Here is a 144,179-nt window from a genome sequence, read left to right on the forward strand (position 1 = left end):
TAAAACATAATATAGTGAACGGAATCTAGAGAATAGTTGCCTATAAACAGATTTTTGGTCAGGTAAGGCCAAAATGCAGCTATGAATAATGCAGGTAACCAGAAATTACTGTATTACTAGAGTAAAGTATTTCATGTTTATCTATTTTGAAAAATTAACGTTTAATTCAATATTTAAAATTAATTTTAACAGAATTGTTGATATCGTACTGTTATCAGTTTATTGCGAATTGCATTTTCTATTACACCTTATTCTGCTTACCCCTATCTTTCTCTGATGTTCTGTTTTTTAGATTCTTTTCAACTCGGATTCCTCTTTGGTTTGCCAATTATCACCACTTTCCTTTTACTCGGTTTTCTGTTGATTCAGATTGTTTTGGTTGTGAATTAACGACGACACGAAATTTATCGAAAGTGGTGTGCGGTGGTGTATTTTGTTTCATTGATTTTGTGGCAGAACTGCAGTTTGAAAATATTTCGTTGTATTGAGTTTTTCGATAAGAGATAAAAAATATATTTTATGTCATTAGTGGAGTTTGTGTGGGCGTTTAAAGTGGGGAAAGGAGAGTAAAAACTATTCTTCTTCTTGATTCAAAACCAAGTCCAGTAAATCATGATGGAATAATAATACGCGTTAGGGATCTATAAATCTAAATAATGTTATTAAAACCATAGGTGTGTTCGTTTACTCAATAATTTGTCCAAGTCCAGTAACTTCTTGTAAACGATAAAGGTCTTTTGCATTGTACTGTAGAGTAAACGAACACACTGCATGTTTACATTAGCAATTGAGAAATATAACCGCCATTTGATTTTAAGTTGTGAATGGTAAAAACCGGAACTACGATTTTTCGACATTTGGAACAAGTCAAGTTTAATGACTGGTTGCGAAATTTTCCTTTAATTTAATTTTTTTAAGTAGCCGTCCTTTGGTCGGCGATTTAAGACTTTCTCCTGTGGACAACTGCAAATAGGTACATATAGGGCGCGTGAACAACTTTTTTTAATTTAAATTTTTTCTCTTAATAGCTGGTCTTTAACAAGGGAATTTTTGGAACTTGAGAGGCCCATATCTCGGGACACAACGCAGCACAAAAATGTAAATCGTTGTAAGCAGGACCCCAATGGTGGTAGCCCTTGGGGTCCTGATTATATGACAAAGTGATCCACCATGAGTCAATAAACTTTTCTTAAGCCTACATACACTTACACCATTCCTTCACGTCCTCAGCATTTATGCTAACGAGGGTATATACGCTTTCATACGGGCAAAATGTGCCTCATGGAAATAATAGTTTTAGACCACAAGTATGTTTGGACGAAATCCGTTTCAGACAATTTGGAATTGATTTAGCCATGGTCGTCCGTCACGATAATTCTCAAACGGATGAACCGATTCGGTCCAAAATTCGGCGTTCGTAATATTTTGTCCAAACTTAGTTTAAGTTCGAAGATGGATTATCCGCTCCTTCCGGTAACTCCCCCACAAATGTTCGGAAAATTTGTGCCCACGATAACTCTCAAAAGCAGTAAACGATTTGATCCATTCGGAATCGGTCCAAAATGTGGCCTTCAAAGTCCCTAATCTCCGAGATAATGGCGCAAAAGCTTCAAAGAAGCCTGCCAGCATCAACTAAACTGAGTAGTACGTAAGATAACCCTCGAAGGAAGAAACTGATTTGGTTCAATCGTTGTACATCGTATTATATAGACGTCAGCAGTATTGTGTCTTACTTCTTTTCTTTTTAGGTCCGAGGCTTGGGGTATATCTCTGTCGACCAAGCCGACTTTAATTGTTTTTGAAAATTATAGCTGAGATATGGGCCTCTAAAATTCCGAAAAATCCCCTTTTATACATTCGCTTATTTAGAGAAAAATTTAAAATATATTTTGTTCCGTACCCGAGATTTACAACTGTTCAAATGAGAAGGTTTAAATTCCCGGCCGAAAGCCGGCTGCTTAGAGAAAAATGTACAATTTAAAAGAAAATGTTGTTTTCATACCCGAGACTTGCACCTGTATATATGAAAAAGTCTTAAATCCCCTGCTGCAGGCCAACTATTCAGATAAAATTTACAGTTTTAAAGAAAAAAATATTTTCATACCCGAGATTTGTCCCTGTCTATAAGAGAGTGTTTTAAATCCCCGGACGAAGGCCGACTATTAAGAGAAACATTTACTATTGTATTTTTTGTGATAGTGTGTATACTTTACAGTAGCATCCATATTATGATTATTCTTTCCAAATTTAATTTTTCACCCTTTATATACCCATTCAATCCTAGAGTGTCAGATCAACTTACCCCTTTCCTACATCTAAAGATATTTTTACAATCATCGATTTGGCATAAATCAAGATCAAACACATGTTTCATATGTTTGAAATTGATTGGGTCAGTAAGCCGAATTAAAAATATATTTACATTACTACCTTTCTCATATTTTGAACGCTAAGCGTATCTTTGATCACCTGATCATTGCATCGGAGTCTGCTAATTCGGCTCTGGTTCAAGCCCCATACCTTTATTTTAGTTGGTGTTGCAGTAGTATATGGCTTATTCAGTCTAAAACCTGATTGCTTATTTTAGAATGTGGGTCAATAGTTTTATTTACTATGCTATTTAAAGTAATGGTTGCTGCGCAAGTTTTTCCACAACCTATGAACCATTTTTCAGATCACTACAAGTACCGTTCGATTCCCAGAATTTTTTATAATGGAGAACAGTAGTTTGACGTTATATTCCGGGGACATTCTTATGTATTCAGGGAACAATTGTTATCGTAGTAAAAATTAGTAGATTCCTGCAGTTCTGTAATAGACCATTTAATTAAAATGAAATAAACAACAAGTGGTAGGGTAAACGCTCCTATTGTCGGCCGGTTCCAGTATTCGGCCACATTTGTATATAAATACGAATAAATAAGAATACCGTTATTTATATTGTCAAATAAGATTACATTTACATAAAATATATTCCCTTCTCCATCTATACAATTTTTCATGGTCCTGGGAACGGTATTTTAAGATTTATAGTCGTTTCTAACGGTACTGATTTGTCAACACGTGTTAAAGTGCATTTTTTAAGAAATTTGTTAGTTTATAAATAAAAGTAAAATAAGTAAAAAATCCTATTAATTCATATCTTGTTTTGAAATGAATGATTGCCATATTATATATTACTAAAACTAATAAGGCAGACGTGATAAATGTTTATAAAAAATGCGAATTCGTCGTATTTATGGTATGCCGACAATAGGAACAATAAAATCACAGTTGTTCCAATAGTCGGCATAGGTATGCCGACTATTAGAACATGCCAGTATTTACATGGTTCCTAACGTCGGCCACCAATAAAAGTTCAATAGATATGTATTTTTTGTCTCGTAGTTTCAAAATAAGAGTGCGAGTGAAAATACTCGAAATAGAGTACGAGTTTATTCGTATAGTAAAATCGAGTGAAACATATTTTTTTTGCCGTTTGTGTGTTTTTGCGTGTGTAGTAGCGCGCAGGTTTTAATATTCCTGTGGACTGAATGTGAAAAGAGCAAGTTGTGCGGAGGTTCAGAGGTGGCTATCCCGAAGTTCGAAGATGGGTGATAGGCGGTCCAGAGGAGGTACTTCTGAAGTTCGGAGGAGGATGGTCGGAGGTTCAGAGGAGGTAGTTACGAAGTTCGGAGGAGGACGGTAGGAGGTCCAGAGGAGGTAGTTCCAAAGTTCGAAGGAGGGTGGTCGGAGGTCCGAAGGAGGTAGTTCCGATGTTCGGAGGAGGATGGTCGCAGGTCCAGACGAGGTAGTTCCGAAGTTCGGAGGAGGGTGGTTCCGAAGTTTGGAGGAGGGTGGTTCTGAAGTTTGGAGGAGGGTGGTCAGAGGTCCAGACGAGGTAATTCTGAAGTTCGGAGCAGGGTGGTCGGTGGTCCAGTGGAGGTAGTTCCGAAGTTCGGAGGAGGGTGGTCAGAGGTCCAGAGGAGGTAGTTTCGAAGTTCGGAGGAGGTTGGTCGGAGGTCCAGCGGAGGTCGTTCCGAAAGTTCAGGCTTTTAAGTGTATGGTGCACTACAACACTTCAAATCATGATATATCTTGCACAGAAATTAAGCACTGATATCTGGCTAACTCTTTGCAAAATATGATCTAAGTAGTTATTTTATTTTTCCTGTAATAACCTTTTTAAGTTGGGTAGTCAAATTTCCATTTCCAACTTAAAACGTGTTTTTCTCGAATCTTTTTTTTGAGATTTGTCACTCTTCTAGTAAATGAGAGATATGGGAAAATAAATTTCAATTCAATAAATATAAATGTTAAAATGATTAATTTCTTGTTGTATTTGTAAGGTGTATTAATGTAAATGAATTTGTCAGATTTAAGTTTTATTAATTGATATAATTATATTTATGTAGGTTTTTAGTCGAAATAAATTCTTATTTTTTTTAAGTTTCTTCTTTTTTCTACAACGGTAAAAGGGGTGCCGACTATTGGAACATCAGTGGCCGAACTTAGGAACATGCATGCCGACTATTAGAACATAGGGTGTTTTTTGGGAAAAATGCAAATTGGCAATACTTATTAAATAATTAATAAAAACAAGTTTATAAATTCTGAAACACAACCCTTTAGTGATGTGTAAAATTAAATATTTACAGTAAAATTATATTCCCACAACCTGTGACACCAGTTTAAAAATGAAAAAAAAGTTAAAGGGCCGACTATTGATGCATTTACCCTATTTGCTTTTTGTAGCATTAGTTTTATTTTGTTTTCATATGGATCTGAGTATACTTTCCAAACTAATTTAACAAATGTTTATATTTTGCTCATTTCATATCAACTTTAATTTAAAAACAACTAAAATGTTCCCAAATCATTTCAGGTTTTTAATTCAAGCTCTCTGGAAAAAACACAGAACTATATTGCCGGTTGTTTAGAGCCACACAGACACTCGCATCAATGTTTCAATGAGCGAAGAAACAAAACACACCAGCCGCACCATATTATTTGTATAAGTGAGCACGATCGTATGTCGGTCTCCCATTCTGCAGTTAACGGTCATTGTAAACACATCTCGTCGAACACTTTGCCGGTTAATTTATTCGTGGCTAAGTTTGGAAGTTTTATGCCGCGTTTAAACGGAACGGGTTTGTCGCTTATTAGTGGTCATCGTAGTCGTCGCTGTCGTCGTCAAATAGTTTGTTCAAAATTACGCCATTAACGTCGCGAAGAAGTCTTTTCAAACGAAACATAATGGGCCTACGTTTCCAACAACTTAAGAAGCTATGGCTGTTGTATCTCTTCCTGTTGTTTTTTGCCTTCTTTATGTTTGCCTTCAGCATCAACTTGTATGTGAGCAGTATGCAGTCAGTTAACCAGGAACAGCTGTAAGTTTCATCATTGTTAAAGAAAGAAAAAAAAAACAGAAAGAATGCAAGCAATGCACCTCCAAAGAGGGCAAAGTGTTTTTGTTTTACTGACCAACAAATAAATCTACCAAAATATGTATGACCCTCACGCTTGAGTAAACAACAGTGGCCAGTAAGCCATCAGCTTGCTATAATAAAAACAACAATAAGCGTTGTTGCACCCTAACAATGGAAATACTAATGTAAATCATCGACATAATTCCATGTAATAACAATGGATTTTCATCATCGTCATAGGAACGTACGTCTTGATTTTCGGTATTTTGCTATTTGGTCTTCTTTGAGTCTAAAAACTTTCCCCCAGAAATTTGCAGGTATAGATCGACGTTTTGATATAACCCCCATAGAACGGTACCTCCCGAATTTCGGTATTTCGAAGTTTAGTCACATTGTTTTACCGAACTTGCTGAAATTCGCTATTTAGTCTTCTTCATAAACGAAAGGAAACTAATTGTTCCATTTTACTTCGATAAAACTCATGGTGGAGGGCATGGTAGAACAAATACAAGGTAAAGTTAATACTACAACAAATACAACTCGAACAACAACCACAAAGGAATTTGTTTTTGTTTGTAAACCTTAGTGTCAACGTAAATGTAAACAAAACAAGGAAATGTCTATAAATTATTGGAATTTAAAAAACTAATAATTTTTCACATTTGATTGAATATATTGGAAAACATGAATGAAAACTCGTTAGATTTTCAATTTGAATGTTTCCATATCATTCCACTAAATGCATAATTTCTCGCAGAAAGTAGAATACTTGCAAAAATGTTTCGGGTCGCTGGTAATTCATTGAAAAAAGAGAAGATGTTTCAATCATTTGCTTTTGAAAACAAAAAAGCACATGTTTATTAGGGCTTTATTCTTTTCAAGTTTAACAAAATACCACACATATTAACAAATATTGTACCGCCTCTATAAGCGGTGTTTTAGTGTGCGGCATGTCGTTCGGACCTGAAGGAGGTTACATGTCAATGATATGAAGCCGTCTTTATGGGAAATAGTTTTTTTTTTCTGTTGGCGTTTTTTATTGTTGGACTGCAGAATTTTACATCTTTGTGTTTATTTCAGCTCTAGTCCATATTTTGTTGTATTCAAGTATTTGAATAACAACAAAATGTTTTACAGTGGATATGAAATTGATTAGTTGCGGGCGGAGGGTGAGGAATACTATAGTTTCAGTTGTCACCAAACAACTTCATCAGTTCCCTTTTCCGCCGACTCTGTATCGATAAACAGGTCAATAAGCCCATCCAGCAAATTAAACAAAATGAGAAAATTGCTGTATGGCCCTAAAGCTGATTACCCTACAATTTGAGTCGAACTAAAGAATTTCATATCCACCACTGTTTTTATGTCGTCTTTGCTTTGCAAAGAATGCGAACATATGAGTGTTGCTTCAATAAGCGGGGTAAAACAACGAGAAAGTTGTTGTTTTTGCATTACGCATTGATCAACAAGGCCGTGCTGATGCCTATTATTGTTGTTGGCGTTTTTTATTGTTGGACTGCAGAATTTTACATCTTTGTGTTTATTTCAGCTCTAGTCCATATTTTGTTGTATTCAAGTATTTGAATAACAACAAAATGTTTTACAGTGGATATGAAATTGATTAGTTGCGGGCGGAGGGTGAGGAATACTATAGTTTCAGTTGTCACCAAACAACTTCATCAGTTCCCTTTTCCGCCGACTCTGTATCGATAAACAGGTCAATAAGCCCATCCAGCAAATTAAACAAAATGAGAAAATTGCTGTATGGCCCTAAAGCTGATTACCCTACAATTTGAGTCGAACTAAAGAATTTCATATCCACCACTGTTTTTATGTCGTCTTTGCTTTGCAAAGAATGCGAACATATGAGTGTTGCTTCAATAAGCGGGGTAAAACAACGAGAAAGTTGTTGTTTTTGCATTACGCATTGATCAACAAGGCCGTGCTGATGCCTATTATTGTTGTTGGCGTTTTTTATTGTTGGACTGCAGAATTTTACATCTTTGTGTTTATTTCAGCTCTAGTCCATATTTTGTTGTATTCAAGTATTTGAATAACAACAAAATGTTTTACAGTGGATATGAAATTGATTAGTTGCGGGCGGAGGGTGAGGAATACTATAGTTTCAGTTGTCACCAAACAACTTCATCAGTTCCCTTTTCCGCCGACTCTGTATCGATAAACAGGTCAATAAGCCCATCCAGCAAATTAAACAAAATGAGAAAATTGCTGTATGGCCCTAAAGCTGATTACCCTACAATTTGAGTCGAACTAAAGAATTTCATATCCACCACTGTTTTTATGTCGTCTTTGCTTTGCAAAGAATGCGAACATATGAGTGTTGCTTCAATAAGCGGGGTAAAACAACGAGAAAGTTGTTGTTTTTGCATTACGCATTGATCAACAAGGCCGTGCTGATGCCTATTATTGTTGTTGGCGTTTTTTATTGTTGGACTGCAGAATTTTACATCTTTGTGTTTATTTCAGCTCTAGTCCATATTTTGTTGTATTCAAGTATTTGAATAACAACAAAATGTTTTACAGTGGATATGAAATTGATTAGTTGCGGGCGGAGGGTGAGGAATACTATAGTTTCAGTTGTCACCAAACAACTTCATCAGTTCCCTTTTCCGCCGACTCTGTATCGATAAACAGGTCAATAAGCCCATCCAGCAAATTAAACAAAATGAGAAAATTGCTGTATGGCCCTAAAGTTCATTTTCTCATTTTGTTTAATTTGCTGGATGGGCTTATTGACCTGTTTATCGATACAGAGTCGGCGGAAAAGGGAACTGATGAAGTTGTTTGGTGACAACTGAAACTATAGTATTCCTCACCCTCCGCCCGCAACTAATCAATTTCATATCCACTGTAAAACATTTTGTTGTTATTCAAATACTTGAATACAACAAAATATGGACTAGAGCTGAAATAAACACAAAGATGTAAAATTCTGCAGTCCAACAATAAAAAACGCCAACAACAATAATAGGCATCAGCACGGCCTTGTTGATCAATGCGTAATGCAAAAACAACAACTTTCTCGTTGTTTTACCCCGCTTATTGAAGCAACACTCATATGTTCGCATTCTTTGCAAAGCAAAGACGACATAAAAACAGTGGTGGATATGAAATTCTTTAGTTCGACTCAAATTGTAGGGTAATCAGCTTTAGGGCCATACAGCAATTTTCTCATTTTGTTTAATTTGCTGGATGGGCTTATTGACCTGTTTATCGATACAGAGTCGGCGGAAAAGGGAACTGATGAAGTTGTTTGGTGACAACTGAAACTATAGTATTCCTCACCCTCCGCCCGCAACTAATCAATTTCATATCCACTGTAAAACATTTTGTTGTTATTCAAATACTTGAATACAACAAAATATGGACTAGAGCTGAAATAAACACAAAGATGTAAAATTCTGCAGTCCAACAATAAAAAACGCCAACAACAATAATAGGCATCAGCACGGCCTTGTTGATCAATGCGTAATGCAAAAACAACAACTTTCTCGTTGTTTTACCCCGCTTATTGAAGCAACACTCATATGTTCGCATTCTTTGCAAAGCAAAGACGACATAAAAACAGTGGTGGATATGAAATTCTTTAGTTCGACTCAAATTGTAGGGTAATCAGCTTTAGGGCCATACAGCAATTTTCTCATTTTGTTTAATTTGCTGGATGGGCTTATTGACCTGTTTATCGATACAGAGTCGGCGGAAAAGGGAACTGATGAAGTTGTTTGGTGACAACTGAAACTATAGTATTCCTCACCCTCCGCCCGCAACTAATCAATTTCATATCCACTGTAAAACATTTTGTTGTTATTCAAATACTTGAATACAACAAAATATGGACTAGAGCTGAAATAAACACAAAGATGTTTTTTTTTTCTGATGAATAAATTTGTTCTTCAAAAATATATATCCCTAATATACATCGAACATAGAAATAAATACATAAAATGTCGAATGGAATTTGACACTAACACTACAACCCAGTTCAGTCAGCTGGGTATTGCTGCTACCTTTTCTTGTTCTACCATGGGTGGAGGGTATAACAAGTTCGGCATGGCCGAAGTTAACACCGTTCTTACTTCTTCCTAGCAATAAAAAAAAAACTTGGTTAACAGTGGATAATGAACCTCATTTGGATTCGGCGACAAACAGTAGGTTTCATTTCATTGAGCCAATATGCTCTCACTGATATGAGGGAAGTCTACCTTGTCCCTTCTGGAATGTTTGTGGCACAATTAGTGCCGGTTCACACTACACTCACTGATATTAGGGAAGTCTACCGTGGCCCTTCTGGAATGTTTGTGGAACAATTAGTGCCGGTCCACACTAGACTGAATTAATTGACAAAATTTCATGAAATTATGCGTTATTAGATCCAGTTCCATACTGAAGCAATTTTATGAAATTGATTGATTTGAACGGTTTGGTATACATATCGTCTGTGTTATGCTTAAGGGTTCCATACGCCATTTTCCCGTTTTGAGATAATCGCATTTTAAAGTTTGCGTCTAAGTGGCAATGATTTTACGAAATCATGAATGAAAATCATAAATGTAACCACATGTTTTCAAAACTTACACGCCTCGGTAAATGGCACGTGGAAATTTCCAAAAGCGTAGGTAAAGATAACTAATAGGTAGTTACCTACGGGCATAAATTGAAGTCGGATAAATGGGTAAATGCATATATGAATTAGCCACACTTTATTTTATTGCATGGTGTGCAAAAATTTTACAAATGACAATATAATCGTGTATGCTTATGGATATGACAAGTCCATCTTGATCCTTGATACTGGAACTAGAGCGTTACTACTTAATACGGCGACTTTATGTTTATTTGGTCCTTGGAAGGTTTTTCTTGTGTGTCCTTCAGATCATTCTAAAGTTCCTGAAATAAAATGTCTACAAGTTTAATGAAATGACACGATAATGTATTCCGTCAAGATAGATATCAATACTTACCACAGATATAATATAAATATTCTTCTTAGGTTGTCCATCCTTTCTATGATTTAGCTCTAACACGTTCTTTTTTGACATCTTAAGTTTTTGCACAACAATCGCATCAAAATAGGTTTTTTTAATTATGAATAAACAATATGACAGAAAATTTTTTATATTTTGATTAAAAAAAATATGTTGAAAAGAGATTACAAGAGAAAAACATTGTCGATTACACTATCCATCGGTAGTCTATAAGGCCCAAACCCATGGTTTAATAAGAAAGGTTAGCCAAAGCTTTATGTCAATTTAAATTTTTTCATTGCAGTATTCCTAAAACTTCAAAACAATATACACAAAATGTGTATGTGTGTGTGGCATTTGAAAAATATGCCAAACAATTTTAAAAACAATCGAATTCAATGATTTTTAAAATTGTTTTTAGGCCATTTGTATGGAAAAATTTCGTCAGATTTGCATTGAAACAATCATTTTATCATATTCACAACTCGAATATATGGAGAAAACTTAACACTTCATTCATTTTTATCGTTTTTTATAAAATGCTCAAAAAATGTATTGTAAACAAACCCACTTGTTGCTTTTATTTTGAAGTTTTAGGAATTCAGGAAAAAAAAGGGTTCTATAGATTTTTTTCATTTAAATCTACCTCTTTACTTATACCATGCCCAAACCTATATACATACGTCAGTGTACCCAGGGCGTGTGTGGTGAAAAAAGTAGAACACATGAGCTTTGTTCCTTTACTTGTTTAATGGTAAGGGTGGTAAGAGAGAAAAGTGTCAAAATTGCTCAAAATTGCTCTCTCATGAACATTTTTACCAGAAGAGTAAAGGAACGGAAAAATGGTAGATCTGGCAGCAATGTCAAAAAGAAACATACAAAATCTATTTTCGTCTTTTATTTGACAGTTTTTAATTTAGTTTTGTCAGCGTTCGACTTTTTTTTTTGCTGGCAGCCTGTGGTAGAAGAGAAAGCCATTTTCGCTCTCTCTCCACGCTCACTCTCTTAAAAACTGCTTCCAGTTTTGCCACATTTCGGTGTTAAGGAACGCTTTGCAGGTTAAAAATGGTAACAAATGGTAACATCAGGTAAGTAAAGGAACACAGCTATGTATTCTTATGAGAACTACCGAAATACGTCGAGCGCATGGCACAATTACCCAGGTAGTGGCATCGTAAAATTTTGAATAAGTTATGTCAAAACATTCTTTATGTTGTTGGGGAAATTACAACAAAAATATTTTTTTATAAAGGGATTTGACTTTTCAAATTCGATCATGTGATTCGATTCATGTGATACCACTACCTGGTAGTTCTGCCATGGTCGAGCGTATAATTTTTGAAAGTTGAACAAATTCAACTATGGCAAAACGTTTTGTATGCATGTATGCGTGTGTTTTGTATTTTGAAAACAAAAGCCCAACAAAACCTGAAATCCAATTAATTGCAAAGGAAAATTATTTACTTTACGAATGAAAACATTTAAAGCTTTGTTCCTTTACTTTTTTAATGGTAAGATTGGTAAAAGAGAAAAGTGTCAAATTTGTTCAAAATTGCTCTCTCATGAACATTTTTACCAGAAAAGTAAAGGAACGGAAAAATGGTAGATCCGGCAGCAATGTCAGAAAAAAACATAAAAAAAATCAATTTTCGTCTTTTATTTCACAGTTTTTACTTTACTTTTGAAAGTGGTAAAACCGGCAAAAGTAGTATAAGTTGTAAACTGCATTCATATGAATTGTGTGGTGTCTGAAGTAAAGGAACGCTTTTCGAGTAAAAAGTGGTAAAATTTGAAGATTCTTGCACGTAAAGGAACAGAGCTTTAGTGTTGTCAGTGTTCGACTTTTTCTTCGGTTTTTCGTCCATTTTGTGAAATGATCGTCAAACAAAAGTCGAAAAATCAGTTCTGCCATTTTCTACCTGCAGAAATGTTGCTGGTAGCCTGTGGTAGAAGAGAAAGCCATTTTAGCTCTCTCTCCCCTCTCACTCTCTTAAAAATTGCTTCCAGTTTTGCCACTTTTCGGGGTTAAGGAACGCTTTGCAGGTTAAAAATGGTAACAAATGGTTAAAATGGTAACCTCAGGTAAGTAAAGGAACACAGCTTAAATAAGTTTTGGTCGCGGATTTGGTGTTTTAAATGTGATTTTGTACTCAACGTATTTGGGTAATACGGACGCTCAGAGAGCGTTGTTGTGGTAGAAAGGTGAAATATTTGTGTACGTCCCGTCGTTATTTAGGTTTAGCAGTCAAATAGTCAATATATAACATTTTGTGTGCCATTTTACATAACTATGCCAAAGTAGACAATTGCTATTTATTGAACAACTGGGTTGTGTATGGACCGCTTACCATATACAGTATTTTTTGCTTACCTGCACAATCAAAAATTGCACGACTTCTTGTGCAGCAATCCCCAAAATGCAGGAAGCTTAAATTCGCTTACCTGCCCAACAAGGCCAATATCTTCAATATTACTTACGTGCATATGATGTGCAGCTATAAGCAATGTTGAAATAATAAAGTGAGAGACATTTCAAGTTCTGGGGAGAAAATGTTACATTTTTTTACAATTCATTATCTTTTCTTGTGTTGTATTTATTTTGCACACTTCTTATCAGTACAAAATCAGAGTGGTTGAATTGAAATTTAATATATATATATATATAAATTTTACAACCAAATTGAAGTAAAATCACCAAAATTTTGATGCAGCTATGCCGAAAATACAGCTATTGAATGTCCACTAAAACATAATATAGTGAACGGAATCTAGAGAATAGTTGCCTATAAACAGATTTTTGGTCAGGTAAGGCCAAAATGCAGCTATGAATAATGCAGGTAACCAGAAATTACTGTATTACTAGAGTAAAGTATTTCATGTTTATCTATTTTGAAAAATTAACGTTTAATTCAATATTTAAAATTAATTTTAACAGAATTGTTGATATCGTACTGTTATCAGTTTATTGCGAATTGCATTTTCTATTACACCTTATTCTGCTTACCCCTATCTTTCTCTGATGTTCTGTTTTTTAGATTCTTTTCAACTCGGATTCCTCTTTGGTTTGCCAATTATCACCACTTTCCTTTTACTCGGTTTTCTGTTGATTCAGATTGTTTTGGTTGTGAATTAACGACGACACGAAATTTATCGAAAGTGGTGTGCGGTGGTGTATTTTGTTTCATTGATTTTGTGGCAGAACTGCAGTTTGAAAATATTTCGTTGTATTGAGTTTTTCGATAAGAGATAAAAAATATATTTTATGTCATTAGTGGAGTTTGTGTGGGCGTTTAAAGTGGGGAAAGGAGAGTAAAAACTATTCTTCTTCTTGATTCAAAACCAAGTCCAGTAAATCATGATGGAATAATAATACGCGTTAGGGATCTATAAATCTAAATAATGTTATTAAAACCATAGGTGTGTTCGTTTACTCAATAATTTGTCCAAGTCCAGTAACTTCTTGTAAACGATAAAGGTCTTTTGCATTGTACTGTAGAGTAAACGAACACACTGCATGTTTACATTAGCAATTGAGAAATATAACCGCCATTTGATTTTAAGTTGTGAATGGTAAAAACCGGAACTACGATTTTTCGACATTTGGAACAAGTCAAGTTTAATGACTGGTTGCGAAATTTTCCTTTAATTTAATTTTTTTAAGTAGCCGTCCTTTGGTCGGCGATTTAAGACTTTCTCCTGTGGACAACTGCAAATAGGTACATATAGGGCGCGTGAACAACTTTTTTTAATTTAAATTTTTTCTCTTAATAGCTGGTCTTTAACAAGGGAATTTTTGGAACTTGAGAGGCCCATATCTCGGGACACAACGCAGCACAAAAATGTAAATCGTTGTAAGCAGGACCCCAATGGTGGTAGCCCTTGGGGTCCTGATTATATGACAAAGTGATCCACCATGAGTCAATAAACTTTTCTTAAGCCTACATACACTTACACCATTCCTTCACGTCCTCAGCATTTATGCTAACGAGGGTATATACGCTTTCATACGGGCAAAATGTGCCTCATGGAAATAATAGTTTTAGACCACAAGTATGTTTGGACGAAATCCGTTTCAGACAATTTGGAATTGATTTAGCCATGGTCGTCCGTCACGATAATTCTCAAACGGATGAACCGATTCGGTCCAAAATTCGGCGTTCGTAATATTTTGTCCAAACTTAGTTTAAGTTCGAAGATGGATTATCCGCTCCTTCCGGTAACTCCCCCACAAATGTTCAAAAATGTTCGGAAAATTTGTGCCCACGATAACTCTCAAAGGCAGTAAACGATTTGATCCATTCGGAATCGGTCCAAAATGTGGCCTTCAAAGTCCCTAATCTCCGAGATAATGGCGCAAAAGCTTCAAAGAAGCCTGCCAGCATCAACTAAACTGAGTAGTACGTAAGATAACCCTCGAAGGAAGAAACTGATTTGGTTCAATCGTTGTACATCGTATTATATAGACGTCAGCAGTATTGTGTCTTACTTCTTTTCTTTTTAGGTCCGAGGCTTGGGGTATATCTCTGTCGACCAAGCCGACTTTAATTGTTTTTGAAAATTATAGCTGAGATATGGGCCTCTAAAATTCCGAAAAATTCCCTTTTATACATTCGCTTATTTAGAGAAAAATTTAAAATATATTTTGTTCCGTACCCGAGATTTACAACTGTTCAAATGAGAAGGTTTAAATTCCCGGCCGAAAGCCGGCTGCTTAGAGAAAAATGTACAATTTAAAAGAAAATGTTGTTTTCATACCCGAGACTTGCACCTGTATATATGAAAAAGTCTTAAATCCCCTGCCGCAGGCCAACTATTCAGATAAAATTTACAGTTTTAAAGAAAAAAATATTTTCATACCCGAGATTTGTCCCTGTCTATAAGAGAGTGTTTTAAATCCCCGGACGAAGGCCGACTATTAAGAGAAACATTTACTATTGTATTTTTTGTGATAGTGTGTATACTTTACAGTAGCATCCATATTATGATTATTCTTTCCAAATTTAATTTTTCACCCTTTATATACCCATTCAATCCTAGAGTGTCAGATCAACTTACCCCTTTCCTACATCTAAAGATATTTTTACAATCATCGATTTGGCATAAATCAAGATCAAACACATGTTTCATATGTTTGAAATTGATTGGGTCAGTAAGCCGAATTAAAAATATATTTACATTACTACCTTTCTCATATTTTGAACGCTAAGCGTATCTTTGATCACCTGATCATTGCATCGGAGTCTGCTAATTCGGCTCTGGTTCAAGCCCCATACCTTTATTTTAGTTGGTGTTGCAGTAGTATATGGCTTATTCAGTCTAAAACCTGATTGCTTATTTTAGAATGTGGGTCAATAGTTTTATTTACTATGCTATTTAAAGTAATGGTTGCTGCGCAAGTTTTTCCACAACCTATGAACCATTTTTCAGATCACTACAAGTACCGTTCGATTCCCAGAATTTTTTATAATGGAGAACAGTAGTTTGACGTTATATTCCGGGGACATTCTTATGTATTCAGGGAACAATTGTTATCGTAGTAAAAATTAGTAGATTCCTGCAGTTCTGTAATAGACCATTTAATTAAAATGAAATAAACAACAAGTGGTATTTGCTTTTTGTAGCATTAGTTTTATTTTGTTTTCATATGGATCTGAGTATACTTTCCAAACTAATTTAACAAATGTTTATATTTTGCTCATTTCATATCAACTTTAATTTAAAAACAACTAAAATGTTCCCAAATCATTTCAGGTTTTTAATTCAAGCTCTCTGGAAAAAACACAGAACTATATTGCCGGTTGTTTAGAGCCACACAGACACTCGCATCAATGTTTCAATGAGCGAAGAAACAAAACACACCAGCCGCACCATATTATTTGTATAAGTGAGCACGATCGTATGTCGGTCTCCCATTCTGCAGTTAACGGTCATTGTAAACACATCTCGTCGAACACTTTGCCGGTTAATTTATTCGTGGCTAAGTTTGGAAGTTTTATGCCGCGTTTAAACGGAACGGGTTTGTCGCTTATTAGTGGTCATCGTAGTCGTCGTCAAATAGTTTGTTCAAAATTACGCCATTAACGTCGCGAAGAAGTCTTTTCAAACGAAACATAATGGGCCTACGTTTCCAACAACTTAAGAAGCTATGGCTGTTGTATCTCTTCCTGTTGTTTTTTGCCTTCTTTATGTTTGCCTTCAGCATCAACTTGTATGTGAGCAGTATGCAGTCAGTTAACCAGGAACAGCTGTAAGTTTCATCATTGTTAAAGAAAGAAAAAAAAAACAGAAAGAATGCAAGCAATGCACCTCCAAAGAGGGCAAAGTGTTTTTGTTTTACTGACCAACAAATAAATCTACCAAAATATGTATGACCCTCACGCTTGAGTAAACAACAGTGGGCAGTAAGCCATCAGCTTGCTATAATAAAAACAACAATAAGCGTTGTTGCACCCTAACAATGGAAATACTAATGTAAATCATCGACATAATTCCATGTAATAACAATGGATTTTCATCATCATATAAAGCTTTATGAATTTTGAAAGTGATCAATCTCTCACCCAGTCATGGCCAAACGATTGGCACACGCACGTATTGTGGTTTTTTGTTAATATTTTTTGTGGTTTTAAAATAATTAATTAAATGCTGTTTAAATGTAAATTCAATTAATTAATGATCAATGATAAATTTTAGAATTTATGTTGTTTATTGTCTAAACAAATTTGAAATGTCGTTACATTGAACCATCATCTGTTAATGGATTTTAAATGGTAACACTTTTTCTCCTATTGGAAACCTTTGAAACAGTGAGGCAATGGATTAAAAGTTAGTGGAATGCCTCGTCAATGTATGTACGATAGTTTAGTGGTCGATGGACCCTTGTAAAGTCTGGTTTTTAAATTTTTTATAATAATTTGACACTGTGCAACAATTATGTGTATTATGATGACTATAATTTCGGATGCTTTATCAGGTATGTGATGGAAACCATTTCGACTTGATTTCAAATGTAGCTCATTTTTTACAGTGTTTTATTTAACTTGCTTTGTTTTTATTAAAATTATGATTGAAATTAAAAAAAGTCATTTTGGGAAAAATATACATTTATTATAAAATACAACTTACCTACATATCGTCACCATAAATGCCAAAAGTCGTAACTAACAAAATAATAATTTTACAGGAGAAGCAAAAAACGTTATAAAATGAAAAACTGTTTTATGGAATATTAATCTTATGAAGTCGAGTATATGGGATATTATGAATTACATACGAATGGGAGTAAGTAATGAAACCAAAACCGCGGAAACGCTTAGTTTGGGATCCGTCATTACAACAAAAATCTGCAATGTTATCCTATTTTCCGAAATTCCTTTTTTAAATAGAATCGTTATTTTTTAACGAAGAAGCTAGCATGTATTTTATTCTTATGTATTAGATTCAATCAAAAAACTAATTTTTTTTGGAGATAACGACTTCGGACATTTATGGCTACGACCAGGAATGCCAACTGTTCCGAGGTAAAAATCGCTACAGCCACATACGCACCATAGGCCTGTAGCGATTTTTACCTTAAAACAGTTGACATTCCTGCTTAAACAGTGGTTTTTGTACGTCAAAAATCACCACAAGTAGCGGGAAAACCACCAACTTGGCACCCCTGGCTACGACATGTATATACGGTTTCGATTCGAAAAATCGACTCAAATCGGTTTCCATCACATACCTTATAGTTCTGAGAAGGAGGGAAACAGTTTGAAAGAAATTAAATCCAAACACGAATTAAAGCAACACCATAATGCAATTGCGTAAAGTCGCAATTTTTAGTCAGTAAGCCTAATTAAGAATAGATTTCCATTACTACTCCTTCTCATATTGTGAACGCTAAGCTTTTCGATATCCTACATCTTAGTCAGATAATAGGTCGCTTTTTCAATCCCGATACGTTTTAAAAAACACGTTTAAATTGTTTGGTGTTGCAGTTCTTGGTTCATATGAAGTTAATATTCATTATCAATGCAGAACGCCCAACAGACCTTTAGAAGACTTTTCGCCCAATCCCACAAAGTACTGCCTCATCTATTAGTAACGTTCCATGTATCAGTACGGGTAATATCCCTGTATGATATGTCGTCAGCCTTTCGGCTAGAGATAATTGTTTTAGACTCCAGGTATGTTTGGACGTTTCAAACAATTTGGAGTTTATTTAGCCATGTCCTTCTGCCTGTCTGTCTGGCTCGTTATAATATTGCATATGTTAATACATAAAGTTTTAATATGGACTAAATCGGTATACTCCTCTATGTACCTCCCACAGAAAAAGTTGGAAAATGTACATACAGTTTAACAGCTCGTTTCGGGTCGTTTTGAAATGTTTTGTAACAAGTTATAATTTCCTCCCGGTACCTTTTACGACGACGCAATTCTTTTGGGGGCAACTCCATACTTCCTAAGGTAATTTCCCAAAAGCTAAAACCAGTAGGAAAAGACCAAAGTCGGGCGGGGCCGACTATGTAATACCCTACACCAGAAGTTTTTTAATAACCCAAAACAAACATTAAAGTAAATTTTTTGAACTCATTAAACTCCAAATGGCAAATTGGAGCCATATTTGGGGAAAATCGTTAAAATACCTAAAATCGGGAGGTACCGTTATATGGGGGCTACAAAAAAACATGGACCTATCTTAACAATTTTAAGTGGCGAAATTTCGTGGCCACTGGGAACCACATATGTAAAATTTCAGCTAGTTCAAGCAAAAAATGTGGCTAAGATCCCTAAAATACCTTAAATCGGGAGGTATCGTTATATGGGGACTATACCGAACCGTGGACCTATCTTGACAATTTTTAGTGGAGCAATTTCGCGGCCATTGGGAACCTCAAATGTAAAATTTCAGCTGGTATGGGCAACAAATGCGACTAAGATCCTTAAAATACCTTAAATCGGGAGGTACCGTTATATGGGGGCTATACCAAAACTTGGACCGATATAGCCCATCTTCGAACTTGTTCTTCCGACGGCTAAAAAAATGGTATTCCCCAATTTTCAGCGAAATCGGTCAACAAATGCGACCTGTATGTTGCGAACGGACGGACGGACGGACGGACATGCATAAATCGACTCAGAAAGTGATTCTATGTATATCCCTAGAAGGAACTATGGGTCTATCTCGCTTCCTTTTGTATGTTACATACAAATGCACTAACACATAATACCCCTTACCACATAGTGGTGTAGGGTATAAAAACCTGACGGCACCAAGGTAGTAGATAACCCTCGAAGGGAGTATCCGATTTGGTCAAACGTTGCACATCGTATTATTTTTTACAGACTCGAATTATGTTCACACATAGTTTGGGAAGAATGCAGATTAAGGGCTCGTTTGGAATCGTTTTTAATTATTTGGCAACATGTTGTCTATGCGGTCTATCTACGGCGATACAATTTTTTCGGAGGAAAGTCCATACTTCCCGAGAAAATGGACCAAAAATTAAAAAAACCCTATATATACAGAAATACAACGGACAATTTCTTACTTGTTTTAATTTAAAGTATGACGTTAAAGAGGATACGAGATGGATTTTTGCGTTACCTGGAATCAGGTTTGGTGTTGCAATGTTCGTAAAGGTTCGTCCAGTCACATGGCTACAGACAGCCCCTTGCTCATTGTCCTTCAGCTACCCTGGAATACATTTAATACCATAGTTTCGAATATATATATTTGATACTAATAGCTTGTATCATTCTCAGTTATCAAATTCTCTAAATCATATTTACAAGATAATGTGCCTGCACCAAGTCTGATAAATTACTGTCAAAATTTTCAGATTTCTTTCTGATTCATGATGATATATTTTCGCTTCTTTTCTTCTGGTAAATACCCTCAGCCTTTGGGCTGGCAAGGGTACATACACTTTGATACGAACACAAATGTGACTCATCGAAATAATGGTTTTAGAACCCAAGTATGTTTGGACGATTTCTTTTCAGACAATTTTGTGTCGATTTAGCCATGTCCGTCCGTCCGGATCAACCGATTCGAACCAAATTTTGGGTATCATAATATTTTGTCCAAACTTAGTTTAAGTTCGACGATGGGTCATATCAGTCCACTGCTTCGTGTTCCTCCCCCACCAAAGTACAAACATTTTCTGTAAAATGGTTTGAACGATAACTCTCGAAGGGAGCAATCGATTTGGTTCAAACTTTGCACATCGTATTATTTCTTTCAGGTATAGATCGGATTGGAATATGAACAATATCGGTCCACTCTTTCGGGTAACTCCCACACAAAATTCGGAAAAAGTGAAACTTAAAAGCTACTCTCTCATCGTTTTGATTATTTTTTTTCAGTAGGTTGTTCTAGCGGCCTCATTTACAAAGGTTTCCGGAGTAAGTCAATACTTGCTGAGATAATGGCCCAAAAGCTCCAAAACCCTGCCGGCACATATTAAGATGGCTATTCTGCAAGATAACTCTAAAACTTTTTCAAAAATTTCTTCCAAACTTAAGGTAAGGTCACATTAGGCAAATATTCACTCCAGCGACCGGCAGTGTGCGCTTACTCAGAGCAAGTGAGCGTAATTGAAATTTATCCTCAGTTTAACGTAATTTAATATTTCGAGTCCTTTATGAAGAAGTTTGGTTACTAAAAATGTTTGGTATATGTCAATGATTTGGTATAGCCCCACATTACGGTACATACATAATTTAAAGCAAACTCGTGATACAAAATCAAATTTTTTTTATATATGGCACAATTATTGGGTTTGGTTTGGTTTAGTTTAGTTCTGTTTTTGTCAGTATCTGAGGTTATATCTCCGCACAGCTGACTGATACTTTCTTACTTGTTTTCTCTTGCATTTCGGTTTTTTTAGCCGACCTCGTGTAGGCCTTGGTATTAAAGGTCACTATAAATAAATTGTCAATGCAGGCCGACGTATTGGTATAGCCCGCACATAACGGTGCCGTCCGATTTAAGTAATTTTGAAAGTTACAGTTACATTCCTAACCGAATTTTGTTTTCATGTCATTCGTGTAACACACAAGGCATCTCTATTGGCAACCAAAGGATTGGAATGTACAAAACCCTTTGGTGGCAACCAACAGAATTGAGTCACAGTAAGACCAATAAAATGATGATATAATTTTCAAGTTTTTTTATTAACGAATGAATGAATTTAAGTGAAAGTTGTCTCTTTTGGGCTTTTTATTGGGAATAATAAAAACAATACCATAAATTCATTCAGGATATCAATACTGTCCCTTCATATAATATCAATATGATCCCTTTAATGAACGTTCAACTTTGTAATTCAATACCGAATGTTGTTACATTTTCGTTAACGCATGCTGTTGTTGTTGTTGATCTGTTTTTTACCCTTAATTGCCTTTTGTATTATTTTACGTTCAAGGTCATTTGTCGCTTTAAAAAATATTGTTTACATTTTATTATATTAATTTGTTTCGACTAGCATCATCCATAAGCTATCTTCAGGGACGACGTCCAAAAACTTGTGCTTTTGTGATGTTAATTGGTGGTTAATGCATACCGAAAATATATCGATCGATTGGCATGACAAGACCATTAATATTGGTTCAATTTTATGTGACTAATCGGTAGTTTGTAACGAGAGATAGGCTTGTATATCATTACAATATGTGAACGATTTTTGGATTTTTAATGAATTTTAGAAGAATTAAGAAACAAACTTTAAGAACGCTTTCATGGGCATATATGAATGTACCTTTAAGCGGTTATTGCTATACCTCTTTTTAAAGTAAAAACTTTAATGTTGTATGTTTTGACTTTGATGATATTGTAACAAAAGTTTATGAAGTGAAGTTTCTACGAATACTAAGCCATACCAAAACGGAGCGAGGAGAAATGCTACAAGGCTCAAGATTTCTAAAACGTGCCGAAAATTCAAACTAAAGTTAAACTAACAATTTCTCAACATACATAACTAACTTTCTAAAATTTGAGTACATATTGTAATTTTGAAATCACTCAATATTAATAAAGGTTAATTATAATTAATATTAATAAAGGTTAAGATCAGTTAATATTAATAAAGGTTAAACTAAGAAAATGGAAAACATGCGGAAATAAAAAAAACATTTCTTTCCCAATGTGCATTGTTTTTCCATGATGAGCATTGTTTTCCAATGTTCTTCCACAAAGTTTGCGTGCAACGCTAAATTAATTTATTTTGTTATTCTAAACTGCAGAGTTTAACGTAAAACAAGTAATGCCAAGAAATGTGGTTCCGCTGAGAAAACATCAACATGGAAATTTAAACGAAATTGCTTGGTGTGACAGTAATTTAACTACGAATATGAAATTGTATACAGGTTTATAGGTACATTGCTCAAAATTCATTCATCCTTTGTTTCAAACATCGAATAAAATTAGAATCGATTTCTTGTTAAAAAAACTTAAGAAAGAGCCTACTGACTATTTTGAAAGTTCATTAATTAGCATTATGTTGCTTGGAACCAGTTTGGATCAGCTACAATTGTTGTTGTTTATTTTTGGCTATTTGTTGAAATATTTTAAATATGCAACACAGGTTAAAAACCTTTAAAACAAACTTCTTATGTTATAGTAACAATAAAGAGAAAACGAGAAGAATAATGCCAAAGTTTGGACATGACTGTTTTACCAAAAACGTAAGTAGAAGTCCATTTCAATTCAATATTGCAATTCAATTGCAATTTACTACTCGTTTGTGCACTTATTTCGCCACATCGTATACATATCCGTGTGTACATCGATGCATATGTAGGTAGGTATGTACCTCAACCGTTCAGCCATCCATAGAGCCGTCGTTCATTGGGAAACGTTTAAAGCTACATACGTCTGATTTCTTTACAGTTGTATTGTTGTTGTGCTTCACATTCAATCTGAGCTTCTTCACTATTGTTGGCATTATCATTATAATACAGTTAGCTTGAGGGGAGGTGTTCACTACGGTAAAGACTTGCTCAGGCACCTTGGTTTGAAGGAAAACAAAAACAAAATAAATCAAAAAAGTAATAATCGTTGATTTGGTAATAACCCACGCCGGCATCAATTTTTGCAAATATCAAAAATACCACTGTATATCCATGTAGAACGTAAAACTACTATGAAATACGGTGTTATTTTTTTTTTCTATCGCGAAAAAAGTTTCCGCCCCAAATGCATTGAAGTTCAATAATGCATTATTTAATTTTATTTCTTATAATGACATATACACTTTTCGTAATAACTTACTAATATTTTTAATCTAATTTAAAATCAATATCAAACCATTCTGGACCAATCAAACCATTCTGGACCAATTTGTTATCAAATCGCGATATTTCAGAGCATTTAATGCACCTTTAACAATATTGCAAATTTTTGTTTTTCCTTATAAACACGCGAATTTTATGTTTATATTTATTGTACCTATCGGACAAGAGAAAATGTGGTCATTTGCAACGAATTCGCGAAAGTTACAGCCTGTTTTTATGACTGCCTGTGGGGACCGTATTTGTTTTCTAAAAATATTTATTCAAACGAAGCAAACTTACATTTTTTAATAGAAAACTAGACCAAAAATCATGAAAAATTCAAATGTTGTGTAGCGTTACGTAAAGCTATTTTAAGGGGTTATGGCCACTTATAAGCATGAGAAAAGCCATTTTCATGCATTTTTTATTAAAAATCTTTTAAACCTTAAGTTACCTTATTTTTTTTTTGAAAAATCGTACATTCAAATGCCCGCTTATAAAGCACTGTTTTTACTAAAGCAGTTTGCGGTACCCACTGTAGTTTGAAAAAGAATAAACCGATCAGCATATATTTTTGTGGGATTTTGTGGCATTACGAACCTAATTATCTTGTCCATTATCGAAAAAGAATTAAAAAAATCAATTTTTAAAAATTTTGAACAGTTAAAATCAAAATTTCGATTTTAACAAAAACAAAACACTGTACAAAATTGATATTTTTTCTGACTCCGTCAGCAGTTTTTTTAAAGACTCTCTCGCTTAAGCACATGATTTATGTGTACAATAGTCCCACAAAAACATATAAAGTGCCACTTCGAGGAAAAGACGTTTTTAGTTTCTATGCTACATACAAAACACAATAAATGTTTCCCTTCGAAAGCTCATATCTCGGTAAATTTTTGTCCGATGGACTGGACATTTTGGCACATATTCTATTCTATATTTTATATGAAATAATGGTACAAAGTATATAAATTCAATAGAAAGAATTCATAATATTTAGTCCCAATTTACATTAGGCGAGTTTACTTGCGGCAAGTCTCAGTATTGCCTGTATAAACGCAAGAGTCAAGTTTAAAAGAGAACGAGAAAAATTGCCGCAAGAAAAATCGTTTAATGTAAATTGGGACTAATACCCTAGACAGACGGCAGAGTTAATTTGCATTCAAAATTTCCTAATTTGAATTAATTTTCCACCCTGACAGACGATAGTTTTTGCATTTATGAAACAGCTGTTTGTGTTGTTTCTTTGTACCCAGCAGACCATTTCATAAACCTTTACAAAAGGTTGCCAAAATATGCGAAACAAATACACTTTCTACCATTGACATTTTCACCACGATGAAGTAAAAATAAATTTAATTTATTCGCGATATTTTTGAGTCTTTTTAATATTATAAAAATATTGCAAAACTTTAAAAAACATTTGAAGAAGATATAATTTTCGATAGAATTGGTATGGTGGGTAATGACATTTTTTGTGAAAATAAGAATTTTAAAAAGAGATTTGTTAGAAGGCTTTAAAAACGATTAGCTTCTATTCTACTCGCGAAAGACCACTACGTTTTTTGAAGAAACGCGAATATTGCTGATTTGCTTTCCTTTTTTATTTTCTTAAACATGGAAATTTGACAAAAGACAATTGATTTTCAACAGCATTGCCATATTGAAATTGCTAAATTCAGTTTAAATTTCCTTTGATTTTGTGAATTAAGAATGTGGATAATGCACGAATTAATTTGAATTAAGGCAGTTAATGCAAATTAACGCTGCCGTCTGTCTAGGGTATAAGGATACAATTTTAAATATTTATAGAGTAGGATATTTAGAATTGAAAATAGACAATATCGGGCCACGTTCGGTAATGTCGCCATGTAAAATTTATTGAAGTATATTGAAGTTTTTAATCATACAGGTCCACGTTAAATAATAGACATGGGGTATATTCATTAAGGAATTAGCATTTGATAGTGGTATGATATGACATGAAGAAGTAAATCAGATTTTATTGGAAGTTTCTCTCAAAAACAGCTTACAAACAAAAATTTTTAAAATATTTTCTTACAATACTTGTTAATGATGTACATTTTCTGTTCAGAAACTTAAGAAAATATACGTTTTAATTTGAAATCTTCAAATATACAAACATTTTTATGAGAAAAAAATATAATGACTAGTTACAGTAGCTTAAAAAATTTTGTTCGACCAAACCATTTCGGGGGGGGGGGGGGGGGACCGGGCCCCCCGTGCCCCCACCCCCCTGCGTACGTCCCCGTTCCGTACATGGTACGGTGGCATTTTTTGGTTATAGCCCTACTACACATGTTTTCCACAAACATCTCTGAGGGCACAGTTTTTTTTTGACATAGTTTAGCATCTCTGCCTTACTAAATTGAAACTAATATTGAATTTGTTGTTTGAACATTAAATTGTAGTATACAGCCTTAAGGTCGAATGAAGTGTAAGAATATTACTAAATGATACTAAATTTGGTAATATGTGGTCTTATGTGAATGGAAAGGTCGGAAGGGAATTCTGAAATTCGGTTTGAGAGTCTCTGATTGAGTATATATGGGTTGTATGGAGGATTATTAATGGGCAATTATTGAGCACCAAAAAGACATTTTTCATACATTTATTAGAATAAATCTACCAAACGTTTTAGAAGATTATTTCTATCATCTGAAAGGTCTCACCTTAAGCTACCTTGATTTTTTTCTGTTGAAAAATCTTGCATATTATTTTGACAGATCTTACGAAACACTGTTTGTACTAAAGCAATTTGTGGTTCCCACTGTTCACGGTGCTCTTGAATCAAATTTAAATGGAAGGTGCTTATACCTGGAATGTTTTTGCGGATTCTGAAACTACAATGTTCACAGACAAGAAAAATCAAAAAAACAAAAAAAAAAAAAAAAATCGCCGGAGCGTTTTTTAAATAAATCGCGATTCAAGTTGACATTTTTTGCGGTTGTTTAGGTTTTTGCGATTTTGCTTGGAAACCGCAATCCTATCAAAATGGGAATATAGAAAATGTTGTACCTATCAAAATTCTCTACAAGATTGACCTTAATGATATTTTCGTTGGTTTTACAACTTTTGCGATATAGAAGTTGAAATTGGGACTATTCAAATTCAATTCAATTCTGTATTGTCTCCTTATAAAACAATGTCATGACTGCAATTTCCCAACTTAAACTTATATATCTAAAAAAATGGTACAACCTAGGAAAAATTACATTAGCCAGTCTTGTAGAGAATTTTCACAGCTATAAGATTTTCTCTGGTCCCATGCCGATAAGACTTGCCGTATTCAAGAAAAATCGCGAAACCCTAACAAAAAAACCTAAAAATGTAACAAAAAAACCTAAAAATGGTACAGCCTGAGAACAAATCATAAACGTCAATCCTGTAGAGAATTTCCACAGCTACAACATTTTCTTTAGCTCCATTTGGATTGGACTTGCGGTTTCCAAGTAAAATCGTGAAAACCTAAAAAACACCTAAAAATGTGAATTTTGATCGCGATTTATTTAAAAATCCCTACAGCGATTTTTTCTAGTTTTTGGATTTTTCTCATCCATGAACATTGCTGTTTCAGAATGTAAGCGGTTTTCATTAAAAGTTAGTTAAGGCGCACCCTTCATGACATTGTATTATAAGGGGGGCGATACAGTCAGTGTATTATCCCAATTTGAACTTCAATATCTTGTAGAGAATTTTCATAGCTACAACATATTCTTCAGTTCTATTTTGATAGGACTTCCGGTTTCTAAGCAAAATCGTGAAAACCTAAACAACCCCTAAAAATGTCAACTTAAATCGCGATTTATTTAAAAAGCGCTCCGGCGATTTTTTTTATTTTTTGATTTTTCACATCTATGAATATTGTAGTTTCAGAATTCGCAAAAACTTCCCAGGTGTAAGCACCTTCCATTTAAATTTGACTCAAGAGCACCGTGTTTAGCTCGAAAACGAATAAACCGATCTGCATATATTTTTGTGGGATCATTAAGAACCTAATAGTATTGTCCTTAAGCGAAACTAAATTAAACAGTTGGTGTGTCTTTTTACTTACTAAATGTTGCTGAAACAAATTTTTCAGCAACGTTTCCGTTATACAACTGTCAAAATTTGAAACATTTGTAATAATTTTTACAAATTATCGAGTACGCAGACAGGCATATTATCCAATTACAAAAATGGATAGTTTTACGACCATAAATCCGTCAACATTTTTTAAGTCTCCCGCTTTTGTGTATTATAATCCCACAAAAACGTATGAAGGTCGGATCATCGAACTACAGTGGGCACCGCTTTCAAAAATGACATTTCGAGAAAAAACACGTTTTTAGTTTCTATGCAACATACATATTTCCCTCCCAACGCTCATATCTCAGCAAATTTTTATCCGATCGACTCGAACATATTCCATTCCATTCCAACATATTCCATCCCACAAAAGACATCTCCTTATCCCAAACTGAATACCACTTTCAAATTTTAAAAGTGGCCATAACCCATTTAATAAACGTACAAACGGTAAAAATGGTACTAAAGTTGATACCATTTTGTGTTGTGTGAATTAATATATCTGATATTAAGGTGTACGAAAAGTACTAGAATGAAACTAAATTTGGTACCATTTGAAATTATGTGAAGGGGTAGGTAGGGAGAGCTGCGATTTAAAATTTGGTATTCAGTTTTAGATAAGAAGGTGTCTTAAACAGCGCTTAATTTGGTACCATTTCGTTATATACGAGCTCTGAATACTATGTATTTGGGTTGATATAATGGGGTGGATTTAGAAATCCGCAATATAAGTTCAAAAAAGGTACTAAATATACCGTATACATTGGCAACCTTTAGATTTTACTCCAATCCTACAGGTAATAGTAATCATCATCATGTGTCATTCCGTTTGTAACACATCGAAATATTCGTTGGAGCCCCTATAAAGTATGTAGGGATTTCTGAGTGAAATCGGACACTTTTTCAAGATGAGGTCTTTGATTTCCTTTATTTTTTTAGTAAATTTTCAGATTTTTTTGACTAACGGTTTCAGAGATATCACGCCTTGAACAAGTCGAATTTTGTAAAAACTATATGCAAAGAAATGCTCATAACTTCTTTAATATTGGTCCAATTTGAAAAAAAAAATCTTTTTTGGATGTTTTGTTGTTTTTCCACATATATAATAAAAAATAAAAAAAAAAATTGCACAGTGGTCTTGGATGCAATTTTCGCGATTTAAAATTTAAAATAAATTTTTATCAATGATTGTACTCTTTGATTTTCCTGAAATTTTTTTGTATTAAACTACTTTTAATTACAAAAATGTTAAGTAATATTTGGTAGTGGGATTCGAATGATTACTATTTTTTTTCTTAATTTTCTAAAATTTGTCAATACAATTTTTCCTTTACAATAGTTTCATTTATAAACATTTGTTTTGATGTTTTATTTAGGAATTTATCTTAAAAAATTTAAAAACTTCTTCATTTTTCGATTAAAAGAATGGTTTAACAATTAGTGTACCAGCATTAGTACGTATTACTGAATGAAGTTTTTTGTGCCCGCGATGACTTTGGCCATTTTATATCTCAAATTCATTTTATATCTCAAATTCTCAAATTTTGTATTTAAATAGTCAATTTCTGGTGAAAATAGCACTTTAATATTTGGTATGTTATTCGTCTCGGATGCCCATTCATATGATTCCCAAGCTGTAGTTTCTTGATCATCAGTTTAGTTAGTTTATTTTTCCGGCTGGTACAATAGCAGCTAAACCATTTTCAAAATCGAAAAATGACGAAGTTTTTAAGAAGTTTAAGATAAATTCCCAAATAAAAGTACAAACCAAATGTTAAAAAATGTCTTTTTGTATTTTTTTGGTAAAATAACAAATGTTTTATTGTCAAATTTTAAAAAATAGTAATTAGTAAAATAGTATTCATTCGAATCCCACTACCAAATAGGACTTAAAATTTTTGTAAAGAGTACAAGAGTACAATCATTGATAAAACTTGATTTTAAATCGCGAAAATTGCATCCAAGACAACTGTGCAAAATTATTTTTCTATTTTTGTTAGATAGCTGAAAAAACAAACAAAAAATACAAAAAAAAGATTTTTTCTGTTTGGACCAATATTAAAGAAGTTATGAGCATTTCTTTGCACATAGTTTTTACAGAATTTGACTTTTTTAAGGCGCGAAATATCTTGAACCATTAGTCAAAAAAATCTGAAAATTTACTAAAATGTTTTGCTGATGAGCAGCATCACCACAGCAAAAAATAAAGGAAATAAAAAACTCATATTGAAAAAGTGTCCGATTTCACTCAGAAATCCCCATATATATTCTGTATTTGGTCTTCGTTGGGGATATAAAACTTTCCACCAGAATTTATTCGGTATAAGTCCACGCCTTCATATAGCCCACATAGGGCGGTACCTCCTGATTTTCGGTATTTTGAAGTTTTTGACCTCTATATCCCACCGAAATGGGATAAATTGGACACTGTGCGATCTGACTATGATTGCGGTATTTTGTTTTTGGTCCATTTCACCCACTAAATATTTTACGGTCATCACCAATAACTATAGGGATTTATTCTGGTCCGAACCCGACTTCCATGCAACATTTCGTGACGATTGGTCCATAATTGCGATCTGCAGTTTGATTACAAATTTTAATGGACGGACGCGGACACACACCTCAAAATCGCTTTATCTCGATGAATATTTTGCGATGTCACATGCATTTTCGGAAAACAAACTTATAATACCCTTTCCACATATTGGAAAGTATTGGAAGGTATGGACGTGGCGTGCTCCTAAATATAATTTTTCTCAATTTTGGAAAATAAGTAATTTTTGTAAATTTCTGGATAAAGAAATAGCTATTTCTCGGAAACTTTAATAGATATTTATTTGAGAATTTTGCCTTTTTAGGCAAAGATCATTTTTAGTATTAATTATACCCTATACCACAATGTGGAAAAGGGTATAATAAGTTTGTTTTCCCAAAAATTCATGTAACGCCGCGAAATATTCGTCGTAGACCCCTCATGTGGTATACCAAACTTCATATCTCGACGAGATAAAGCGATTTAGCGATGTGTGTCCGTCCGTCCGTCTGTCCGTCCATTAAAAATTGTAATCAAGCTAGAGGCCGCAATTATGGACCGATTGTCACGAAATTTAGTATGGAGGTCGGGTTTGGACCAGAATAGAACTGATTAGTTTTTGGCGATGATCGTGAAATGTTAAAGGGATGAAATGGACCAAAAACAAAATTTTTGCTCGATTTTGTAGCCGCTCTGTAGGTCGCAATAATAGTCCGATCGGCGCGAAATTTTAAACGTAGTTTTGGTTTGAGATGAAGAAGTAGCGTGCAAGTCAACGGTATGATCGGATAATATTTAGCGGGTTAAATTGATCAAAACTTTTGTGTGAAAATTGGTAAAATTTCTAATGCACATCTTATAACAGCTAGCCCGGAAAGCTAGTGCACAGGGATAGTGGTATAGGGTATCACATGGTCGGCCCCGTCCGACTATAGTCTGTTCTTACTTGTTTTTTAATTAATTTCTCGTTGGAATCGAGCTTATGATCAATAATGCAAGTGAAAAAGGAAAGCCGCACACACCCACCACTATGTGACATGACATGTTTCGCCTTTGGTAAAGGCTCCTCAGACATATCGAATGTGGAGCGGCTTCGCTGTCCTCAAATTTTCTTCTTTCAAATGCATTTTTGTTTTGTTTTTTTTACCTCATTGTTGTTGTAAAAAAAAACAAAACAAAAATGCAAATGTGTTTTGTTTGGTAAGTGGAATTGTTAGGAAACGTTTTAATAAATTACCGTAGCGTTTACACAAAGTGAACTATTTTTTTCCTCAGGTACTACATTTTATTGAAATTCCAACTTTAGTGGACGAGAACTTTTAGGGAACAGCATGGAACAAAGTTTCGTTTTCGCAGAATGATGCCTGAGCGTGTAAACATCCCGTTCCGCCCGTTTAACGCTTTTTTAAATGTGTTGAAATTACATGGGTAAAAATGTGTGTTCTCTTACCGTGTTCCTATATGAATTATTACCTTTTACACAAATGAACATTTTTTAAATATATGAGTTTTTAAATGAGATTTATGAAAATCCAAAAGTACTTTTTTAATTCTTGAAAAAATATTAAAAAATTTGAAAAAAAAAAAATTTACATTTATTTTTATTTTTTGTATTTTTATTGTTTTTATTAGTGTTTTACCTTTTTCAATAGATTGAAACACATGAAAAACACTTGTATTTTGATGCAAAATGTGAAAAATCTCAAAATTTTAATTTTGACCTTGAACTCTTCTGTAACTACTAGACCTAGTTTGATCTTTCGAGCAAAATATGTTTTAAAATTACAGAGTTTTGACCGGAAAAAACGATTCTGAACTACTGTGCGGAGTACCCTTGTTAACAGTTTTCCTCAAGGAATTGATAATCCTGCTTTTAGGCATGTCATCAATCCATTACACTAGGACGGAGGAAATTCCCGTGTTGCTGAGAGTGTTATGCATGGATTCAAGCCTTACATTATTGTAATCCACTTCTTTATTTAGATAGGGCACCAAAGTAAAGTCTGAATTTTCTACATTCTTCCTTGATATAAGCGTCCTTCTTCAACCCATGCGATTGTGCGTTAGCATAAAGGTTTTTAGCTTCGAAAAAGTTGCGATACCGCTACATCTAATATGGGTACCAGGAATTTAGAAAGTTAGCGTTTCTTTCATAATATTTCAGATCTGTATTTCCCGGAATAACCCTTCCTTTGTCCTTTGTCATAGACGCAACCTGAAATATGAACTTATGCACCTTGTATCAGTAGTGGAATTCTATAACTTACTTTTTATTATCAAAAAAAACGGTAAATTCAAATGCTTATAATTTCAGTAATTAACGAAATCTGTCAGTAAGTTTGCGACAAAAATAAAGTTGTTGCTAAGTCCTACCAATAGCAACAGCCATCTTTTATTGTTACTTTTCATTCATAATTTTGCGTTTTATTTTATCGATGTTTGTCTGTAGCCAAAAAATGAGTTACTTATCTTAAAATTTTGGCAGGGATTTATTATTTTTGCTGGAGACGGTTAAGATTTTATAAAGCAAAACTCTTTTCTGATTACATTATCCACTGTATAAACATTTTTCGAAGTTCTAATCGCTGTGCGTCGTTGAGTTCTACGTTGAAATACAATTTTCCTATGGTTCCTTCTTCTTGGTTTGTTGCCCTTTGTGTTTCGTCAAAGAATTTGCAAAATCATTTATATGATCACCTCTGGTTATTTCAATCCATCTTCCGTCACGCATACATAAAGTATATAAAATATAATACTATTACTTTACATACATACATATGTTTTCCCCATTCATTTTATAAACATTTAGCTAGTTTGTTTTATATATTTTAACTGGTTTCTGTTTTTTTCTTGTTTTTGTTTTGCAGACAACCGAAGCCACCGCCAAAGAGACGTTCTGTTTGGCCCATAAAAAATGTTGTGGCCCATTATATAGGCAAAGGTGATATATTTGGCAATATGACCGCTGGTATGTAATCCGAATATGGTATTGTTTATTGTTTACTCAAAGCAAATCCAGTAGACAATACAAATAATGTCAATAACACCAAAAACTACAACTAACACAAAGAAAGACAAGTAGATTTCTATAATTTGCACTTTTAACTGTCAAAACACACAAGTAAAAGTAAATTACGGCGAAGAAATTGGTATTCTTCAAATAACCAATGAATGTGTCATGACGCATATATTAACAATGGCAAACAAATAATTAACGCCATTGCAGGGAGAGGGGGCTAATACAGAGTCAATCCATGCTAAATTGGCCAGAAAAGAATGAACATATTTGTTGGGAATTATTGCGAATTTATTTGTTTTTGTTTTTTTTTTTACTTTCAATGGGTTTTGGATTATTCATCAAAATAAGTGAAATTTTTTGTTGAAATGAATGAACAGGTGTAGAAGCTCACTACTGTGTCAAAACCAGGGTTTCGGAGTCGAGGTATTTTTGGCTCGACTCCGACTCCGACTCCAGACGAGTTTTTTTCACGACTCCGACTCCGACTCAGACTCCGGGTCGACTCCGAGTGTGAATTCCTGAATTCCTATACCAATAAAAATGAATAAAATGTTCACAAATTTTTATCATTTTCCGATATATTGGCCTATATAGGCTAATGCGTTGGTTTTTGTTACATATTCATTGGAAAGGGCATTCATTGGAATGCATTCGAATATTACATTGAAAAATAGCAAAGTTAGAAAGGTTTTGTCGGTTTTCCTATTTTTGCAAGAGTATATTCTGGACGGAATTCTTCCGCGTGAGAAAATCTTTAAACTTTTAAAATATCTGAAAATGGAGGGGCAATACAAATCATAAGGACTACATGCAATAAAAATTATAAACAATTCATGACCGAGTTTCAGAATGGATGTAAGCCAACATTTTAGTGTGCTTAGCCTTAAAAGGAGACCCCCATTATACAGCTCAATAAAAGCCATTTTTAATGATTTTTTTCGAGAAAACTACGTAACTTTTTGGCAGATTTTTTTCTTCATCTAAATCTATTGTTCCGATCGACTTAAAAATTTGAAATTTATAAGTAGGGATCACCCCTTAAACTAAAATTCAGCTCTTGCAGCGTTGGTGTGGAGTGGATATTTTATTGAAATATTTGTGTACACCATCCAGCGCGAAGGCAGATGGATGTTTTCTGGAACTGAAAAATTCGCACACGGTGAGATTTCGTGCATGAAAATATTCTACAAAAATGTTGCTAGGAAAATTTTATGTAGGACGAGAAATCGATATGTTTTCATTGTCCTTTATCACTTTTACCTTATGAAAATTTTATGATTATGTATTTAATTGAATTTCGTGCATGCTGGCGGGCGGATCCGGTTATTTGAATGTCTGCATATAAAGCCTTCATTGAGTATATAATGAATCCTAGAAGAAAGATTCGCCGTTTGTCAGACTTCTGAGTTATGGCAGGATGAATCTGTCGTTGACCAACAACGAATTTATGATGCTCTAATTCATAGGCGTAACCATCCGAATTTCATATATAGTTAATAGATTTTGCGAAATTTACCGAAATACATAAACATACGGTTTTTTTGAGGAAGTAACGAGTAAAACTGATAAAGGGCTTTGAAAACGTGACAATATCGATTTCTTGGATGAGGGAAACCTAAATATAATTTTCGGTGGAACGTTATTGTAGAAAATTTCATTTTGTTTTACTTTTTGAGTTCATGAACAAGAAGGACGTGGAAGGAAGGACAGCATATTCGAGAGAAAGGTTCCTCATTCTATTTACCTGAAAACATGTCATCTAAACATTATGAAACAATATCTCAATGATTGATGGGGGTCGATCAAAAAATTCATTATGTCATACTCAGAAATTCCAGCTATGAGATTATTTGGGGCTCTCAATTCGGGCTTTCGGGCTTTCTTTGTGTCACAGAGTATTCAGTAAGATTTCCCATAGAGACCATAATGTCTTTAATAGAAGACAAGGATGACTCATCAAAAAAAGAAGATGAGAATACCAATAGACCTTTGTGAGAAGACAACTAAGACTTCTGACGAAAGAGGTTAAAGGTCCAATTTAATTCTATTGTCATAGAACTTTACTCTTGTTTGCAAAACTGTAAGGAATCAATTGGATCAACTACACTTCAGAGAATAGTAAATACCCTGTGAATGGTCCTTTAACTTAGTATAATATACCGTTTGAATATATGTTTTCTTATACCTTTCTTTTAAAATATATGTTTGATGATTTAAAAAAAAATGTTCTTGTTCCAAATTGAATGTTATATTTCTATAACGTGGAAAAAATTTTGCTCGGAGTCGGAGTCGAGTTATTTTTTTCGACTCAGACTCCGACTCCGACTCCAGCAAAATTGCTCGACTCCGACTCGTAGACTCCGACTCCGACTCCGAAACCCTGGTCAAAACCCCTAGCTTTTTGTTTAACAAAGCATTGCCCAGTTTAACCTAGTCTTTATTTGTTTATATAGGTATGAAGTGATTCGACATAATTGTTGTGAATTTTTGGTAAAAAACCTATTTTGAAAATTGGATGGAAATTCAAAGTAATAGCTCTTGCGAATTTCTATTGAGTTTTTTTTACAATGACAATTCAATTTAGCATCATCTTTGACTAATTGTTATAGCTTAATTATTCTAAATTCGTGGAAGATTTTAATTCTGCATCATTTAACTAGACAAAAGATTTGTTAAATTAAAAAAAAAAAAAACAAAAAAAAGATTTATTTAATAATAACACAGCAAAATTACTTGAAAGTGGATCCATGTGACTCGTAAAAGTGTCAAATATGTTTAAAAGTGAAAAATGGGTAAAATGTGCCTAAAATTAAATAATGTTGTATTTAAAATTTAAAATTAATAAATGATCAGCCTTATTAGCTGTTCATACAGTCGGACTTCTCTACAACGAACGTCCGCATAAGAATTAATTCTCTGCAACAAGTTGTTTTATAGACCAAAAATATGCATTTTCAAAAAAAACCGTGTCTCCTACTTTTCGTAAAGCACAATTTTAGTCTTAATATTGTCGTCCCCTCTACGAAGTTAAATGTCAAATATCATGAATTTTATGAAATAATTATACAATAATAAAATCGTTATACTGTTTTACTTCTTGCCGATTTTCCCATTTTTAATAAAATATTTATCAATTAGAATCTTGTATACCCTTCACCATGAATTATATTGATACAGATTTCAGCCGAAAATCGGGTGTAAATGTTCTACTAATACGTGGACCTATACCGACAATTCTGGGCAAAAATGTTTTATCGCTCCAACGGAGACTAAATAATGTGTGTGAGAATAATGTGGTTAAACCCTGCAAATACCGAAAATTGGGGGTACCGTTCTATGGGGGGCTATCAAATGTTTTGTAGCCCAGCGACGACTAAATACCAAATTCCAGCCATTTTTATGGTAAAAATAGCGAAAATCGGTGCATACCATTCTATGGGGCTATATCTAAAAGTGAACCTATTTCTACAATTATTAGGGAAACATTTTCGGGGTACTGGGAACTCTAAATTACAAATAACAGCAAATTAAGACCGAAAATGTAGATAAAAGCTTCAAACTACCTGTAATCGGCTGGCTATACCTAAACTGGGCCCTATATACAAGTTTTTTTGTGAAAATATTTTCTTACAACTTGAATAGATGCTGTGGATCAAATACCAATATACGTTATATGTTAAGCCCTATGATTACCTTAACATAATCTCAGACATTATATATATTAGGGCGCACAGTGCGAAATATGGGCACTTTAGTGGAACTTTACTCATAACTTTTAACGTGAAGAACGTAGGTTACTAAAATTTTCCAAAAATGTTTCTTATAGTTGAGGGTCGTATGTGGATAAATATGGGCCACATAGACCTGCGGTTTCCTATAGCCCTCACATATCGATGGTGACCGTTTTTACGTATTAGGTAATTTTTCAACCGATTTTGCTGCAAATTGGTATATTTTAAAGATTCCAATCACATTTACCAATCTATTTGTTTGCATTTTGGTATTTTATGTTTTCCGTATGTAGAAAATCGTTTTGCGAAATATTAGCAACGTATTTTCTCGTTTTGCTGTAGCCCCAATATGAGGGGGGCACTCCATTTGGGATATTTAAATGGTGTTAGGTAATTATTGCCAACCGAGTTTGGTTTAAAAAAATAAAAAAATCTTCCTTGAAAAGAAAATATTCTAAAAAATAATTCAGAGCATAGATCCTTGCCTTGGCGCCCCAAGCATCCACATATGTTAGTAAATGAAACAAATTTGGGGCGGCCCAAAACACCCCCTAATTTTTTCCATTTTCGGGCTACTGGGAACTCTAAATTACAAATAACAGCAAATTAAGACCGAAAATGTAGATAAAAGCTTCAAACTACCTGTAATCGGGTGGCTATACCTAAACGGGAACCTATATAGAATTTTTTTTGTGAAAATATTTTCTTACATCTTGAAGCACAACATCCCAAATTACAACCATGTCCGTGGTCAATTGGGACTAATACTTTTTAAATTTCTGAAAGTGTTATATGGGCGTTTAATGAGGGTTATACCAAAACGTGGACGTATATAAACATTTTTTGGTAGAAGTGATTTTTAGCCTCTTGAAATACTGAATTACAACCAATTCGGTATGCAAATGGGTATATAGTATATTATTCTTAAAGCGGCCATACTAAATGTCCTATGTCCACAATTTTTGGTGAAGAAGGTTTTTTGGGCCGAAAGCTTCAATAAAAACGTCAAAATACGTGGACCGATGTCCATATTCTTTGATGAATATTTTTTTACCACTTCCCAGCTAAATGTTCGATGCCAAAGTTGCTATTCAAGAATGGTTGCAGTGAAATGGAATGTCATTTTTTTTTTAGCATCTTCACTAATTCTTTTTAGAAGATCGTGACCCCGAAAAGATTTAATTCATTTTCAGATCCTACGCGTTTCATCTTCACTAACTCGGTGGTATGGCATCTTCAACAATTCTTTGGCATGGCATCTATACAAAACAAATCCTTTGGCATGTCATCTTAACCAATTCCCTAGAATAGCATTTTCACTAATCTTTGGCATGAAATTTTCACGTCTTGATCGGAAAATTTATAATGCTGTATTGAAATATGATTTTCATGATTTTTATTATTTCAAAGGAATTTATGAAATAACTATAGGTTAATTATCATCAAAAAGTTTACATCCATAATTGCTCTTTGTTGTTGTTGTAACAGTAGTTTATATGTTCATTTTTCTGGATCTATCAGTTGTAAAACTGTGGCTATTTCCATGGTTTGTAACCGCAAAGCTGCAAACTTAAGTTTGTTTGTAGGATTGGTAGGGCAGTTGAAAATGTGCAGTGTATCGTGCGGGCCTGTGCTGAATGCTGGGCAGATGTTTTGCACGATTTCATGAATCCTGCCCCTATAGGAATTTAGAGGGCTGCACCATCCCGATCGTATTGAGCCAAAACTACTCTGCTTTGTCCTGACAGCTGTCGCTCCTCAACTGCGAGTTTTATTATGAGTTTGAAATATTATCTTGCTGCGCATCCGGATTATTAAACAAATTCAAACAAAAATCCCGAAATTCCGGCTTCAAAATGTCAGCATCAATTTTTGGTGGATGCAGTGGATATATCGAAAAATCATACACCAGTATCATGTTGTCCATGGATTATTCTGTGATTCTTTTTTTTTTTTTTTTTGGACATAGGTCTATAAAATGTATGGTTAAGCCAGAAATCGGAAGAGAACATAAAGAAATTTTTGTCTTCAACCCATTTTTACCCATTTTTCTATATTGATGCCAACTTCCACGAATATTAATATTAATGGTCCACATTATGGGGTCCCTCCCAAACACTTCATTTTAAAGAATTTCAGTCATACTATATAGAATATGTTAACAGTTCGCGAACTCTGAATGTGTGAAACTCAGATTCCTCGATTGTAAAACATTTTTGGTTTTTACCATATAGTACTTAATTACTTAGCTGGCCCATTACAGAACATTTGTTCCATAGACCGAACTAAGAAAAGATCTCCAATACCGCGCCTTTTCATTTCTTCATCCACTTGTATGCTCCATCGAAGCTTAGGCCTGCCGATTCTGCGTGCACCGCCATTCTTATGATATGGCCTAGCCAACGCAATCGTTGAATCTCGATACGTTTAACTATATTCATGTCTTTGTATAGCTGATATAGCTCGTGGTTCATACGACGTCGATATTCACCTTCAACGCAAATCTTTCGAAGAATTTTCCTCTCAAACACACCAAGCACTGCCTTATCTGCTTCCGCAAGTACCCATGCCATACATTAGCACGGGTAGTATCAGCGTTTTGTATAATGTTATATTTGTTTGACGAGATGTGGCTTTGTTTTTAAATTGCTCACTTAAACCATAGTAGCATCTGTTGGCCAATACAATTCTTCTTCTTATTTCACAACTGATGTTGTTTGTTGTGTTTATGGCAGTGCCGAGGTAGACGAAGTCTTTAACTACCTCAAAATTATAGGTACCAACTTCCACAGTTGGTCCGAGCTCTATGGACGCTTTGCGCGTCTACACCATCAATTTGGTCTTTTCGCCGTTTACCGCCAGGCCCACTTTCGCAGATTCTGCTTCGATCTTCCTAAAGGTATCAGTTACTTCTTTTACTGATCGTCCCATGAAGTCTATGTCATCAGCATAGGCAAGTAACATGTGGCTATTGGTGTAAATTGTGCCATTTCTTTTGACATTTGCATCTCGTATTACCTTTTCCAGCAAAATGTTAAATAGGTCACACGAAAGGCTGTCTCCTTGTCTGAAACCTCTTTTGGTACAAAATTCTTCGGAGAGGTTCTTTCCAATTTTAACTGAGGACCTAGTATCAGTTAAAGTCATCTTACAAAGCCGGATGAGCTTTGCGGGGATACCAAATTCAGACATTGCGTGGAATACCTTTGATCGGAGGGGACTGTCGAATGCTGCTTTATAATCGACAAAAAGGTGAAATGTGTCGATCTGCATCTCTTGGGTCTTTTCTAGGATTTGCCGCAGGGTAAATATCTGGTCAATGGTAGACTTGCCAGGTCTAAAGCCACATTGGTATGGTCCAATTATTTCGTTGACCATTGGCTTTAGTCGTTCGCACAATATCCCTGACACTATCTTATAGGCAATAGGGAGAAGACTTATGCCCCTATAGTTGGAGTATACAGTCTTATCTCCTTTCTTGTGGACGGGACACAGGATGCTCAGGTTCCAATCATCGGGTACGCGTTCTTCCTGCCAGATGGTGCTAACTAGCTGATGCATACACCTTATAAGCGCGTCGCCGCCGGTTTTAAACAGCTCGGCTGGTAAGCCATCGGCTCCTGCTGCTTTATTATTCTTCAGCCGGTTGATTGCTGTTTTCACCTCATCTTGGCCGGGCGGTATACAAAGGATCTCTGGTATCATCGTCTTCGCTACTATTGGATACCAGCAGATTGGAGAAATGTTCCTTCCATATCCTGAGCACGCATCTGTATCTGTTACCAGATTACCTTGCTGGTCTTTACAGGAGGATGTGCCTGTACCAAAGCCATCTGTTTGATGTTTCACTCTTTGGTAGAATTTTCGGACTTCATTCTGTCTCCTGTACATCTCGATTTTTTCACACTCTCGCTTTTCCATTTCTCTCTTTTTCTTGCGGAAAAGACGTTTCTCTTCTCTCCTTTTCTCCCGATATCTCTCTCGTGCGCTACGCGTTGCTACTGATTCATGGTACAATTAGAAAGGTAGATGCCTCAGCCCAGCTGATCGAATCTAAAACGTCAAAAAACTAGGAATTCGCCATGAAAAATCAAAACAAAAAACCATATGATTCGGCAAGTAAGAGATAGCATGTCTACACTTTATAGGCAAACACAAGCGATAAAAAGAGACAACAAGAGACCATTTGGCGAAAATTTTGACAGTTTACATTACAAAAAAAGTTGCTTTATTGTAGCAATTCGCCGATGCATCTACCTTTCTTATTGTACCATGTACTGATTGTAAAGTAGCTCTATATGCCGCATTTTTCTCTTCGGTAGCAGCACGACACTCCTGGTCATACCATGAATTCCTTTGTGGAGGTCTCTGGTATAGTACAAGTATGGATTTTACGGCTGTTTGCATGGAGTGGGCAATATTTTGCCATTGTGTTGTTATGTTATCGGGACAAGGAGTGCTCTCATTAAGCAATTGGGCTAGTTGAGTGGAATATGCTGTGGCTATCTGTTGTGTTTGTAGCCTGCCGATGTACAACTTCCGCGTTGTGTCTGTTCGTGCTTTATTTGCAACGTTTAGACGGGTACGTACCTTTGCTGCAACAAGGTAGTGGTCCGAATCAATGTTTGCGCCTCGGAACGATCGTACATCCAACACGATCGATGAATGTCTTCCATCTATCACAACATGATCAATTTGATTACTTGTTCTTTGATCTGGTGGCAGCCAGGTGCCCTTATGAATATTAAATCTGATTAAATCTGGTACTGCTAACTACCAAGTTTTTTGCAGCTGCAAAGTCTATCAGCCTCATACCATTGTCAGATGTTTAAATGTGGAGACTGAAATTCCTGACTGTTGGGCCAAAGATATTCTCCTTTCCAATTTTGGCATTAAAATCGCCTAGAATAATTTTAATGTCATATATCTTTGGTCTGTTCGTCCTTTTCTTCAGTGGGAGCATGAGTGCAAATAAAGCTGATGTTGAAGAATTTAGCTTTTATTCGAATTGCAGCAAGTCTTTCATTCACTGGGGTGAAGCTGGATACCAGATGTTTTAGTCTCATGGCAGTTATAATACAGTGCGTCACCTTTAGGTGTTGTTGTGACGCCTTTCCCAATCCATCGTATTTCCTGTATGGCAGTAATATCGGCCTTGTACTTTTCAAGTACCTCTGCCAATGCGAAGACTGCACCTTCCCTAAAAAGAGTGCGAACATTCCAGGTGCAGATTCGCAGATCATGGTCATTAAAACGTTTTTTTTTTCTTTCGTTTTTTCGTAGTAGGCTGTCTTTTCTAGGGAAGAGTTACTAACCCGAACGTAGGGGAGGGTTACTAACCCGAACGTAGCTCCCAAAACCCGTTTTGGGAGTTATGTCACGGTACCGTCAAATAATTTGTTCTTACAAAAACACTAAACATTTACTTAATGTTAGCTCCATCCGACATTGAAAATTGAGATTTTTTTTTAATTTGAAGTCTTTACATTATTGTAATGTAATGCTTCGATTACATTAATCAACAATACACAAAAAAACACGTCATTAAAAGCAAACTAATTATCTACACTTAACTGCGAGTGATATTATATAACAAATCATCTATTTATTTTATTAAGTTCTTTACAATTTAGTAGCACCTATGGCAAGATTGCTAATAGAAGCTTCACTTGTTTTCCATATTTTTTCTAGATGACTACAACATCAATCTCTTCAATCCGGTATCTGGTGAAGGCGCCGAAGGTCGTCCAGTAATTATACCATCAAGGGATCGTTTCCGTATGCAACGTTTCTTTAGACTGAATAGCTTTAATGTTTTGGCCAGTGACCGGATACCATTGAATCGGACACTTAAAGATTACCGAACAAAAGAGTAAGTACTTCATCCAATTAACGTAAGAGTAATCGCGTCAGGCAAGAGTGCAAAACGCCCCCAAGCCAACAAATGTTATTCCATACTTTTGAAACAATAACCACAATAATGTGTCAATAGTATTTGGAGCGATTAAACGTTATGAACTTTGTTGGAATATTGTTGATATTTGTTAACTAATTAATGTTTACTTAATGGTCGTTTTGTATGGAACTTCTGTACGGCTTTTATTATTATTACGACTACTGTCATCATTATTTCAAACAATGAATACAGACACAGGTATTCAGCAAAGGTGGCATCCATTTGTCCATCCATCCATCTGTCGTCTATTGTTTAAAGAATTCAATGCAAGTCATTGGCTTATTTACCACAAAAACTAATTTAAACATGTGCGGTTAAAAGTGTAAATTTATCCATAGTTTAAGTTTTTATGGCCTTTGTTGTGTGGTGTTAAAGTTTCATTAGTTTGTTGTCGTTGGAAATTCTCGTTTTTTCCGTTGATATCTTTATACATATGTACATATGTAGATATATTAATATATTTATTTTATATTGTAGCAGTAGAAGTAGGTCTATTTTTTCTTCAATTTAACACCAAATTGAATAAGTCCTTAATCCTTTTTTAGAACTTTTACTGTATTTGGTAGGGATTTCTCCTGTCCCTTAGTACTTTAATTGCATGCTTATCTTATTAAGTCTTATTTATTCTACTTGTTTCGTAACAGTAGGTCTGTGCAGGTGTGTGCTATGTAATAGTTAATCATGCGGATTTGCATTTTTAAAAATTTGTGTTTTAAATTTCCCATCACCTGGACATTTAGAAGTAACAGTTTTCTGTAAGTAAATATTTGTTCGTTTTGTCACTTTGCTTATAATCGCTATTCTGTGAAGAGTTGTCGTAGAGTTGTCATTTGTAACAACATTAGCTATTGATGTTTGTTTCTTCTTTGTCACACCTTGGCATCTTTAACAGAGGTCAAGTCGTAGTGTAACCCACACAATAAATATTTTAAGGAGGGGTTTAGCAATGCAAGTTTTTCAATGTCTTAACATGCATTTTGATTTTGCGTTTAAAACAATGAACAATTTTTATGCATTTTCTGCTAAGCATGCAATAAAGTTCGTCGATTGGCCTTCAAAAATTGGTTGACAAGGGTTTTAAATGAAATTCCATGTTAATTGATTTTTGGCATTTGTTAACTCAGTATATCAATTTTTATTGGTTAAACCATGCCAGCAAGTATCCCTTTGTAACTAGGCATAACTCAAAAATGCGTTTTTGTGTTAGCAATTTCTATTATTTCTACGATTTCTACTTTATCTTGTGTCAAATTTTCATGTTGATATCTCTAAAACTCAACGGATTACAGCTTATTTTCTAGGAGTTTGTCATAAATCAACAAAATTTTTGTTTTTTTTTTGAGTTTTTGAAGCACTTATGCACTGAAATTTAGCACTGATATATGGCTAGTCACGGTGCTCTTGAACCAAATTTAAATGGAAGGTGCTTACACCTGGGAAGTTTTTGCGGATTCTGAAAACACAATGTTCATAGATGAGAAAAATCAAAAAACAAAATAAACAAGTGAGCCAAGGCTATAGTCGGGTCGGGGCCGACTATGTGATACCCTACACCACTACCCCTGTTCATAAGCTTTTGACTAATAAAATTCAAAATATTAAAATTGGGATAGCTTTGCGCCTTTGCTCTGAATGTCTTCATTAACACAGGAAAAATTTTTTGAAACGCATTTAAGTGCATCGGCAGTACAACCCAAATAAAAAATGGAAAAGTGGGATGCATGGCAACCATCAATAGGCTTCTTTCTCTGTTAGACCCCCATCAACCCCCAAAATTTCATGAGGATCCGATCAAAATTTCGTAGTGTGATTGCACAAAAATGGAAAAAGGGATGCATTACCGACTATTGCGATATCTCTGTTGTTTGACCACCTATGACAACCTACTTCACATCGTTGTAAAGGTGATATTTTCTACTTTCCTTGCCAGGTTTTGCTTTCGATATACCTCCTACAGAAGGGAGATATTAACTTTGAAATAAAACGTTGGTCTTTTTTCCAAATATTTTTTTGTCACATTCCGACCCCTGAATAATATCCGACCATTTTCAAAAATCAAAAGGTTTTTTCCTATGTGGGACCCCCAATAACACCCAAAATTTCGTGACGATCCAATTAAAATTGCGACCTGTAGCGTGATTTTCAAAAAAGTGGAAAAATGGGATGTATTACCGACTATTGCGATATCTCCGTTATTTGGATACCTACGCCAACCTGCATTACAACATTGTAATGATGGGATTTTTTACTTTCATTGTCAGACTTTGCTTTTGGAAGGTCCCGAACCAAAGCTGTGATAATCGTCATTATTATTAAAATCGCAAAAATGAAAAGTTGTGTTCTATTAGCGGCTTTTGCGATATCATCGTTCTTTGACCACCTACGACAACCTACGTAACATCGTTGCAAAGGTGATATTTTCTACTTTCATTTCGCTTTTGACATACCCCTTTTAGAAGCGGAGATATTCGCTTTGAAATAAAACGTTGACTTTTTCTCCAAATAAGTTTTTTGCCCATTCCGACCCCTGAATATTATCCGACCATCACCAAAATTCTTCTTTCTCTGTAGGAGACGATCATGATCAAAATTGCGACCTGTAGCGTGATTACAAAAAATGAAAAAATGGGATGTATTGCCGACTATTGTGATATCTCCATTATGTGGCCACCTACGCCAACCTACTTTGCATCACTGTAAATATGGGATTTTCTACTTTCATAGTCAGACTTTGTTTTTGGAAGATCCCCAACCGAAGCTGTGATATTCGTCATTATTATTAAAATCGCAAAAATAAAAAGTTGGGTTCTATTAGCGGCTATTGCGACATATTCGTTGTTTGATCACCTACAAGAACCTACTTTACATCATTAGAAAGGTGATATTTTCTACTTTCATTGTCAGGTTTTGCTTTTGGTATACCCCGTAAAAGCTGAGATATTCACTTAGGAAAAAAACGTTGTCTTTTTCTCCAAATAAGTTTTTTGCCCATTACGACCCCTAAATATTATCCGACTATCACCAAAATTAATAGGCTTCTTCATCTGTGTGACCCCCATTAACCCTCAAAATTTCATGACGATCCGATCAAAATTGAGGCCTGTAGCGTGATTTCCAAAAAAGTGTAAAAATGGGATGTATTACCGACTATTGCGGTATCTCCGTTATTTGGTCACCTACGCCGACCTAGTTTACATCATTGTAAAGATGGGATCTTCTACTTTCATAGCCAGGCTTTGCTTTTGGAAAGTCCCCAACCAAAGCTGTGATATTCGTCATTATAATTAAAATCGCAAAAATGAACATTTGGGTTTTATTTGCGACTATTGTGATATCTTCGTTGTTTGATCACCTACGAGAACCTACTTTACATCATTAGAAAGGTGATATTTTCTACTTTTATTGTCAGGTTTTGCTTTTGGTATACCCCGTACAAAAACTGAGATATTCGCTTAGGAAAAAAACGTTGTCTTTTTATCAACATAAGTTTTTTGCCCATTCCGACCTCTAAATATTATCCGACCATCACCAAAATCAATAGGCTTCTTCCCCTCCGGGACCCCCATCAATATCCAAAATTTCGTGACGATCCGATCAAAATTGCGACCTGTAGCGTGATTACAAGGTTTAGATGGACAGACGGACGGACGGACGGACTGACGGACGGACACACATAGCCAGATAGACTCAGCTCATGGAGACATTCATTTTGGTATATATAAGTATGGGTCTACGACCATTATTTCGATGCGTTACAAACTTTTTGGCCAAAACCAACTTATAATACCCTCCCCACATAGTGGTGTAGGGTATAAAAATCGCCAGAGCGCTTTTTAAATAAATCGCGATTCAAGTTGACATTTTTAAGGGTTTTTTAGGTTTTCACGATTTTGCTTGGAAACCGCAAGTTTTATCGAAATGGAAGTAAAGAAATGTTGTAGCCATGAAAATTCTCTACAAGATTGACTTTTAAAACAATATTTTAAATAAAATCGTCTAAAACGTGCAATTTTGTTGCAAATGTATTGGCCACCACTGTAAGTTAGCTTAATAGGTCAAAAATATGATGTAATTTTTTTCTATTTTTACCCTCCACCATATAATAGAGGGTAAAAATTTTGTTATTCCGTTTGTAACTCCTCGAAATAAAGTTTTGGGCTTCCAGTAGTGGAATTCTGTAACGCATTTTTGGAGTTACCGACAAAAATCTGTAAAATTAAAATGCATTGAAATTCATACTTTTTTACAATTAAATTAATAGCTTGAATGTACAATGCACTGGTATTGAATGAATTTGACAAAAAATTCTGTCGTTTCACGTATTTTAATTGTATGACTTTCTCTTCTGGCAACGCAACTACGAATTCAAATTCGTTCGAACTTCTACCAAACATTTTCAACAAAAACAGGAGTTTGGTAGTCATTCGAACGAATTCGAATTGTCTTTCACGACCATAATACTTTTTATTCATAATTTTGCTTATCATATATACCGATTTTTGTCGGTAACTAAAAAAATGAGTTGTTGAATTTCACTACAAATATTAGAAAACATTTTTACCAACATTTGTATATTTAGGTTCTCGCTTTGAACCCATATAACGCATCGCGCCGATTTAATGTTGTAGCTAGGTATTATGTATATTCAGATGAAAATATTTTATTCAGTTTTTATCTACATTTTCGCATACATTTAGGGTTCATAAAGGTCCAAACATTTCTCCAACAAAAATTATAGACATATGTAGGTCTACGTTTTGGTATAACCCCAATATGGTACCGTACCCAATTTCAGTTATTTTTGGGCTTTTTATTAACGTTTTCGTACTTATTAGCAATAATTTGGCATTTATGGTTCTCAGTAGGTAACAAATTCTTCACCAAAAATTGTGGACATGGGCTTTAATTACTTAGTTGGGCCTCTGCAGGACATTTGTCCTATAAGCCGAGCTAAGATTTCCATTCCTCTCTATTCCCCGTTATGACATGGCTTGGAATACTCTTGAACGAAATGGGCCGCCCGAAGGCTGCTTTAAAAACGACAAAAAGGTCGTAGGTTCCGATTTTGTTCTCTGTGTGTTCTCTAGGATTTGCATACACCTTATCAGCTTGTCGCCACGGGTTTTGAACAACTCGGCTGGTTAGCCATCGGCTCACAGTGTCACGACCGTGGCCAAAAATGGTAAATCGGGAGGTACCGTTCTATGGGGCTATATCAAAACGTGGTCCGATATAGCCCTTTTTCAATAGTGATATAAACTTCTATACCAAATTACAAAGATCTATCTTAAAAGTTAAAGTTTCAAAAAAATATTTTAAATAAAATTTCCTAAAACGTGAAATTTTGTTACAAATGTATTGACCACCACTGTATATACTTTATAGGGTCTCCGACAAATATTTCGATATGTTACAAACGGAATGACAAATTTAATTATACCCTCCATATCGGGTGGATGGTGTGGGTAAAACCTTCAAAATACCGAAAATCGGGGTACCGGTCTATGCTATATCAAACCATGGTCCTATGTCTACTATTCTCTGTAGCAATGTTCATTCTGTCATTTCGGTTGGATAATGTAACTAAAACTTTTAAAATACCGAAAATCGTTGTGTGGGGCTATATCAAAAGGTGACCGACCATCCCAGCTGTTTGTTCTCGAGATTGCAAGTCAACAATAAGTACGTATACCAAAATTGATGCACCCATTCCTTCCATTTTTGGACACAGTTAATATGAAATCGCGAAATAGTGCGGCTCCTACTGCCTTATTGTTCTTCCGCGGGTTTATTGCTGTGTTTGCTTCATCTTGACCGGGCCGGTAGCAGCACTACACTCCTGGCCATACCATGAGTTTCTTGGTGGTGATTTCTGGTAATCAAGTATGGATTTTGCGGCTGTTTGCATGGAGTGGACAATACTTTGCCACTGTGCTGATATGTTAATCGTGCCGATAAAATATCAGCAAAGTGGCAAAGTATTGTGCTTTGATTAAGCTTTTGGCCAGTCAAGTGGAATATGCTGTGACTACCTTTTGTGATTGCAGCTTACCGATATCCAACTTCCGTGTTGTGTCTTTTCGTACTTCATTTGCTACGTTTTACGTTTGAAGACAGCCAGGTGCGGGGCCTTTGCTTGGTATATTTCTTCCCCTACGTCACCCAACGAACTGGGAGCCCCTAGCTATTCAATTTAAAAATGTATATTGTGAATATTTTTGGGCCAATAGTTTACTGGGAGCTCTCTATTTATTAGGTGTTCTATAGTGGAAGCTAAAATTTTGCGACATATTCGCAATATCTATTTAATGTAAAAATTCAATGTAAAAATAGATATTGCGAATATTTTTGTGCTAAAAGTCGCAAAATTTTAGCCCCCACTATGGAACACCTAAAAAAGAATCGGTTTTCCCGAGTCATAGTGATTTTCTTCTATTCCACAGAAAATAACCAATGCCTCAAGCAAAGTTTTAAAGCTGTGAAAATCCAGTTTCCACTTATGATAAAAGAGGGGCCAAGAAAATGTCTGTTCTTTGCAGAGTTTAAGGGATTATGAGAATGTTATGCCTTATGGAAACGTATTCAGTATGGTTAAAAGAGCGACAATGTGTTGCGCTGTTTACCGTGAATTTGAATTAACATTTTTATGCCATACTTTTTTCACAACTCTGTTATTAAACTTTGGGTAGAACTGTAAAGTGATTATACATTTTAGGTCGATTTGTAAACACGCGTTCATGGGAAATATTTAAACTAAAAAGCAATGGCAAAATTATGATTCTTGTAAAATGTCTGGAAAAAAGTGAAATTTACCCGTTTCTTTTAAGCGTGAACACCAATAGATTTTGATAAATACAAATTTAAATATGTAAATACAAGTAACTTTAGTATTTATAGCTTTACTTCATTATTCGATTTTGATGATGTGATTATTCGATTGCTAATAAATAGCGGCAACACTTTCTCTATGTTCTCGTTATTTTTTAGATCATTTAATGTGTATTTGTGGAATATTTTAGTAGAAAATAATAGTTTCTCCGTGAAATAAATCAATCAAATTAAATAAATTAATCAAATACTAATCTATAACGACGTAGATTTTCTATAATTTGCATTTCGAGGTAATATAAAAAAGAAACAAACGTCCCACTTTAAATAATTTCGAACACTTTTACTACAGTCATTCATTATTTAGTGTTCAATTAGCTGAGAATTTGGATATCGTATTGCAAAACAACAACATGTTTATATCAAAATGTAATTTTAACTTAAATGTATTTGTTGACTTTTTCTCAATTGGTATAAACCAGCCAGCACTCTACTTAAAAATAATAAAATATATTCCTCCATAAACACTATTTCAAAATCAATTTGCAACTTGAGTGGGTGGATGTTTATAGAAATAATAGAAATTCCATTTTAAAGATTGTCATCTTTTCGTAAACACATTGGCGATGTTTCCAGACCAACACCTGTATACAGATCATTTTCCTGGGATGCATTTTGAAATACGTACAAATAAATCACAAAAAAACAGGTATTGATTTGGAATAGTGCCAATTGTGTTGAAATCAAACAACCAACACAACATGTTGTTTTATTTCCAGTTATAACGTAGTAAAATTTACGGTTATGACGTTTATCGTAGGCTTACCCATTTTGTGGATTGTCATACAACTGGGTAAGACCAACGTACATTTTTATATTCAGTACCTCTAACCAAGTATTTTAAAAAAGTTGTAACAAGGCTGAAGAATGTTGGTAATACTGCAGATAGTCAAAAACCAGTAAGGACCATAGTCGGGCGGGGCCGACTATATGATACCCTACACCACTGTGAATATGTAAAATATAGGAGATACATATCAATTTGAACTGATTTTTATATAATATGGTACACTTATTACTAGACAATATTCCGTCACACATTCCAAATTTCATCAAAATTGGACAGATCGGGCGAAAATATATATGGGAGCTATATCCAAATCTGAACCGACTTCGATGTAATTTGGCACATTTATTTTTAGACCGAATTCAGTCACACATTCCACATTTCATCGAAATCAAACATATATAGCGTGTTTGGTGCAGCAAATACATCAAATCTGGCGAAAATATATATTGGAGCTATATACAAATCTGAACCGATTTCGATGTAGTTTGGCAATTTTTTTTTAGACCGAATTCAGTCACACATTCCAAATTTCATCAAAATCGGACGTATGTAGCGTGTTTGGTGCGACCTGTACGTTGCGAACAAAAATACATGGACAGACGGACATGCATAAATCGACTCAGAAAGTGATTATATGTATATTCCCAAAAGGAACTATGGGTCTATTTTGTTTCCTTTTGTTTTTTTCCTTACCACAGTGTGGTGTAGGGTATAAATACCTGTCGATATGAACGCATGAGATAGTGTTCCTAATTCTGGTACAAAGTTTCATATCACAGGCCAAGAAACAATGAAAGGGTATTAACAACTAGCTTTCCAAATTTTAGCATTAAATGGAATATTGGTGAAACCAGTTTTTTGCCATTAATTTGGTTTAAATCTAGAACATATTCTGAAAGTAAATTTAGTAATAAAACCATAAAAGCCAATAAAATAAGCTCAAACCAAAAAGTACAATGCGCTATTTTGAAAACAATTGCTGAAAAAAATGTGTTTTAATAAATGTGAGTAGTAGGTCGCCAATAAACACTTTATTGTCTTCTAATGCAACCGGTCTTGCTTTAAATCAAGGTATAAACATAAAAAAATAATTATTTGTTGTTAAAGCGTAATTAAGTAAAAATAAATTACTTAATTATGCTTTAAGGAAATAAAAGTAATTTGAGAACGAAGAATTTATGTAATTAAGTTTTTTTTATTTGATATCATACCTAGAAATCGTAATGCTTGCATTATTTTATGAATTATTATGTGCCACGTTTTGTTTAGTTTTAAAACTGACAATATATTGTATGCCTTACATAATTATGCAGAAATATGCAAAAGAGATATGATACACAAATATTCATATTAAAATTTCATATTCCATTAAGAATATCTTAAGAATATTATCACACAGTATTCTAATTAAAACAAGTAAAAAAGTATCAGTCGACTTGCCGACAGAGATATACCCTCAGTCTGTGTGAATTGAAACTTTCGTATATTGACCGCCGTAATGGGGGCAGTGAATACAAGTTGTTACAACAAAGATCAAAGCGATTAGAGAGCAAGCCTTAAACAGCATTTTTCGGAAATGTTGTGTGGGAGATACCCAAAGGAGTTGGCATATATAGTCCATATTCGAACCTAGTTTATGTCTCGTACAAATTTCACGATCTGCAAAGTATGGACCAAATCAGTTACTGCCTTCGAGAGTTATCGTGCGCACCATTTTAGTAAAAAGTTTTGAACCTAAGACCGATATAGCTCATCTTCGAACTCACACTAAGTTCGGTACAAAACATTACGATGGCCAAATTTTGGACTGATTCTGCAGATCCGTTCCAGAGTTATCGTACGCTCCAACCACTACACATGCTGCCATAGGTGATTTTTACACCTTTCGGGCTATATTCTCCGGAAGTATGGACTTGCCCCTGATAAAACTTTTACCGTCGTAATGGATGGGCAGCACATACAAGTTGTTACAACAAAAATTAAAGTGTTTCGAGAGCAGGTACTAAACTGAACTTTTATGAAATTTTGTGTGGGAGGTCCCCTAGAAGTGGACCGATATAGTCCAAATTGGAACCTCATCTATATCTGGTAGAAATTTCACGATGTGGAAAATATTGGCCCAAATCGGTTACTCCCTTCAAGAGTTATCGTGCGCACAATTTTTCCAATTTTTTGTTGTTGTTGGGGGGAGGTACCTGAAGTAGTGGACCGATATAGCTCATCTTCGACCTTAAACTAAGTTTGGACAAAATATTACGAAGGTCAAATGTTGGACCAAATCGGTTCATCCGTTCGAGAGTTATCATGCGCTCCAGCCACACAGACAGACGGACGGACATTGCTAAATCGACTCCAAATTGTCTGAAACGAATTTCGTCCACACATACTTGGGGTCTTAAACCATTATTTTGACGTTTCAAATATATTGACTGAAGTAGATTTTCTACCCTCGAAACTATGCGAAAATCGTCAAAATACCTACAGCGTTTCAGAAATATAAAACTCTGTCGTTCTAGTCCAGCCCTTGCCTGCGGAAAAAATCGATAACAGGAAAACACGTCAGACTTCATTATTTCATTTTTATACCCTCCACCATAATATGGAGGGTGTAATTAAATTTGTCATTCTAGTTGTAACACATCGAAATATTCCTATAAAGTATATATGGTAAATAACAAAAATGTTTTGCAATCGATGAATCCGAGTTTTACCATTTCAGAATTCGCGAACTGTTAACATATTCTATAAAGTATGAACACAATTCTTTGAAAATGAAGTGTTTTAGGAGGGATCCCATAATGTCGACCATTAACATTAATTTTCGTGGAAGCCGTGTTGGCATCAATGTAGAAAAATGGGTAAAAATGGGTTGAAGCCAACAAGTTTTTTATGTTCCCATGCGATTTCTGGCTTAACCTTACATTTTATAGACCTATTTCCAAAGAATGAATCACAGAAAACTCCATGGGCAATAAGATAGCAGAGTATGATTTTTCGATGTATCCACTGCATCCACCTAAAATTGATGCCGACATTTTGAAGCCGGAATTTCGGGGTTTTTTGAATTTTTTTAAATATTCCGGACGCGCAAGAAGATAATATTCCAAACTCATTACACTATTATAGAACTCGTGATTTTACGTCGTGCATATCTCATGAGTGTGCTCCTTACAGCATCCTAGTAATTGGAGTCGAAAGTCCAAAATTTCATGCGTGAATTTTCTTTCAAAACATATTTTTTGCGTGTAAAATTTACAACTGTCATTCAATTTCCTTTGAAACCCGCGTGAATTTAGTTTTTTTACGAAGCCTTCCGCGATCGAATTCATCTACTAAAACCGCGGATATAGATACCTTGAAAATCGGAAAATCTGCAAAAATACATTTTGACGAATCCGCGTACTAAACCGCGATTTTCTTTAAAATTTTTTACATAAATGGAATCCTTTACTCGCGATTATAATATTTGCGAAAACACGTGTCATAAAAAAAGAGATACGCGAGTAATATGGGTATTTGGCCAAAAATTTAATGTGGAGGCACATCCGCGGTTTTTGAAGAATCTATTTGAAATAGATGTATATTGACGTATTTTTGATGGGCGCTGATGAAACCGGATGCGCATCAAAATCGTATGCACATTGCGCGACTTTTACCAACTTTAAGGTTTTTTGCAGTGCAGGATGCAACTGGCGGCACACAATGGCCGCTGAGTGAAACAACGAAATATGCATAAATATTGAAATTTTTGGTCTCGATCCACGTCTTCATATAGCCCCCAAGGTCGCTCCCGATTTTCGGTATTTTGAATGTGTCAGAGTCATTATCAAATCAAAATGGATAACATTTGGTAGTTAGTCTTCGATGGGGGTATGAAACATTCCTTAAGAAAATTATCAGTATAGGTCCACATTTTAGAACGGTACCTCCCGATTTTCGGTATTTTGAACATTTTAGCATCGAAATGGATGAAATTTGGCATTTAGTATTCATTGGGGGCTTCCAAACTCTTCCCCAGAAATTTGTCAGTATATGTTAACGTTTTGATATAGCATCCAGAGAACGGTATGTTCCGATGTTCGGTATTTTGAAGGTTTTAGCCACTTTATATTACCGAAATGGCAGAAATTTGGTATTTTATCTTCTTTGGGGCTACAACAACTTTCCCTCAGAAATGTGTGGTTTTGATATAACCCCATAGAACGATACCGCCGATTTTCGGAATTTCTAAGGGTTAACCGCATTATCCTAGAGGAATTGGAAAAATTCGGTCTATAGTCTTCGTTGGAGATATACAACATTCCTGCGGAGAATTGTCGGTATAGGTCTACGTTTTGATATAGCCCCCATAGATTTTTTTCTTCCGATTTTCGGTATTTTGAATATCTTACCCATATTATCTAACAGAAATGAAATCTGGGTTTTATGGTTTTCAGTTTTCGTTGGGAGTACAAAACGTTCCCGCACATTATGATATAGCCCCCATAGAAGAGGTATTGTGGGTTATCAGATTGGAAGGTACAACGATACCGCTCGATGTTACTGTAGCGACTGTTACTTGGTATTTCGTATTCTCAATGGGTAAAAAACTTCCACGCAGAAAATGATCAATATAGATTCATATTTTTATATTTCCAATATTAAGGTACCACCAGATTTTACTTAGTTTGAAGGTTGTACACGCATCACTCAAACGGAATGTATGTAACAGGGTATTTCGGATTCTGAATGGGTAGAAAACATGGATGTCTCATTGGTATTAAACCTTGTTTAAGAGAAAGTGATATTCTTCTGTTAGCATATTCCACTTCTTCTTGGAATGAGCATTGACGTGGCGGAAGAGCTTAGTACTTTAATACTACTCGTGGTGGAGGGTATAGGAAGTTAGGCCGGGCCGAACTTAACGTCATTCTTGTTTGCTTCCTGCTTATGCTATATATGTTGGTAATATCAGCCATTTTAGATTGTCAGATAAAAAGATTAGTCGTGTTTTGCTGTGCTCTTCGATTGTTTACTATTTGAAAAAAATGGAAAAATGCGTGACTTTTTGTTCAAAAACAAAACCGTTAATCGACCACCGCACAGTGGTTTAGGAATTGATTTTCCTAGAAAAAGCTAAAATTTTTTGTCGTCACCGAAAATACGTCATGTTTTGAAAATTTCTGGAGAAAGAAAAGCAATTTCTCGGAAACTGTAACATCCCAACAAAAATTTGGTAAGCACATGTCATTACTTCTTGCATTACCGGGTAATGAGTGCTCATTACACTCCGCATTATCAGTTTACACATAACTAGTTACTTCCTTACTTACTACTTACTTACTAAGTAATGAGTATGGTGGCACAGAGCTAGTGTGTCCGACTACAAATTCTAGAGTTGTGTGTTCAAAGCTCAGCGTTCGCATGGGTGTTTTTTGTTTACAAAATTACAAAAACATGTTCATGTACATGCATGAGTTAAACCAACCCTTGGTGTTCGTGCGAGTGGCCTAGTGTGTAGTGTATTTGGCTACAAATCAGAAGTTCGTGTATTCAAAACTAGCAGGTATTGATTGAAAAGGAAAAAAAAGCAACAAAATGTGTAGTGTTGAATTTGAATATACAAATTTCGTATTTTGAGTACTTTAAGCAGTAATTACGTCATTAGGGGAAGTCGTAGGAAACACAAAAAATTCAGATGAAACAAAAGTCCTGTTGACATATGAAACGTTGAAACGTTTTATAACCCTGACGAATACTAAATACCAAATTTCAGCCATTTCAGGGTTGAGATCACAATCTTTAAAATACCGAAAATCGGGAGGTACCGTTCTATAGGGGCATATCAAAACGTCGACCGATTTAGCCCATTTTCAGTACCTGATTATGAATACATATACTTTATAAGGTCTCCAACGAATATTTCGATGTATTACAAACGGAACGACAAATTTAATTATACCCTCCATATTATGGTGGAGGGTATAAAAACAGAAGCGTATTTAAATTTTAATATTGCTACTAATATATATCATAGTAAAATGTTCAAACGAAATAAAACGTGTCTATAAAATGTCTACCAACTATTAATTAAAGTGCATTGCATAAAAATAGACCCGACTGTACTGAACCCGGCATGTACGTTATTGATTTAAGACTGATTCAAAAACCATAACCAATGAAGCTTGATTGATTTCACATCAAGTGATTATTAAAGTTCATTACAAAAAAGGGTGAAAAAAGTTTTAGTCACGAAACTTTAAGCCCATTACAATTCAATTGTTATTTTTTATCATAGGGTTGTTTTTAAAGTTTAACGTCATCTCATCAACAATGATTTTAATAATTGTAATTTGCTATTGTCAACAGCATCTGCTGGTGGTGCCTTTGTTCTACAGTCTCCAACAACTGCATATGTTATGACCTCTGCCGAATTAATGGTTTGTTATTTTTATGCTGACTCAAATATATTTCTAACAACTATTCTCCTTTTTTGGTTAAAAAACAAACGGAAAGAGGCCAATCAACTATTAAATAAAGCAGAAAAATTGGCATTCAAATTATGTTATGTTATTATTTTTCAAGATCAAGATCACATCCCAGACATATTTGGTTACTTTATTGTCGGATTGTCTTTTGTTTAGGAAATGACCAAACGAACCGAATGATTTGTTACCAAAAACTGATAATTTCTTACACAATTCTTTTATTAAACTGGTTCAAAATGCATAAAAATAAAACAAACCCCTACCTAATATTGTTGTTCGGTTTGAAGATACTGTGTCAGTAAATTAATTTTGTTTTTTTATTATCGACATTGACGACTTGTTTTGGAATATTTATTTATTACAAGTATAATTAGGAGAAAAAAAAACAAAGATTAACATGACAATAAATGTATGCGATTTTAACATGATATCCCGAGATTTATTATTTTGGATGCAATGATAATTTGTACAATTTGTTGCGGAGAAAACAGTTTAGATATTAAATGAATTAATTATATTTAATTTATTTAATAAATATGTTGTACAGTATTATTCTGGATATTTACGTAATAAAAACAATAAAAAAGATGTGCGCATTAGGGTTTTGCGTTTTTTACAACCTCATATCCCTGTATCATATTTTGATGAGCTTTGACCTAAAATTATAAAGTGATTCGATGAAAAACCCTTATGTTTGGTTTACATTCGTTTCGTGATTTCAAAGGCTTTTCGTGATTTCGCGCGGAATCAAGCAAAATTTATCATGATTTCGCATACAAAAATGAAATCATCTCATTTCGTGATTTCAGCGAAATCAACATCGAAATCACAGTACACATATACAACCTATATATAAACTACTTTGTTACAATGCTATTTTTCATTGTGTTCCCGTACTTTTTTAATGGTAATTTTAGAAAATAGAGCGAATTGTCAAAACTTGCTTCCCCATACAAATTTCCTAAAAAATACGGGAATGGAAATTGCAAAAACTCCAGCAGAAATGTCAAAATTAACGTATCAGTTATAATATTAGATACCAATGAACATATGAACATGCTTGCTGCTGGTTTCTACTAGGACAAAATTTTATGGCAGAAAACAGGAGAAGAGGGTGTTATTCGTCGCTATTTTTGTTTAAAGAGAATTGCAAGTCTTGCTGGATTTCGGTGTACGGGAACGCATTTTTAGCACTAAACGGAAAAACTACTGCAAGTACTAATATTTTGCAGGTTCTGAGCACAACTTTTATCTATCAGAATTTATTATTATGATGTATCAACGATATCATTTTGTCATTTGTTGGTACTATACACAATTAATACGATGTATAGATAATTTTACGATAATTTTCCAAATAAAGTTGTAAAGTTCTATATTGTCGTAAATTGTTGATGATTAATTTAATTTACAACAACTTGTTTTGAAAATTCATGTTCGATCAGCTGCGCCTATGCATCTACCTTGATCATTGTGATATGTTTGAAATCAACAAAAAACAAGTGTAAACACCGGGGTGTATTTCAGGATTTCGTGAAATCCAGTGGATTTTGGAGCGCAAGTGTAAACTTGGCATTACGAGCAAAATGATTGTAAAATTGTTTATTTATCAGCTCTTTGGACAATTTTTAAAGTCACTGCAAGCCAATGGTGCACAAGAAGAGAACGGTATTTTGGGTTTTTGTATAGGAAAGAGAGTTGTAGTAATTTTTTCGTAAAGACGTGTGCATGGCTGCTACAAGCAGATATCTAATTAAAAACAAGCTTTAGAGCATATGCGATCAAGCACGACACGGTGATGCCTAAGTTTTTCGGCAATTTACACCAAGGCTGCTCAAAGGGCACACTTCCCCTGTCGGTGTGTGTCAATTTGCTCGCTCACACAATTGAAAAAGAGAGCTTTTGTTTTTGAAATTAACATTTTCAATACACACATTTTTTCCATTACACAAGACAACCCAACAAACCAACATTACTCGAACAAAACATCATATTTGAATTATAAATTCTTGTGTAGCCACTGGAGAATAAACGAAACTTGATTCTCTTGAAAATAATGAATGTGTATGCCAATTATTAGCTTATCCGTGTAATTGTAGAATGTATTTATACAAGTTGTTTTTCGTAAATTTTATTAAATCAGACTGAGTGGTATGTTGGGAAACTATCAAAATGTTTGTCCCAGCAAACCAAATCGGAAGAAACATCAGAATTCGGACCGAATTCGGTCCGAAAGTTGGATGAAACGTCCGAGTTCGGATCCGAATTCGGTCCGAACTCTGACCGAAAGTCATATGGCGTGGTTGACGTGTTCCAGTGGATTTCATTTGACGTATAAGCAATGGAATTGACAAATCGAGTGGATTACGTAAATGTAAACATACCATAACTTTTTCTTTGTCAGCAGATGTTTAACAGTGGCATTTTACTCTCAATAATTCTCTCTCATTGTTTTTCTACGAAGCACAGCCCGTTATTCTCTATTGCTATTTGTTTCAATCTTCGTAAGGGAGAAATATACAGTTTGTCAATAAAACGAATACATTTCTTGTATTAGTTGTCGAAAAATGGCAAATAAGTCGAGTTTTTTGCAAAATATTTTTGGTGGACTTGTTTATAAATGAATTGTATGTGTGTTCCCCTACGTTTTTAATTGTAAACGTTGCAAAATTTGTTCAACAAACATATTTGTCCAAAACGTATGGTAATGTAAAAATTGAAGAAACGTAAAAAAATACATACTTCTTTGCCATCAAACATTTTTCTGGGTTATGTTTGATGCTATGCTGTTGATTTTGTTCATAGCACAGTACAGCAATAGTTTTCGTTTTTGTTTTCTTGACTGCGGCTGTTTACTATGCTGTTAAAATGTATGCAGCACAGCATAGCAATAGCATTCGTTTTTGATTTTGATGACTATGCTATGCTGTGTGCTTCGCAAATTTCAGAAGCACAGCATAGTCCATGTGCTGTGCTACTTTTAAGTTCGCAGCATAGCACAGCAACAGTTTTCGTTTTTATTTTGGATGACTATGCTATGCTATGTGCTGTGAAGATTTCAGAAGCACAGCATAGACCATGTGCTGTGCTACTTTTATGTTCGCAGCATAGCACAGCAACAGTTTTCGATTTTGTTTTTGAAAACAGCACAGCATAGCAATAGCATATTTTTAGTGATTTCAGTGCTGTGCTGGTAGCAAATTCAAACACTGTTTTTATATTTTCAAGGATTTAGCTACATTATAACACCAAAACGGCTGAAATTTTGTATTTAGTCTTCGTCGTTAGGAGCATTAAACGTTTTCCCCAGAAATTTTTTGATATAGCCCCCATAGAACGGTACACCCCCATTTTTGGTATTCTTAAGGTTTTAGCCTCACTGATACTACCTGTGCTAATGTATTTTTCGAAGCCTGGATACTTGTGCAAGCTGATAATTTAGCGCTTGGTGTGTTTGAGAGAAAAATTCTTCGAAAGATCTACAAACAAATCTGCGTTGACGGTAAATATCGACGTCGTATTAACCACGAGCTGTATCTGCTAAACAACGACATTAGTATAGTTAAACGTATCGAGATAAAACGATTGCGTAGGCTAGGCCAAGTCATAAGAATGAACGATGATGAACCCGCTAAAAAGGTGTATAAATACGGGACACATGGCGGTACACGCACAGCTGGCAGCCCAAGGCTTTAATGGAGCAAACATGTGCAAGATGAGATAGAAATACACGGTATTCCAAAAAGCAAAGCAATAGAGAGTGAGTAATGAAAATCTTTTCTTAGTTCGGCTTATAGGAACAATTTCTGTAATATGCGAACTAAGTAAGTATCCTAACGAATTGGCTTAAATTTCTTATTTAGACTTCGTTGTTGCTAAAGGGTCGCATTTGGAATAGCCCTCATAGAACCGTACCTCATGATTTTCGATATGTTCAAGATTGTGGCTAAATTATCACACCCAAAGGGCTGGAATTTGGTATTTAGACTTCACTAGGGTCATAAAACATTCCTTAGGAAATTGTTGGTATAAATCCACGATTTAATATAGCCCCATGTAACGGTACCGCCAGATTTTCTGTATTTCGTGGATCCTTTGTCACATTTTTGAGGCAAAAGTTAGTGCGAAGCTAAAAGAAACCAATTATTCAAGTTTACTTCAAAACAACTCGCGGTGTAGTGTATAAAAATTAGACGCGTTTTTTACTTGCCTGTACAATAAATACGGACAATAAAAAATTTCCCATTTAAATGCAAGTGTGCTTTACCCAGCGCCTATTTAATGGTACATGATGATCGTCAAAAGTAAAGACGAAGGCACAATCGTAGAGAGGCTATCCCATATTAACCTACTTGACACACCCACAAAATGTTCGATCTGGAGTGAAGTTTTTTATTTCACATACAAACACAAGGTGCTGGTAGTAGTAACCCCTTAATGATATGCTCTGATAAGAGGCCAGAGGTCGTTGTAGCACATTTTTAGGATACTACTGAGGTGTCGAAGAAGATGGAGATACTGTAGAAGCCACAACCTTTTCACTGGAATTTAGGCCACCCTTTGGGGGCGTATATCATGAAATGACTCATATTTACCCAGCAAAATGTTCGATGCCAAAGATTCTATTCAAGAATGGGTGCAAGTGAAATGGAATGTAATTTTTTCAGCATCTTCACTCATTCTTTTTACAAGAGCGTGACCCCCAAAAGATGCAATTCATTTTCAGATCCTAAGCATGTCATCTTTACTAACTCGATGGAATGGCATCTTCAACAATTCTTTGGCATGGCATCTATACCAATCCTTTGGCATGCCATCTTAACCAATTCCCAAGAATAGCACTTTCACTAATCTTTGGCATGTCATTTTCACCAACCCTTTGGCATGTAATTTTCACGTCTTGTTCGGAAAATGGAAAATGCTGTATTGAAAAATGATTTTCATTTTTTTTTTATTTTATTAATTCAAAGGAATTAATGAAATATCTATAATTTATTTATCATCATAAAGTTTACATCTATAATTGCAGTTTGTTCTCGTTGTTGTAACAGTAGTTAATATGTTTGTATTCTCATTTTTATACCCTCAGCCTTTAGGCTATGGAGGGTATATACACTTTGATACGATGAAAATGTGCCTCATCGAAATAATGGTTTTAGACCCCAAGTATGTTTGGACGAAATGTGTTTCAGACAATTTGGAGTCGATCTAGCCATGTCCGTCCGTCTGTCTGTCCTGCTGGCTGGAGCGCACGATAACTCTCGAACGGATGAACCGATTCGGTTCAAATTTTGGCTTTCGTAATATTTTGCCTAAACTTAGTTTAAGTTCGAAGATGGGCTATATCGGTCCACTCCTTCCGGTACCTCCCCCACAAAAGTTCGAAAATGTTCGGAAAGTTTGTGCGCACGATAACTCTTGAAGGGAGTGACCGATTTGGTCCATACTTTGTATAGCGTAAACTTTCTACCAAGGTAATATGAGGTTCCAATATGGTCTCAATAGGTCTACTCCTTCGGGTACCTCCCACACAAAATTTTGGAAAAGTTCAGTTTAGGGCCATCTCTCGAATCGCTTTGATTTTTGTTTTAGCAACTTGTATTCACTGCCCTCCATACGACGGTACAAGTACCATCAGGGGCAAGTCCATACTTCCTGAGAAAATAGCATGAAAGTTGCAAAAAACCCCTATGACACCGTGTGAGGGGTTGGAGCTTAAGATAACTCTCGAACGGATCTGCCGATTCGGTCCAAAATATGGCCTTAGTAATATTTTGTCCAAACATAGTTTAAGTTTGAAGATAAGCCATATCGGTCCACTCCTTCAGGTACCTCCCCCACAAAAGTTCAAAAATGTTCGTATGGTAACTATTGAAGGGAGTGGCCGAATTGGTCTATACTTTACACATCTCAATATATCTACCAGATATGGATCAGGTTCAAATATGGACTATATTTGTCCACTCCATCCGGTACCTCCTACACAAAATTTCGGATAAGTTCACTTTAAGACCTCATATCGAATCACTTTGATTTTTGTTGAAGCAACTTGCATTCGCTGCCTCAATTACGAAGGGAAGAGTTTTTTTAGGGGCAAGTCCATACTTCTTGAGCAAACAGCCCGAAGAGTGTAAAAACCCCCCTACGGCACCATATGTAGTGGCTGGAGATCCACTTCCATAACGGTCAATGTCGATCCATTCCTTTTAGTATCTCCTCCGCATAACTTTTGTTCTTTAATCCTAATCAACTTTTTTGTCGGTTCAAACGCCCAAAATTTTTAAAACCCACTAAATACATACGTGTTTTGGGAAAAAATTGTTTCAATATACACAGGCTGAGGGTATATCTCTGTCGGCAAAGCCGACTGATACTTTTTTACTTGTTCTGCTTAATCTGACTCTGGGTCTATCAGTCGTAAGAATGTGGCTATTTCGCTATTTATATGGTTTGTAACCACAAAGCTGCAAACTTAAGTTTCTTAGCAGGATTGGTAGGGCAATTGAAAAGGAGCAGTGTGTCGTGGGGGCCTGTGCTGTATGCTGGTCAGATGTTTTCCACGGTGTCATCAGTACTTGCCCTATAGGAATTTTGACGGCTGCACCATCCCGAGCGTATTGACCCAAAACTACTCTGGTTTGTCCTGACAGCTGGCGCTTCTCAGCTGCGATAGATGGTGGATGTTCTCCAAGGGCCGCATTCACACGATAACTGTTTACTGCATCTGCGACTGCATTCGTGTGAATGCTACTTAAACCTGGTTGAAAGGCTTGTTGATCTAGAGGTTCTCTCTTGTAACGTTAGACTTCTCTTGCTCTGAGTGAGTCCTCTGCTAATATGGAGATGGAGATGGCCTTCAGTTGTTGTGCTGCTTAAGGATCCTATGCTATTGATCGGCAACTGGAAAGTTATTTCTGATGCTGGAAGAACTATAGCCACAAGGGTCCTTGCTACGGGCGACAAAAGCGAAATCGGTTTGTAAGATTCACCTTTGCTGGCATCCTTTTCGGGCTTCAGTAGCTGGCCTATTTTCCAGACTTCGGGAACGATGTGTTTGGCAAGCGACAGGTTGTCCCAGCTGTTGCAGTCTAAATACCGCCGCTGCACGCAAGAGAGTATACTTCCTCCGCAACAGGTTTTGATTCATCTTACAAAAGGATTTTACTTCCCATCAGTGCAGTGCAGATTTCGACATTGACTCCAACTGCAGATTACTATTTCGTGAATTTTATTTTACAATGTTTTGGAAATTTTTGTTGTTTTGTAGGGATCTACAAATCGACTTGTTGAGCAGGGTTCTCTAGAGCAGGCAAGGAAACTTTTATAATTGGTCTGTTCCTTTACTTTTAAAAATGGTAATTGTTGCAAAAATGGTAAAAGTGGTGATCTGCTCTCATATAAATTGTATGCTTTTAAAAGTAAGGAAACACTTTGCGGGTAAAAACTGGTAAACTCAGGAACGTAAAGGAACACGACTAATACCAAAGAGTGCAGTCCGACTCTACTTTTAGCTCAATGATTGGGACTTTCTAGCATAATAAATCTCACATTGCTTTAAACGTACATATTTAGATAAATAAAAGAATATATACATGTGTAAAAATAAAAACACAAAATTCATCTCTATTGGATCGATGGAATGGGTTCAAATGCTAAGGAAAAGATCGGATCTATCACGACTTCCTTTGAATTGTGTCAAATGTTGATGAAACGATCGGATCTTTCACGACTTCCTTCGAATGGGTTCATATGCTGATGAAAAGATCGGATCTTTCATGACTTCATTTGAACCAATGCAAAAGATCCTGTGAAATCATGGCATCTCATGGAACCACTTCCATAAAATTTTGCTGGGTTATTTTGTATGCCTATCTGGCGGGAGCTTGTTGAACCATCCTCTTAACATGACCCATCGAAAGCAAGCGTTGAAATTAATTTGTATTTCCTCCTTATTTTTAGATGCCGCGAAGAAAAATACGATCTACATGAAATGCCAACAGCATCCGTTATTATCGTATTTCACAATGAAGCCTGGTCAGTGCTGCTGCGCACCATTACAAGTGTTATAAATCGTACACCTCGAAGCGTACTTAAAGAAATCATTTTAGTTGACGATGCTAGCGATCGAAGTAAGTTATGCTATGTTATTAAACGATACTTTTTTTAATTGATTGCTTTATTATTTCAGGTTACTTGAAGAAACAATTGGAAAGTTACGTTAAAGTCTTATCTGTTCCTACACGCATTTATCGCATGCCCGAACGTGGCGGTCTCGTACCAGCACGATTGATGGGCGCCAAACATGCACGTGGTGATGTCTTGACATTCCTCGATGCCCATTGTGAGTGTTCCAGGGGTTGGATAGAACCTTTACTGCATCGCATTAAAGAATCACGCACCACTGTTATCTGTCCCGTTATCGATATAATATCTGATGACAACTTTAGTTATACAAAAACATTTGAAAATCATTGGGGCGCCTTTAATTGGCAGTTAAGTTTCCGTTGGTTTGCCACTGATCGCCCCTCGCTGAGAAAACATCCTACCAAGCCGATAATGACACCTGGCATGGCAGGTGGTCTCTTCGCCATTGATCGTAAATATTTCTATGAAGTGGGAGCCTATGATGAAGAAATGAAGGTTTGTTTGTATTACTTAAAAGTTAAATAACTTGGTCACTAATTTTCCATTTTAAGATTTGGGGTGGTGAAAATGTGGAAATGTCCTTCCGCATATGGCAATGTGGAGGCAGTATTGAAATAAGTCCTTGTTCCCACGTTGGCCACGTGTTCCGCAGCAGTACCCCCTACACTTTTCCCGGAGGAATGAGTGAAGTTCTTGGACAAAATTTAGCGAGAGCTGCTATGGTCTGGATGGATGAATGGCAATATTTTACTCTTCTCTATACCGATGGACTTTCATTGGCTACCCGTGAAAAAGTCGATGTCACCAAGCGCTTGGCCTTAAGAGAGAAGTTGCAATGTAAACCCTTCTCATGGTATTTAAATACAGTTTGGCCCGATCATTTCTTCCCCGCACCGGATAGATTCTTTGGCAAAATTATTTGGTTAGATGGAGAAACTGAATGTGCCCAAGCATTCTCAAATTATATGAAAAATATTCCCGGTCGTCGGATATCACGTGAATGGCCACGAGTGTTTGATGAGATTGAAAGTAATGCTGAAGAATTTATGTCACTCATCGATTTGGATAGGGATAAGTGTTTGAGACCAGCCAAAGAAGATGCACCACGTCAATCGGCCCAACCCATCACCGTTGGCGATTGCAATGCCCATTCCCAAACAATGGATATTTTTGTAATAACTCCAACGGGAAAAATTATGACAAATAATAATGTTTGCCTAACATACAGCGAGCCGAAACAGAGTACTATTAAAATGTTGAAAAATCGTAATGCAACAACATCGAATGTGCAGCTGGCATTGTGCGCTAATGATTCTCGTCAATTATGGGATTACGATATGGATGTAAGTAAAATATTCACGAAAAGATCGGTACAATGAATACCATAGTAATAGGTTTTCATATATTTTATTCATTGATTGTATAATCAAAAATAAGGTTCACTTAGAGTAGTGATATTGCAGTTAGAGTCCTGGCGATTTCACGTATTTCGAAGGGATTACCCACGTTTTTATCCAAATTAACTGTACACTGTCTTTTCGAAATATCCTCTCAAAATTTTGTTGTTTTTGGTCCATATTTAAGCATACATTGAAGTTTTTACAGTGCTTACATTAGAAGTACGATAGTAATTTGAAAAATTTCTATGTAGATGGAAGATGCTACAATTTGAGTCGAACTGAAGAAATTCATATCCACCACAGTTTTTATGTCGTCTTTACTTTGCAAAGAATGCGAACATAGAATTGTTGCCTGCTTGTTTACCACAGCTCATTGCACGCAACAATTTTATATTCGCATTCATTGCAATGCAAAGACGAAATAAAACAGTGGCGGATAGGAATTTCTTTAGTTCGAGTCATATTGTAGGGTAACCAGCTTTGGGACCATACGGCAAAATTCTCATTTGGTTTACTTTGCTAGACTGGCTTATAGACCTGTTTATCGATACAGAATCGGCGGCAAAGGGAACTGATAGAGTTGTTTGGTGACAACTGAAAATTTAGTCTTCCCTACCTCATCCCGCAACTAATCAATGTCATATCTAGTATAAAACATTTTGTTGTTATTGAAATGTTTCAATACAACAAAATATGGACTTGAGCTGAAATAAACACATAAAGGTGTAAAATTCTGCAGTCAAACTGTATTCGCTTTTCTGTTTTTCAATTCGTTTTCTTCTAATTTTAAATTTCAGATATTACAATATTAACTAATTTACTTTATTCCAGACTCAACATATCACTCACAGAGACAACAAATTTTGTTTAACTTTGAAATCTGCTCAATCAGCACGAAATCACAAGTCAGAAAAGGTTGTATTGGCCATCGAATGTAATTTTAAGGACATAACACAAAAATGGGGTCTTATACCACTGCCATGGAAGATGTAAGACCCACACATGGTTAAATAAATAAAAAATATGTAAATAATTATAGATGAATATGAATTTTAGAAACAAATTCAATTAATTAGCGTGCAATTAGAGAATAGATGTAATTACTTTTAAGAGATACCATTATCCCACAAAACTTATTCAAATTTTAAAACACCGACGAATACTAAATGTGATATTTTTAATTTGAACTTTTTACATACATAAATAGGATTTACTAACAGTGTGAATGATTGATTATTTGGATAATAATTATTTTTCTAAATGACAATTTCATAAATAAAATAAATTATTTCCACCACCACCACCGTACTTCTATCAGAAAGAAAATAAGAACACATTTTTAACAAATTTAATTCTACACAAAATTGAATTACAAAGAATAAAAAATATTTTAATTGAAATACATATGCATGTATGTTCACAATATTATAAATAATCAATCTCCTCTAGTTCCTCTATTGTAATCTTTTCTTCATCAGTTATTTATTCCAATCATTTGATTATAATAATAACACATTCGCCGAAAAGTTCCATTGTGAAGTAGAAATAAATATCTGGTTTCGTTTTTAATAAAAATGTTCTTACTTCCTTCAATATCGTCCGTATGTCTAGGAACAAAGTAACTTAAATGAAAACCTAACATTTTGTGGCCCACTTGTTTTGAAACTGAATAGTGCCCTTGTAGCACAATTAGTCAAAAACTAATTAATGGTTGTTCGTATCAAATTAAAGAAGCCCAATAAGAACTTTCAAGCTAATGTGTTACCTACTTAATATAAGTTGATCAAGATCTTTTCATTAACGTGATTCAGATTATAAATTTGAAGAAACTGTGAAATTGTCTCTCTAATTCCTATCTAAATAAAACTATTTAAATTTTATTTTATATGTAAATAAACAATTGTTTTCGATACAAATTTAAATTTCAAATATTATTTTTTATAATTAATAAAAAATCAAATTTGACATAAATTTACTCTTAGAATAACCTTTTTATAAATTTAAGTAATTTTATTATTTTTTTAAATAAATAAAAAGTCTAATGAACTCAATAATGATTTTTGTTTTTGAACAATTTTTTTCTATAATATGCAATCATAATAAAGGTCGAGACGTACTTTCTTCTCATCGTTATCATTTATTTTCCGTTGGTATTATTATCATGAAATCCGCATTGTCACAGCAGTGATTGGTTCTTCACTTATTCGATGAATAAGTAAACATTTCGAATCATTGCTACTGGTGTTGAAACCAAGACTTTAGTTATTCTTTACTTCCAGCCCAAGTATCCAGAGAATCAAAATATGGGAGCATTTTTTAATACCGTCAAAGGATTTGTTTTTGTTTTCAATATAATTTGTGTGGTGAGTTTTTTTAATCGTGTTAAAATAATTTTCGTAAATTGTTTTTAATATGTATGGGATTTTCATTCGAGTATTATCTATAGTTTTGTTTTTGTTGTATTATTCATCTTGTTTGCATCAAACAAATATAATTTCGAATCAATATCATGAAACATGCATAGTTATATATTATTTGGGTCGATTGCTCTGAAATATATGTATTTCTAAACTGGAAAGAGGAATATGTTTGGCTTAACTGTCTGAAAATGTAATTTTCGCAATGAAACATCTGGATACTGACAGACTTCACGACGGCAACAACCATGCTGCAGCACAATATTTAAACATTTTGATATATGTAAATAAGCCCACGTGGCTGTCATGCTTATTATGCTGTAGTTGCTAGTCATCGAGGGGTGGTGAACGTAAGATAGATTCGGGAGGAAACATTGAGTCGATGCAGTAAGTACACTGTATGTGTTGATCGATGGGACAATAGGTTAGGATGAGGGATGCGCATCCATAATGTAACCGCTTCACTCGGAGACCATTGGTCCATTGTTTTCATCTTGGTTAGGTTTGAAGATGATGGTGAGAAGATTCCATGGTTATAAAGGTAACGATTTCCGGTTGTGTGTTTGATCGATGGTTTGTACTGGAACAGAAAGAAAGTGAGAAATAATGGAGTAGTAATTTATGTGTAGACAGCGGAGTCCTATGCAAATGCATATGTGGTTCGGATGGTCGTAGAGAAAATCTGATTAGACAGACACTCGTTTTATTACAAAATAAAACAAATTAAGCCCAGAAATTTCTGCATATTTTGCATATCGTGCATATTTTGACATATTTTTACATATTTGCATAAAATGAGCATATGCAAAAATATATTCAAGGATTTGTGGTCTAAATATCCCACCGAAATGGCTGAAATTTGGTTTTAAGTCTTCGTTAGGGGTATGAAACTTTACAACTGAAATTTGTTTGCATAGGTCCACGTCTTCGTATAGCCCCATAGAACTGTACCTCCCGATTTCCGATATTTTAACGGTTGTGGCCTCAACATCACACTAAATTGGCTGATATTTTGTATTAAGTCTTCGTTGGGATTATAAAACTTTCCACCTGAAATTTGTCGGTATAGGTTCACGTCTTCATATAGTCCCATTGAACGGTACCTCCCGATTTTCGGTATTTTGAGATTGTGGCCACAATATCCCACCGAAATGACTGGAATTAGCATTTTGTCTTCGTTGGGGGTATACAACTTTCCACCTGAAATTTGTCGGTATAGGTCCACGTCTTCATATAGCCCCATAGAACGGCACCTCCCTATTTTCGGTATTTTGAAGGTTTTGTCCTCAATATCCCACCGAAATGACTGAAATTTTGCATTTTGTCTTCATTGGTGGTATAAAACTTTCCACCTGAAATTTGTCGGTATAGGTCCAGGTCTTCATATAGACCCCATAGAAGGGTATCTCCCGATTTTCGGTATTTTTAAGGTTGTGGCCTCAATATCACGCCGAAATGGCTGAAAGTTGGTATTAAGTCTTCCTTTGGGGCAAAAAACTTTCCACCTAAAATTTGTCTGTATAGGTCCACGTCTTCATATAGCCCCCATAGAACGATACCTCCCGATTTTCGGTATTTTGAGAATGTGGCCACAATATCCCACCGAAATGACTGGAATTAGCATTTTGTCTTCGTTGGGGGTATACAACTTTTCACCTGAAATTTGTCGGTATAGGTCCACGTCTTCATATAGCCCCCATAGAACGGCACCTCCCGATTTCCGGTATTTTGAAGGTTTTGGCCTCAATATCCCACCGAAATGACTGAAATTTAGCATTTTGTCTTCATTGGTGGTATAAAATTTTCCACCTGAAATTTGTCGGTATAGGTCCAGGTCTTCATATAGACCCCATAGAAGGGTATCTCCCGATTTCCGGTATTTTTAAGGTTGTGGCCTCAATATCACGCCGAAATGGCTGAAAGTTGGTATTAAATGTTCCTTGGGGGCAAAAAACTTTCCACCTAAAATTTGTCGGTATAGGTCCACGTCTTCATATAGCCTTGATAGAACGGCACCTCCCGATTTTCGGTATTTTGAAGGTTTTGGCCTCAATATCACACCGAAATGACTGAAATTTAGCATTTTGTCTTCATTGGTGATATAAAACTTTCCACCTGAAATTTGTCGGTATAGGTCCAGGTCTTCATAAAGACCCCATAGAAGGGTATCTCCCGATTTCCGGTATTTTTAAGGTTGTGGCCTCAATATCACGCCGAAATGGCTGAAAGTTGGTATTAAGTCTCCTTGGGGGCAAAAAACTTTCCACCTAAAATTTGTCGGTATAGGTCCACGTCTTCATATAGCCCCCATAGAACGGCACCTCCCGATTTTCGGTATTTTGAAGGTTTTGGCCTCAATATCCCACCGAAATGACTGAAATTTAGCATTTTGTTTTCATTGGTGTAATAAAACTTTCCACCTGAAATTTGTCGGTATAGGTCCAGGTCTTCATATAGCCCCCATAGAACGGTACCCCCGATTTCCGGTATTTTTAAGGTTGTGGTTGTGGTCCCTCCCTTCGAAATGGCTGAAATTTGGTATTAAGTCTTCCTTGAGGGTATAAAACAATCCAACTGAAATTTGTGGGTGGGTATAGGTCCACGTCTTCATATAGCCCCCATAGAACGATACCTCCCGATTTTCGCTATTTTGAAGGTTGTGGCTGTGGTTATACATTTCTCTATTTTATTGACTTGTCTGAAGAGAATTTTAAACAGAAAAATTGTACACACAAACATTTTTGTACCTATTATTGAAATATTTGTTTCATATTTTTGCATATGTCATATGTTTCGATTGCAATTTAATCAGAAGCCAAAAATATGTCCAGTCCCAAAATTTTACATGAATCGGACCAAAAATAGGGGTTGCATAAAATTCCGATGTATATTTATGTGTCTATGTGGGATCTATGTCTGATAAGAAGGTGTGAATATGTATGTCGTGCCTATCCAATAGTCAGTGTCTTCATGTGTGCAATAAGAGAGACCATCAAAGTAGATATAATAATATAATGGGCCGCGTGACATGCAGCACCAGTTTGAATGCTTGCTCCAGATTAGTTTGGTCCGTATTGGGACGGAAAAAACCCAGGACCGATATATTTGTGCTCGGTTTGTCACATCCGCATCTTCACCCAAATCAAGCTCCGGTGAGATGTAATAAATGTCGGGAATGTGTGTATCTAGGGGGATGTTCTGAACTTGTTCATGCGAGGGACTACGACAGGGACTATATTGCAGACAATTCCCTCGTAAAGGACTCAAAGAAGTGTGGTAAAAACCAATTTAAGGGTAAATATGCGCCGATTATGGAACGACTATCACAGGGTATCGTTCAGAGCGTCATCGAGGGAATGAGAGGAAGCCAAAATTGTCGCTTTAGATCCCAAAAATAAAATAAATTCGGCAAAATATGGGCAAATTTTGGAAAACGTTAGGTATGCCCTAATTATCAAACTCAATAATATGTACCATTGAAGGACATTTGATACCAGAAATGGATCAAAGTAACCGATTTCTAAAATACATAACAATATATTCACATATTGTGCATGAAAATTACCTTTAGGTAACCTTTACTTATATCGTTCCTAATTATGTGGACATGTCGATTTATAACTATTTTAATAAATCGTGGTTTCTTTCGTATAAAGGAGGGCGAATTAAAACATCTTTTGGCTTTATTTGAAAGTGCTTGCCGTGTAATTTATTTACAAATTTTGTTCCATATAAATATTCAAATATTTGGAATGTAGCAAGGCAAATATTATTCAATACGATGTCGTTCTTAATTATATGGCCGCCACTGCAGCTCTATGTTTTGCACGGCCAATGAGGACGCCCCTACCAGAATTAGCGGAGAGTGTCACAGTTCGCCAGACATAACCATCTTGTCACCTGGTCTGAAAAATGACGTCACCTGGCAACCTGTCAATCATGGGAAAGCTAATTGGCCAAGTTTCAGAGAGTTCACTAATCACTGCTTCAGACATCTGCCCAATCCTTCTGACGTTCGGGTAGCGGAAAGGACGTTCCGAGACATCATCAGTGCTGCAGCCGCGTTCCACATTACTGCTGGTCGAGTACCCGGAGTAACTCACTCGGAGTGAGACTAAACTTCCCAGCAGAGGCGACGAGACTAGCAAATGAGCGAGATGAGCATCGTCGTGCCAACCCCAGTGACCCCAGGGTCAGGGAGCTGGCACTGGAAGTTGACAGGTTGGTCGGTGAGCATTAGAAGAACAAGTGGTTAAATCATCTGAAGAATTGCAACATTGGGCCCGGAATTAATCAATTGTGGGCAACGGATGAGTCACTCTCGAACCCTGGAAATGAGGAATATATGACCTCAGTCACATTTGGCGAGGTTACTTTGACTGACCCAAAGAGCTGCGCAAGTTATTTCAATCAACAATTTGTCGAGCACCCCGGGAGTGACAGGACGAAGAGTACTACGTCGCCGAGGATGAACCACCACAATTTACAATGGATGATGTTGAGAATGTCATCAGGAACGCGGTGGGGTTTGATGGAATCTCCATGGAAATGCTGAAACAGCTGTATGTGCCGAGAGTGGAGTATCTCATTAAAGTCCTCAACATGTCGCTACTTAAATGTCTGGTTAAATGTCTACATAGCTGAGCTAGTGCAGTTCTTCCATCTGAGGAATATGAAAATATTCTCCGCTAAATTCACTACCACACTGTTCACCACATGGACGGCTGAAATGAGGCTCCCAATGAACATATTGGCCGATGGTGCACTGATTCCGACCACTAACTACCCCAAAATACTGGGTGTAACGTTCGATAGCATGTCTAAGTCGTCCGCGCATGCCACAGCTATTTGCGATAAGATCAGAAGTAGGAACAAGGTGCTCAAGTCGCTGGCCGGCAGCACTTGGAGAGCTGACAAAGAAACCTTTTTGACCACCTACAATGCAATAGGCCGGTATGTGGCAAGCTATGCGGCGCCAGCGTGGTCTGCGAAGGATAGCTCTACGCAGTGGAAGAAGATTCAAACCTTCCAGAATGCTGCCCAGAGGACTGCAACAGGGTGCCTCCTCATGCCACCAGTGGACCAACTTCATGAGGAGACGAAGATTTTACCCGTGCGTCAATACAATAAAATGTTGTCGATGCAGTACCTGCTTGGGTGTTATCGCAGTGAGCATCCCTGTCACGATTTAATGGACAGGCTTCCTCCACCCAGGCACGTCAGGAGAGATCTTCATGATCTAGAGAGAGAGGTCCAAAGGTATAAAAGAGAACCTCTAGACCAACGAGCTTATCAGGCAGGCTTGGATAGCATTTACACTGACATGGTTGCGCAGGCAGTACCGAGATCCATCGCAACAGAAGAACGCCAGCTGCCAAGGCAAACACGAGTGGTTTTAGCCCAGTTAAGATCCGGTCGATGCAGCCGCCTCAATTCATATTGGGCCCTAATTGACGCCACGATACCCAACACCTGTCAAGCATGTGGATTGGGACCACACGATACACTGCATTTGTTTAGCTGCCTAGCTAACCCCACTAACCTGTCTCCTGATTCCTTATGGACGCAACCAGTCCAGGTTGCAGAATTCTTGAATCTGGGTACAGAGGAACCTGATAACTGAAATAATACACGAACTAACACATTTGCCTTGCTACAACAACAGCATGTCGCTAGTCACCCACATCGTTCCCGAAGTCTGGAAAATGTGCAGGATTGTCCCGCTACTGAAGTCAGGCAAGGATGCCAGCAAAGGTGAATCGTACACGCCGATTTCGTTTTTGTGGCCGTAAACCTTTGAGGCGTTAGTCCTCCCCAGCGTCAGAAATAGCTATCCAGTTGCCGATCATCAGCATGGATTCCGTATGTAGCACAGCACGACAACAGCGCTGCACGAGATCTCCACACAGACAGAATAGTGATGGTGGCGCTTGACTTATCAAAAGCCTTCGATGCTGTCAAACACTCCACGCTGTTTGAGGACATCGGATCCTCTGGCCAAGTTTGAAATACTGGATAATCAATTATATGTGTGCACGCCAGTCGTACGTGGAATTCAGGAACAAGAACTCCAAGCCCCGTAGAGTGAAACAGGGAGTTTCCTCCGGAATTCCAACCACAAACTACCCCAAAATTCAGATTCTAAAGTATGTTCATGTCGTCCGCTCATGCCACAGCTATCTGCTACAAGCTTATATATAGGAAGAAGGTCCTCCTCAAGTCCCTAGCCGACAGCACTTGGGGTGCAGATAAAGAAACTTTGTTGACCACATGTAACGCGATAGGTCGGTCTGTGTAAGCTATGCGGCGCCAGTTTGGTCTGCGAATATAAGTCCAACGTGAAAAAATATTCAAACTTGTCTCAATTCCGCTCTCAGAACTGTAACAGGGTGCCTCCTCTTGTCTTCAGTGGACCATCTACATGAAGAGGCAAAGATTCTTCCAGTACAGCAACATCGCCCAACATCGCCCATCTATCGCATCTAAGAGCGCCAGCTGCCTCGACAAGCCAGAGTAGTTTTAGCTCAACACGCTCGGGATGGTGCAGCCGTTTAAATTCCTATAGGGCAAGGATCGCAAAATATGAGCCCAGCATGCGGCATAGGCTTGCAATACACACTGCACATTTTCAACTGCCCTTCCAAACCTACCTAATCCAGTAGCTTCGTGGTTAAATCCCATCGGAGCAGCCACATTCCTACAATTGGAGATAGACCCACAGGCAGATTAAGCAGAATAACTTTTCACGCAAAACTTTTGGACGCAAAAAGTAAATGGAGTACAGAAAATCCCCAATATTGCACACATTAGCGACTGTATAAGGATGGAAAATATCAGCACATATAACATTGATGGCTAGTGTAAACTACCTCTTAGGGAGTTACTTCAAAATTAACTACATTCAGACATCTAATGATCAAAGGTGATGAATAGCCTCAAGAAGTAGTATTCCTAATGGAATACTACATCGGAAAAGACATAGAATACTCGCATTTGTACATTATTCCTTTACAGAAAATCTTCTGCAGATTCGAAAAAAAAATTTAAATTGTCTTACAGATTATTGCTGTAGCTAACCTGGTTATTGATGGCTTGGGTGTAAAGTACTCAACTCCTGGTACTGAAGGCCATGCATTTTTCATCTTGGGAATTCTGTTGTGTGGTCTGTTAATTATGACCACCGTTATTGGTTGCTATGGTGTATGCAGCGAAATATTGGGTGTCAATGTTATTGTAAGTACCAGCAATATTCAAATGATTATAATTTAAATATCAAATCTGTGTTCTCCTATGTTTTTAGTATTCACTTTTCATGGCGTCTCTGCTAATAATAGAGTATCTTCAAATTCGTTCCTTTCAACCGCACGGCATCTACTTTCACACGTTGCAAAGTTTGGAAACAGCATGGCGTGTTGTTGGAACCAATCCAAAACCAATGGATGAAATTCAAAGTAGGGTAGGTAAAAAAGGTTCATATACGATCATTAATCTTAACTGAAATATTCCAATGTTTACAGCTAAATTGTTGTGGTCTTTTCAATGGACAAGATTATGCCTTTAAACATTTAACAATTCCTGACAGTTGCTATTTAAATTCCAGTGACAGTCGGATTCTTCATCAGACGGGATGTCTAGAGGCCCACTGGAAGTCTCACACCTTTATGACACGTCGTCAACAATTTTTCTTCTGGGCATTACTGGTGACGGAAGTAAAGCTAAGAACATATACATACATACATACATCGTATACATACATAATAATATTTTCATTTGAATATTTTATTTATTTTTCTCTTCCAGTCATTTACATTGTTTTATTCCATTGTTTTTTGTGTCCTCATACATAGAAGGAGACATAATAGACCCATGAATAACCGCAACGATGTCCGAGAAGTTATTATTCAACAGAACAATATTGGTTCTCGGGAACGTTTGCTATGAGTAATTGGCTGCCCTGTGGACTCAATGGCATCCTGACCGGTGTCATCATAGATTTGATTGCTGTCTCAAGATCCACTTTACGCAACCGATGAATTAGATAATATGTAATGGCCGCTATAATTCCATGTAATATCTTTAAAGAAAACAAACAAAAAAGAAGTGTAAATTTTAAGAAATAAATATTCATACATACATATGTATGTATGTACAGTAGACTGACCCCAACACAACATTTTTTTGGTTGGAGCTCCTACAAAAACAAACATTTTTTGATTGGAACTCCTACTGCCTGATTTTTTCCCATGTGACCCAATACCCTTATATATATGAAATTATATGACGATCGGTTAAGGTTAACCCGTGCCACCCGGGCGATTTTTGTTTCCATAGAAATTTGTATGGGGCCAAAGGTGTATTTTCTCGAAAATTCTCTAAAAGCCATTTAATGTCCAATTGATGAACATTTTTTACCAGGTCATTATTGTGGCTGAAAACGAATCCTACAAAAAATCGGATCAGATTTCAATATAGCTATATAGGGTCCAAAATACCTAAAATCGGCCTGTACGATCTGTAACAAAATCCAATTTGATTTTCACAATTTTTTGTAGGATTTAAATGTTGCCTCAGATCTCCAATGTGTATATCCCAACAGTATTGGATATAGTTATCACCCTATATAGAAGAAAATCTGCAGTGGGATAACAATATCGTGTTTGACGATTTTAATGCTCATAATGAAATGTGGTATTCACAGTTTTCCCCCAGCCAATGCGGAATATCAATGGCAGATTCTCTGCCATCAATGAATATTTTCCTACGCGTGTTAATGCGAACCGCATTAGTTCTCCTGACATAACAATAGTCAGCTCGTCGCTCCCTATGCTACCTGGCTAACGCACGAATACTTGTTCTTCATGTTATACGTAGATAAGCCAAGCGAGGAACAGGATAACCGCACGTTCGCAAACTACAAAAAACCAACTGGGCTGGCATTACGGGCGCTTTCAGCACGGCATTAAGTCAATATCCATCATTGCAATGTGCCAAAAGTGGAAATTCCTCATCCCACATAGCGAACGGCTTTAATCAACTCAGACCACTCGAGCTTACAGTAGTTTCAGTTTTGGATTAAAGTATTCGACACAATCTTCCACCAAAGTCGGAAAAAATGAGTGTGCCACAAAAATTTTAATTTGTATCTTACGAGACATCTTCAGCCACCACCAGAAGTCAAAATTTTATAATGTGCTGACGACGGCACCATCTGTACATCTGTAGTCCGCATAAATGGCATAAGTGTTTGAGTAGATATTCGACACAATCTTCCACCAATGTCGGAAAAAATGAGTGTGCCACAAAAATTTTAATTTGTATCTTACGAGACACCTTCAGCCACCACCAGAAGTCAAAATTGTATAATGTGCTGATGACGGCATCATCTGTACATCTGTAGTCCGCATAAATGACATAAGTGTTTGAGTAGATGAGCCAACAATACCTAATCTTTGGTTTTGGACCAATTTATCAGCGACACATTGTGGAGAAGTTTACAACGAACTCAATACAACACTCTTATAACCTTTATGATATGCCAATACAACATCCCAACCATCATATCCTCAGTCAATATCCTACACCTAGACACATCCGAACGAGATTTTATCCCATCTCAAATTTTCGTTTACAGTCTTGAAATCAATACTTACCATTTCTATTAACGTGTAAATACAAAAAGAGTTGACAGAGTAAATCCATAGAATGGTTATAGTCATAATTTCACAAAGGTATGCCGTGGCCAACTGTGGAAATAAACATATCATATCAATATTTTATTTTACTGTACCCACCAAAGATACTTACAATTTCCAACAGAATTGTAGACTCAATGAATGCTGCAGCACTACAAATACCCGACATGACCATACCGACAAAATTCATGATCATGCTTTCGATTTCTGGGGCATTTTTATAATTCAGTATAGTCACCACGATGTGAATGATGGCACCAAACTTATGAATAGAGATATTTGAAATATTATTATTTATTGTTAAAAAATAATACTCACTATATTAAAACAATTAACAATAATCAAAACAAATTTAATGGTTTGATTGGAAAATATCATTTTGTGTTTATTCGCAACTTTTGCTTCCTTCCGACTTCAAGAATGACTAATAAATAAATATTTTTTTGAGTTGATTCCGCCGACTCGCTCTATGAATATTTTTATTGCGCTCGAGAGTATTGCGGTTTTATATATTTTTAAATCACTTTCTCACAAAACATTGGTTATGGTGTTCCAATATTAAATATATAGTAAACTATTTAGATGTTTAGCGACGTTAATGTTGCTCAGCAAAAGTTTGCATCCAAACATGTAGTTTAATCACAAGCACAAGTGCCGTTACGCAACATCTGTTGTTATAACCTCCCATAATATGGAGGGTATAATTAACAAGCCCCATAAAACGGTAACTCCCTATTGTCGGTATTTTTAGGGTTTCTGCCACATGTCTTTTTCGGGGCTACAAAATATTCCCCCAAAAAATGTTCAGTATAGGTCCACGTTTTGATATATCCCCCAAAACGGAATCTCACGATTTTTGGAACTTTGAAAGATTTCGCCACATTATCTTACTCAAATTGCTGAAATTTGGTACTTAGTCTTCTTTAGGACTACAAAACTTTCCCCAGGGCCCCCATGACCGTCCATTGCGTACGTCCCTGCCTCCATTGATGTCTCATTATTAAATCTTGTTTAAAAGAAAGCGATGTTCTTCGGTTAACGAGGCGGAAGAGATTAGAACTTTCTTAAGCGAAAGGAAACTAACTGTTCCATTGTACTTCAATATATTTCGTGGTGGAGAGTATAAAAGTTCTGCCGAAATTAACGCAGTCCTTACACTGAGGGAAAAACCCCGTTGCGAAATCAAGCACGTATGTTGTCATTTTCGCAACGACCCGTTGTTCTTTTTTTCAACAACGGCTGTTGGTGAATTGTACACGAACGTGCTCAAATTGACACCGAGACGTGGTCAACTTTCGGTACCAACAACGGCCGTGCTTAATTTGTCCACCGATGTGCTCAAAATGACAACGTTGCGTTTTTAATATTGGTAATTGCAGCCGATTACACACGAGTAAAAAATGACAACGGTGGTGCATGATTCATACACGGTCGTTGTCAATTTGACACCGGACGTGTATGAATTATGCACCACCACCTGCATAAATCATGCACCACCGTTGTTACTTTGTACACTGACGTGCATGAATCATACACGGTCGTTGTCATTTTAGCAACGACCGTGTATGAATCATGCACCACCGTTGTCATTTTTTACTCGTGTGCAATCGGCTGCATATTTACCATTTTTTTCGTGTTATTGAAAGAGAAAGGACGCATTGTGCAAAAAATTTATTGAAAATGAATAATATTCAAGATATTAATTCGCAAGAGCCTCAAAATATCATTGGTGAGTTGCTTGAAATCGATGGCAATATTGTTGTGGTTCGCGATACAAGCCATTGCATCAGTCAAGATGCGGAATACAATGAGGACGATTATATGTTGATGGAGTTCTTAAAAGGAATAAATATGGAGTCGCTTTTTGAACACTTAAAAGGTAAGTAAATAAAAATGAAGTTTTCAGTTAATCAGTGTAATTAACAAAGAATTTTATTTTTTGTTCTTTTAGCATCACATGTAACATTTCGCAGTTTGCAGTACTTGAAAAAAGAAGATTTAAAGGAAGCAGTGCCACCATTGGGACTGAGAGAAAAGCTCTTTGCTTGGAAAAAACGAGAGGTACGTATTATTTTTATTACAGAGTTGAACTCAGTATTAATATTGTCATAACAATAGCTCGGGATTGATGACGAAACTATGTCAGTTCCATCTAAAATAGGTGAATGGTGGAAACGCAACGAGACACCTGCAAGTACTCCTGGTACTCCCGGTACTCCCGACACTACAGGTTCGAACTGCTCAAAAGCCAAAGGAATTCTGTCAGAGGTAAAGTAAGAGTAATATTTGTGTAAGCATAGTTGATGTAGTTTTTTATTTAATATAGGATCTAAAGGAATTGTTAACACATACCTCGAAGGGGAAACTAGCGCTTGAATGTAGTAGTGCTAATAAGAAATTAAGTGACGAGCAAAGAGATGATATAATTAATATAATTATTGAAGATATTTTAACCAACAATGTTACTCTTTACGCTCAAGACTATATGCGCATATTGGACGAAATTTGTTCCGTTTTTCCTCTTGAAAACGAAATGAGGGTAAGATTAACAATATAAATAACGTATCTGATTATGTAGTTTCTTAACTTATAAAATGTCTTTATTTTTAGGATTATTATTACATTTCAAGAAAAGGAAAGAACAACGTAAGCGGAAAACTTTATGCCAAGTATAGAAACAAGAAGTCCAAAAAAATAAAGCTTTTGAATTCAGAGCCTAGCACAAGCAAAGCAGCAACTCACACGTCTCCTAATTTTTGCAACAAAGATGTTCCCGAAGTTGATGAATCAGTTGAAAATTCATTGAAAGCTTCCTTACTAAGAGAATGTAATGATTGGGGATCGATCTGCGAAAAATGGAAAAGATCTTTTAACATACGGCAAAGAGATATAAAAAATTTAAGTAGCCATACATTTCTTCTAGAATGGCCGAAGTTGTCCGATGCAGATTTGGCAAAAGAGGAATATTGTTACAAAAAAAGTAAGCCAGTTTTAAATTACCAAAATTGCAAAGTGTCTGATGAATTTTTTTAAGGGAACTAGGTATAATTATATATATTTAATTATATATATTATAATTATATATATTTAGCAACAAATAATGACGCAATTGAACTTTTCAAAATTAAACATTAAATAATTGAAAATGAAAATGTTTACATTTTATGTAACCAAGTAAAAGTTAAAAACTTTGATTATCATTTACAATCGTATGAAGTTGGTTCTCTGAATGAGGATACAACTTTTTTAATACCAATTTTAGATTTTATTACTTACCCATTTCCTTATATCCTATGAATAATGGAAAAGTTTATTTCAGAGTTAAGTTAATTAAATTTGTTTTTATACATTGAATATATGTAATTCGAATTATTTTGTCAAATCAAATATGTATTTATATTGAATTTATGTAATCGGTTTCGTTTAATAAAATACTTTTCAAAATATTTCATTTCTTCTAATAAGGGTATAAAATGGGAAAGGAACGGATATGAAAAAAATGACCACCATTGGTTTCAATCTGACAACGGGGCGTTGACAATCTGACAACGAAGCGTTGACGATCTGACAACGAAGCGTTGACAATCTGACAACGGGGCGTGCTCGAAATGACCACGTATGTGATCATTTCATGCACGTCTGTTGTTGAAACCGTTGCCAAAATCTCGGTGTCAAAATGACAACGGCGTGCTCATTTTGACGCCAAACGTGGTTGATACACTATCATAAACGGATGTTGTCATTTTTTCTCTGGGTGTATTTGTTTGAAATTTTAATTTTCCCATTTGTAATGAATAAGAAGTAAGAATGACATTAAGTTCGACCGGGCACCACGACATGATCAAGACGTTGACCTATACCCACAAATAACCGGTGGAAAGTTTTATACCACGAACAAAGACTAAACACTAACTTTCAGCCATTTCTGAAGGATATGACCAATAGGGTTATGACTTTTTGACATTTTTCCTCAAAGAGATGATATAATTAATATAATTATTGAAGATATTTTAACCAACAATGTTACTCTTTACGCTCAAGACTATATGCGCATATTGGACGAAATTTGTTCCGTTTTTCCTCTTGAAAACGAAATGAGGGTAAGATTAACAATATAAATAACGTATCTGATTATGTAGTTTCTTAACTTATAAAATGTCTTTATTTTTAGGATTATTATTACATTTCAAGAAAAGGAAAGAACAACGTAAGCGGAAAACTTTATGCCAAGTATAGAAACAAGAAGTCCAAAAAAATAAAGCTTTTGAATTCAGAGCCTAGCACAAGCAAAGCAGCAACTCACACGTCTCCTAATTTTTGCAACAAAGATGTTCCCGAAGTTGATGAATCAGTTGAAAATTCATTGAAAGCTTCCTTACTAAGAGAATGTAATGATTGGGGATCGATCTGCGAAAAATGGAAAAGATCTTTTAACATACGGCAAAGAGATATAAAAAATTTAAGTAGCCATACATTTCTTCTAGAATGGCCGAAGTTGTCCGATGCAGATTTGGCAAAAGAGGAATATTGTTACAAAAAAAGTAAGCCAGTTTTAAATTACCAAAATTGCAAAGTGTCTGATGAATTTTTTTTAAGGGAACTAGGTATAATTATATATATTTAATTATATATATTATAATTATATATATTTAGCAACAAATAATGACGCAATTGAACTTTTCAAAATTAAACATTAAATAATTGAAAATGAAAATGTTTACATTTTATGTAACCAAGTAAAAGTTAAAAACTTTGATTATCATTTACAATCGTATGAAGTTGGTTCTCTGAATGAGGATACAACTTTTTTAATACCAATTTTAGATTTTATTACTTACCCATTTCCTTATATCCTATGAATAATGGAAAAGTTTATTTCAGAGTTAAGTTAATTAAATTTGTTTTTATACATTGAATATATGTAATTCGAATTATTTTGTCAAATCAAATATGTATTTATATTGAATTTATGTAATCGGTTTCGTTTAATAAAATACTTTTCAAAATATTTCATTTCTTCTAATAAGGGTATAAAATGGGAAAGGAACGGATATGAAAAAAATGACCACCATTGGTTTCAATCTGACAACGGGGCGTTGACCATCTGACAACGAAGCGTTGACGAACTGACAACGAAGCGTTGACAATCTGACAACGGGGCGTGCTCGAAATGACCACGTATGTGATCATTTCATGCACGTCTGTTGTTGAAACCGTTGCCAAAATCTCGGTGTCAAAATGACAACGGCGTGCTCATTTTGACGCCAAACGTGGTTGATACACTATCATAAACGGATGTTGTCATTTTTTCTCTGGGTGTATTTGTTTGAAATTTTAATTTTCCCATTTGTAATGAATAAGAAGTAAGAATGACATTAAGTTCGACCGGGCACCACGACATGATCAAGACGTTGACCTATACCCACAAATAACCGGTGGAAAGTTTTATACCACGAACAAAGACTAAACACTAACTTTCAGCCATTTCTGAAGGATATGACCAATAGGGTTATGACTTTTTGACATTTTTCCTCAAAAATGATTTCCTGTAGCAGGGATGAATGAACTTTTGCCTATTAATCACTATGCTATCGTTTATTTCCTTGAAATATAAAAAAAGTTCACGCACAAATCGATTTTAAAAAAATAATTTTTTGAAAAAATATATGAAATGAAAAAAAATTTTTTTTCAAAAAATTATTTTTTGTTGCACGAATGAATAAATATAAGCCTTCTAATAACTATAATAACGTTTATTTCATTCAAATATTAAAAAAGCCGCGAAAAAAGTCACTTTGGAAAATTTTTAAATTTTTTGTTTTTTGTTAAAACATTATATTTTTGAATAAAATCGTTTACGACATTTTTACGATTCTCAGAATTAAAGAAAAATAGTGAGAAATAAATTTTATGTCATTTTAATTATCTCATGTGGCTCTAAAACTTATTTTCAATTATATATCTGTTTTCAGTGACTTCAAAAAATTGTCCATAATTTTGATAAATTCAAATTTTAAAATCATTTTGTGCGTGAGGTTTTTTCTCCGAATCACCTTATAATTAAGATTTTATGTAATCTTATGGCAAAACTCATCACGCTATGATACAGGGATATGAGGTTGTAAAAAAGTCATAACCCTAATGACCAACTGCAACTGGGACTTTCGACTTTTCCCCTAAAAATCATAAAATGAGCGAGAGCTCACAACAGAATGGAAACAGCTGGGGCTCAACGATGAAAATTTAAGAAGTACCAAACGACCTGAATAAAAATCTTTATGACCCACACGGAGGAGACTGTCCTGGGAAACTTTTTGCTGAAGGCGAAACAGTGAACTGGACATGAAGAAAGTGATCACCGAATCATTTGGAATGACTGAAAGGAAGTCTCGGTTCTTTCAGAAGAGGAAGATGACCATGGAGTGTGGAAAGGAAGATCCCTCATCTTACGTCAAGGTAGCCAAAAGGCAATACAGGGACGAACTTTGTTATGCGGTGATCGATACCAATAGAGTGTCGGCGGGCTACATAAGGATCATAAGAAAACCATTGAGAATATGCACAACGACAAAATTTTGGACCACATCCTACAAGTGCGTGGACCAATAACAATCACAAGTGAGCCAAGGCTATAGTCGGGTCGGGGCCGACTATGTGATACCCTACACCACTACCCCTGTGCATAAGCTTTTGAATGGTACAATTCAAAATATTAAAATTGGGATAGATTAGCGCCTTTGCTCTGAATGTCTTCATTAATAAAGGTCAATTTTGTTGAAACGTATTTTAGTGCATCGTCAGTACAATTCAAATAAAAACCAGTAAGGAAAGGATCATCAAAATTGGATAGATCGGGCGAAAATATATGAGGGGCTATATCCAAATCTGAACCGATTTCGATATAATTTGGCACACTTATTTCTAGACGGAATTCAGTCACACATTTCAAATTTCATCAAAATCGGACGTACATATATAGCGTGTTTGGTGCAGCAAATACGTCAAATCGGGCGAAAATATATATGGGAGCTATATCCAAATCTGAACCGATTTTTACCAAATGCAATAGCGTCTTTCCTATGACTAAAAAAAATTATATTACCAAATTTTCAGCTGAATCGGACAAAAAATGCGACCTGTACGTTGCGAACAAAAATACATGGACAGACGGACATGCATAAATCGACTCAGAAAGTGATTATATGTATATCCCCAAAAGGAACTATGGGTCTATTTCGTTTCCTTTTGTAAAAAAATATATGGGAGCTGCATCCAAATCTGAACCGATTTCGATGTACATAACTTGACACATTTATTTTTAGACCGAATTTAGGCACATATTCCAAATTTCATCAAAATCGGACGTACATATATAGCGTGTTTGGTGCAGCAAATACGTCAAATCGGGCGAAAATATATATGGGAGCTATATCCAAATCTGAACCGATTTTTACCAAATGCAATAGCGTCCTTCCTATGACTAAAAAATTATATTACCAAATTTTTAGCTGAATCGGACAAAAAATGCGACCTGTACGTTGCGAACAAAAATACATGGACAGACGGACATGCATAAATCGACTCAGAACGTGATTATATGTATATCCCCAAAAGGAACTATGGGTCTATTTCGTTTCCTTTTGTATGTTACATACAAATGCACAAAGACAATATACCCCTTACCACAACGTGGTGTAGGGTATACAAATGGAAAAGTGGGATGTACGCCAACCATGAATAGGCTTCTTTCTCTGTGAGACCCCCATCAACCCCCACAATTTCATGAGGATCCAGGTTTTGCTTTTGATATACCCCATATAGAAGCGGAGATATTCGCTTTGAAATAAAATGTTGACTTTTTCCCAAAATAAGTTGTTTGTCCATTCCGACCCATGAATATTATCCGACCATCACCAAAATCAATAGGCTTCTTCTGCTCCGGGACCTTCATCAACACCCAAAATTTGGTGACTATCGGATTAAAATTGCCACCTGTAGCGTGATTACAAAGTTTAGATGGACAGACGGACGGACGGACACACAAAACTCGACTCAGCTCGTCGAGACATTCATTTTGGTATATATATGTATGGGTCTACGATCATTATTTCGATGCGTTACAAACTTTTTAGCCAAAACTAACTTATAATACCCTCCCCACATAGTGGTGTAGGGTATAATCAGCATTGAGTACAATGGGGACTTACTAGTGTACCACTTGAACCCGCATGCGAACTCTGCCGCTCTCGGGGAGATAGTTGGCAGTGTTATAATTTCCTTGGAAGCTGGCAAGGTTAAGATAGTGAGGAAGGATAAAATCTCTCACCAGACCAAAGCTCGAAATGGGGAGCATGCTCGGCAATCAAAACGCAGACCTTGGATGTACATATATGGGTCGCTTTCCACAGAGAGGAGAAAGTAGATGGGATTCTCGTTGTGGTGGGACTTGGCGTATTATGTCTCAAATGCCGCCCATTTCAATGATCGGCGAAGAGGAGGGTGCCAAACAAAGCACCCAGGAGGAAACTATTAGCGGCCTGCATCGTTTGGAAGATAACCTCTATCGAAGTGAAATTTAGAATTTGCGTTTTCTTTTCTCACCAGAGTTGTTAGCGTCGGACGCCACTGTACGGTAAAAAAATTAATGAGTCTTATAATAGACATCGATGTACATATCTGCCGTTCCGACGATATTAATACCAAGAAATAACAGGTAATGAGGTACTAGTAGGTACCATCATACCTACTAGTACCTCATTACCTGCTCACACCACATTCCGTGGGAGTAGTACTAACACAAATAATAGGGTCCATTTTAGATTACAAAAATACTATCGACTTTATAACTCGTGACATAGGAAATAGAATAGAATTAGGGTGGGGTGGAAGTACAATACATAACAATAGATATCGTTTATTTACTCAAAGAGTGACAAAAAATCCAGTTTCGAGAAAAACGCTTTTCAGGTTGGCGATTGAAATTTGACTTCTCAACTTAAAAAGATTACTACACCAAAAATAAAATAAAGAGCTAGCCAGATATCAGTGCTAAATTTCTTTGCAAGATCAAGCATTATCTGAAGTGTTTTAGTGCTTCATAAACTCAAAAAACTTTTGTGTTGAATTATGCGAAACTCGTAAATGAGTAAATGAGCGTAACCAGTTTTGCCGAATTTGACGATTTTTTGGCCCAAAAATGGAAAATGATGATTTGACTATTTTATGGCCTGAAATGATGATTTTTCACGTAAGGAAAACTACAGGATAACTACATTTTAATCAATATGTAACGAAAGAATTTTAGGAAAACAATGCTGCAAACTCGATTTTATGAGCTTCTTTTAATGTTCTTAGCAATTGCCAGCAAGTACATATCTGGAATACAGCTAATTTGCCTCACATTCCAATTATATCAGTTGAACATTTTCTTTTAGGATTGTGAGTGGATGAAAATAGTCTATCTCGTTTTGAAAAATGTAGGAGTCTAGCTTTTTGCCTTCTTTAAGCTGACAGCTAGTCAGTCAGTTTTGGATGACAATTTTTGTCGATTTCCAACAACCATAGTGTACTTGGATGACCAACAAACATGGACGGCTACACGGTCAATCAGGCGACATTTGAGCAAAGCTGTCATTCAAAAATGGCACTGTTTTTACCTTGCTGCATTACTGCAAACTCGATAACCGTAGGAAAAACTCTCATTTTCTGAAAGCTTTTCATGGATTGGGTTAGATTTACTGCTGCTGATATGTCTAAAACTAAAAATCGTCAAATCGTCAATAAAATCAATAAGATATACCTTATGTAGTCAGTCTCCATATAACTATCAGCTAAAAATTTGCATTAAACTTTAACCAATCCTATTTTTGGAGCATATTGATGATTTTTGACGGTTTTCCAAATTTTATTGACGATTTGACGATTTTTAGTTTTAGAGATATCAGCATGAAAATTTGACACAGGATGAAGTAGAAGGAATGAAAAGTACCAATTATCGTCCATATCGGTTCAGATTTGGATATAGCCCCCATATATATCTTTCCCTGATATTGTCATTACTCAGTCAATTTTAAGAGAATCGTCTTCAAATTAAATATCTGATATTTTCTTTGACTCATAATCTGTTTTACCGATTGTGACAAAAATCGGTTCAGATTTGGATATAGCCTCCCGATTTTGCAAACAAATCTGTCAATTTTAATTGAATATCCTTCACATTTAATATGCGATGTTTTCTGAGGTAGTTGATCAGTTTTATCGATTTTGACAAAAATCGGTTCAGATTTTGATATAGTCCCTATATATCATTCTCTGATTTTGCTATATCTCAATTATAATTTAATAACATTTCAATTTAGTATGCGATATTTTCTAAGGTAAATTTTATCGATTTAAACAGAAATTTGCTCAAATTTGGATGTAGTCCCTATATATAATGGTACTTGTTTTTAATATTCCCTCTTTAACAACCTGCCTGAAGTTGCAACATAGTAGGTTTAAATTTGAAATAAAATTAATTGAAACTATAGTCATATTTATACTAACTGTTTTCTATCTCGATTTATATTTAAACTTTTTTAAGGCCAATGGCCACTCTTTAATTCCACACTCAAAAGTTGTAATATGGTTGAAATTATCATAAATATAACAACAATATCCCACTCCTATCAAAATAGTGGCATTACCTATAGGCAAAACTATTTCAGATTCGATCTTTTTTACGTGTTTTTAACAACATATTAACAAAAATAACAGGAGGCAGTCAAATAAAGTGACTTGGTAGACTGAGGCAAAATCAGGAAACTTGCATTTTTCGTACACACTGTTTATGAGAATGTGGTTGTGTCTCAAAGAATCGGATTTTGTCGGATGTAATTTTTGCATAATTTTATCGAAAGGTATGTCTGTTTCATGTACCAAATGGTCGAAGCTGCAATTCGCTGCAATTTTTAGATACACTCAATGAAAGAAGCGAAATTAGTGAGTAATGTATAACATGCTATTGCTTCAATCAACATAACGGTACTTTGTGTGTAAAAATGTTATGTAAACTTGTTTGTTCACAAAAAGGAAGTCTATTGGCTACTCTTAAATTCCTTATTCAAAAGTTTTAATATTTCTAATAACTTGTTTAAATACATTTTCTTGAAAATGTGGTCCTATTTTATAAAAATTTGAATATAAGCTATACCTTAACCTGGATCTATATTGAAAATTTTTTTGCAAGGAGGTATTTTGTTTACTGAAAACTCAAAATGTAAAATTACAGCCAACTCGGATGGAAAACTTGGCAAAAATAGTTCAAAATACCGAAAATTGGGCGGTACTATTATGTGGGGGCTATATCTAAACGTAGACCTCTATTGAACATTTGGTGCAAAGAGTTATTTTATTCACTCAGAACTCGAAATGCAAAATTACAACCAAATCAGTTTTAAAATGTGGCTTAATTCGTCAAAATATCAAAAATCGGGGGGTTCCTTTACATGGAGGCTATACCCAAATGAGGACCTAAATGGACTAATTTTTTTTCTCTTGCCTCGTTATAAAATTTCGAGGAGGTAGCTTGATTAGAACTATTTTTGGCACTCCTTTCCATACAAGTGGGACATCTGTGCACCGCCGAATCCGATAAGTTTCCGAAACAAATTCAAAACCAATTGGACTAAGTTCGGAAATAAAAAAGAAACAGGAATCTATCTCCGACTGCTAGATCATAATACGATTCTTCGGTATGAACTCCGACCCATTACAGTGTGTCTGAATTGGTTTAGTTCTAACTCGAGGCCAACCAGACACAATGTGGCCAAATTCAATATTTAGTGACAAAAATGATAATTATCTTTAAAATAAATTTCCAAAACAATTTACATTTTTGCCCCTTTTTCCAGAACAAAGGAAAAAAAGTACTCAAAATGGCAAGGATATTCGTCGATTTTGTGTGGACCATATTATTACGAGTTATTGGAATTTTTTATACCCTCAGCACTTTCATACGGGCCCCAAGTATGTTTGGACGAAATACGTTTCAGACAATTTGGAGTCGATTTAGCAAAGTCCCTCCGTCTGTACTCTGTCTGTCTAGCTGGCTGTTGCGCACGATGACTCTCGAACTTTTTAACTGAACAGGTTTAAAAATTTGGCTTTTGTTATATTTTGTCCAAACTTAGTTTAAGTTCGAAGATGGGTTATATCGGTCCACTCCTTAAGGCCTGTGGTCCTGAAATTCTAGCGTTAACATGTGCCACCTGAGCGATTTTTGTTTTCATAGTAATTTGTATGGGACCAAATGTGAATTTTCGCGAAAATGCTCTAAAGGCCGCATTTATGAAAAATCAGTGTAAAACTTTACCAGTTCATTGTTGTGGCTAAAAAACGATTTTTACAAAAATTTTTGAACAAACAAAGTTCTATGGAAATCAAGATCTGCCAGGTGCACAGGTTATCGTTAACATGTCATCATAATTTTTTGTAGAAATCATTTTTTAGCAACAGCAAGTGGTAAAGTTTTCTCATCGATCGGACCCTAAATGCGACGTTTAGAGCATTTTGGCGAAAATTCAGCTTTGGTCCCAAACAAATTACTACGGAAACAAAGATCGCTCAGGTGGCAAGGAGTTACGTTAACCGATCGCTATACAATTTCATATATAAGAGTTTTGGATGAAATAGAATCAATTTAGGCGGTATGCCTTTCAAAAAAATCGTTTTTTGGACCGCCCTAATGTATATGGACTAAACTATTAATACAGACACATTCATCTGTTATATGTACAAACATTTACAGTCTCATTGAAGCTTTGATATGTTCCTATATTTTATGTAAAAGTTACCCCAATCCAATTAATGATATAATCAAAGAACGCATACAATTGTGGTAATTACACTCATAATACATTTTTCTGGTTGGCACAAACATACATAGATATATTTCTAGTCTAACTAAAAAGTAATTTATTACTACTAAAATTGTAAATGAAAAGGAACAGCTAGTAATTATATCGACGAGTATCTGCTGTCAGATTAAATATCAGTACTATTGCCAAAATTATGCCAGAACTCTGAAAATATTACAAAAGTTATTAACTTTTTTACATTAAAAAAAAACGTATTAGCTCACCTCAAAGCCCATTAAACCGACATGAGTCCATTTCTCAGTTCGATATATGTTCAGATAAGCATCTATCACTGCTGGCAAACAGCCTTGACCGTGGGGATAGAATTCTCTTTTGTTGTTATGGAAGTAGTAACAACTGTCGGGAACCGTCATACTATTGTGAATATAATCCAGATAACCCACTTTGCCACAGCATTCATACTGCAAAAACAAGTTAGAATTTAAATGACCAATTTTATTTATTTTTGGTTAAGGAACTTACAGTCTCTTGCAAAATATTCATGTAGCCTTTTTCGTGTGTTTCCGCTATCCAATAATAGTTAACCATATTCGTTGTAGAAATGCGAATCCGTTCTTCATCGTAACGCCACAGACACCAGATGTGAGAAGCTATTAAAGCCAATAAAATAACAATGAACTGGGTTGTCCACATTGGTTAATACATCCTTATACTCGGCAAATACTTTGGATTTCATGGCGAATACTTACGCTCACCAGCATCTTGACAGAACCATTAACTGCCGCACAACATCCAACAAATGCCGATACCACCAGAATTGTGCTAATACCGATATGCACCAGTTTCTCGGTAAAATCAGGAGTGCCATAGGAATATTTTAACAATTCAAAAACACTTGCAACGGCAGCCAGTATTCCAAGAACCTACCAGAATGGTATTTCAATATTATATTCATTTAGAACAAACAATTTGGTGATGAGAGATAAACTTAAAAAATCTTGAAACTACCATCACGCATATAAAATATCCAAAATATCCCTAAAATATTGGGGTATAAAATATTAGGAAACCAACTCCTGACTTAAAAATGTTAATCCGCAGTCTATTTCTCTTTCCTTATTTCATGCCCTCAAGCAAAGCCGCAATGGCTTATGGGTGAACATACTAACCAAACCTTACCTCATACTACAATGCCGACCCAACAATTTTACCTTATTTCACAAAGCCACTTAAATAATTACATCGATGTAACAGATTATTTTAAGTTTCCTTTAGAAAATTTTACAGCCATAGACTCATATTTTGTCATTTTTATTCTTGGTTCGCATTTTTCAGTCTCCAGAATTAACTCAGTCTACCCTCAGGGTTTTCATAGTGAAGTAACTATCTATCTTAACTGTATGAGTGTCAATAAAATACCTAATTAACTATTATTTAAAAACTTTAAATGGGAATTTCAACTAACAAACATAAATACATTTGGTGGTGATACAATGTTTATTGGTCACCAAATTAACATCAATCGTATTCTAATGCCAAAGTATTTTTCCCAGGACGAACATCGAAGTAACTCGATGTACTTTTGGCTAATTAATTTGTGTGTGTTTTACTTGCAGTTGACGCATAGAAACAACAACACTTGGGTATTGTGGATTTAAATTCTCCCACTTACTCTCCCATTTTAGTATATAAGTATGTGAGGAATAGAAATGAAAAAACGTGTTGTCAGTTGAAATTGTTCATTCATACTTCAACAAGTGGATCAAGGTAAACAATAGCATTTTTTAATGGGGCATTCGTCTATAGTGTGCAAAAATATATAAAATTATATTTTAAGTTTTTCGTGAGAGGTTTGATAAAACCTCCATCGAGGCTCTCCCATTGGCGAATTTAAATGGTAAACATGAGATAAATAAAATACACCAAGGTGACCAAAATTTTGTCTAAGGGATGCCATGTGGTTCTTTAGTACGGATGACAGACAGTGACTCAAACAGCTGGTATGGTTGACTTTCAAAACACGGCGAAAATCAGATGTCCACCCGGAGTTATCGATTAGCATACAATGACAAAGTAAAGGATTTGGTATCTATGAACCTGAATCGAAGGAAAATGTATAAACACCGAATATTCTCATTTTGACCTTTAAGATCCGTTCGTAGACAGTTTGTATGTTCCACAAAGTTGTTTAATGGAATCTGTACTACGTTATTGTTTTCTTGAATTTCAGACGGTTTAGTATCTATGGACAAGAACCAGAGAAAAATGGATACAAATAGCATTTGTTTCGCCAGTTTGAACTTTAAGAACCATTTCTACATAGAGTAGATCAAATTTCGTAACTGTTTAGAAGATATGAGCCTGGCAAAATGATCCCTTTTGACATAAAACCTTTGGGGCCATAACCGCGAATGTGAAAATGATGGAGAAAACACCGGGACACGTGTCTCCTTATTTTTGGTTTCCCATCACGCTGCGATGTCAGAATATAGTTAATTTTCCATAACTATTTCCTAACAATGAAACGCCAGTGCGTATTAGTGTTATTATAAATCACTTAATTAATAAGAATCACACACACTGGGGTCCAATGTTAAAAAATACAAAATATTAATAACAAGTTCCGAACAATTTCGGAAACAAATTCGTTCAGATTTCGTTTCGATTTTTCGCAGAGGATTTCGTTTCGAATACGGAGCGAAATGTCGGAATTAAATGACCCTTCTAATATACCAATGTTTTTCTTCTTCTTCTTCTTCTTCTTCTTCTGAGCAAAAATTTCCCACAGATGTGAGTGCCTTGGCATCTTGGCATCGAAGGTAATGCTACAACCACACAACCTAGAGTAACAACGGAGGAGGATAAAGGGCAGCACAGGGAGAGATTTACCTTGAACCAACCATCTGAGGATGGAAGCGACCCTGAATCCGAATCCGACAGCTGTGGCAAAATTAATATCACCGTTGTGGAAAATCCCATAAAAGAGCAAATCCACAAGATGGTGGAGGAAGTGAGCGAGATCATCGCAAAGCTAACAACGAAACGAGTACAATGGTCAGGGGTTCAAAGACGTAAAAAAATTCAAAGGGAACCAGACCCGACTTAAAAAAACAGCAGAACAGCAGGATGCTTCAAAGGATTTCACAGACACACTCTCTACTTCTTCGAAGGCGGCGGAGAAGATGGGGTCTCCAGAGGAGCAGAACATCGCCAAACCCAGTAAGAAGAAAAAGGGCTTCCCACCTTCAAATGCCCAGTACTAACCTCATCAGGACCAACGCAGAGGAGACTGCCAAAAGAAGTTCCGACATGTATAGGGTGAGCGCGACGTCGGAATCTTCTGAAATGGCCAGGGACTCAGTAAAGAAGTCTAAGGCCGTCCAGAAGAGGAAGATGGACGCTGAAACCGTAACGAAGCCGCCAACGACGTACGCCAAGGTGCTATGCAGTAATCGGTACCAGCAAAGAATCTGGATGGTTACACAAGGACCATCTGTCGGAGATCGAGAAATTGATCAACGACAAACTACTGGAACAAATACTGCAGGGGCGTGTCTCAATAAAAATCGGCTGCTGTACCACTTGGACCCACACACAAACTCTGCAGCTCTCGGGGAGGTAGTTAGCAGCATAGCAAATCCATGGGAATGTGGCACCCTAAAGCTCATCTGACCAAAGCGCCGGTGTGCGTTAAGGGGTACGGCTGCAAGCTTGTGGCTGCACTCTCCTTGAGGTGGGTATCGACGAGCCAAGTCTAAGTGCAAGGCATATTTCGTCTCGAACTCAGTATACTTCAAGATTGGAAAGGAAAGAGTTGGTGAGGAGGAGAATGCCAAACCCAACAAACTGCAGGTCATCCCCCCAAAACACACAAAGAGGCAACGGAAAAATAACTAAAGGTAATATACATATTGGTTTTGTCCAAGAACCTTGGACCATAAAAAACAAGGATTCTGGACTGAAGCTGTATTCTGGGGCAACTACCAAGCAAAATGTCTCCCAGCCAATGGGAGTTATGTCCGTTCTTAAAATTTGTGATTTTTTTTAAAATTTTATTTGAAATGTTTTATTGTTGTATTTGAAATGTATAACAAAAATAAAAATAATATTACTTTTCATATTTAATTTAAAATTTTTAAGAAAAATAAATATATCGTAGCCATGCGAATGTGATAAACTTGTAAAAATAAAATACTGTCAGCTTAGGAAGCTAATTGGTGTCGGGAAGTGGAAAAGCGCTGCATCCTTATATGTTTTTGAAAAAATCGCGGGATTTTTTACAAAATTATTTTTCTATTTTAAGAAAGTACAAAGTTATTTTAAAAGTATGCACTTACTATTTCTAAATAACGAAAGTTCCGAAGGTGAATTTTTTTTTTTTTTTTTTTTTGAAATCGTGCGATTTTTTAAATAATATTTTAACAATTTAAAAAAAAATACAAAGGTTTTTAAAAATATGCAAACATTTTTTTTAAATTTTTTACAAAAATATTTTCACCGTTTAAGAAAATAGAAAGTTTTTGTATTTTTTCAATGAAAAGCGCCGCAAGCAAAAATATTTTTGAAAAAAAATCGAGCGATATTTTAAAAAAATATTTTCACCATTTAAGAAAATTTAAAGTTATTGCAAAAATATGCGGATTTTATGAAATCTGTAGAATTTTGTGGATACTTTGGCATTGTTTGGCACTTAAGCCTTCTCAAATATACAATTCTGCCCAAATTCTAACTTCTTCTATAAAGTTGTAACGGTTCTTTGCCAGATCAAAAAAAAAAGCTGTAAATTTTGAAATTAAACAAAAAATAATTTTGAAATTAAGAAAACATCTTTGGGAATTATGTCCGCCTTTTTCTGGGAGTTATGTCCGTTTTGCTTCACGGACATAAAGGCCTGGGTATATAAACTGCCTCGACTGGTTGCCTTGCTTTCCAGCTTCATCTCTAACATAACATAAAATAAAAAAAGGCGGACCAGAATCCGAGAAAAAGTGATGAAACTAGTTCTTCTTTAATGTAATTTTGGTTATTTTGAAACGGTTCTTTTGCCGATCAAACCCCCAAAAACGTTGAATTGAATTTGACCTCGGTGATTTTACTTTGAAAACCAAGAGCTACAACGTTGACTCCAAGAGTAAATAAAAATTTTAACGGTTTAACGGTTTGGACAAAATGATCCCTTTTGACATCAACGTCATGTGCACGTGATGGGGAAATATGCCGGGACATGTGCCTTCTTTTTTGGCCCAAAAATTAAGGATACAGTCAACTACAAAAATGTTCCTAAGATTTCAATAAACAACTTTCTTGAACATAAAAAGATTGTTGGAACGGCTTTTCAAACTCAAAATTCGATTATATTAGATCATTCTTTCCTGTTCAGGTCCGTAAATAACAAACCTTTCAAATTTCCTTGAGTTTTAAACAATGTGTTATTTCCAGACCTGAGCTGGTGGAAACGTTAAAAATAATATATTTGTTTGTGAATTTCAGCTTGAAGAACCGTTTTTAGAATCTTTCTATATTCAAGAAAGTTGTTTATTGAAATCTTAGGTAAATTTTTGTAGTTGGCTGTATTCTTAATTTTCGGTTCGGTTCGCTGTATTCTTAATTTTCGGTTCGGTATCTGTGGACCGAAATCGGAGAAAAAGGTATAAAAATCAAATATTTTCAAAAGTTTTTGGCTATTTTCACATTTAAGAACCGGTCATAGATATTCCGTATGATTCAGAAATTGTTTGCTGATATCTTTGCTACATTATTGTGGTCCATTGTTATCTTGAATTCTAGAAAGTTGTTTAATAAGATCTAGTTGGTTATTTGCTTCAATTTGGATAGGTTTGATATCTGTAGACTAAAATCCGAGAAAAATTGAAAGGGAAATTTGACCTTGACGAATTTGACCTTTATTCTTTTAGACGAGAGCTACAACTTTTCTTCTACGAGTAAACCCAAATTCGTGGCGGTTTAGAAGATATGTGCCTGACGAAATGATCCCTTTTGACATCAAGGCCTCAGGTCTTTGGGGCCCATAACCGCGAAAGTTCAAGTGATAGGGAAAAACGCAGGGACACATGTCTTCTTATTTTTGGTCTTCTATCACGCTGCGGTGTCAGAATGTAGTTAATAAACCATGACTCAAAAAATTACACACAGTGCACATTGGGCCCAATGACAGGTTTTTGAGGCAACAAGTCACTGGAAGCAGCTAGAGCTACCAAATTTCGTTCCAATGTTTTTAATGGGCATAAAAGTACTTCTGCAAAATTTGGTAAGAATCGGTTCAGATATAGATATAGTTTTCATGTATATGTTTCATCCGATTTAATCCGATTTTATTTTTAAGCCCCACAAAGGTCACAATTTGCATCCGATCGCCTTAAAATTTGATATGGTAAATCCTGTTCAGGTTAGAATCAGGTCCTGAAAATTTGGATCTGATCGGTTCAGATATATATCTACATATATATAGAAACCTTTTCAGGTATACCATGATGTTCGAAATATAAATCTTCTGAAATGGCTGGACCGAATTTGATAAAATTTTTTTTGTAGATTCATAAGGTCTGAGAATAGATCGTAAGATACTTTTTATACCGAAAAATGGAGGGGGTGGGGGACCTCCTCCACAACAAGTTTTAGCCAAACGCGAAATCTCAGAGATTATTAGACGCATTGGTATACAAAACAATAGTAATTGTGACCCCTATCATTAATTTATGTTTTGGAAGTAGAAAACCGCGATCGCGTCCGTTATTTGAAAACTTTATAATTACAGGTTAAGATCTTGAAATTTAGTAGGTGTTTGTAGTACCAGTTATTAAATTTAAAGATCTAGAATATTGAAGATTTCAATGCTTGGTGTAACTCGGATAAGATTACTATAAAATTTGGCGACTTGTGTCATATTGAGCATCGTCCAGTCCCAACCCAGTCTAATAAATTAAAATATCCACATTTTTAAGTGTCACGCTATCTGTAAGTAATTTTCTATAAGTATTCGGATCCATACGGACATGAAATTTTTTTACACATATAGTACTCACTATTACCTTCTATCAGATATATATAGTTTCGACAATACGTCGCAATACCGCGAGTTTTATTCCAAAAACTATTTAAACTACAATACGAACTACACAAAAAATACACCACAAGTCTACTTCAAATATTCCTTACCAAATCTAACTTCTTTTATTTCTTAATCAGAATATTAATTTATATACCTTTACACGTTTTATCCATTAAAAAAACTGTTTATTAAATCAGCGGTTTTTAATTGCCGAGCGAAACAAATTTGTTCTTCGTTGGATAAATTTTTATAAAATTTTACAAAGTAACATGCAATATCTTTGACAGCTCGGTATGTGACCACGAAGCGTTGCCAGGTTGAAATGATTTTGTTTCTAAGTGGCTCAAAGTGTTAAGAATCTAATCCCGTTACTAATTTATACAAATATATGACTTCAAAACTAGACTTTTTGCCTCAGAAACCTGCCATTGGGCCCAATGTGCAGTGTTATGATTAATTTTCAATGACTTAAAAAAATTACAAGCAGTGTTATCGGACAGCAATTACGGTAATTTTATATTTCGGGTCTCATTGAATACATACATAAGTCGAATTCGGAAAATTGGAAATATAGTCATAGGTCTTTGTTTTGGTAGAGAAACGTTATAACGATACCGTACGATTTTAGTTATTATGAAGTGTTTTGCTCCGGAGTTGGAGACGGAGTCGGAGTCTTGAAAAACATTGGTCTGAAGTCGGAGTCTGAGCAAAAATGGCTGGACTCCGAAGCCTTGGTGGAATATATATGAGGCGATCAGCAAAAAAACGTCCTAACCAACATGCCCAAAAAAAATCAAACTGACTATAAAGATCTAACCGGAACCTATTGAAATAAATACTAAAAAATTCCATAGGTTATACTATCTGCTAAAATAATGCAATATTGAGTTTTTTAGTATTTATTTCAAAAGCTTCTGGTTAGATCTTTATAGTCAGTTTAATTTTGGGCATGTGGGTTTGGCCGTTTTGGCGCTGAACGCCTCATATGTTGGATTTATATTATAAAATTTCAAAAATTGTATATGCAAACTTTATGGCCCACCATACACAGAGGAGTTTTGTTTCTTAGTTGATAGATACATAAACAAAGTGACGGTGACGGTTGCAGTAGTGATTGTTGTTTTGAAAACATCGGGATATTCGAAGGGAAATTTGCGGCTTTTCGCTCCAAATTCTGAACGAAATCTGAACGAAATGGGAAAAATCCCTTACAAAAATCGAAATCGCTACGATATTTTCGGAAGGTGCTTCCGAAATTGTTCAGGGTTGTCGGACATCTGATATTGGGTTTGCTGGGTATGCACGAAAGCTACAAAACAAACACATTTGCTGTCTCCTTACGTTCTTTGCAATATTGTCGTATGTACATATGTGAATTACCGAAAAACTCCGTAACCAGCGGTAGTCTAAAGAACATCACTGATCTAAAGTTATTTTCGTTGGAAATTACTTAAAAAGTAATTAGCATTGTTGCACTAAATATTGGATTTGGCCACACAGTGCAATGGAGAAAAGACGTATGCCTCTGCAATCCCCTTATTTCTTACCTCCTTTTTGTGATCGATGCGGAGAATATTTATGTATATGAACTTGTTGAACCCGTATACAAATGGATATCCCACACTAAAGCCATTAGATTCATGTTCCCCTCTTTGCTAGAACTTTTGTAATACCTTCTGAATTCTGTACATCCCGTCTTCCCATTCTTCTTCTTTTTTTAGAAAAAACATTTCTCATCTCTCTCCTTTTCTTTTCTTGTTTAAAATGTCCACATTTCTTGTTGGGTATATTCGTAATCTATTCAGTACGTTCAATCCGATGTGAACCTCTGCTGCAACAAGATAGTGATCCGAATACATGTTTGCTTTCCGAATCGATCAAATGTCCATCACACTCGATGAGTGCCTTTCATATATCACAACATGATCGACCACGTTTTTACAGCACCGTGAGCTTATATACTCATAATGTCTGAAAATCCAGCATTTCCGACTCGAAGTCTGTTAGCCCCAATTCATATGAGTATATTCTTGACCAAAGATATTCGAATTTCTAACGTGACCTTAAAATTGCCTAGAAAAATCCTAACTTCATTGTCAGGACAGCGGTCATATACTGTAGTAGGTAATCGGAAAAATATACATACATTTTTTAGGGCACTGGTCCACGAGATATCTCGGTGCATGGTCACAGATAAAATGATGTTAAAGAATTTAGGTTTTGTTAGTTGGTTAAATCTAGTCCCTAGTCTACATTCCTTGTTCCTAACCGCATGAGTGATTTCATACAAACGAGCGTATGAAATCACTTATACATAGTTTTTTTCATACAAACTAGAGATGCTAAACTCTAATCAATTTAAACGAACTAGACTATCTAGTTCAATGGACTCCATTACCTATGAGTAATTTCATATGTTCGTTTGTTTGAAATTATTCATATGCAATCGAACTATGTACTGTACTAGTTCACTAGATTTAACAACTCTAGTACAAACAATCCGATCGATTGAAACTATAAAGAGAACAAGATCATACAAATGATTGGCACAACCAGATTGGAAATAACAAAACAAAGGTCAATAATAAAAAAAGCTCCAAAGCCTCTCCCAAAACATATTTTTAAAAAATTGCCATCCTTTTTGCGACACGAATTGGTTAGAAAACAATTCTTCTAAAATAACCACCCAAATTACTTCGAATTGTACGTTTGCCAATTCTGTGACCGCTTACTTCTGAGCTTTATGTAGAACATCTTTGATCTTGAATATTTAATTAGTTTAGCTATATTTAATAGGAGTTTTTATGTATAGAAAAATTGCACTATATATTTTTGTACTATTGTATACCACTGTGCAACATTTTTGAGCTAATTATGTGCAAACAACTTCTGCCGAGCAATTTATGAAAGTAGAGACCAAGTAGACGAAAACCACATTTGGGTTTTGTTTTCTTAGATCGGGTTCGGATTTTATGACCTCGTCTAAACATACTTTAGAGTCCAATAGGTTGTATAATCTTTACCTCAACAAGATTAATGATAGTTTTAAATCAAATCCAAAATACTTCTATGAATTTGTTAATATGAAAAGAAAAGTTTCTTCTAAACCTACTATTCTGAAATTCAACGATCAAGCGTTTGTAAATGACTCTGATATCGCTGAAGGTTTTAAAAAATGGTTTGCTATAACCTATTCAAGTGCAGTTTGTCAAATTAGAGACACATACCCTTACACGTTGTCTAAGATATACCAATAAAGCAAAGCTTTTGACAGAATCAACTATAAGCTTTTGCTATATAAATTAGATTATATAGGCTTCAATGCAAATTTAGTCAAGTAGATAGCATCTTATTTGCTAAATAGATCTCATGTAGTTCTGTCGGGTGTTCCACAGGGAAGTCACCTTGGTCCGGTTCTCTTTCTTTTGTTCATAAACGATTTGCAATGCTCAATAATGCACTCTTTAATAAGGCAATTCAACATTAACCATGTTGTTGTATCATCTGTAGAATAATTTGTTGATCTTGGTCTTTTGATGGATCCAAAATTAAACTTTAATAATCATGTAATTTCTATGGTGAATAGAGCCTATGCAGTCTTAGGATTTATGAAAAGATGGACCAAAAAGTTTTCCGATCCATATATAACAAAGCAATTATTCACATCCCTTGTTAGACATATATTAGAATATGGTTCTGTTGTATGGGATCCGCAATATGCAATCTATTCAGATAAAATCGAATCAGTGCAGAAACAATTTCTGCTTTTTGCATTAAGGAGTTTACATTGGAGTAGTAATTTTGAATTGCCTTCATACTCTAGCAGGCTAAAGTTAATTCGATTGCCTACATTAAAAAGTAGACGTATTATGTTGAATATTATGTTTGTTTAAAAATATTGAATGGTAGTGCGCTGTCTGATTTCTTAATATCGTCTATTAGAATAAATGTTCCTTTTAGATGTAGTAGATATTATCAATTCTTATATATAAATTTCCACCGTACCAATTATGCGATTGGTGAACCACTTGGCAAGATGTGTACTGATTTTAAATCCATGTACTGTAATGTGGGCTTTTGCATGAGTTTGGAAGTTATAAAATTTAATATAATTTTATTCTTAAATAACTAGTAGTTTGTATGGTTAATAATTAAATAACTGGCTGATGAAGTAGTTTCTGTAGCTGGTTTTCGAATTCCCTTTGTATATGCCATCATGATGCGGATCATGGTGTGTACGCGATTCCTACGAATGGGAGGTCGCCCCTTGGTCGGCAGGGTTGGGAAAGAGAGGCGTGGAACGTTCGAAAAAAAAAACATGGTTAAATACCGATTTTTTAAAGCAAATCGGGGTTATATCTCTAAATCCAATACGAATCTTGTTTTGACCTCTGCAGCAAACTTGTAGATAAGAGCAAGAAAAACATGTTTGAAGGTATAATGAACTAGAAACACTGCTCTTATTGCTTCAAATTTTATAATATATCTAAAAATTCCATCGTTTGTATATATTCCGCAGCGTATCTCCAAAACTGTTAAATTTTTCTTATTGTAATCTTTGGGGTAAATATTCGCTGGAAAGTAACACACAACTCTGCAGAACATTTTAATTCTGTAAAATGCCTCTGTCGTGTTGTTTATAGCATATTTTCAACGACAGTTTGGTAAATATATCAACAATGCATTAAAATCCCCAATATGAGAATAAACAGCCTGTGTGAACATTGTTTCAAATATATTTTGTAGAAGGTATGACATTAAATACCGATTAAAACACTTGAAATAAGCATTTTAGAGTTTTAAAATTTTAACGATTTAGATGCTCTATATGAAGTTTTTCCTAGTTCGTCTGTTTGACATGTAAGTTCTACTACCTTAGGGCTACAATACTGCTGAAGACTGCGAAGCAAAATTCTCATTAGTTTCTGTGATAAAGGCCCTATCATTTGAAAAATGTCTCGTTTTAGCCCGGTTTAGATGAGGTCATAAAATCCAAACCCGATCTAAGAACACAACACCCGTCTAGGGTTTTTGTAGTCTCAATGTGTACTTTTAGAAAATGTCCACTAGAAGTTGTTTGCATTTCCAGTGTTGCGCAGGGTATTTTAATTTTATTATTATATTTCTGGAAGAGATCACACTATTTTTACTAAATTTTTCCCATAATTATTTTTTTAATATATGCATGTAAACATTTAAAATTTAAGTGTATGATAATCCAATAATTTTCTATCTATGTATGCCTATGCAGAACACAAAACATATGGCCATTAATTCAAGGTATTTATTGAAGAGAGTGTACCACGTGCCATTTTTCGTGCGGCGTACAGAAATAACACACAAAATTTTTATTCAATCTTCCCCTTGAATTCGCAAACATTCCATCAATTAGCAATGAAAACGAAATTTGTTTTGATGAAAAAGTAGTTGTTTGGAAAAAATAATATTTGAAATATGGCAATAAACAGCCAGTCATTTGTTTATATTTTTTATTCGCGCATTTTCATATTTTCACCAATACACGGAGCTGTGAAAGTGTTTGTTTTCAAAAGTATGGCATAATCATAATTACAAACATACGTATGAACGTACATACATAGTGAACGCAAAGATTTTTAAAATTTTCATATTGTTGTGACATCAATTACAAATTTTATATTTTTGTCTAAAATTAGACAAACACAGTTTTCCACATAAATACACAAACTTTTTTAATTATCTCGAAAATCACTCTAATTTATTGTTTCATTATTAGAATACCGTATTCAGATTATTTATTTCGGTTGAATTTCATTCATTGGATGCTACACTTACAACACTCATTGTATTGAACACGATTACCGTCCACTGCAGACAGGTGCGACTCAAATGCATTTTGATCAATTAATCGTTTCCACGGCAGAAATACGGGTGAAAGGGTGAACCTTGTCGTTATGTGCCGAGATGCTTCAATGAATTGTGTTTAATTTGTATCACGAATTTCTTTTGTTATATACATATGTTTGTAGGAATCTATATGTATGTAATTTATTTGAAATAAATGAAAACAAAACGTTCTACGCGCCACCATACATACGTCTTAACGGCAAACGAGCAAAAATTTAAATGAAACAACTCAGGCGGAGAAAATGCGAAAACACCAAATGTGAATTGGCGTTTTCCGTTTTCTTGTTGTGTTCTTGTATTCCTCTCATCCGTTTGTGTGTGTTTCGGCTGTTCTGAAATGTGCCAAGATTTTCCAAAAATACTACATTCACATTAACCATAATTAACCACACACTCACAACAATTCCATTTGTATTGGTTGCAATTTGTATTCTGTAGACTAACATTAAAGTCTAGGCAAGTGACTGGTCAAGTGAATGATGAGTGACGACACCGGCCGTTGGGCGAATGAACCAACAGTCGACAATCTTCATCCTTCAAACATTCACACATATGAGTGGCGATTTTTTGGCTTTGTAGAATGGTTCATATAAACAGAGAGAATTTTCTATAGGGGCGTGTTGCCTTTTTGCGGTGAATGGGAATTTCTCATTCGCACAGTGACTGACAAAAGAAAGACAATATTAAGTGTTTGTTTTTTATGAGATACGAGCAACGTTACAAATCCCTGAAAAGTGCTAATATTCTATAAGTGTTAATGACGTACATATTTAAATCAGCAACCGGCAGCGTGCGCTTACTGAAAGCAAAAGAGCGTAAATGTCAAGTATTTTACATTGAAAATTACGCTATTTTGCTCTCAGCAAGCGAACGCTGCCGATCGTTGATTTAAATATTGATCTAGGATATGTGTAAATCAACAGTCTGTTTGCCAATCGAACGTCTTGAGGTATCTTAAAACTCCCAACCATTTCAATAACGTAATACATAGGAATCGAATACTTAAGGCATGGGTACATAAGAAGCCTCGCCTGCTTGCCTTGCCTGCTTCTGATAAAAGAATAAAGAAGATCGAACCAATTTTCTAACTAGGTTGCCCTTTTCTTTTTTCATTATTTTATCAGAAGCAAGCAAGGAAATCAGGCCCATATGACGGTACCTCCCGATTATTGGTATTATGAGGATTTTAGCTACAATTTTTAACCGAACTACCTGTTATTTGACGAATGCAGGGGGCCCGCTAGGCACCCTTAATTTTTTTGTTCCGATAACATTTTTTGAGCTTATTACGTTTTTCTCTAAAATAATTTTTATTTTTGGAAATTTCATATGAAAACATATATTGTTCTGAAGATTCTGTACGGAAAATGTGCTTCTTTAATAAGTTGTCTAAGAAAAATTGTATTTTTTTGTATGAATACACTTTTTGAAAGAAACTTTCAGTAAAATCTGAATAACTTCTTTATTCCATGTCATTTAATTATCAAATAATAATGTGCCCGGAATTCTGTAATGAATAAAATGGTCTTGAGGCTTTAAACTCATTTGGTATTCAAAATAAATAGGAGCTCAGTATTGTGTCATAAAGTGCTAACATCTGCTATAAGTAGCAGACCCACCTCAATATTTTCTATAATTAACAAAGTTGTAGCTGAAAACGTAAACGAAATTAATGCTCAAACATTGGTTCTGTGGTTCTGCTGTAATTTGTATTGTATATTGTACCCTCAGCCTAAAAATAATAACGAAATAATGGTCTTAGACTTGTCCACTCCTTCGGGCACTTCCCCCACAAGATTTCAAAATGTTTCCCACAATAACTCTCGAAGGTCCAAAGCGATTTCTTCGAGACATAGATTAGGTTCGAATATGGATTTTATTAGTTGACTACTTGAGGTACCTCCCACACAAAATTTCAGATATCCGTTTTCACCGAAACTTTAAACATACTAAAATTACTTCCAGACGTACATATATCAAGTACCAAGACGGTCTATATGGGCCAGATACCTCCCTCACAAAAGTTCAACATAAGTGCAATTTAAGGGCTGTTCGAGGAACCATTGGAAAATTTGACCAATGGTACTCCTTGCGGTCTTGTTTATAGCGATATTCTATTTTTCGTAGGTAAGTCCATGCTGCCTGACATAATGGTACAAAAGCTCTAATCTTACGGCAACCAACTAAACTGACAGCTTGACACCATAACTATCAAAGGGGATGACTTCCAAAATTAGGTCCACTTCCAAAATACACTATATCGGTGGATCCTTTCAGTTATCTTCTGTGCAGAAATGCAAAACTTTTGCGCTTTCATTGAAGTCAAATTTATGAGCACAACATAAACATTTATTCGCAACGCCCACAATCGTTTCGAGATTTTTGTAGGAAGGTTTATACGTCCAAAAAGAACACGAAATACTGAAACTCACTGACTACACAATTTTTAAGAAAAAGTAAATCTTGGTAAATGTATACAAATGAAAAGAGAACAATTCGTTGTATCGGGAAATCCGATGCGCATCAGGTGATTTTGAGGATTTCGCGATTTACACACATTTCAAAAAATATATTACCCGATACAGTTTTCCTTCAATTCTTTTCCCAATTTAAAGGAACCCAAAATTTATTTGAAAGCTTTCCATATCTTCCGCAAGATGTTAGCGTGTATTCGGGAAGTGATTACAATAATAAATGTGCGTTTTTGCGTGAATTTTACCTAAAATAGATGAATAACTCTGACCTATTTTTCCTACATTGTATTCAACTAACTAATAAAAAAATTTAAAAAAAAATATTTTTTTTTTTTGCAAACATTTTTTAAATTTGCTCAACATATTTTTGGTTTTTGCTATAATATGCGAACCGCTAAACAGATTTGCAAAGTTTCATTTGAGTCTTCGCGATGTTTAGATTACGTACGTATTTTTTAAAATATTTTTAAGATGCATAAACAGCATGAATTTTATTAAAAAATACTGCAAACTATTAATTTTTTTAATTCTTTCTTATTTTCCGCGAAAATTTACAACTTTTTTACTAAAGTTTTGGGATCTCAGTAATTATATAGTATATAATCATATAGTACGTAGGAAGCCATTAATTAACAGTGTTTCTAAATATAATGAGTAGCGTTGTTTTAAGATTATATAATTCGATTATAGTACCTCGAACAGATTTGAGAATAGGCATTTTTATTCAATCCATGTACCAAAAATCTTTCATGTAGCTTAAAAACATTTTTTTTAATTTTTTTTTCGATTTTTTAAAATTTTATAATTTTTGGTCTAAACTTCTAAATGCGGTATTAAGAAAAAAAAATCATAAAAATTTATGGACACAATAATAAGTACATTTTGGAAATCATTAATTAATATTAGTATATTCAATTGTTTTAAGATAGATTGTAATTTAGAATGTTTATATTATTAGTATTTGTTCTTTCTACCTTTATTTTGAACTACTTTTTGTATTATTTTTTGCACATTGCATAGAACTCAGCTGTAATTTGCAAAATTAATTATATACCACATTTTTTCTATAAAATTTTGGAATGATTGTGTTTTAATGGACTGTTTTAAGTGCCCGCAAAGGTTTACTATTGCAATCATGTCCAATTACAGCCTAGGCGAGTCAAGTAACTTCATTGTATTGTCCTGTAAACAATCCTTGACATATGGGGATGCATGTTTTGGACCGTTGCTCTGTTGAAAAATCCATATAAAAAGCATATTTTCTTCTGTTTGTAGCAACTTTGTGTTGTCCAATACGTTTCTGTATTGGAAATAGGTCCCAACATCTGTAATGTGATATATTGGATGAAGACCATAGCAGGAAAATCAATCAGCCTCACACCATTAGGTTGCCACCTCCGTGTTAAATTTCATTTTTGTAACCATTATATGAAATTCTTTTTCTTTGAGATTGAAATTCATCTTGCCGTAATTGTTACCGAATAAATAAATTCATTGCTCTAGAAGAAATTTCGCCATTTTTTCATGTAGGTTTTTCCGGACCAATCCATATGATTGTTAGCCAAGATGGAGCTCGTCAACAATTTTTTCCGAAACAGTGAACGCCTTTTCGGGTGAATATAACATTACTTATGTCAAGAGTAATTACCCAAGATGAATTTAATAGGTCTTGAAGCGAGAGCAACAATGGAATTATCGATTGTCCTTGTTGTCTTTTTAGGCCTCAGTTTTATTTTGGTTTCAATGTGTTTTAGACAAAACCCCCCCGGCCTTTCTAGGGATTTGGCTATTATCGAAGAATTTTTTCCCTCATTTCTTTATTTTGACGCCAATCGACTCTCTTCGGGGTAATTGTGCTTATTTCGACGCATCCATCAGTTAATTTTTATTTTATTATTGTTCAATATTATTAGCACAGTTAAATTACTAAACAATCTTTAGTAAAATTTACTCGATTATAGCTATATAATAAAAATTCCAAAATGTACTTATTTTTTTGGCCACCAAATTTAGGACTTTTAGACAAAAGTGACACAGAAACAAAATGTTACATTTTTTATTTTTATGATTGTTGCATCATTGATTACAAATAGATATTTCGAAATGTAACGCAGTTCACATCTTTCTCGACAAAAACCTGATTGTGAAACACAACATCAGACATAAACTACGATGTACCTATTATTTTGTAGGTCTATGTTCTGGTATAGCCCCCACATAACGGTACCTCCCGATTTACGGTGTTTTGGGGATTTGAGCTAAAATTTTTAACCGAACTACTGGTAATTTGACAGTTGAGGTTCTCAGTGGTCACAAAACTACTCGATCAAAAACTGTTCACATTTTGGTGCAGCCACCATATAACGGTACCTCCCGATTTTCGGTATTTTGAGGATTTTAGTTACATTTGATGACCGAATTACCTGTAGTTTGCCGTTTAAAGTTCCCAGTGATCACAAAACTTCTCCACAAAAATTTTCAATATAGGTCCACACTTTGATACAGCCCCATATAATTGTGCCTATCGACAGAAGACATTTCTATATGCATTTTTACCTTATTTAGGTAACAGTGGTCACAAATTGTGGACGGGAATGGAAATAATTATTCCGTTTTAGTTCAGAATATTTAATGATGGAGGGTATACTTAGGGTATTACTTGTTTATGTTCTTATATTTTTTGATAATTGTGGTTCCCAGTGGTCAGAAAACTTCCCCACCACAAATTGTGGGCATAGGTCCACGTTTATGTATAGCCCCATGGTACAGCCAACTTCAGGTATTTTGACATTTTCTAGCTAATTTTTCTAAGACAACTGTTATTATATTAAAGTTCAGTATATTTTATGGTGGAGGCATATTTTACTTGATTCACTTGTTCTTTTCATCGGATTCTTGACCTTCCCGTACTTTGTGTACCGTCATATGACCTTTAATCGTATGCGTTTTTCTTAAAACATAGCCTACACTACACAACTCGGTACGTTTATCTATGTCGATGTCATTGTATAACTATTGTTTTTTCGAAGCCGATATTCACGGTCAACGTTGATTGCAAAATTTTTTCTCTCAAGTGATGCCTTATATGCTTGTGCAAGTATCGATGCTTCGGATCCATACATTAGCACATTAAAGTGTAATTTTTGTATGACGAGAGTTGGCCTTGTTTCTAAACTGCCTAATTAGCCCAAAAGACAGGCCATAATTAGTTTTTTATACCCTCAGCCTTTAGGCTAAGGAGGGTATATACATTTTGATACGATGAAAATGTGCCTTATCGAAATAATGGTTTTAGACCCCAAGTATGTTTAGACGAAATGTGTTTCAGACAATTTTGAGTCGATCTAGCCATGTCCGTCCGTCTGTCCGTCTGTCTGTCCTGCTGGCTGGAGCGCACGATAACTCTCGAACGGATGAACCGATTCGGTTCAAGTTTTGGCTTTCGTAATATTTTGCCCAAACTTAGTTTAAGTTCGAAGATGACCTACATCGGTCCACTCCTCCCGGTACCTCCCCCACAAAAGTTCGAAAACGTTCGGAAAGTTTGTGCGCACGATAACTCCTGAAGGGAGTGACCGATTTGGTCCATACTTTGTATAGCGTAAACTTTCTACCAGAGTAATATGAGGTTCCAATATGGTCTTAATACGTCCACTCCTTCGGGTACCTCCCACACAAAATTTCGGAAAAGTTCAGTTTAGGGCCATCTCTCGACTCGCTTTGATTTTTGTTTTAGCAACTTGTATTCACTGCCCTCCATACGACGGTACAAGTTTCATCAGGGGCAAGTCCACACTTCCTGAGAAAATAGCCTGAAAGTTCCAAAAAACCCCTATGACACCGTGTGAGGTGGTTGGAGCCCAAGATAACTCTCGAACGGATCTGCCGATTCGGTCCAAAATATGGCCTTAGTAATATTTTGTCCAAACGTAGTTTAAGTTTGAAGATAAGCCACATTGGTCCACTCCTTCAGGTACCTCCCCCACAAAAGTTCAAAAATGTTCGGAAAAATTGTTCGTACGGTAAATCTTGAAAGGAGTGGCCGAATTGGTTTATACTTTACACATCCTAATATATCTACCAGATATAGATCAGGTTCAAATATGGACTATATTTGTCCACTCCATCCGGTACCTCCCACACAAAATTTCGGATAAGTTAAATTTATGACCTAATATCGAATCACTTTGATTTTTGTTGAAGCAACTTGCATTCGCTGCCTCTATTACGATGGTAAAAGTTTTTTAGGGCAAGTCCATACTTCTTGAGCAAATAACCCGTATAGTGTAAAAACCCCCTATGGCACCATATCTTGTGGCTGGAGATCCACTTCCATAACGGTCAATGTCGATCCATTCCTTTTAGTATCTCCTCCGCACACCTTTTGATCAACATTTTTGTCGGTTCAAATGCCCAAAATTTTTAAAACCCCCTAAATACATACGTATTTTGGGAAAAAATTGTTTCAATATACACAGGCTGAGGGTATATCTCTGTCGGCAAAGCCGACTGATACTTTTTTACTTGTTTCATATAAATCTTGATGGATCGTAATGAAACGACATCAAATGATGTATTTTTTAAAGGTTTTCATCGAAATCGAATGCGCATAAAATGTAAATGAACTTCGTGGAAATGATGACCATCTAACTGTGTTTTGCGCCCTAATTTGCAACAGACGCTACATCGTGGCCGCCAAATAGAATTTCACAAACTGTACACCAAATAAAAGGGATTTATTCGCATCATGTCATTTTCACTATTACGCGGTTTATATGCGTTTCAAATGTTGTAATATTCAATATAACATTATTTTAATGTTATGCCACAATTGGAATTCCTTGTGATTTAATATAATGTTCTAAAAATATTCGCCAATAGGAAAACTATAAGCGAAAAATTTGTTGCAACGGAATATCTTCATTGTTTCGTGAAATTTGGACGAAAATGACGAAGAACTCAAACATTTTTTCTTCAACCTTTCCTATAAAACCATAGAAAAATAAAATTAGAATAACATGATTTTTATTTTTTAAGTCATATTTTCTTTGTATTTTTGCAAATAGTATGAATACTATAGCTCCAAACTTCACGACTTAGGTTTCATTTTATTCCTCACTATGTCTGGATGCTGCTATAGTTTTTATATATATTTTTTTTTGTAAGTATAAGCGCTATTGTTTCAAAAATATGTTTTTAAATACGTGAAATTGTTTAACAAATTTAATTTTTCGCGAATCCATTGAAACTTTTCGACTTTTTTGCATCATCACAAAGGGTGCGAATTCAGTTAACGATAACTAAAACGGTCATATCTTTTGCGCGCAACGATCAAAGTTGGTAATGAAAACGGATTTGGAATGACGATTTTCTTCTTAATCTATGTACCAAAAATCATAGATGTAGTATCAAAAATTTTTTTTTTTGATTTTTTTGAAATGGAAATGACAATTTTAGATATTTTTACTGACATACACTTTCATACGGGCAAAATGTGCCTCATCGAAATAATGGTTTTAGACCGCAAGCATGTTTGGATGAAATGTGTCTGTCTGTCTGGCTGGCTGATGCGCACGATAACTCTCGAACGGATGTTCGGAAAAATTGTGCGCACGATAAGTCTTGAAGGGAGTGACCGATGTGGTCCATATATCTACCAGATGTATATCAGTTTTGAATACGGATTATATTTGTCCACTCCTTTTCGTACCTCCCACACAAAATTTCGGATAAGTTCGCTTTAAGACCTGCTCTCGAATCACTTTTATTTCTGTTGAAGCAACATGCATTCGCCGCCTCAATTACTACGGTAAAAGTTTTTTTAGGGGCAAGTCTATTCTTCTTGATAAAACTGCTCGAAAGGTGTAAAAACCCCATAGCACCATATGTAGTCGCTGGAGAGCACTATAACTCTCGAACTGATCAACCGATTTGGTCCAAAATTTGGCTTTCGTCATATTTTGTCCAAATTTAGTCTCAGTTCGAAGATGGGCAACAACTTCCAATACTTCCCCCTCATTATTTAAAAAATGTCACTAAAAATGAAAAATGGAATGCACGATGTCTCTTGAACGGGGCAACCAATTTGTTAAAAACTTTGGATCTCCTAATATGTTGTCCAAATTTAGTTTAACTTGCAAAATGACCGATATCTATTTTCTGGTCCAAAATTTATGCGATGACCTACTGAAATGTCTAGCGGGCGCGATATCTATCAAAAATAAGATCAACTTTTGTAATGGACTATGTCGGTCAATTCCTTTAAGTACCTCCTCCGCAACACTTTTGAATTTTAATCCTAATCCACATTTTTGTCGGCAAGTTCAAATGCCCAAAAATTCTGAAAAGACCCTAAATACATTCGATCTGTCCGTAGATGATAGTTTAAATTCAGATGGGCTGAGGGTATACCTCTGTCGGCAAAGCAAAGTTTTTTTACTACGTTATAGAGAAAATTCGTTAATGAGAGATTATCTTGTGTGAGAGTTTCCACTTGTGCCTTAAAAACAACTTCGTTATAGAGAAGTATTCATTACAGGGAAGTTTGTTTTAGAGAAGTTCGGCTGTATTTCGTAACTTTAGGACCCCAGTGCGTACAATTGTTATTAATTAGAAAGATTATAAAAACAATCATACGCACTGGGATTTTAATGTTAAGAAATACAATGCAATAATTAAGGACAAATACTGAATGAATATGTAGAAATATGTATGTACAGTTAGTAAACTAAATTATTGCAAAACCAATATTATTACAAAATTTTAAATAAAACAACGATTTATTGGTATTAATAAATAACATTATTAATATATTTGTTAACAGTTTAATTTTTGCACATGTTTATTAATAAAATAAAATAAACATTTAGCTAAATTACACTAAAAATGTTCCTACAATTAAGAAAAAGTAAAACAACTCATTTCTTGTACTGTCAACTAAATTTTTGCGAAGTTCTGTAAAAGTTGGTCCTAATATTTCGTATGCCCACCTCGGGCATCAATAACAGCTTGAAAACGTCTCGGAATTGAATAAATTTCGGAATGTCATGTTCCAATGGTATTTTTCGCCCCTATTATTCAGTGACCTATTCCCAACTTTTTCTTCAGGTGTACCCATAAATTTTCGATGGGGTTAATGTCTGGACTTTGGCCTGGGGTGGTGGTGACTTTGGTGCAGTTGTATAACAACCAAATCCTACATAAATAAGGTTTATGTTTAGGGTCGTACTCTTGGAAGCATTTATGTTGCAATTTGTTTGAATTTTCAGGCTCAACAAGCCCAAATTTTTTGACGCTGTTGGTTAAATCAGTTTTTTAAACAGCCAAATAAGCTTCCTTTGTCATTATTTCCTCCAAAATCCGGATGTTTCCAGCGTCTCTGCTTGATATGCAACCCCATACTATACTGACAGTTTTACGAAATCTACGGTATTTATTAAATTTTTTTCCAGTTGTTTTTATTAAATTTTTGTTTTCCATCGTGACAGTATAATATAATATTCGTCATATAATATTTCATCAGAAAATATAACGTCATCCCAGTACTCCAGTGGGCGTGAAAGGTTCTCTGTAGCAAATCTGAATCGCTTCTCTATATTTTGCTGGGAGAGCAATGGCTTTTTTCTAGCCACTGATGATGAATACTTGTTGTAATGCAACACTTTTTTGGCTTTTTCATTCGACGCACTTGCTCCAAAATCAATTTCGATTAGAAAATACAATTTTCTGAGTCTGGTTTGGAGTCTAGCATTGATGTCTTTAATTATTCTTCTTTTAATTCGTTTTTTGTCTGTCAGGTCCCGCCTTCAGCTTGAGCCTTCCTTCACCCACCGGGGGGTATATGATGTTGTACACCGTTCTCGGCTTAAGAGAGGTGAAATTACGCGATTTGATTGCACGTTCATTCATTTTGCATTTATTTAGCTGCCACCAAGAAACCAGGTGCCTATCCTTGTTGCTTGTTGTTTTTGTTATTTCCGACCGATTTCTGCATTTATTGCCTTGATGTTCTCATAAACAACTCATATCTAAAAACTCGAAATTTTTGAAAGAATTTCTTGGTGTAATTCTCAATTGAAAATCTAAACAAAGATGTAAATATATTAAGATGGGAAAAGTCATTTGTGCAAAATTACCAATAACCTCCGTTGTTACGACACCATAACAACATTCTGTTAAACGAAAACTGGTTGGGTTTTGCTGTGTCAGATCCAGCTTGTATTTTAAGGCCCCATCTAAACATGGTTAAATATTGACCTTTTAAAGAAATTCGGGGCTATTTCTCTGAAACTGTAACGAAACCGCTGTCCTAAACTCAGTTCCGGTCATGCTCAGGGAAAATGGGAGGGTTTTTCGGACTGCCGGTTACATATTTTATTTTATAGATAATAGTGAATTTAGATAGAGGAAGTTAAAGAAAGTAATGTTTACCCAGGTTATCTTCTGTTTCATCAATAATAATGCGGTATTTAGTTAAAATTCTTTATTAACAATAACATTTATATTCTTCTGAGTATATACAAAACAATGCAAAGTGGATATGATTAAGAATATGTCAATGCCACAGATGGTGGTCTTTAGGATTAATATATTTAAGAATAATGTTAAATGAAAAATGTATGTTATTTTAGTGTATAGTGTGAGATCGTTAGATTTAAGTGTAATATAAAATATGAGATTAACTTAATTGTTATCTTCTTCTGCCATGAAGCGATCGCTGCATCGTAGATATGATATTAAGATGTCGATTCTAATAGCAATGAGTATCATAAAGAAATTAAATGTGGTAATGGTTTTGTAATTTCTTAATACTAGGGTAATAAGTGTCCAAATTCTCCAATAGCGTTGCACAAAACGTTACTTGAATAATTGCAATTAATTAATTTATTATTATACAATTTAAATCTCCAGGTGATATTGATGGTTATGATAAAAATTCCAGGAATCTTTCGGCTCAATGATGTAATTATTTTCCATAAGATTTATAAATTACCATTTAGCGCATAAATCGAATATTGCATTGTGTTGTTAACTTCAATGATTTGCCAATTCTAATACGTTAGTCCTTTAGAAAGCATAAAATTTGAATATAAGACCTTCCCCAGAAGCTTACAGCTTAAAAGTACGGATAATCTTCTTTGAATTAATCCGCCAGATTATTGATGAAGAAGTACAACGGAGGTTTGATTATATGAAGCGCATTTGGTCCATTTATACATAAATACATATATTAATTTCGAAAAAAAAAAATATTCAAAATTTATTTTTAAAATTGACGATCTTTCTTTTCAATAAATTTTCAAGAATTTTGGTTATATGGAGCTCATCTGGTCAATTGGAAAAATGTTATATTCGATGGCGCTCACAAAAAAAAATTTAATTTAAAAAATCTAACTTTTAAATTTAGCTTCTTATCTTCTCGATATTATTTTCCGAATTAAAAACAATTTCTATCAAAAGTTTTGAAAGCTTAATTTTTTATATTTCAAACGAACTATATATCGTCACCATAAATGCCCGAAGACGTAACCGACATGAAAATCGGAATTCGTTTTTTGACGTAAACTGATACATAAAGCTAAAATACATGCTCTGGCAAAATTTCAAGCTTCTGCGTTCAAAAACAACGATCCTATTCAACAATGTAATTTCGGAAAATTGGATAATATTGCAGATTTTGTTGTAATGGAGGATCATAAAACTAAGCACTTCAGCGGTTTTGGTTTCACTATTTATTCCCCTTCGTATATGATCGATAATATCCCATATACTCGCCTTCATAAGATTCATATTCCATAAAACAGTTTTTAATTTTATAACGTTTTTTTGTTTCTCCTGCAAAGTTTTGGTTTTGTGGGTTACGTCTTCGGGCATTTATGGTGACGATATGTATGTTTTTCAAATTTTCGTTACATGTTATCTTTTCACAAAGTGTAAGGTGGTACAGTGCCGCAAAACCAATGCAAATCTTCTTCTGACATCTGAAGCGAATTTGTAGTAATGACAAGAATAAAATCTTTGGATAAATAATGAACTCGAAAAACCACACAAATTTTAAAATATATACAAATTCCATAATTAGTATGTATTTCGCACCATATCTCCAAAACTGTTAATTTTTTCATAATTTTTTTTTTCGTTTTTTTTTTTTTTTTTTTTTTTTTGGAAAAATATGCGAGTGGAACTGTTCAGAACATGCTATTGTTGTAAAAATGCCTCTATAATGTGGGTTTTAGAATATATTTTCAGCTGAGAACATTATTTGAAAGATTTTTGCAAAAGGTTACTTGGTTCTACACCCAATAGTTTAGCTGATACTGAGCAGAATTTCAGAAGTAATGTAAAATTTTCTAAATTTTATGGATATTGATGCCCTAGATGAAGTTTTTCTTATGTGGTCTGTTCAGGGCTATAATATTGCATTTTCAGTATTGCGTAGTGTTATACTACTGGTGTTGTTAAAGTAGGAAAGACATTACCCAAAGATAATAATATTAAAAATCAAGTTCAAGATTTGGGTGCTGAATCATACATTGTGATTGTCTTTACTTACCGTTTATAAAAAAAATATTATTGGTCTCTTTTGTAACCCCCTTGGATAAGATCTGTAAGTGAGAAACTGCGAGAAATCATAATTTCCTCTTCTACAAAATATAATATGTATTGTGGCATATTTATAGAATATAATAAAGCTATCTCTCCCTTATCCATCCAACAAAGTGAATAAAAATTCTTTTGAATTCTGTTTGTATTATATATTTTTTTAATTTATTTATTTTTTGTTATATAAAATAAATCTGTGATATTCTTTTGGTTTTGTTCTATATCGTCATATGTATATATGTATTTATATGAATTATATAACAAATATTCACTTATGTACTTCGTATTTGTAAATAACATGCTGCACATAACGTGATGTTTAATGTATGTATGTAGGTTTATAACATTTATATGGAAATATATAAAAATAAAACATAAAATGCAATTCATGCCTTCATAAATAGGTATGTATATAGTTTTGGTTTTATTCGTAGGTACTTTTTTCACAAAACTGTCGTCACTTTTGTGTGTTTCTGATTTTGTAAATATAGGTATGTATATAAATATCAATAAGTTTAGTTACGCTTTGCATTCGATACAATTATAAAACACTGTAAAAATCAATAATAACAAAAACAACGAGTCGAAAGTATATGTATGTACGTTTGTAGGTTTTCCCTAATTCATAAAAATAGTAGTTAATTAATTTTCGAATTGTTCCCTTCGGCGTTTGTTACGCAGATTTATTCCCATCAAAGATGCTAATCCTAAGGCACATAGCTGAAATGAAATAAAATGATAGTAAATCAATTACAATGATAAGTTTTATTAAAATTATATGTATACTCGTATTTACATATGTAGGTGTTATGTAAGGCCATGTCGAGCATGAAATGTTCATGGATGTTCAGTTTAACAGTAATTAATTTTACCCTCCCTATTTTTTACAATATTTTTATTATGATTGACCCCTTCGATTTTCTTGAAAATTTTTTCTATTAAACTACGATCAATTACAAAAATTTTAAGTCCCGGTAATGGGATTCGAATGGCTACTTAATTTTTTTTCCTTAATTTTTTAAACATTTTCAATACACTTTTTTCTTTATACCAGTGTAAAACATTTGCTATTTTGCCAAAAGAATACAAAATTACATTTTTTAACATTTGTTTCAAGAAAATCGAAGGGTAAAATCATTGTTAAAAATTGATTTTAAATATTAAATCGCGAAACTTGCATCCACGCCCACTGTGCAATTTTTTTTTTCTATATTTTGTTAAATAGCTGATAAAACAACAAAACGTATTTCTTTCCATATAGATTTTACAGAATTCGACTTTTTCAAAGCGCGATATCTCGGAGCCGTTAGTTTAAAAAAAATATGAAAATACAGAAAAATAAAGGAAATCAAAAAACTTCATTTTGAAAAAAGTGCCTGATTTCACTCAGATATCCTCATTATTCGTGATCAACATATAATTCAAAGTCGGTATAACCATGTCCGTCCGTCTGTCTGTTGAAATCAAGATAGAACTCGCAATATTTTAGAAAGAGCTTTACAATTTAGTATGGAACTTTCTATAACTCCTAGGGTGTTTGGTATTGAAAACAAGCTATATCAGTTCACGTTTTGATATAGCCCCCATTGAACGGTACTAATTTTCGGTATTTTGAAGGTTGTGGCATCTATAACCCACCGAAATGGCTGAAATTTGGTATTTAGTCTTTGTTGGAGGCACACATTTTTTCATCTGCAATTTGGTGGTCTATGTCTGCAGCCCCCATAGAATGGTTTTCGGCATTTTGAAGGTTTCAGCTTCATTATCAAACCGAAACGGCTGACATTTTGTATTAAAAGATATTTCAGAAGAGAATTATCGTTCACATTTCAACCGAATTTGTTGTTCCCAGAAACTGAAAAACTTACTCCCAAAAAGCTGTCCATACATATCCACGTTTCAGCCTAGCCCCAATGAACTGGTGTTGGGTTTTTGTCAAAATTTCGAACCGAGGTTGCTGTAATATTGTATTGTGTGTTGTCAGAGTATACAAAAGCTCAATTCGGAAAATTGTAAATATTGGTCTATGTTTTGGAAACAACAACGATGATGTCCAGTGTGAGCTCTTTTAAAGGGGTTTGCTACATTTTGCTTCTGAATTGGATTTAACTTGGTATTTTGGACTCTCAATTGGTAGAAAACCTTCACGCAGAAAATTATCGATATAAAGTTATCATCAGTTAAGGTATTCTACTCCTCCGAGGAATTTCAGTACGGTTCATGATGGGAGGTATTAAAAATTCGGACCGGCTGAACTTAACGCCGTTCTTACTTGTTTAGGCAGAGAAAAATAAAAAAAAAACAAAAAAATTGCCATTGCGCTTTTTAATAAATCGCGGTCAAAGTTCACATTTTTAGGTTTTTTAGGTTTTCACGATTTTGCTGGGAAACCGCAAACTATAAGGAGGCGATGCAGTCAGTGCATTGTCCCAATTTGAACTTCTATATCTCAAAAATGGTAAAACCTACGAACATATTACAAAGGACAATGTTGTAGAAAATTTTCACTGCTCCAACATTTTTTAGTTCCATTTTTATAGGCCTTGCGGTTTCCCAGAAAAATCGTGAAAACCTAAAAAGCCCTAAAAATGTGAACTTTGACCGCGATTTATTTAAAAATCGCTCTAGCGATTTTTGGTTTTTTCTCGTCTATGAACTTTGTAGTTTCAGAAACTTCCCAGGTGTAAGCTCCTTTCATTTAAAGTCGGTTCAAGAGCACCGTGATATTTCAACGAGATTTGCTCAACTTGTAAACTGCGCATTCTGAAGGGATTAAAAAAAATATTTTTATCGAACATCACCCAACAAAATAAATTGGAAGTAGTGCAATGTGGACTAGTTTTTTTACGGCATGTTTTGATACAGTTAAAACGGAGTCGTGAAAAAGGCACTCCATTCCTCACATTTTAAGCGCAATTGGATACAATCCAAAGAATCACATCCACTTGGCACATTTTAACAGCATCCAGTTCAAACGTAGTCGTGAAAAATGCACTCATTTCGTTACATTTTATTAGCACTTGCTCAGAGGTCCCTACAAGCAATTCGGTTAGTAGATACCTACATAAACAGAAAAGCGTGTAAACATTTCCACAAATTTGTTACTATAAAATAAAAAATGTATAATTTGCGAACATATTTGCGGTAAATCACGAGAGGAAAATTGTTTAATGGAGTACTGTTGGAGTACATGTCGAAATCTTAACTTGAGATGGGAAGACAATATACACACCCATTTAGTAGATGAAGCAAAAACAGTTTAGCTTGGATTAAATGGTGAGCGGAGGAATGGAATAATTTTTATAATTTGTGTTAATATAATAAAGTTCTTAATATTTTTGTTTTACACAAATAATAAATACATTTTATTTGTTCTGGGATATTTTGCAATGACTTGTACACATTCCGCAGAATGCCAAAGGATCAGTTAAAATGCAGTGCTAATGGAGTGCCTCTTTCCGGGGTCACGCTCTTGTAAAAAGAGTGATTGAAAATGCATAATTTGATGCTCACTTGTACATATGATTTAACAGCCTCCTTGGAGGCAAACTTTTGGCTGGACAGCTGTGAAGTGCTAGCATGTCCGCCTTGTACTGAGAAGGTCTGCTTTTCAATCTCTGACCAGAACATCAAAATTTTTTGCGGTGGCTAATCTTTTCAGCATAATGTTGGCTTACATTTCCTGAGTATTTTAACCAAGAAAAACTTCTCTACAAGTGATGTCGTTCGGGCTCGGCAATAAAAAGTAGATCCCATATCATTCAGCCAATATGATTCGGCGTGAACTCATTGATATGAGAGCAGTCCCCTTTTCTTTCGGGGATGTTGTTGGAGCATATCGTTCTTTTATTAAAGAGTGTCACATCTCAAAAAATAGAGTTTCGAGAAAAAAGAGTTTTAAGTTCACGATTGAGATCTGACTTCTAAACGTAAAAAGACTATTACACCAAAAATAAAATAACTACTTGGACCATATTTTGTGAAGAACCAGAGTTTTAGTGCTTCATAAACACATAAAAACCTTGTTTGTTGATATATGCCAAACTTTTAGTAAATGAGCTGTAACTCGTTGAGTTTTAGAGATATAAATATGAAAATTTGACAAAAGATAAAGTAGTAAAGTTGAGTAAATGAGCAATATGTATGTATGTGTAACATCGTCCCTATATATCCTCGTTTTTGAATAACCTCAATATAGAAGAGCATATTTGTAGGATCTTACCCATGCCTTTAGGAGAATTTTTACAAATTTTGACAAGATATCGTAATAAGTACGACTAAAAAATGTTATAGTAATCATATAATAACTATTAAGCCAAATATATTTCTAAGTGCGTGAAAAATACATATATTTAGTGGTTCTATATACATGAAATCCTTACTAACCATAACACATTGTCGTACGTAGAGTAAAAACTGTAATCAAAGTTAACAATTGTTTATTGAAAAAATAGTGAAATAGTTATTCATTAAAAACGCGTAATTTTGACAGCGGAAAACGGCACGAGTTTTGTACGGATCATAAAAGCTAACATACTACACTAAAATAAGCAAGTAATAACGGCGCACAGTGGTTCAGAATTGTTGTTTCCTGGTCAAAACTCTGTAACTCTGGAACGGGTTGATATATTTTCATAATTCTGTTTTTGTTAGACAGATAACATCAGCTTTCCGTTGCATTAAACACCTTTGAATTCGGTCTAGTAGTTGCAGAGGAATTCAAGGTCAAGGTAAAAAATTGATTTTTTTTTCATACTTAGCATAAAAATATGAGTGTTTTTGAGTTTTTCATATGGTATAACTATTTAGAAATGGTCAATCACCAATAAACAAACTAAAAAATAGAAAAAATTAAAAAAAATTAAAAAATTGTTTTAAAAAAAAAAAAAATTTAAATTTTTTCCAAAATTAAAAAAAAAATCCTCCTTGGGTTTTTTATAAAACTCATATAATTCTTATAAAAACTCATATATTAAAATGTCCATTTGTGTAAAAAAGCTATAATTTATATGGGAAAATATATGGAAAAACACACAAATTTTGATCCATGTAGTTTCAAAAAATTTAAAAAAGTGTTAAACGGAGGGAAGTATTACGGGTACAAAAGTATATATGGGCTTAACGAGGACACTCTCGGACGTCATTCTGTTAAAACCGAACTTTCTTCCAAGCTGTTCCCTATAAGTTCTAGTACACTAAATTTGGAATTTCACAAAAATTTAGTACCTGAGAAAAAATAAAATAGCTCACTTCGTGTAAACGCTACGGTAGTTTATCGAAACAGTTCTTTAAGATAACAATCCTACTTACCTAGCAAAAAATAATGAACACAATATATTTTATACTTTCACAGAATTAGCTATTTCTTTCTTTAGAAATGACGTATTTTCCAAAATTGGAAAAATGGTTGTCTTTAGGAGCACACCACTCCCACACCTTCCAATATTTTGACCTAATTTTTTGTTTTCCCTAGTTTCAATATGTTTACTATCTAATCCCATATAGAAATTAACAATCGGTGATTACAAAAAATTGGGGTTTTGACCAAAAAAAAAAATCGATTCCTGAACCACTGTGCGGCGTTTAGTTCGGCTGGGCCAAATTTTTTTACCCTACACCACGAGTTGTATTTAAGTAAAATAGAATAATTAGTTTCCTTAAGTTTACGAAAGTGTTAAGCTCTTCCGCAACGCCAAGTCTTATTCCTAAAATAAGTGGAATATGCTAACTGTAGAGACCTCTTATTTTAAACAAGATTAATTACCAGGATAAGTTTTAATACCCATTCAGAATACGAAATACCGCGTCACAGTACATTCCATTTATCAAGAGTTTTTTTGATTCTTCTGATCACAACATTCCTGTAGAATAATGCGGCTAAAACCTTGAAAATATCGAAAATAGGGTGGTACTGTTCTATGGGGACTATATCAAAACCTGGAGTTATACTGACAAGTTTCTAGGGAAAGTTTTAATATATATAATTGCATTCGATGGTTAGTGGCCGTTATAATGGTGCATTTATTAGGAGTTTTTTTTTTGTTGATAAAATTGACTTTTTTCGATAATTTGTATGTTGTTAAGTAATTTGGACAAATAAATGTAAATATTACCAAAACAAATTTTTTCAGATAGTTTAAACAATTTTTGAAGGGTTATTTGTTGTTGTAAATGTTCTGAAAAAATCGTTGAACATTTTTCGAAAAGTTTAAAAATTGTTGAAGCATTATTTTTTGTTGAAAATATTCTGAGATTTCTTTTACTTAGAGCACTTAAAGTAAAGTGAAACTAATGGGAAGCGCACGGAAACTTTTTTAATCTTATATTACATACTCCGAGGTAACTATTCCAAAAATTTCGTCTGCCTTTATTGGACTTTTTTCGTGTTATTAAAATGACGCGTCTTTTTGTTTGGGCTTCAAAACGTGGGCCATATATACGGTGACCAATAGTTTTTCATCAAAATAGAGTACATATCGTCACCTAAAATACCCAAAGACGTAACTAATTGAATCTAATACATAAAACTAAAATACATGCAAAAATTCAAGGTACTACATCATATTCAGGAAATGGAATTTCGGAAAATTGGTAACATTGCAGTTGTTGTTGTAGGATACCAAATCAAGCGTTTCCACGATTTTTGATTCATTACTTACTCAAATTCGTACATGGCTGATAATATCCAAAATGACCGCTCTTATAAGATTGATATTCTATAAAACAGTTTTCTTTTATAAAGTTTTTTTGGTTTTCCTGTAAACATGTGGTTTTTTGAGTCACGTCTTTGGTCATTCCAGGTGACAATATACACTTCGATGAAAAGTTACAGACAAACAAGTAAAAAAGTACCAGTCGGCTTTGCCGACAGAGATATACAGACAGACCGAATGTATTTAGAGTCTTTTCTGAATTTTGCCTCTTTTGGAAGTGGACCATTAGTCATTTCAGTGGGTCATCGTATAACTGTGGACCAGTATGCCAGGAGGCATGGACTTGTCCACGGAAACATAATATCGCTGTTAAAAGGACCACAACGAACAGCATCGGTATACATTTCCAGAGGATCTTCGAACAGACCCTAAACTGTACTCAGAAACAAATGTTGAACGTTTGTGCGGAGGTACCTTAGGAGAGGACTGATAAGGGCCGAGATAAAATAAATTTAGACAAAATATTAGGAGATCAAAAGTTTGGACCTAATTGGTTGCCCCGTTCAAGAGATATCGTGCATACCATTTTTTTTGTATAGTTAACGGTGCCACCTGTTTTCCAGTATTTTAACATTCTTAGCAACATTTTCATACGGAATTAGCTACTATTTGGCATTTAGGTTTCTGAGCGATCAGAAAACTTATCTTCCAAAAATTGTGGGCATAGACGTATTGGAAAAGCCCGCATATATCTGTACCGCCCGTTGTTTAGTATTTTAACATTTTAACTACATTTTCACACGGAATCAGCAATAATCTGATATTTAGGGTTCGTACTGAGCAGAAAACTTATCTAAAATTGTTGATTTCAGGTTTTTAGCTGATCGAATTAAATAACTTTTCCACCTAAGATTGTGGGCATTGTTACTTTCGTAATAGAAAGAAAACTAACGCATTTTATCATTAATAAATCGTACATACCCTCTTTAGCCAAGAGGCTGAGGGTATAACAAACAAATGTTCATCTACATTACAGCATTATGTCAACCGTTTAACAAGCATTTTTAAACTTCCTATTGTAGAAATAATAAAGTACGGAAGTGAGTAATGTTGTACTAGTGTTGCATGACAAAACACGACAAACGCACCAGCTTGAGTATGACCACTAAATAAATGATGTCCTTGACATAATTATATCAATGTGTTTTATAAAGGTATACATACTTCCAGGAAGAAGATAGTCCATTTCACCGTCAAACCAATTTGACTGTTTTTTGAAGCATTCTCTTCGAGAATTTCCAAACAGCCATCTTTAAAAAGGTTCTCAAGTGTCCTCTCCTCGTTCAGGTAACATTTTTTTGGTATTGCTCCAGCTATGGGTTCATAATCTGCTGAACTATTCCGGCCGCAGCAGTGATTCTGAAATAAAGTTGTCATTATCAATTTTTGCGTATTAAGATATGAAGCTAATCAATAGTTACGCTTTTTTCTATACTCGAAATTCGGTCTTCGTTAAGCGTGTAATTAGACCACAAATTATTGAAATCATTTCGGGCATTTAGAACGTAGTCGGTGGAATGAGCTGCCACAATAATATAGAGTTGGAATGCCAATAAGAATCCCACACACATGGCATACTGTGAGGGGAAAGTCACAATCAAAACAAAACGCATCATCGCCACGCAGTAAATGAAAATAAACAAAGGGAAGAAAGAGGAAAGGGGAAAATGGAGAATGTTAAAAAGTGAACTCATACCGAATATGTCTCAGCCTCTTTGTTAGGAAAATACTCACACTCCATACTAGACTTAAAGAATGACGACAAGCCCCAATACAGCCCGTAAATGAGGTGAGTATAATAAAGGATCCAATGAATATTTGTACCACCACTGCTGAATGCTCAAAGGTGCCAGGTGTGGAGGAATTTAATTCATACACAGACAATGCTATCAACCCAACACCAAGTAACTGTAAAAAACAATGAATACAGAAGGATTATATATTTTTCCAAAAAACCAACAGAAGAATTTGTTTTTTTTGGTTAGGTTTAGGTTTTCTTGAGGACGTATACACAACTATTGTTTAAAATATTTAATGTTACTTATACGTACCGATAGCACGGTGTTTACTATGCTTAAAAGCACTTTGTAAAAGGACAATTGGAAACTCATATTCCTTTTCTATGTGTTTACGATGAAAAGAAATGAAGAGTATTTTATATTTTCGTGGTATTTACACGACAGGTGAAAATACACAAAATAGTATTGTATATTTCATTCAGTGCAGTTTTTCCAAAACTCCAATTTATTTCACTTTACTATGGATGTTTTTTTTTTCGTTTTTTTTCCTTCTTTTTCACTTTACACTGACCACCACTTGCTTTCACAGCCGACAATGAACTACTAATCGCTCTGCCAGTGTACTCATCTTGAATTAGATTTACATTTTTGTGCGTCGTGCAGTCCTTTTGTCGTTGAGTTTTGTTGTTGTTTTGATTTCTTTGTTTGTCCATTTTGTTTTGCTCTATCTTCCGTTTGTTGTTTAGAGGGTAGTAGAATGTGGGGATATTCAACAATGATGTCATGGGTTGAGTTCCTTTCGTTCTCCAAGCGCTCTCAACTTTGCTCTTCAGTGATGTCAATGTGATGCTCTTTACTGATGTTTATGCTATTTGGGGGTTTTTAAGGAAAATCATTTGCGACCCTATAAAGTATATATATTCCTAATCGGGGTAAAATTCTGAGTCGATATGGATATGTCCGTCCGTCTGTTGTAATCACTCTAGCATCCACAAAAATTGAGATAGGACGCTGAAGTTTTGGGATGATGCGTCTTTTGTTTGCAGGCAGGTCAACTTCGATGATAGGCTATAACCGTTCACGTTTTGGTATAGCCCCCATACAACGGTACCGCCCCATTTCAGGTTTTTTCACGTTTTTAGTCACATTTTCAAACCGAATTAGCTATAATTTAACATTTAGGGTTTCTCGTGATCAACAAAATTATATTCTAAAAATTATTGTCATAGGTCCATGTATGTATAACGGTACCTCCCGATTTTCGGTATTTGGAGGATTTTAGTTAAAAATTTTTAACCGAACTAGTTGTAATTTGACATTTGAGGTTCTCAGTGGTCACGAAACTTCTTCACCAAAAATTGTTAATATAGGTCCAGGGTTGGGTATAGCCCCCATATAACGGTACCTCCCGATTTTCGGTATTTTGAGGATTTTTGCTACAATTTTTAACCGAACTGGGTAGAATTTGACATTTGAGGTTCTTAGTCTCGAAACTTCTCCACCAAAAATCGTTAACATAGGTCCATATTTTGGTACAGCTCCCATATAATGGTACCTCCCAATTTTCGGTATTTTGAGGATTTTAGCTAAAATTTTTAACCGAACTGTGTGTTATTTCACATTTGAGGTTCTCAGTTGTCACGAAACTTCTCCACCAAAAATCGTCAACATAGGTCCATGTTTTGGTACAGCTCCCATATAAGGTTACCTCCCGATTTTCGGTATCTTGAGGGTGTTACCTACAATTTTTAACCGAACTGGGTGTTATTTGACATTTGAGGTTCTCTCTGCTTGAGGTTCCCAGTTGATATAAAACTTTCCCACCAAAAATTTTAAAGATAGGTCCACACTTTGGTGTAGGTCCCTTGGTCGTATCTTTCACCTGGCTGAACATATTATTTAGACTAGATTAGATTACTTTAGATTAGATAATTTAGCATTTGGGGTATCCGTGGTCGAAAGATGTTTCTACCTACAACTGTGAAAGTTAACTAATTATCCCATTTTAATTAAGTCTATTTTATGGTGGAGGGTATAAAAAGTTCGGCCCGGCCGAACTTAACGACTTTTTATTTGTTATTTTTTAAAAGAATTTTAAAGAAAGAATTTAAACGAATTTTTTTATATGTGTAATAAAACACTGTAAAAATGGACCAATATTGGTTTTGATTTCATATTCATGTATTGTCAAATCTGAAAAGTGTGCAAAGTTTTAGTGCGATTGGTCAACTGCAACTGTGTCAAAATTGAGTTACCAGATTTGAAAAGCAAAATAAATGAAACAATGTAACAAGTTAAATAAAACACTGTACAAATGGACCAATATTGGTTTTGATTTCATATTCATGTATTGTCATCCAAATGTAAAAAGTGTGCAAAGATTTAGTTCGATTGGTCAACTGCAACTGTGTCAAAAATGAGTTACCAAATTTGAAAAGCAAGATAAATGAAACAATATAAAAACATTGTCAAAATGGACCAATATTGGTTTCGATTTCATATTCGTGTATTGTCATCCAAATCTGAAAAGTGTGCAAAGTTTTAGTTTCCTGCAACTGTGTCAAAAATGAGTTATCAGATTTGAAATGCGGTATAAATGAAACAATATAAAAACAGTGTAAAAATGGACCAATATTGGTTTTGATTTCATATTCATGTATTGTCAAATCTGAAAAGTGTGCAAAGTTTTAGTGCGATTGGTTAACTGCAACTGTGTTAACCAGAATTTAACTAAACGGACACCAAAGCAAGTTAAATAAAACGCTGTAAAAATGCTATAATTCATATGGTAAAACGGTAAGATAAAACACACATTTTTCCAAAGTAATTTCAAAAATTAAAAAAAAAAAATTAAACGATCGGAACGGGACGAACTATATATGGACTGAAAGGATAATTTGAAACGGGAAGATTTGAACGTTTTTCATGGTTATTAATTTGTTGAATTTTGAATACCGATTTACAATCTGTTGTGATTTTTTGATAAAGACTACTATTATGAAAACAGCGTTTTTCTACCGCGAAAAGTTTGCACTACTTTTCCTCTCTATATTTGTAAAGTTGTTGACTGACGACTTTGAAGTGTAAACATTTCTCTGCGGGAAGTGTTGATTTTTTGTTCTGCACTGTGCGTAAGGTATGGGGGAGAAGTTATTTGCAGGTATTGGTGAATGGTTAAAAATAAGTTCAATGTTACGTCGTTTAATGTATTCATACGAAAGTTTCATAGTAAGGCGCCTTAGATACAGTTGAACTTCTTTATAAGGCTGCGAATGGGAAACGAAGAATCATTACGCTCGTTATAAAGACTAAGTGCGACTGAATATATATAAAATGGAAGATATTTGATATTTGAATAAAGCGGGCTTGAGGGGTTTTATGTTTTTATATACATATTTATCTCAAACTATTATTTTATTTCTATCTATCGGAAGTTTGGCAAACCCAAATATTTCAAATAAAAATTGACATTCGGGTATGTGATGAAAACCGAATCGACTCGATTTGCAGAATCGAAATGGTATATTATCGGAGTGCCGTTGATGATATATATAGTTTTGCTTCGCAAACGCCACTTATTTGAATAATATTTTTAAAATCCATTTTCAATTTCATTAAAATATTCACCGAAATTGGAGTTACACGATTTCGATTTATGGCAAAACGAGTCGAATCGTTTTCCACCACATACCAGAGTATCACAAGTTAGCATGCAATTAACATTGTTATGTTTTTTTCTTCTACCTAGGTATGCAACAAGTAGAGTATAAAGGCTGAGTAAAACAAAATATAATCATGAAGCCACCCTAATAGTGTGTATACATTCAAAAGCATTTAAAGCAGAAATAATTGTCCTACCCTAAGGATTGTGTTGGATACATTCGTATAGATAAAACATGTAGTATTGTTGTGTTGTAAACAAAATGCTTATATCCTTGTTGGCAGTGACACTATTGAAGTTTCACCCATTGGGGATAATTTAATATTTGGGCATAACATTTGGATTCTGTTTATATTTTACTTCAATATTTCTCTTAAATTTCATACATGGTGTAAAAAATAAGGTGTTTGCATGAATCACAACAATTAACAATTTGAGAATAACAACATTATTTTATGAAAACCAAGTTGTCAATGGTAATATTTGAAACCTTATTTAGTTCCAAAATAATTTAGAAAAAAATCATGAAATAAATATAAAGATTTAAAATGTAATCTTCTTGTTGTGGCGACGTAGTAAAAAGACTGGTCTACACCACATTAAATCCGTAAAAAAACAAGTAAGGCAAGACTATAGTAGGACGGGGTCGACCATGTGATACCCTACACCACTACCCTTAACTTATTTTAAGAAATAACTTTGTGGATTATGGCACCGTATCACACCAAGCGTAAATAATTATATAATAATTGTTTCACAAACATCCCAGAAGGGACAAGGGAGACTTCTCTCATATCAATGAGGGAGTGTACTCCGATTCATATTCGCTCAATGATATGGGACCCACAGTTTACCTCCGAGTCCGAACGCCGTGTAGAGAAGTTTTACATGGCTGAAATACTCAGAAAATGTCACCAACATTACTGAAGGGTATTTTGGCACCGTTGAAAATTTGATGTTGTCTGGCTGGGGAATCGTTTTCAATGCCATGCAGCCATGTATGTATAAAATTCCAATTGTGGTTCTCTACACAAAACCAATTATATATTAGGCCCGTTATCTAGTAGACAAGTTATTGCAATTCGCATCAGGGGGAAAGGTCAGTAGTTCTTTTTCCATATGCAGTCTACTTTGCAGGTATATGCCCTCCAGGAAATAAAATATAGACCAAAAATATATTTTTTATTTTTCATACAAAAGTAATGCTCTATTTCACCCGCTAAATAATATCAGATCAGCATCCAAAATTGTAGACATCTTCTTCTACCTAAACTCTAACCTCGTGCAAAATTTCGTGATTATTGAGCTATAATTGCGACCTCTAGCGTGTTTATGATTACACTACAAAGGTCAAGCGTTCCTCTTCCAAATATAGCTTACTTGTCCGGTATGTCTGTTCCAGGATTAAATATATAAGCTTTATATTAAAAAAATTTTCTCAATTTTCTCGCAAAAGTTGTGGTCTATTTAACCCTCTAAATATTATCTGATGGTCATCTCAAATTGTAAGCATCTTCTATACTTATTTAAAATTTAGCGTTAATCGGACTAATATTGCGACCTACAGAGCCGCTACAAAATTGGATAAATATTATGTTTTTGGTCCATTTCACCCGCTAAATATTTCACGATCATCACCAATAGAAATAGGGATCTATTCTGGTCTGAACCCGACCTCCATATAGAATTTCGTGACGATAGGTCCATAATTGCGGTCTGGAGTTTGATTACAATTTATAATGGGCAGACCGACGGATACACATCTAAAAATCGCTTTATCTCGTCGAGATATGAAGATTGGTATACCACATTGGAGGTCAACGACGAATATTTCGCGGTGTTACATGAATTTTTACCAAAACAAACGTGTAATACCCTTTCCACATAGTGTTGTAGGGTATAAAAATAAATGCTCTGTTCCAGAACATGCAAGAATCTACAATTTTTACTACAATAACTATTTTTCGTTTATGTTATCGAAAAAATAGTGAAAGGTAGTAAATTATATTCTTGCTGTTCTGAAACATACAAAAATGTAATATAATTGGCTTCGATTTAAAGCTCCAGATTTAAAGTGATACGTTCTATACTTCATATTTTTTTATGCGCATTGTATAGCTTAGAACTCTATTTATTAAATTTGGAAAAAAAATCTGACAATTTGGTTTATAAAAAAACCATCGGATTGACACCTACACCTTGTTTATTTTACAAACGATTTCATTGTAATTTAATTCATGATTTAATAAATGGAGCCATCAAACATAAATAATTGGTCTATTCCATAACTACAAGAATCTACTAATTTTTACTATTTTTTCATGTTATCATTAAAAAATATATGGGATCTATATCTAAATCTTACCATAGATAAGTTTAAATCGGATAGTAATATAGTAATTGTGATTTATACATTGACTGCAAATGAGCGCTCAGCGCCAAAACGGTCTAACCCACATGCCCAAAAGAATCAAACAGACTATAAAGATCTAACCAGAACCTTTTGAAATAACTACTAAAAAAATGCCATATTGGATTGAATAATACTAGGTAATACTACCTTCTAAAATAATGCAATATGTATTTTTTCAGAATTTATTTCAAAAGGTTTCAATTGAATCTTTACAGTCAGTTTGATTTTTTTGGGCATGTGGGTTAGGCCGTTTCGGCGCTGAGCGCCTCAAATATTGATGGACAGTGTAAGATATTTTGGATTTACTTCAAGATTTTTTATTATTTTGTGATTTTGCGCGAAAATAAAAATAAATTTAGTAAATTTTTGAATCTACGAATTGATATGGAATTCTGTTAACGATTTATGCATACATTTTCTCCTAAAAACAAATAAGTCATTTTTAAATATTTTTTCTTTATATGAGAATAAAAACCGCTTTAAATTTTTCACGCATCGGCCAATTATGTGAACGCCAACGGATTTGAAACCAAAATTTTTTCCTCCATACCAAAAATCGTAAGTGTGCTCGAATTTTTTTCATTTTGCAAATGGAATTGCAAAAGAAATTTGGTTTTTGTTATATAAACTTTCATTCGGGAAAAATCTGTCTCATCAAAATAATAGTTTTAGAACCCAAGTATGTTTGGACGAAATACGTTTCAGACAATTTGGTACATATCAGCCCACTCGCCCCCCAAAATTTAAAAAATGTTCGCAAAAATTATGCACACGATAACTCTCGAAAGACTGACCGATTTGGTCCATACTTTGCACATCGTAATATTTCTACCAGACATAGATAAAGTTCGAATATATACTATATCGGTTCACTCCTTCAGGTACCTTCCACACAATATTTCGGAAAAGTTCAGTTTTCGACCTCCTCTCGAATTCTTTTGATTTTTGTTGTAACAACTTCCCAGCAAAAATTTTGATCCGGTAGTCATTACGTAACCCTTTACAAAGTAATGTAAACAAGCTTCTTTTCGCATTACAGGTAATCTGAAAAGTAATGGGTTACTTCTTAAAAAATTAACAAAATAAACCTACTTACTTTACTCCTCCCTAAGTAATGACGACGGTGGCACAGTGAGTGTGTGTCCGACTATAAATCCTAGGGTTGTGTGTTCAACGCTCACTGTCGGCACGCGAGTTTTTTTTAATTAAAAAATAACAGTTCGTGGTGAACATGTGCACTGCACATTTAAGTTCTTAAGCAACCCTTAATATTCGTGTGCGTGGCATAGTGTGTACTGTCTTTGGCTAGAAATCAGAGGGTTCGTGGGTTCAATTCGGGCAGACAGCGAAATAAAATAAAAGTAAGATGTGTGATGAAATTAAAAAGAAATTCTCTACATCAACTGTCTAAAAATATAATTTTTTTCACCTTACTTTTCAACTTCTAGTGGCCACAGAATAACTAGTAATTCTAGTGGTCATAAAATATCTACAAACTAGGTGCGACATGCCCTTGTAAAAATAATGGGGAAGAAAGGGTGTTTGAGAGTAGTTACGGCTGCCAAAAATCCCTTACGAAACCCATGATTTTGGGAGGACTTTTTTTGCTGGGCTTATATTTGTTTCCCCCACAACGGCGATTTTCCTGGCCAAAAATTAAAATTTTGTTTTGTCAAAGATATTTAATTTCTATATGGGATTCGATAGTAAACATATTGAAACTAAGGAAACCAAAAAATTATGCAAAAATATTGGAAGGTGTGGGCGTGGTGTGCCCCTAAGGACGAACATTTTCCCCATTTTTGGGAAATACGTAATTTTTGCAAATTTCTGGAGAAAGACGTAGCTATTTCTCGGAAAATATAACAGATATTGTGTTTATTGTTTTTTGTAAGGTAGGTAGGATTGTGGCCTTTAAAAGCAGTTTTAATAAATTACCGTAGCGTTTACACAACATGAGCTATTTTTTTTTGCTCAGGTACTAAATGTTATAAAATTGCAAATTTAGTGGACTAGAACTTTTGTGGAACAACATGGAACAATGTTCTGTTTTCACAAAAAGATACCCGAGAGTCTCCTCTTTCAGTCCATATACACTTTTGTACCCGTCCCGTTCCGTCCATTTAACACTTTTTTCAATTTACTTTTATCAATTTATTGGAATTACATGGGTAGAAATGAGTGTTTTTCTATACTGTTTCCATATGAATTACAGCTTTTGACACAAATTAACATTTTTTGAGTATATGAGTTTTTATACGAGTTATATAAGTTTTATGAAAACCCAAGGAGTATTTTTGTAATTTTTGAAAAAATTAAAATTTTTTTTGTAAAAATTTTCATACCCTCTGTCTGTCTGGCTGGCTGGAGCGCACGATAACTCTCGAACGGATCAACCGATTCGGTCCAAACTTTGGCTTTCGTAATATTTTGTCCAAACTTAGTTTAAGTTCGAAGATGGGTTATATCGGTCCACTTCTTCCGGTACCTTCCCCACAAAAGTTCGAAAATGTTCGGAAAATTTGTACGTACGATAACTCTTGAAGGAAGTTACCGATTTGGTCCATACTTTGCAAATCGTGAAATGTCTACCAGATTTAGATGAGGTTCCAATATGGACTCAATCGGTCCACTTCTTCTGGTACCTCCCACACAAAATTTCGGATATGTTCAGTTTAGGACCTGCTCTCGAATCGCTTTGATTTTTGTTTTAGCAACTTGTATTCACTGCCCTCCATACGACGGTACAAGTTTTAGTAGACGCAAGTCCATACTTCCTGAGAAAATAGCCCAAAAGTTGCACAAAACCCCTATGACACCGTGTGAGGTGGTTGGAGCGCAAGATAACTCTCGAACGGATCTGCCGATTGGGTCCAAAATTTGGCCTTAGTAATATTTTGTCCAAACATAGTTTAAGTTCGAAGATAAGCGATATCGGTCCACTCCTTCAGGTACCTCCCCCACAAAAGTTTAAAACTCTTCGGAAAAATTATTCGTACGTTAACTCTTGAAGGGAGTAGTCGAATTGGTTCATTCTTTACACATCCTAATATATCTACCAGATATAGATCAGGTTCAAATATGGACTATAGTTGTCCACTTCATCCAGTACTCAATTACGATGGTAAAAGTTTTTTTCAGGGGCCAATCCACACTTCTTGAGCAAACAGCCCGAAAGGTGTAAAAACCCCCTACTGGCTGGAGATCCACTTCCATAATGGTCTATGTCGATACATTCCTTTAAGTATTTCCTCCGCAAAACTTTTGCTCTTTAATCCTAATCAACATTTTTGTCGGTTCATACTCCCAAAATTTTTAAAACCCTCTAAATAGATACGTTTTTTGGGAAAAAATTGTTTCAATATACACAGGCTGAGGGTATATCTCTGTCGGCCAAGTCGACTGATACTTCTTTACTTGTTTTAGAAAATTTTGATATTAAATCTTTTCGGCATATTATTTTAGTTTTTTGGTAATTTTATTGTTTATTTGTTGGTGTTTGAGCATCTTTAATACATAGGAAGATATAAAAACCACAAAGACACTAATATTTTGATGAAAAATGGTTAAAAAACTCAAAAGTTTAACTTTGACCTTGAATTTCTCTGCAACTACCAGACCTAATTTGACCGCTTATAATTCGTCTGAAAGCTGATTGTGTTATCTACCTAACAAAAAAAAAAAATAATTATGAAAATGTCTCTATCCGTTCAAAAGTTACAGAATTTTAACCAGAAAAAAACCATTCTGAACCACTGTGCGATGCAAGTTTTTTCAGGGGTGAGTCCACACTTCCTGAGAAAATGGCCTGAAAGCTGTAAAAACCCGCTTTGACACCATGTGTAGTGATAAACCGATTCAATCCAATATTTGGCAATCGTAATATTTTGCCCAAAGTTAAATCAAGTTCTAAGATTGGCCTTATCGGTCCACTCGCCCACAAAATTTCAAAACATTTCGCTAAAATGGTGCGCACGATAACTCTTGAAGGCAGAAACCGATTTGGTCCATACTTTGGGCATCGTAAAAAACATAGATCAACCCCTTTGGATACCACCCACACCGGAAAAGTGCAGGTAAGGACCTCCTTTCCAATAACTTAGATTTTTCTTGCAACAGGTTGCGCTCAAGGCCCACTCCGATTTGGTCCAAACTTTGGATCTCGGTTGTCCGGTTATGTGGGGGCGATACCAAAACATGGAAATAAGTCCACAATTTTTGGTAGATTCGATTTCTGATCTCTAAGATATGCTGAATTATAACTAATTTGGTCTGAAAATGTAGCTAAAAACGTCACCTCAAATCGGGAGGTACCGTTAAATCGGGGCTATACCAAAACGTGGACCGACAGGCGCATTTTTGCAAAATTTCAGCGTTTTGCGGATGCTAGAGTGATTACCACTGGGGGTATGATCTATTCATGCTCATAATTTTACCCTGATCAAGAATAACAAGTAAAAGAGGGCTATAATCGGACGGGACCGACCATGAGATACCCTACACCACTACATTGCGAAGTCACCCTTGTTCCTTCGGGGATGTTGTGGGAATACATGCATGTATGAGTGCGACCGGTTATATATCATTTTCATTATTTGGTAATGGACAGATGGACCATTTAAGCTACAAATACATATTTCTTTTAACAAATAAAAATTTGTATTAAGGAAGAAAAATCCTAAACGCAATTTAGAATTAGTTTTTGCTGACTTTATCCGATTCGATCAACGAAAGAGATCAATGTTTTGATGTTATTACACTACATATGGAAGGTAAACGTAGTTCTTTATAAACAAACCTATACTATAAAGGAAAACACATAAACTGACAGTCTCGCCTCCTTACAAAACAATATCCTTCACGGACACAGCTACAACATTTATTCTAATCCCATTTCAATGAGACTTGCGGTTTCCAAGCAAATCGTTACAACCAAAAAAAAAAAAAAACTAAAAATGTGAACTTTTTACCGCGATTTACTTAAAAATCCCTTTTCGTAAATTTTTTTGGTTTTTTGATTTTTCTCATCTATGAACATTGTAGATTCAGAATCTGAAAAATCTTCCAGGTGTAATCACCTTTCATGTAAAGTTGGTTCAGGCGCACCGTGATGTTAGACAATAATTCCTTTATCTAATTGCTACTTGATATAATTTGAATTTAAATTACAGATTAAAAATTTGGATATTTTCCCACAAATGTTATGGTCAATTTTACACGCTAAATACTCTCCGATCATTATCAACAATTATTGGCACTATCCTTGACCAGAACTATTACCTCGTGCAAACATTTGTCCGTATTGAACTATAACTGGGATCCCTAGCGGGATTAAGGTTACGCTATCCACAATTAAATCTGAGAGATCCCTGCATATACTAGGCTGTAACTCTGTTATCTGGCCACGTACGTCAACATAGTTAGCATCAATGGAAAGGTCAAGCGTTCCTCTTCTAAATATAACTTACATCGGTTTAACATAGTTTCCGGGCATAAAGATATAGTCATTTTACTAACAACTTTAGCAATTTTCACACAAAACTTCTGGTAAATTTAAACCGCTAAATATTATCTGATCATCACGTTAAATTGCATGCTACTTCTCTGTCGTAAACCCAAAACATACATAACATTTTACGCCGATTAGACTCCCATCGCAACCTACAGAGCCGCTAAATTGGATAAAAATTTTGTTTTCAACCCCTAAATATTTCACGATTGCCAAAAACTATAGGGGTCTATTCTGGTCTGAACTCAACCTCCATATAAAATTTCGGACGGACACACATCTCAAAATCGCTTTATCCCGTCGAGATATGAATTTTGGTATACCACATGGGGGGTCTACGACGAAAATTTCGCGATGTTACATGAATTTTTCGAAAAACAAACTTATAATACCCTTTCCACATTGTGGTGTAGGGTATAAAAACTTGAATGCAATCGGTGCGGGAATGTGGTGGTATTTTTGATATTTGCAAAAAATAGAAAAGTTATAAACTTACCCCACATACAGTGTTGCGCATATCAATATCATATCATATCATTTTTGGATTAAACAATTACAATTTTTTAAAATGTAATATTTTGTGTCCAGTTGTTCTTTGTTATGTACAGAAAGCTTTCAACAAGTTGTTTCTGTAGTTGGATGGGATAGTAACAACCACAATATTGACTGACCCTTGAGAATGGAGAGTGCAAAACAAAAACAACAGCGAAATTTTATATGTGCAACACTGTATGTGTGGTTTGATCTAGAAATAAGTTTGCCTAATTATATTCCCCGAATTCGTGTATTTTACCCACAAACACGCAATGGCTGTCCAATATTAGTGAAATTTTGAATGTAGTACCTTTTTCGTTGATCTGTTCAAGTTGTGTGTATAATGTATTCTATACTATTGGAAGGAGACTTATTTCGCTATGGTTTTAACAGAGATATACACATCTATATATGTAAAATAGAAAAATGTTTGTACGTTTATTTCTGCCTTAATGATTCAAAAACCGCTGAACGGATTTTCCTGAAATTTTGAGAGTATATTACAACATCCCCTGGAAGTAACATAGGCTATAATAATTTTTGAAATTCCGCGGTAGTGCGAAGAGATGGCATCAAAAGTTGAGGTACCTCTTAAAAATTTCGATTTTTCTATGCGAATATCTTTGAATGGTAACAGACACACTCTACAAATTTTGTCAAAATAAGTACAAAGTAAGTACACGTCATCTCATGCAAAACAAACTGGGTGTGGTCAAGGGGAGGCGTCTGGGAAGCAGTTCTCCCCTTGATATGATAATATCGAATATTGTCTATTTGAATCAATATTAACTTCAGGGCCTTAATACTAACTGAATGTTTTGCGGAAAATAATCTAATGTGTCACGAGAAAAGAGATGGTTAGTCAATGGGATGTGTAGAGGGGGAAGTAACCCCTTTGGATGCAATAATAACATATACTATTTTTGTTTTATTATCGGATTGAAAATCTTTTAATTAGGTAGTAGTGCTAATCATATAATAGCCTATAATGGCGCCACGGGGCAGAGTAAATGGATAATCACATAGGGGAGATCCCCTAATAGAAAAAATACTAAATATAGCTCCATTTCTGGCTATGTATGTATGAGAAATTTCAATTTTGGTGAAACTTAATCTTATATCAGTGTATGTAGTCGCGAAAATATAAGGCGGGCACTTTAAGGGGAAGAAATTACCATCAGAGGGCCCAAATATCAAATTTAGTATTTTTGACTGAAAACTGCAATAAGTTTGTTTCGACTTTTTAAACTTCGTTATCATTGTAATACACCCTATCGTAATAAGAAAAGTGCAATTTATTGTGGAAGATATCGCGAGGGGCACAAATGCTTAGTATCCAGTTTGCTAATCACTATTTTCGAGGAATTATTCAAAATCGAAAGAGGTTGTCCTTTAAACAGCTACAGTATTAGAAAACAAGTAAAAAAGTATCAGTCGGCTTGGCCGTCAGAGATATACCCTCAGCCTGTGTATATTGAAACAATTTTTTCCAAAAAACGTTTGTATTAAGAGTGTTTTAAAAATTTTGAACGTTTGAACCGACAAAAATGTTGATTAGATTAAAGAGCAGAAGTTTTGCGGGGGAATTACTTAAAGGAATGGATCGATATTGACCATTATGGAAGTCGATCACCAGCCACTCCATACGGTGCCATAAGGGGGTTTTACTCCCTTCGGGCTGTCTGCTTAAGAAGTTTGGTTTTGCCCATGAAAAAACTTTTACCATCATAATTGAGGCAGCGTATGCAAGTTGCTTCAACAAAAATAAAAGTGTTTTTTATTTTTGCCTTATTAAGGCGAAGGCCATTTATAGTGATATTTAATTAATTCTCTTTCGAGTTGAGCTGTTAGGCCTTTAGAGATACATTGAAAAATTAGGAGTCTACCGAAGTCCCACGCATCCAACCATTACACTACGTTTCACGGGTGGTAAATCCGATCTTCAGGTGTATTAGGATGTTGTTTTTGTGGCAGACGAAGGCAAAGCTTGGTAACTGGTATATATATCGAACTTCATTAGATAAATGTATATGCGAAATTATGTCAGTTAATTGAAACTCCAAACTTTTCCTATAGTCCTGCTTTGGTAATCCCATTTTTCAATGTTCACAAATACTATGGTAAGTTTTATTCCTACATCATTAGTAATTGCTCTTCTATATCAGAAGATTTTATTTTTTGATCATCAATTATTGTCTACTAAAGTTTTGACAAGTTGATGGTGGCTTAGAACGCTAAGACGCCGGCAACCTTGACACTCAGTTCGGTAGACTCCTAATTTTTCAATGTATCTCTAAAGGCCTAACAGCTCAACTCGAAAGAGAATTAATTAAAAACAAAAGTGATTCGATAGCAGGTCTTAGAGTGAACTTATCGGAAATTTTGTTTGAGAGGTACTGGATGAAGTGGACAAATATAGTCCATATTTGAACCTGATCTATATCTGGTAGATATATTAAGATGTGTAAAGTATGGACCAATTCGGCCACTCCCTTCAAAAGTTACCGAACGAACAATTTTTCCGAACATTTTTGAAATTTTGTGGAGGAGATACCTGAAGGAGTGGACCGATATGGCTTATCTTCGAACTTAAACTATGTTTGGACAAAATATTACTAAGGCCAAATTTTGGAACCAATCAGCAGATCCGTTGGAGAGTTATCTTGCGCTCCAACCACCTCACACGGTGTCATACGGGTTTTGTGAAACTTTCAGGCTATTTTCTCAGGAAGTTTGGACTTGCCCCTGATGAAACTTGTACCGTCGTATGGGGGGCAGTGAATACAAGTTGATAAAACAAAAATCAATGCGATTCGAGAGCTGGTCCTAAACTGAACTTATCCGAAATTTTGTGTGGGATGTACCCGAAGGAGTAGACCTATTGAGTCCATATTGAAACCTCATCTAAGTCTGGAACATATTTCACGATGGACAAAGTATGAACCAAATCGGTTACCCCCTTCAAGAGTTATCGTGCGCACAAATTTTCCGAACATTTTTCTTTTGTGGGGGAGGTACCGGAAGGAGTGGACCGATATAGCCCATCTTCGAACTTAAACTAAGTTTGGGCAAAATATTACGAAAGCCAAAATTTGAACCGAATCGGTTCATCCGTTCGAGAGTTATCGTGCGCTCCAGCCAGCAGGACAGACAGACAGACAGACGGACGGACATGGCTAGATCGACTCCAAACTGTCTGAAACACATTTCGTCCAAACATACTTGGGGTCTAAAACCATTATATCGATGAGGCACATTTTCATCGTATCAAAGTGTATATACCCTCCTTAGCCTAAAGGCTGAGGGTATAAATATTACGCAAGTAGACATAAGAAAGAAGTATCCCCAATGGGATGTCAATATTGGATTTTTGATTCATATTTTAAATGAGAGCTTTCCAAGTTATTGGTTGTTTAAACGCCACAAAAAATGGTTGCAAAAATTGACGTAAAACTCTGTTTTTTTCGATTATTTTGTGGGTTTTTTTGCATTTTGTTATAGTATTGTCTATTATCTGCCATTTCACGCTTATAAAGCTTTATTTGACCTACGCATTTCCACGCAATTGGCCTAAAACCCAACCTATTCAAAAAAATCGACTTTTTTGTAACTTTCGACTTTTGATGAAAAATTTAAATATGCGATAAATATTTAGTCATGAATGTTAGCGTCATATAAAGTCAGGGATTTGTTAGGAATATAGTAAGAGTATTTTCTCAATCGAAAACCAAGGGATTGGCATATGAGGATACACCTATATTACCCTACAAAGTTTTTGGCACTTTTAAGAGAAGGCCCGACTGCAGGAGAACTATACGTTTTAGAGAAAAAAGTTATTTATTAAATAAAAAATGCTTTAAAAATCTCAAAAATATAATTTTCATAAAAAAATTTGGAACAAATCTAGTTTAGTAAAAACTCTCCGATTTTTTTGAAATTTTTTCCAGAGGTAGGTATTTTTACGCTGATTACGGGAATATAAAATTTTCGTGGGGGACGGACCCGGTTACCCGGTTATTCGACCCGAAAGTCCGGGTACCCGGTACCCGATAGACCCGGTTCTACTGAACCGATTCTTACAAAATGGGTATCGTTGGAAAGCTTATGAAACTACCTATCCAACAAGTGGTCATATGATGGGGTTATCTCCAGGGGTTCAGAAGTTATAACCAAAATACCTCTTTTTGGACCCGGGTTTTTCCATAAAACCCTCAAAAAGTCGAAAAAGGGCCCATTATGGGTGCTCAATTAATTCACGTAATTTTATAGCTCATACTTCAACCTTTCCAAAATGGTGCCATTTGTTATAATACCTTCACTGGGTCCAGAGTTTTTCTAAATTCATCACTTTTTTTAAGTAAATTTTTTTCTAAGTAGCCGGCCTTCGGCCGGGGATTTAAGACTTTCTCCTATGGACAGGTTCAAATCTAGGGAATGGGAACAACATTTTCTTTTAAATTATAAATTTTCTCTAAGTAGCCGGCCTTCGGCCGGGGATTTAAGACTTTCTCCTATGGACAGGTTCAAATCTAGGGAATGGGAACAACATTTTCTTTTAAAGTATAAATTTTCTCTAAGTAGCCGGCCTTCGGCCGGGGATTTAAGACTTTCTCCTATGGACAGGTTCAAATCTAGGGAATGGGAACAACAATTTCTTCTGAATTTAAAATTTTTCTCCCACTCTAAGGTCAATATCTCTGGACCCAGTGAAGGTATTATAACAAATAGCACCATTTTGGAAAGGTTGAAGTATGAGCTATAAAATTACGTGAATTAATTGAGCACCCATAATGGGCCCTTTTTCGACTTTTTGAGGGTTTTATGGAAAAACCCGGGTCCAAAAAGAGGTATTTTGGTTATAACTTCTGAACCCCTGGAGATAACCCCATCATATGACCACTTGTTGGATAGGTATTTTCATAAGCTTTCCAACGATACCCATTTTGTAAGAATCGGTTCAGTAGAACCGGGTCTATCGGGTACCGGGTACCCGGACTTTCGGGTCAAATAACCGGGTAACCGGGTCCGTCCCCCAACAAAATTTTACATTCCCGTAATCAGCGTAAAAATATCTACCTATGGAAAAAATTTCGAAAAATCGGAGAGTTTTTACTAAACTAGATTTAAGCCAAAAATTTAAGTTTTCTCGCAAAAAAAATGTATGGCGCTAAGTGGGTTAAAATTTAAAATTAGTGACCAGTTATCAATGTAATACATGGTAATTTATATGTACTAAGCTTAGTCGGGGTTGCAAAGCACCCCGGGCTCAGCTAGTACTAGTACTGTTCTGTTCATTGCCCGAGATCTTAAAAGGTTCAATCGCCACTATTAATATCCATATATTTTCGCGGATCTGTGACAAAATAAGATTTCGTCTTCTCCACTACCCAGCAAAATAAAATTGAACTACTTCATGATGAAGTAGTACTTTCATAGCTTCTTTCCGAAGCAGTCCACAGAGATTCATGATAGATACAGTCTATTCTTTATCTTTTGACAACATCCGATTTGTATCCATATCATCGAATTTATTGTATATGAACAATTTATGAGTTTTTTGCAAAACTACTTTTAAACAGCAAAAAACATGATCCGTTATGGTTATTTTTTACTTTTTATAGTAGAGAATTCGCTTTTATTGCTCAAAAATACTCGAAAACTTCTTAAGAAATGCTTCTTTATTGACTTCCACAGAGTCATGCAAAATATGTGATGAAGATACAAATTAGACAGTATCCTCACTGCACCATGCCCTTGTAAAAATCATGACTTCTTTCACGTAAAAAGATGTAGTCCAGAAGCACTTGCACTCATGATTCAACTACTTTTTTGGCTACAAACATTTTGCTGGGTAATTACAGAATAAAATATTTCTTTTAAATCTGTTCATACAGAAGAAGGTCATCCTTAATGTAAAGGTTCTTAGTTGATGG

The 144,179-nt window shown here is 35.0% G+C and overlaps 5 protein-coding genes and 2 long non-coding RNA genes across 17 annotated transcripts; 3 read left to right on the plus strand and 4 right to left on the minus strand.

Moving 5' to 3' along the window:
- The first annotated feature begins 367 nt into the window (after window positions 1–367).
- Pgant3 (Polypeptide N-Acetylgalactosaminyltransferase 3) lies at window positions 368–68,731 on the plus strand. Of its 10 annotated transcripts, none has more exons than XM_073956985.1 (9): window positions 368–481; window positions 4,865–5,369; window positions 16,145–16,640; window positions 33,152–33,252; window positions 42,726–42,906; window positions 65,095–65,264; window positions 65,324–65,775; window positions 65,832–66,623; window positions 67,512–68,731. In XM_073956985.1, exons 3-9 carry the CDS (start codon window positions 16,507–16,509, stop codon window positions 67,671–67,673), a joined length of 1,992 nt encoding a protein of 663 aa, XP_073813086.1. In that variant the 5' UTR covers window positions 368–481; window positions 4,865–5,369; window positions 16,145–16,506; the 3' UTR covers window positions 67,674–68,731. The 10 variants fall into 10 exon arrangements, with proteins under 10 accessions (XP_073813086.1, XP_073813082.1, XP_073813085.1 ...); XM_073956981.1 differs by having other exon boundaries at window positions 373–605; XM_073956984.1 differs by lacking the exon at window positions 368–481 and adding an exon at window positions 578–632.
- Window positions 20,779–26,575, minus strand: LOC141406688 (uncharacterized). Its single transcript, XR_012413474.1, has 4 exons — window positions 26,513–26,575; window positions 25,925–26,331; window positions 23,720–24,044; window positions 20,779–23,667 (listed from the first exon to the last, which is right to left on the minus strand). It is a non-coding gene; the product is annotated as an uncharacterized lncRNA (long non-coding RNA).
- A 5,434-nt stretch (window positions 68,732–74,165) lies between the features above and the next one.
- Window positions 74,166–76,944, plus strand: Tsp42Ep (Tetraspanin 42Ep). Its single transcript, XM_073955650.1, has 4 exons — window positions 74,166–74,210; window positions 76,157–76,330; window positions 76,398–76,553; window positions 76,615–76,944. The coding sequence occupies exons 1-4, from the start codon at window positions 74,166–74,168 to the stop codon at window positions 76,942–76,944; spliced, it is 705 nt and encodes a 234-aa protein (XP_073811751.1).
- On the minus strand, window positions 76,872–79,196 carry LOC141387377 (uncharacterized). Its single transcript, XM_073956986.1, has 4 exons — window positions 79,108–79,196; window positions 78,902–79,051; window positions 78,748–78,840; window positions 76,872–77,171 (listed from the first exon to the last, which is right to left on the minus strand). Exons 1-4 carry the CDS (start codon window positions 79,165–79,167, stop codon window positions 76,995–76,997), a joined length of 480 nt encoding a protein of 159 aa, XP_073813087.1. The 5' UTR covers window positions 79,168–79,196; the 3' UTR covers window positions 76,872–76,994.
- A 1,711-nt stretch (window positions 79,197–80,907) lies between these two features.
- On the plus strand, window positions 80,908–82,233 carry LOC141387044 (uncharacterized). The gene is made up of 3 exons (XR_012408465.1): window positions 80,908–81,057; window positions 81,116–81,328; window positions 81,400–82,233. It is a non-coding gene; the product is annotated as an uncharacterized lncRNA (long non-coding RNA).
- A 9,435-nt stretch (window positions 82,234–91,668) lies between these two features.
- On the minus strand, window positions 91,669–105,111 carry Tsp42Eo (Tetraspanin 42Eo). Of its 2 annotated transcripts, XM_073991540.1 has the most exons (7): window positions 105,000–105,111; window positions 104,792–104,933; window positions 104,530–104,727; window positions 92,396–92,569; window positions 92,169–92,324; window positions 91,910–92,107; window positions 91,669–91,850 (listed from the first exon to the last, which is right to left on the minus strand). In XM_073991540.1, the coding sequence occupies exons 3-7, from the start codon at window positions 104,587–104,589 to the stop codon at window positions 91,779–91,781; spliced, it is 660 nt and encodes a 219-aa protein (XP_073847641.1). In that variant the 5' UTR covers window positions 104,590–104,727; window positions 104,792–104,933; window positions 105,000–105,111; the 3' UTR covers window positions 91,669–91,778. The 2 variants fall into 2 exon arrangements, with proteins under 2 accessions (XP_073847641.1, XP_073847643.1); XM_073991542.1 differs by lacking the exon at window positions 105,000–105,111 and having other exon boundaries at window positions 104,788–104,804.
- Window positions 105,112–117,814: 12,703 nt separating this feature from the next.
- Window positions 117,815–126,738, minus strand: Tsp42En (Tetraspanin 42En). Its single transcript, XM_073988976.1, has 5 exons — window positions 126,442–126,738; window positions 126,125–126,298; window positions 125,812–125,967; window positions 125,555–125,749; window positions 117,815–118,397 (listed from the first exon to the last, which is right to left on the minus strand). The coding sequence occupies exons 1-5, from the start codon at window positions 126,499–126,501 to the stop codon at window positions 118,320–118,322; spliced, it is 663 nt and encodes a 220-aa protein (XP_073845077.1). The 5' UTR covers window positions 126,502–126,738; the 3' UTR covers window positions 117,815–118,319.
- Between the last annotated feature and the right edge of the window lie 17,441 nt (window positions 126,739–144,179).

Source organism: Musca autumnalis, unplaced genomic scaffold (assembly GCF_047663935.1).
Source record: "Musca autumnalis isolate F117 unplaced genomic scaffold, ASM4766393v1 scaffold_5, whole genome shotgun sequence".
NCBI classification, from domain to species: domain Eukaryota; kingdom Metazoa; phylum Arthropoda; class Insecta; order Diptera; family Muscidae; genus Musca; species Musca autumnalis.

What these genes read in the sequence shown, in the direction of transcription:
- Pgant3 (XM_073956985.1), top strand. Translation starts at nt 16,507, where the DNA reads ATGGGCCTACGTTTCCAACAACTTAAGAAGCTATGGCTGTTGTATCTC. An exon ending in AAAGATTACCGAACAAAAGA is followed by an intron (nt 42,907 to 65,094) that starts GTAAGTACTTCA and finishes CCTTATTTTTAG; the next exon opens with ATGCCGCGAAGAAAAATACG. An exon ending in CCTATGATGAAGAAATGAAG is followed by an intron (nt 65,776 to 65,831) that starts GTTTGTTTGTAT and finishes TTCCATTTTAAG; the next exon opens with ATTTGGGGTGGTGAAAATGT.
- Tsp42Ep (XM_073955650.1), top strand. Translation starts at nt 74,166, where the DNA reads ATGCCACCAGTGGACCAACTTCATGAGGAGACGAAGATTTTACCC. An exon ending in TATTGGGTGTCAATGTTATT is followed by an intron (nt 76,331 to 76,397) that starts GTAAGTACCAGC and finishes CTATGTTTTTAG; the next exon opens with TATTCACTTTTCATGGCGTC. An exon ending in TGGATGAAATTCAAAGTAGG is followed by an intron (nt 76,554 to 76,614) that starts GTAGGTAAAAAA and finishes CAATGTTTACAG; the next exon opens with CTAAATTGTTGTGGTCTTTT.
- LOC141387377 (XM_073956986.1), bottom strand. Translation starts at nt 79,167, where the DNA reads ATGATATTTTCCAATCAAACCATTAAATTTGTTTTGATTATTGTTAAT. An exon ending in TTGTTAATTGTTTTAATATA is followed by an intron (nt 79,052 to 79,107) that starts GTGAGTATTATT and finishes TCTATTCATAAG; the next exon opens with TTTGGTGCCATCATTCACAT. An exon ending in CTACAATTCTGTTGGAAATT is followed by an intron (nt 78,841 to 78,901) that starts GTAAGTATCTTT and finishes TTATTTCCACAG; the next exon opens with TTGGCCACGGCATACCTTTG.
- Tsp42Eo (XM_073991540.1), bottom strand. Translation starts at nt 104,589, where the DNA reads ATGCATTTGAGTCGCACCTGTCTGCAGTGGACGGTAATCGTGTTCAAT. An exon ending in TGAATATTTTGCAAGAGACT is followed by an intron (nt 92,108 to 92,168) that starts GTAAGTTCCTTA and finishes TTGTTTTTGCAG; the next exon opens with TATGAATGCTGTGGCAAAGT. An exon ending in TCGGTTTAATGGGCTTTGAG is followed by an intron (nt 91,851 to 91,909) that starts GTGAGCTAATAC and finishes TAATATTTTCAG; the next exon opens with AGTTCTGGCATAATTTTGGC.
- Tsp42En (XM_073988976.1), bottom strand. Translation starts at nt 126,501, where the DNA reads ATGAGTTTCCAATTGTCCTTTTACAAAGTGCTTTTAAGCATAGTAAAC. An exon ending in TAGTAAACACCGTGCTATCG is followed by an intron (nt 126,299 to 126,441) that starts GTACGTATAAGT and finishes TGTTTTTTACAG; the next exon opens with TTACTTGGTGTTGGGTTGAT. An exon ending in CTTTAAGTCTAGTATGGAGT is followed by an intron (nt 125,968 to 126,124) that starts GTGAGTATTTTC and finishes TTCCCCTCACAG; the next exon opens with TATGCCATGTGTGTGGGATT.